Source organism: Natrix helvetica, assembly GCF_964273705.1.
Source record: "Natrix helvetica genome assembly, chromosome: 3".
Taxonomy (NCBI): Eukaryota; Metazoa; Chordata; class Lepidosauria; order Squamata; family Natricidae; genus Natrix; species Natrix helvetica.
In genome coordinates this window covers 122,886,940-123,031,118 of record NC_138549.1, presented here as the reverse complement: position 1 = coordinate 123,031,118, position 144,179 = coordinate 122,886,940, and the positions used below count along the sequence as shown (strand labels likewise).

Below are 144,179 nucleotides of genomic sequence, written 5' to 3'. Positions count from 1 at the left end.
ATAAATGTGTGTCAAAGTGCAGTGCTATTTCCCTGCCCCACAAATTATTGCTGATTTGCTGTCAATCTGTGTTTTCTACCAGATTCCACTGCTGGTGTAGAAGAAACTACTGAATCACCCACAGCAGCTACTATCCTAACTGAAAGCCCAAGTTTGCCGTCCATCATAACAGTTTCAACAGCACACATACCAGAAATTGGCACCGAAGCAGGATCAGAACCTCCCACTATAGACGATCAGGACACCACTTCAGGCTCCCAAATTGGAACAGAAGCACAGCCCATTGTGACAGAAGGGTCGGATGTGGATCCTGACCTGCAGAAAGGCACGGATGGGATTGATGAATCCTTGATGACCACAACCAGTGCTACGCCTTTTGTAAACTTAATCCCGTCTTCTATGTCTCCTGAAACAGAAACTAAAGAAACTACTGGCACAGAGCATCTATCTTCTGCTGACGTCTTAACCCCAACCCAAACATCCTTGATCAAAACTGAGCGACCTGTAACTACTCTCACAACCACAAAGACCCTCTCTACTCCCAAACTGCCATCTGTACCCAAGACCCCCTCTGTGCCCAAGACCCCCTCCGTGCCCAAGACCCCCTCCGTGCCCAAACCCCCCTCCGTGCCCAAACCCCCCTCCGTGCCCAAACCCCCCTCGGTGCCCAAGCCCCCCTCCGTGCCCAAGCCCCCCTCCGTGCCCAAGCCCCCCTCCATGCCCAAGTCCCCCTCCGTGCCCAAGCCCCCCTCCATCCCTAAGCCTCATTTTTATCCTAAGGCACCCCCCATGCCTATTAAACGCCCCATCTCTAAAAAACCAGCACGTCATCGTTTGATGGCCTATTCCAAAGCCATCCAGAGCAGCAGCAATTATTTCCAGTCTTCTGCCGGTAAGGCAGCCTCAATGTCTGTCTGCCTGCCCTGCCTTGGGTGTAAACAGATCAGCCAACCGGAGGACATAAAGGCTGCACTTGAGGAGCTGACCTTCAGATATCCCTATGCACCTTGCTCTGGCTCCCTTCCCCGATGGCAAAGACATAGCAAGTGCAGTTGGTGTGGGCACACTCAAAACAATGCTCTTAGAAACACCAAGCCTTACTGGCTCCACCGTTTATAGTAGTACATAATCTAACCTATTTACAGGTAGCCCTCAACTTACAACAGTTTGTTTACTGACCGTTCAAAGTTACCACAGCATTGGAAAAAAGCGACTTACGACTGTTTTCCCACACTTGCGACTGCTGCAGCATCCCCAGGGTCACAGGATCAAAATTTGGATGCTTGCCAATTGACACATATTTATGATGGTTGCAGGGTGATCCCTTTTTGCAACTTTCTGACAAGTAACGTTAATGAGAAAACCAGATGCATTTAGCCCAGTGTTGGCAAACCTTTTCGGCACCGAGTGCCAAAACGGGAGCCTGCGCGTGCAAGGGAGCACCGGAAACTGGAAGGGCAGCTCTCTGGTGTGCATGTGCAGGAATACTGCAAACCAGAAGAGCAGTTCCCCGGTGCAGATGTGCACACCGGTTGCCTGGTCTTCTGTCAAGTATGCGTGCACAAAGACTAGATGGCGCCAGAGATCAGAAGCTGAGCTTCCTGGCATGTGCATGCGCACCAGGGAGCTGCTCTTCCAGTTTCTGGCACTCCTGCACACATAAAAACCACCTGGCCGGCATGCATATGCACGTCAGAATCTGGAAGAGCAACGGGTAATGGCTGGTGTGCCCAGAGAGATGGCTATGTGTGACACTTCCGGTACACGTACCATAGATTCACCATCACAGGCTTAGCCAATGTGTTCCTAACTTAACAACTTCAATGATTCACTTAACAACTATGGCAAGAAAGGTCATAAAAGGGGGGGGGAACCACTTAACGAATGTTTCGCTTAGCAACAGAAATGTTGGGCTCAACTGAGATTGTAAGACGAGGACTACCTATGTATCTAAACTCCTTCCTTCTTTTCCTTTGTGCATGCCTGTATATGGGTGTCCGCACACTTGCACCTTTTTCTCTTTTCCCGTAGCTGAGCAAACACTCCATCAAATGTGGATCGAATTGGTCCAAAGAACAGAATTTTCAGCAATGTAAGGGGTTTGTTGGGAATTGTTCTCTGTTTCCACTACCTCTACATTTTCCTCCGTTCAGGCTGTGGGAAAACATCGGATTTCATCTTTGCTTTTCTTGTGATTTTGGCCCGAGTCAAAGTTCAGTAATAACAGATCTTCGGCATGTGTGTCTGATCTGAAGCCCCGATGCAATAATCCACATCACCTTACTTGTGGCATATTTATTTATAGGACTGTGCCCGCATGCCATTCTCATACCTCCCATCCTGCTTTTGAGTTAGGGTTAGAATGTCTCCAGTACGGTCTTCTTTATGGAGCTGTTCTCTGCCAAAAATGCCAGGCTATTAAAAGAAATCTGGAACTTGAAACTAGAATACGTCACACAAACAAAGCAGAAGCATATAACTTCACTGACTTCTTTAGCTTATTTCAAAAGAGGAATTCATTTGTCCTTTCTTGATATAAAGGCTGAAGCTTTGTGACCTACAAAAACAAACCCAAACAAACGCCAGGGTTCATCATATCCTCTGGAAATGTAAGGCATGCTGATACTGTACTGCATGTCCCATTTGTAGAATTAGATACAGTAAATGATTGACTAGGAAAACTTGGCTAAGGAGTTTCCAGAGAAACCTAGTACACAACAATTTAATCTTAGACCAAATAAGCAATGCCCACGGGGATAAAATATTGAGCTTGAAGTGAATGGAGTGTCCTCATCCAAATGTTACGTGTAGATTTTTTTTTAACTTTCAGGACTCTTCACTGCTAAAATATTTTGATCAGGCAATATTATTAAAGAACAATAATAAAGTTGGAAAAGCTGCTTTTGTGTCTGCATGTGCAAAGGGAATCATTTTATGAGCCTGATTCATGCAGCCATTTTTAGCAGTTGCTATTATTAAATGATACTTGATTGAAATGATTCTTTCTTAGCTATCATGCAATGATGTTGATTTAAAAAAACATTGTAGTCATTGGATACAGGTAATCCTTGACTTGCAACCATTCGTTTAGTGACCTTCAAAGTTACAAAAGCATTGAAAAAAAGTACTTATGAGTCTTTTTCATACTTATGACCATTGCAGTCTTCCCATGTTCATGTGATCAAAATTTGGATGCTTGTATTTATGACGGTTGCAGTGTCCAAAGGTCATGTGATCATCTTTTGTGGCATTCTGACAAAGTCAATGGGAAGCCAGATTCACTTAACAACTATGCTATAGCTTAACAACTACAGTAATCCACTTAATAGCTATAGTAAGAATGGTAATAAAATGGGGCAAAACTCATTAACAACTGTCTTCCTTAGCAACATACATTTTAAGCTCAATTGTGGTCATAAGTTGAGAACTACCTATACAGACATTATGCTTAATTATTGGTAATCACATAAGTATCTCTGTGAACAGGCTGCATTTAAGTTCAACCTGAAGCTACTTGACTATCTTGGAATGTTTCAGTCATTTACACAGACATTTATTTTGTAAGATTCAGTAGTACTTATAGTACTTTCAACTGACTGGATTTACAATTGCATATCTCCTCTAAAGATATGAATAGCTACAACAGCACACTTTGTTTAGCAAGTCAGTTTTATGGTGTAGCATCTTTCATTTGAAGTACCCCAAGGAATTATTATTATTATTATTATTATTATTATTATTATTATTATTATTATTATTATTATTATTATTATTATTATTATTATTATTATTATTATCCACTATGATATATGAAAACTTACCCTAGCCCAGCTGAACAGCATATAGAAAAGTTGCTTTCAAAGCTAGCAGTATATGAATCTTAGCTGTTGTGACAGACAGATGTTCTGTTTTGCAGCAATATTAGAGTAAAACATGTTTGGATGCCTTGATGCTCTATTCTGGAATAGATTGTGACACCTCATAATATGACACTAATACTGCCTTTCTGTCCATCGCCTACACTGTAGACTAAGTCCATTTGTATTTCACAAAGATGATTAGACTACTCATTGATGGAGATTTTGAGTCATTCCCATGATTCCACAGGCAGTGATCAATCTTGAAAAAAAATCATGCCTGCAGTTTTTATGTTTAGCTGTAGCTAGCCTGTTGTATCAGAAGGAAACTCACTCCTAATGTAGAGATGTTTGATGTATTGCAGTTTAAATTCATTCAGTCCTATCTAAAATAAATCAGGAGTAATGTCTTCTCCTTATTAACCCTAATTAAACAGCCGGACTGTGTGATTCATGAAAAGATGAGAAATGTTTTTGAAGGCATAACTAGATAAATGTAGCTTTAAATTATGAAGAACAGAGGCCAAAGTGTTGCAGATGGATCTCTTACACATCACAGCCAGACAAATGCTGATCTGATCCATATCTTTTATAGTTTCCAGAGTAACGAGTTCATCTCTTGACAAACCTCAGCTGGCCTAGCTAAGATCCAGCTGAAGGTGCCACTTGAAGCAAAACTCTGCAAATACTGTATTTTTGTTAACGGAACTGTGGGAAAGGTATAGCATCTTTTAAAATGGCACAACATTTTAAATGGTGCAACAAAGCAGCATTGCAAGGCATGATTTTTAATACTTCTGAAATAAATTTCAAAAACCTTTTGCCTATAAAATGCATTGTTTTTTATTGGCTAGCTGATCTTTATGACAATTTATTAAAGGAAGAATTGAACTGGAATGTTGGAGAAGCTTTTCTTGGTTCATATCAAAGAGCCCATACAACAACAACAAATTTTATTAAGGCCATTGGCCAATCAACAAGTGACCTATCCCACTGTGTTTGTCAAATAAATAATACCCTAATGAGGCTTTTAATTTCTGTGGAGTTTTAACAATCAGCTCCTGGAAAGCAGGAAAAAGAGTACCTAAAATGCAGCCATAAGGAGAGTTTGCCACCCTTAACCCCAAGCCTATATGATATCTGCATACACATGTATATATACGTTTGCAAATATATGTACACATTTTTTTGGTGTGAGTGCATAGGTAAAGGTTCCCCTTGCACATATGTGCTAGTCATTCCCAACTCTAGGGCGCAGTGCTCATCTCCATTTCAAAGCCGAAGAGCCAGCAATGTCTGAAGATGTCTCCGTGGTCATGACTAAATGCTGAAGGCACATGGAACGCTGTTACCTTCCCACCAAGGTGGTTCCTATTTTTCTACTTGCACTTTTTACATGCTTTCAAACCACTAGGTTGGCAGAAGCTAGGACAAGTAACAGGAGCTCACTCCGTTACACGGTGCTAGGGATTCGAACCGCTGAACTCTCGACTTTCTGATCAACTGTTAACTTTTACAAAAGCTTTACAAAAGGTAAAGCTGTCTGTAGATTTCATTTCATTTGATACTTATTTGGACCTATATAGATTTGGAGTTGGGGCCAGGGTTAAGTTAATCACACTGGGATTGTTGTGGTTTAAAAAGTACTTTGTACTTTTGAGGAAATGATTTTAAAATCTTTTGAGAATGAAGCCTTTTAAAAGAAAGGGAACAAATGCAGGTTGGGGCTGCATTTTTGGGGCTCCTTTTAACTGTATTCAAAGCATTGTTTTTTTTAAACTCCACCAAAATTAAAAACATATTAGGCTATTATTTATTTTACAATGCACAAAATAGGGTTTGTCTCCCAAACACCCTGCTGCCTAGAATTAGGTTTAGCATTAAGCTTATCATGTGTCCTGGGTTGACTGTCATTTTTTTCTTGATGGGATTAGGTTCAACACACTTAAGTTCAACCCTACAGTTATAGTTATGACCTTGCAAGTGTTGCATCACGAGGGGGAAGAGAGTTATGCAGGCCATATCCAAGGGAAGGGAGTTATATACACATCCCTTCTACGGTGACCTGATGTTGCCTCAGTTAAAAAAAGTATACATTCTTACTAATAGGTGAGGCCATGATCCTATCCTGAACTTTATGAGAAACCAATAGCAACTCTGATTGCCCTCTGTCCAGTCACTTAATGGGCTTATGTGAGACAGCTGTGCTTTGCCTCAATCAAATGCTTTGTGCTGCAAGGGACACAATGTGCTTTGACATGTTGCTTCTGGAAGCTGCCTTCTCATGCCAATAGCTGGGAGAGGCTTCAGCACAGAGCACGTGGCATCATTGCTTAAAAGCCGGGGCAGGCTGTGTTGCCAAACAAGGCAGTTTTTAAGAAGCATCTTGAAGCAAAGTGAGTCTGCCATGACTTGTATTGACCAAACACAATATCATATGCAAGATCTTTCAGAATCATTCAGATTTTTCTCTGTATTCCCAGCATACCAAAGATAAAGGTCAGCTGAACAAACAAATTCAGCCAGTATGTACAAACAGTTCTGCTCTCCCTCCTCTGTTGGAAGTTGGAATGTAACAAATTCCCTATGACTTAACTATTCTACAATTCAAAAATTAACTATTACTCTGCTGGCAATAGCACAGCTTCTATTGAAAGGATGGTATTCCTAAGAAGTTTCTGCTAATGAATTTCCCAAAGAGTTAATCAAGAACTCAGTTAACATTAGTTGGAAGCTTCCAATGGGCTCTTTTTTTCCTGGGTTCTCTAGTTCCTCTTCTCTCTCTGGATATCAGTGTTCAGTATAGAAATTATTCCATCTTGTGTCATTTTCCTTAAAAGGTGATTGTTACATCAAGTCCATTTTGGTGGTCTTGAATCCTGCTGGAACTTGCTTTTCTTTAGCAGCCCGAGAAAGCACAATTCCATCTTTGCTTGCTTGCCATTCTCCTCCTTCTCTCCCTTTCTCCAACTTTCATTCAACTCCTTCTTGAAAGCTTCTTAGCCATTTCAATTTTTACTATGAGAGAGACAGTCTGTGTGATATCCCATATGCTTTCGCCTTTCAGCATTTTCCCCACATTCCGATTACTAGCCAAAAGTATTTTGTATGTCTGGGCAGTCAACTAACAATGATTTTTAGCTTCTCCTTTTCTGTCACAGACTCTGCAAAGTTCTGCACAGGTCTATCACTTGGATGTAAATCAATTTGAACTTGGTGGTATATATAGGTCCGAGCAACCATAGTGTTTAAGCCATGTTTGCATTAGTTAAATTGTGGTACACTCTTGCTTGTAACACCAACAACGTCTTCTTATTGCTTTAAAAGGTAATATAACTTTTAAAGCCTTTTGGAGGATTGAGATTTCAGCAAAAATATTTCACAGATTTGATGTCTCTTGCATAAAATGAAGAGAGTGCTTCATTTGCTATCTGAATGGATAATGGAGCACTTGCGTAATTGCAAGATAAAAGGTGTTTAAGGTTAAATATTCTCAGTAGCTGTTCCTCCTTCTAGGCACTGAATAATACTGATGAAGACAATGCTGAATAGAAAGCAAGTATGCTCCTGGGACAGAGACTCAGCCTTTCAAGCTAGCTCCATTTCTATTCCCCAAATGTCTACAATGTACAGTAAGTTTAAATTAGAATACAGGCATTTCCTGGGTTAAGAACATCTGACTTATGTACAACATGTATTTACAAGCAGGCTGCCTATTATTAAAAATTGTGGACGTGCCATGTTTTCTTGAACCGCTGAAACCACATGTTTCTAATATACAGCCTGTTTTCAGTGGTTTTCAGCAGTTCATGAAAACATTGTTCAGCTTCAAAGGTTTGGCGGTTCAAGGAAGGAGCATGTCGTCCACCATTTTTAGTAGGAGGCAGTCCATTTATAAGTACAAGTTCTGATTTACATAAAAATTCAAGTTCATGATACACTTAGCAATGAATCTCGGTCTTAAATCAGGCGCTGTCTGTACTTGGTAGTTTTCATTTTTTTCAAAACTGTAGGGCAACATTCATATTGCTGTACAAATGAGTAGATCTAATTTTTATGAATCTGTCTTGCATCAAGAACTTTGGTCAATATGTAGGGTACACTTTAAGGGACGTGGTGGCTCAGTGGCTAAGATGCTGAGCTTGTCGATCAGAAAGGTCAGCGGTTCGGCAGTTTGAATCCCTAGTGCCGCGTAATGGAGTGAGCTCCCATTACTTGTCCCAGCTTCTGCCAACCTAGCAGTGCAAAATGCAAGTAGAAAAATAGGAACTACTTTGGTGGGAAAGTAACAGTGATCCATGCGTCTTCAGCTTTTAGTCATGCCAGCCACATGACCACCGAGATGTCTTCGACTGGCTCTTCAGCTTTGAAACGGAGTTGAGCACCGCCCCCTAGAGTTGGGAATGATGAGCACGTATGTGTGAGGGGAACCTTTATCTTTTACCTTAGGGTACACTTTGGGAATGATTTAGAAGTATTTGGGGATAAAAGCAAGCATAGCCCCTTTCTGCAATTCATTTCAGGGGTCTGTGCATTAAAGCTAATGCAACCAATAAAGCAGTGGCTCTTCAGTACCGCCCTCCAAAGGTTCATGAAAAAGCCTGAAAAAATGTTTTTGATGACTAGTATTGCTGCAATCAAGCATGTCTGCAGTACGTCTTCATTTTGATGTCTGAAGAGAGCATGCTGTACAGCCTGCTAATCAGAATTCACTTGAATTATCCCCATCTGGCTGGTTATCCTTTGTGCCCACCCATAAGTCCTGCTTTCTTTGGGTGGGTCTAATAATTATTCCACACATATACTGCTGCACGCCAAAGAAAAGAACTTTCTATAATTTCTCTGTTTCCTGCTCCCACCTCTGCCTCATTTTCTGGTGGTTCACTAGATAGCAAAAACAAGGAAGCAAAACCCCTCCAAATCCTGAGACTGAGGCTGAAAGATTATGCTGAGGAAAAAATCAATTGTAAAAAGAATGTATATTAATGCATGTCAGTAACCTGCAGACCTGTGTTGAAATTTGCAGCCATTGTGGTGCAATGTTAAATCTGGAAAAAGCTCTTTTTTGCCCAGAGATGCTGGGAAGAATGGAGGAAGATCAAATTCTAAGCAAAACATGAAGCTTTCTGCAGGAAGATATCATCAAATGTTATGGTTTGGTCTGTTTGGTTTCATTTTCAGAGAAAAATGGCATGGTGAAGGTGAGAACAGGCTGGACTGATTTATCCATTAGTAGCCACAGGGCCTAGGGTCAAAGAAATTATTATGGTAATGACAAAAGACACCACAAAAACATTTAATACGTTTAATTGAAACAGGCAAGAGATGCATAAAATATGAAGCTCAAACTAATGGAATTATTTGTAACCTACAGACATAGCATGAATAGTACAATTTAGTAGCTTTGATGATACAACACAGACTTCATCATTAATTACAAAATGCACACATATATGCAATATTTCTATGAAGAATATGAATAAAATATTCAAAATTATATTAAATATAATTTAAATAACATAATTTTTATGGAGGGAGAATCTATAGATGCAGAAGTGTCTAGGGTCCACAAAAATCATAATGCAGCCCTGGGAACAGGGAGTGGAAGGAATGTCATGAAATCTCTTCTTTGCAAAGTTTAATGTTATCATAGTGCTCGGTCATGTTGAGGACTTTAAAGGAAAAAATGTTTGCTTTTACAAAAAAGCAATGAGGCATATAAGCCAGTTTGGATATAAAAAGCGTTTTGTCCCATAAAACTATAAGTAGGTAGAAAAACTTTTGGAGGACTTAAAAAGATGCCTGAAAATTCTGCTCAACTACTTAATTAATTCAAAACTCTTATATGAACCATCAAAACCAAGCAATGTAGATTCTGACAAACTTTTAATATTTCCGAGAACTAAATTCTAAGCTTGGGACATAAGGATTTGAGGTCTTTTGAGGTCTTTTTCTGAAGTAATCATTAAACAATGTAGGCAGACATACATCATTTCTCCCTAACTGTGCCATGAATTTGGAATATAGTGAAATGATCATGCAACAGTGTCGATTCAAAACAACAGCTTTTTGTAACACTTTAAATAGTGACAGATTTATTGTTTTTATGGACTACATTCACATCAAAAGCAATCAATTTAACCTTGGCATATGATGAATATAAACAAATGAACACACAAACTATTCTGAGTGTTTAAACTGGTGTTTAAAGGGATATTGATCGCAGAATTTTTCACACTGTCTGAAAATGATGGCAGTCATATTCAAATTCCTCTGGAGATAAGCATGGCTCCTATAAAGGATAGGCCACAGATCTAAAGTACTCGGTGTTGATAGGTGAGAGAGATCAAACCTAAAGCCTTGGTTTGTGAGATATCTCAGCTTTCAATGCCCTTGGCCCGCTCACACCCTATTGAAAATTTAGATGAAGTTTTGGAGAACATTATTTGTTGGCTTGATGTCAAGTATTATCAGTAGACTAATGATGATAGCTAATCTGGACCTTTGGCTGACCAAGTGATATTGTTGAAATATTTGATTTTTTACTTTGGTCATAAGTTGGGGTTGCACTGTCCTGTTTAGGATTTATCTGCAACAGGGGGGGAATCTTCCTGTAATCTCAGCTTTTGCTTGAGAAGGAGATAGCAACTATAGAAAACTATAGCCTTTGCACTGATTCATCTTGTGCATCAGATGTATGCTTTCTGGACTGAGAGGCCATTCTCACAATCACAAGGCCATTAGCAAGTTATGCCTGGTCTAAAAGACAGCAGCACCAGCAATGACGGGCAAGCTTCACTATACCCATTCCTAATACATGAGGTGCACTTGTTGTCAGCTGGCTTCCGGTGAAATCAAAGTGCTGGTTGTCACCTATAAAACCCTGCATGGCTTTGTTACTTGAGGGACTGCCCATCTGCTCATCCTATATGCTCTAACAGGTTAGTCTGCTCTGGATTCCATCACTTAAACAGTGCTAGTTAATAGAATCCAGAAAGTTGACCTTTTCTGCAGGAGATCCATGTGGCTCCTACTGTGCCTCTCTTCAGGCAATCTTTGAAAACTTGGTTATGTCCCAGGACTGAAGTTAGATGGGCAAAGTAGATCCTCTTTTAGTGGCAAATATGCATAATTGGTGTTTTGATCACAATAAGGTGGCTATGATCTTGACTTTGATGACCACCTCCTCCAGACACCATGACACTAGGGTTTGCATCAGTTTCTGTTGTGCATTGGCTCCTAAAGAAAAACAATTAGCTGTCAAGTACAGAGGATGCCAAAGGGGGACTTTGGCTGAATTTTCTGATGAAATGTATTTTTAAGTGTATTTTTCAAATTTATATTGCCCCCATCTTGCAAAACAAGCGACTTTTGGCAGCATACAAGAATGTTTAAAAGCAATAGTACGCAAATAACAACTATTATCATTATTAAAAACATTAGAAGCTACAAAAATAGAGCCAAACATGGGTATAAAAATGTGAATAATATTGATCATAGATGGGAATGTTAAAGCTGTAAATCAGTTTGCTTCAGATGAATCCCCCCCCAACTACATATTATAATAGATCAGTGAAAGTATCATCCCTGATTGGCATTAACCAATATTTTTTAAAAAACTGCTGTCAGGTTTAAAGAGCAAGACTAAGATCCATGGCAGCCATAAATCTCTCTTGCTGCCAAAGCAAGCTGATGAGAGGCAGCCTGATGGAGTACCCTCCCTTGCCATGCTGACCATGGGCATTAATTACTTCTCTTTGCCTGCCCTCTAAGAGAGTTGCAAGGTGGAAGAGCCAACACTCTTTATCTGCAGTCATGTTGCTATAGCAGCTAAAGCTGCTGAACACAAGCTTTTTTGTTGAAACTCATGGACTGGCTCCAAGTTCCCCCTCCCCTTTGTCAGAGGTTTCACAAGTCTCTGAATTACGCATTCTGCCTGCAGGAAAGAAGAGCGAAGCTCTGGGAGGCCCAATTGTGCCAGGCTGAGGTTACAGCCCTCACTATGGCGACCACCAATGGTGAGGTGGTTCTATGCACTTTGGCACCAACAAAGCTATTTGCATGCAATGGGCACAAAAGGCAGCTCCCTTCCAAGGTCTCTTGCTGTTGGAGTTCAAAGCTGTGCTGTGGATTCTTTGACTCAGAGGGCAGCGTCTATGATTCCTTGAAATTGTGAGAAGAGCCAGTCTGCTGATCTAAACTTCAGATTGATTGTCCACATTTGGCACTTCGAGAGGAAACTATGATGGCATAATTGCCCTCTGTTACTTAGAGATCAGAGTTCAGAAATATGCCCCCTCCAATCTCACTACATTTTTCTCTGGAGAAGTTCCATTAAGAAAAGAAAGGAGGATGAGATGGAATAATGCACAGTGTCTTTGAATGATTGTGCTAGAGGCCCTCCAGTGGCAGTATAATGCTACAATCGTAAAAATCGATATGCTGTTCCAAATATCTGATTTCGTTGTCTACTCTCCCACTCGCATTCCAAATTGTAAGAGTGCATTATAGTTCCATTTACTTCTGGAAATGCACTGCAAGTGCCATGGTAGTCCTAACATTGATCTTAGCTAGACTGGTAACTTTAGATGAGCAGAAGGCAGCAATAGCTATCACTATGAGTAAACCTGATCCCATCAGTATCCATTTTGTTATCCATTTTGGGGAACAATATTTAATCAGGATTACTGCAATAGATGAAATGTGAGGCTGTCATGGAAGAACACATTTTGTTATTTCAAATACTGCACAATCTGACAGCCAAATTGGGAAGTGTCATTTCGGAATGTAAGCATATAGTTGAGGCCTTTTCCCTGGCTACAACTTTTTGTTCAGACAAAATTCACATGTCAGTCTCAATTTGCTCTCGTTTGTTTTCATGCAGTTCTGCTGGTTTCTTTTAAGGCTTCAGGATTCTCCTCTTCAGAAACGAGATTATTAATGACTGGAAATGGATTTATTCGCAGACTTTCAAATACCCTCCCCTGGATTATCCATCAAGTTGTAATAAGTGGGAAATTCATATTTAAAGGCAAATTTACTTTATTTCACTTTTGAACCACTGTATGAACCACATACAAATCGTTGATGGGAGTTAATCTTTTCTGAAGTTGCTATTCATAAAAACAGCAATTTTACAGAAAATAAAGTAGAACGCACACAAGATGTATGATATTAAACTGCTTGCAAGCATTTGGCAAATTTGCATATAGAATTGCATATATTAGAAAAAATGAATGTGCATATGGGACAAAATGAATTGAAGACAAAAATGCTGAGGACAGAAATTACAATAGTCATACATTCCTTTGTTAAATACATATACTCACTTTCTTTTAGACATCCGTTTAAAATATTGTTATTTGCTCAGGATTTATTTCATTGAATTGGATTGCCTTTATCATTCAACAGATTGAACATTTTAATTCAGATAGTAGTTTCCTTCATTGTGGCAACTTGAGCCTTTAGTTTCTAATAAATATCTGGTTACACCTTCTGTAACAGAGAACCTCTTGAATAAGTGTGTGTTTGTGTGTGAGTTTCTTTCATTTGTCTCAAACCTGTCAAGTATGTTCATTTCACTGTGATGGCTTTTGATTCTAATTTGGAATTAGCATCAAAGATTTATGTTAAGTGATAGCTAAATTTCTTTATATTTTTTCTAAATTTTTGATGCTTGCATCAATAGAATTCTACATAGATGTTTTAGCACTCATTCAATTGGGTGAGCTATACTTTTGTGTATAACCGATATCAATTGAAGACCTTTTTGCTAGTCAGTTACTGGCAGCCAAGACTCTATCAGCATGCATGTGAGATTATAGCTTTTAAACATAATTTATATTTACTTCTATTAAGCCTCATTTACAAGTCTAACATCCATTCCTCCAGTCTGGAGTGATCTTTTGGGAGCTTTTCTTATTCCCTGTTTCATTGCTAAAATGATTTTAAGATATGAGAAAATTCATCAAACTACTCACTTTTCCTAACCGCAGACAAGTTACTAGCAAGTTAACAAGCACCAGTCTAATATCTAATGTCTGGTGCTTAATTAACATGGGTAGATTAATACATGAATCCAGTCTGTATATAGCTTTAAAATGCTTAAGAATACTGAGAATATGGCAAGAGTTTGCTTGCAGCAGGAAATATTAACTAGTCTTTAATTTCTAGTATCTACATTAGATCTCCTTTTTAAAATACAGGCTTCAGTTAGCCAATTTTCCAATGCTGTAGGCTTTTAGGAAAATGTTCCTGTTTGAGAAATTAGTCACATCCTGTGGAAGCTTATTGAGCAGTTATATTAATTATGGGCATCAGGTGGAAAGCTTTTTCTTCTCTCAAGCTTACATTTCTGATTATCTTTAATTCTTCATTTAGTGTTGTTTAATTGATTTCATTGTTGCTTTATTACAATCATCTTAAATCATCTTTTTAATTTTAATTTTAATTGAGAAGCAGCCAATATGTGAAATCAGCTAATGTAAGCAAGCAAACAGGTTGTTTACATTTGAAAACATTTGGAATGTTTTAAAAGGTATTTATAATTTACTGAAATTTCTCAAATTTCAAAATACTACACTTTTAACTTTTGGGGATTAAGAAAATTCCTTCTCTCTGTCCTTTCATTGTTCATGTTCAGGGCAGAAAGAACATTTTGTATATGTGGAAAGCAAGATGACCTAATGGAAAACTAATTTTTAATCCATTTGTGTGGGTGACGATATTCTTTTTGAAGACGGGAAGAGGGGCAAGAAGCAACTGGCAATCTTTGGCACTCTGGACAATCACTATAGTTTCATGCCATTGTGAGACTGAACAATGCCCATCTACAAAATTGAAGAAAACAATGGGCACCTACAAAAAATGGAGAAAACCAAGATAAGCAGCCATGGTGTTTCATTCCTCCGTTAGGTGGCTTCTGCACGTCCACTGAGCAAAAAAGAACAGCTTTGCCTTGTTCTCCTTTCAGAATAAAGGGGAAACCCATCACTGGCAAATTGGATTCAGTGTTGCCATTGTGAAAATCCAAAACTTTCCTCCATAGAAATGACACTAGCATTATTGTATAAGTTCATTTTTGGCTCCACTTTTGTGCCCACCCTTATGCACGGTCAAAAATTGTGCAGGACTTTTGGACATGAAAATAGTGTTCCACATCTGCTTTTGCTTAAACAAAAGTTTATACAAACTCTGAGAGTTCTTGAATTACTCCTGGCAAAGAACTAAATGCAATTTTTAAAAATGTATTTTTATTAAAATACAATTTTGGAGTTGTCTTATACCAAATAACCTAGTACCCAGAATTCTTACTGCATGTAATTCTATTGCAATATTTATATCTTACAGATCTGGACATAAGATAGAACAGGAGTACAAAAGAAGAGAGGTAACACTTATTGGGAATTGATGGAGCAGGAGGAAGATACTAATTGCTATAATTCAAAAGGCAGCTATTCTAATTTTTTGGTCAATAGACCTCCACTCCAGTAAGAAAAACAAGGCTACCATATGTGGGTATTCCTGTAAAAATTGTTGAATGTTGCAGAATGATGCTATAAGAAAAAAAAAACGCATGTGGAAATCCCTAAGCCCTTCAAATGTATTGCCCACTGGTAATACTTATTGAAATATCCAAAGTTAAACTGACAGAAGAATCTAGTGCAAATAAAAAAATAAATCATATCATTGGTAAATACGACAAAAATCATGTTAGTGCAGACACAAACAGAAAGCAAGTGTGTTAACTGTAATGTCCGGCTGGAATTCATGCCAAGTCATGTCACTTGCTGAACTATGTGTGTTCCTTGCAAGCACATTTCAAAATTTTCCTTGGCAAGCATCAAGCTTGAAACATCCTGTTTTTACAGGAGGATATGTAAGCCAAGATTCTTGGGATTCTTCCCACCCCCCCTCTTCTTCAAACAAGGGGCTAGTGCAATTGATTAAAATGCATTGTGTGGTGTTTTCCTCCTTAATGGACTTTTTTTTTCTGGATGAAGTGACAAAACATAAAAGGGTTAAAATGGAAGATAATATTCAAATCTTTTAATTCTTCTACACTACCAGCATAATGCCCACCTTCTGGCAGTTTCTACAGCATAGAAGCCTCATGTAGAACTCCATCAATCAGCAAATTAGGAAAAGCTAAATATTTTTTGAAATTTGCAATGACATTGTTATTTCATCACGATACTCTATCACACTTCTACAGCCTAAGGAAGCAGTCCATTGGGAATTATTTGCTGTTTTCCATTGAAAAGATTTCTTTCTTTTTTTAATCTGTGCAGGCTTACTTACCATGTCAAACTATAAACCACATCATGATTGGCTGTAAGATGAGGACACACACTGGTTCAGCATCTGATTTTTTAAAAGAAAATATAAATGGTGCTGCGTTTCATCGCTTAGATTGCCTAGACATTAGTATTTGGACATAGAGGTTTTTAATATTTATGACATATCTTACTGTGTTTTATTAATCTAGGTGAAATGTTAATATATCTTCCTAGTCCATGTATGATATGCCATATGCTAAATAAATAAATGAACAAGTAACCTGAAATAATGTAACATTCAGGGCATTCTGGCAGATAAAGATCTTTTCATATCATCAATGCTTTTTTTTTTTAAAAGCAACAACAAAAGCACATCCAGTCTTCTCCTACACTCACTCTCAGACAATTATCCTGAAAACTCAGGCTGAGTTGCCAGCAATCCTTTCCTCTGATGAGCACAAAAAATGGCTGCCAGCCAAGATTCCCCCCTCCCCCTCCTTGTTCTGCTGCACCACTTATTCACAATGGTGGGGAACGTAAGAAAACTGCTTGCTAACCTTCCCTGAAGCCCTGTGTGAGAGCATTGAAGTGTCATGGAGAAGGAGCTGGCCTACTGCTGCTGGGGAAGAGGAGGACCAGGGTCAGGCATTGATTCCACCAATGAGAAAGCTGGGTTTCCCAACCCTTCAAAATGCAACCATTTCAAATCCAAAAAACAAAGATCAGAAGTCTGGGGTAACCAGACCAGAAGAAAATGGGCTCTCCTGCCCAGGGGTTGCCAACCTAGGAAACAAAGAGGGCAGACTTCCACAGAGACATGCCTCAATAATGAGGGAAACCAGCTGTGCTGCTCCTGCCACCGCAGGAAGGAAGGAAGAAGTGAAATGAATATAATTTCAGTAAATCTATAATGACATGAGCAACAAAAGCTTTTGCAATAATGATAACAAGCCAAATAAATGAAGCAATTGTTTCTTGTGTGTTGACACTTCTTAATAGCATTATCCCAATTTCACACTTGGAAGCAGACATACACAAATATCATTTGTATTATGTTACATTTGCATAAGGGGCAGATTACACAACCTTCTTTAACACCTTTCAAAGAGAAAAAAGACTGGAAGTTGGGATCACACAGCCACCTGGGCACATGAGTAGTGTTTTGAAAGCTGATATATAGATATATGCTAGTTCCCAGTCCAGAGGAAATTGTATCTAAGCTCTTAGTAGCATGCATATATTTTAGCATGCTACTATATTTTTGAATGAGTGCCATTGCACTAACTAGCTAGGTATATAATATCACTTTACCTTGAGAGATAAGGTCAAATATGGGAAGGCTTTTAATTAAACTGGATCGGGATGCTCTGTGCACAGTCACTCATGCCCTCGTCCTTTCTCACCTGGACTACTGCAATGCTCTCTACATGGGGCTGCCCTTGAAGAGCACCCGGAGGTTCAGCTGGTCCAGAATGCGGCCGCGCGGGTTATCATGGGGGTACCTAGGTGCTCCCATGTTACACCTCTTTTAGGCGGCCTGCACTGGTTGCTGGTTGTTTTCTGGGTGCGATTCAAGGTATTAATTATGACCTTTAAAGCGCTCCATGGCTTAGGCCCAGGGTATCTGCGAGACCACCTACTGCCACCAGTAGCCTTCCACCGTCCAGTACGATCCCACAGAGTTGGCCTCCTCAGGGTGCTGTCAGCTAGACAGTGTCGGCTGGTGACCCCCAGGGGGAGAGCCTTCTCTGTGGGAGCGCCTTCCCTCTGGAATGAGCTGCCTCCGGAGCTTCGCATAATCCCTGACCTCCGGTCCTTCCGACGCGCCCTAAAAAGTTGCCTTTTCCAGCAAGCCGGCCTGGCCTGTTAATTTTATCTCATTTTTAAAATGTTATTATCCTATTAATTGGGTTTGTTTTTTGGATATGTATCTAATTTCTTTTTAAGTTTCGTGATATGTGTTTTTTAATGTTGTACGCCACCCTGAGTCCTTTGGGAGAAGGGCGGCATATAAATCTAATAAAACAAAACAAACAAAAACAAACAAACTACCAAGTGTTCAACATGAATCTTTGATTACCAGATTTTCCACAGATGTGAAAGAAGGGGCAGAGTTGCAATGTGCTGGAAGGAAAAGAAAGGGAAATCCAAGGTGGAAAAAGAGGAAAGGAACATATTATATGAAGAAATCTAGCAAAGAAAAAAAAAGAGTGCCTGATTGTTGTATTTAATCCAGAATACAGGTACAGAAGTTTTTTCTCCAACTTAAAATCAGTAAGGAGCCAGGGTTTTGTTGAGTTGCTCAGTGTAGCATATAATAGCTGTATCATTCACCTCTTAAAGCAGATTTGCTGCTCCTTAAGGAAGGCAATAGACTGTATAGTTATCACCTGAAATGGGATTTAATCCCTCCCACAAACTATACAACCTACTACCTCACCTCCACAAAGCAACACAAAGGCCTCACACATTTGCATATTTGTACAACTGCATGTCTGACATCCAAGGGCCCCAAAATGATCATTGTTCATGACAATAACTTGCATGTCGGAATGGGTAAACCCATGGGAGCAGTTGAATTGACTGTCTCCTTAGGAAAGACAGTAGATTGTATAGTTAGCTCAAAGGGAGAAGATGGCTCCACAACTATTCAATCTACTACCTCAGCCTCAAGGACAGCATTTATTTTGATGGTTAGGACTGGCAAACTTGAATGATGGTTAAGAAGAACATTGATGGTCTTGAGATTCAGATAAAGATGACTGATCAAATGCAATCTACAAAAACAAGAAATGAGGAAATATCAGCAAATACAAAGTGTTGGGCTCTTGAAGTTGTATTGAAGCAAGTTTGTTTTCCAGACATCCACAATAAATCAATTTGATAAAGCTTGATAAAAGAGGTCCGCTATGATTTTTTCCCCAGTTCTACAATTTTTTTCCAGTTCCACAATTTTCATTTTCATTGTGTAATTGCCCTCTTTCTCCCATGAAAGTATATACTGAATGGAGACCAGATTGGATTGATCTGCATTTCTTTCTTCCTCCCATTTTGGGAGGGCAGGAATGGATCATTTCATCCTGAGCCTACATCTAGGCTGCTGGGAAGATTGTCTTTTCTTGATTTGCATGATGGTGGAAGCAGGTAGTCAGGTAACCTGGTCCACCTTCTGCACTTCATTCCATTTTACACCAATGTCTAGAAGGCAGTGTACTTCTCAATCTTTGTTCTCCAGCAGCCATTTTATTCTGTACTGTTGGACTCCATGATATTCGAGTTTGTTTTGTTTTTGTTTTTCAGATTAAGCAGTAGAACAATGAAATGTAGTCTCTCTTTTGTGGAACAGTGGCATACTGACCTGTCTTCCTTTCTTCCTTCCTTGCAGAAATTTTTCCATTTTTAGTCTATGTAACAGCAAAAACTATAAAACTTATTTTTTCTACCAGAACTCAAAACCAAAGGATATATAAAAAAAAAGAAAAGCAATTGGTGCTTGCTTTTCCAATGTGGGCGGGAAGAGTAAAAAAATCAGGGGAATCCATCAATTGTAAATCTTAGTAATTCTGACCAGGTTGGACAGCTGGCTGTCATTGTTGTGGAGGAAGGAGCTCAAATTTAGATAAGAATTTCTAAAGCTGGCTTCCTTTCCACTCAGTTCACAAATGGAAGACAAGTGCCTAAAGGTTACATTGCAAAAAAGTTCTTAAGTCAGCATAATTTTCTCTCTACAATTCCTTATTGCCCCATCCACTTAGTTAAGAATATCTGTTAAGGGAGGGAAATTGAATAATTTTATAATATATTATGTTTAATAGCTTAGATCTGTCCATTTTTAAAAGTTTGAATTATAAACTTAGTTTGAATAATACAGAGATTTTAGATGATAGACAAAGTCCATCTATCTAATGTTCAATAGTACCTATAGTAAGTCAATTGCCATTACATGGGACACATAAATAAAATTAATAATAAATGAAAAATAGTGTATAGACAAGAGAGCATTCTCAGGCCTAGATCCAAACATGAGGTGTTCTGAGAATGGGGAAAAACAGGCTTTATTTCTGTCTTATCTCAGAATAGCTCTTTTTTAGTGCATAGGATCCTCCGCTTTAATAACAACCTTTGAAGGGGCTACCGGAGAAAGGAGCAGAACTGGTGGGAAAGCAACTTTCTTGGCTTACCTTCTGCCATCATTTCTGCATCCAGTAGAATCCATTCTCTCTCTCTCTTTCTGTATATTGGGCAATAATTAAGAGAAACACATAACTTAATTAAAATTTAATAGGCAAAAATTATTTGTTTAATAGGTTTATGCTTTAAGAACACCCTTTGAACAGGCTACTGGAGAACGGAGCAGAACTGTAGACAAAACAAATTTCCCTTTCTAGAACAATGAAACATGGGGGAAAATGAAAACAAATATTTATGTTTTTTTAAAAGGTTCCGACAATGTGACAACCAGGATGAAACAAATTTAAAACTGTGACTTGTAAGAAAGTTAGGCATCAAAATGGTATTTATCCACTATTGTTCTCATCTTTGCTTATTTTTTGATGAAAATATTTTCATTCAAGTGCATTCCTATGGTAGCTCAAAATGTAAAAACAAAACAGTAAAATAATCCTAATGAAAGAGTGAGGGATAGAGAATGATTTCTGAAGAACACACCTAAATAGCCCTAGCCCTAGCCCTTATACTTATATAAAGTGCTTTATAGCCCTTTCTAAGTGGTTTACAGAGTCAGCATATTGCCCACAACAATCTGGGTCCCCTTTTTACCGACTCAGAAGGATGGAAGGCAGAGTCAATCAAACTCCAGGCTATGGGCAGAGTTTGCCTGCAATACTGCACATTAACCACTGCACCACCAGGATTAAAGTTAGGTTCTGCCATCATGTAGCCCTGATTCACTACATGCATTTGACATTTTGGCATCTGGCTAACTTTTCTTTCTGATACTCTTTCTTCTCCTCTGCCCTCTCCCCCTGTCCCATATGCAGTTCCATTTCTAAAAATGACATCTTTCTTAAGTGGTCTCCTGCGGTTAAATTATTAAGTGATTACATTATATATGGTATATTCTATAATGTCAACTTGCCTCCGCATTCCTTTTTTAAAGTATTGTTATTACAGTTTAATCAAGCTTGTGTTCCTAGGTTGAGTTATAAACTGTTGAAAAGTAGCAACTTCCTGCCAGTTTTCAGCAGGAAGCTGAAAAAAAACCTTCAAACCCCAAAGAAAACCAAACTTCATCAAGTCGGTGCTTTCAATTGGGGCTCTTATTTTATCAAATTAAAATAATAAAAGCCTCCTGAAAAATTTGAAGCTGTATATCGTCTTTTTACAATAACGTTTTTTAAAAAGATGTAAGTAAGGGTAACAATGTTTTATAAAAGATGTAACACAATTAACCCCCATACAGGTTTTTTTTTTAATTATACATAACTTTTTTCTATTTTTCTAGACAACTTTATCTAATCAATAATTTTTAAATACAGTTTTCCACCAGAAAAGATTAGATTTTTACTGCAACCAAAATTTCTAATGTAACATAAATATTTCAGGCAATAATGTCAGATAGTGGTATTTCAGTCTAGTTTGACAGTGGATTTATTTTACATCTTTTGATTTAATCAACAGTATCTAGCAGAGAAATATTAATGCTATCTTTTACTGCAAATGTCATCTGATTCTATAAACATTCCCCTCCTCTCTATTATAGGCATGAACCAACCCTATAACTTTATGTTTGCAGGTACATGTATATATAAATTTAATTATTTATTTATCAGTACAAATACAACATATATTTAATTATATATACATTTAATTATGTATATTTTAAATATTAAGCTCTAAATCCCTTTTCATAATCTTAAGCCATTCTGAAGGGTTTTTACCAGGTTTAATTTCTTTAAAATTTGTTTACGTAGTTGATTTACAAACTCATTTTTACTACCACTAATTTGTACACAATCCCTTTTCACAAAAGTAGGCAAGTATGCTAGAGTACAATTTATATCTGGCCAAACCATAACATAAATTCTTTTTCCTTTCTGTTCTTTTCTGTGATTTAACATGCTCCAAAATCTTGGCACTTATTTCTCCAAAATTGGAATAATTTATTATCCTTGCAAAGATTATTCCATTCCATTAAAAGTATATTATTGTAGTGCAATATTGGAGCTTGGAAGAACCAAGAAGAGTGGAAGAGTGCTTGGAAGAGTGCAGAGAAGAGCAACAAAGATGATTAGGGGACTGGAGACTAAAACATATGAAGAACGGTTGCAGGAACTGGGTATGTCTAGCTTAAGAGAAAGAAGGACTAGGGGAGACATGATAGCATTGTTCCAATATCTCAGGGGTTGCCACGGAGAAGAGGGAGTCGGGCTGTTCTCCAAAGCACCTGAGGGTAGAACAAGAAGCAATGGGTGGAAATTAATCAAGGAGAGAAGCAACTTAGAACTGAGGAGAAATTTCCTGACAGTTAGAACAATTAATCAGTGGAACAGCTTGCCTCCAGAAGTTGTGAATGCCCCAACACTGGAAGTCTTTAAAAGATGTTGGATAGTCATCTGTCTGAAACGGTATAGGGTTTTCTGCCTAGGCAGGGGGTTGGACTAGAAGACCTCCAAGGTCCCTTCCAACTCTACTATTGTATTGTATTGTATTGTATTGTAACCAAGTACAAATCCAGCCTCAGCCATAGAAACTCACCATGTGACTTTTTCCTCAACTAACCTTCTTCACATAAAAATGCAGCAAGATTCTCCTGCTATCATGAGTTTTTGGAAGAAATGCATGATATAAATCTATGTGTGTAAGATACAATAAATGTTGTACGTATCTGTGGGTAACCCATGCCAATCAACAGAAAACACGTAACCTTAAGTCAGAATTTGCCTCAAACTTGATCAGAAGAACTAATTTACTCCATTCATTTTTTTCAAATTGTTGAATTAGGCTTTTCACTTAGCCCCTGAGCTAAAATTTTGATGTTACTATTCTACTTGAAGCTTATGAGAGCTGAAGTCTAAAACATCTGAAGGACATCTACTTGTAGAAGACAAGAGGCAGATAGCACTGACAAATGAATGTTGAGTGTGAAATGTTTAATGTTAGTGCTTCTTGACAAACTCACATACACATGGATGTATATAATTTTCTATCATATAATCTGTCTATGCATACACACACACACACACACACACCACACCACACCATAGAAGTATTTTTTTTAGATTTAAAAGAATACAGACCTGGCATTAATTCCACGATATGACCAAGTCAAAATTTTGGAGCTGTATAAGCTAACAGGATTTAAGTAGTGCCTATCTGGAGATCTGATGTGGAAACATATTTCTATTATTTATCTCCATGCTGGGCACTTATATCTGTATAGTAATTCAGATTTCTAAGTATTTGAAATTCTCAGATGTTATTAGAAAGAAATTGAAAAAAGGGTAAATGCTTTACTCCTGTATCTTCTGATGGTGCAGGGAAGCACAAAGAAAGAAGTTCAAAGTCAACAAGAGTTTCATAATAAGTCTGCTTTCAGTAATGGCTGCATAAGTGCTCTTTCTCATCTGCTATTTGATGCACATATTTTCATTTTTAGAGGCCATATTCCACCTTCATTTTAAATATTAGCAATATTTACCAAGATTAGGAACAAGTTACCCATTCTATTCTGTTATTTTCAGGTGAGAGCTTACTAAACACACACACACACACAATTCCCAAGGGCAGTGCTGGATATAATAAGTTGCAGACATGGAATTAAACCACCACAGTGACTTAATTTGATCCAGGAAACCCTGTTTCTATTTTTATTATAACAATAAGGGTCAGTGTGTGATCAGGCCCCTGCTTTAATAGAGAATGTGTAAGCACAATAGAAAATAGCTGCTGTTGAGAACAGAACAACCTAGGAGAACACGGAAGTCACATAGGAGCATATCCCGTTTATCAGTGGTATACACTAAATTTCATGATTGGTTCTTTCATAATAATGGAACCCCAATAGTTCACAAGATATGATAAATTTGTAAATGTTAAATAAAATTGATGCTAAATACTTCTGTTCCTCTGCATTCTCATTCCTTGGATACAGCAGTAGAAATCAAAAGCATGTTCACTCATTTTGAAACTGTACCCAACAGTTCATGTAGGGCTAGAAGAGCTTGTTTTAAAGATTTAATTGAAACAATCAATTAATAATTATCAACAGTTATAGAATATTTGTACATAAAAGATTCTCACTGGGTGTTATACTGCAACTGAGCAGAAAAATGTATCTACTTAAAGTCTACAAAAAAGCTATTTGTTTTGTTTAATTGCCCACAAACAAGAAACAAAACTAGGTGCCGTAGCGTTTTTGATTGTTTATTTTAACGCCGGTCGTATCTCCGATTTAGTTGTTGGGCAGTGGGGAGAAAAGGTACTGATTGCAAGGGGAAGAGCCTCCACAAACAAATATAAGAAAGGTATCTAATTGAAGCAGGGGGAAATAACATACATACATACATACATACATACATACATACATACATACATACATACATGGAAAACTTTAATCTCCTATAAAAATAGTTATGTTCCCACACAGCCTGAAATTTCATAAAAGGAAGCAGCATTGTTTCTACATAATTTTAGAGGAAATACCTATTCAAATCTTCAGAATGGGTGCTGATGAAAAATATGGAACTGGGATTTTATTTGTACACAGTAAAACAGTGCAAGTGCTACAATATATTGTGGAGGGGGGGACACTTAGGATTTTTAATGACTGGAAGGTTCCCAGGTCATCATATGTAGATAATTTTTAAAAAATTATCCCTTGTGCCAAATATCAAATGCTCTGAATTCTTAATTCATGCACATTTCTAAGAAAAGAGATGTCCCATCTATGTTTTCCCGTGGCTATATATCAAAGTGCTATTGTCCATGACCAACATCTCTGACAGGCTGTCTTAAATTTCTAGCATTGGCAAAACCAAACCATTCCAAATGTGGCCAAAACAACATTTTGTATGCAAACAAACACAAGCAATTGCTAATGCTAAGCTTGCCTGAAAACCCAAATTTTTGCAGAAGCATTTATAGCTTCAGGTACTGCTCTATTTTATCAAGAGAGTCTGACAGATTATAAAAACAAGGAACCAAATAACTGCTTTATAAGTAGATGGTGCTTTCAGCTTTTGTACAAGCACAGTCCAGAGTAGAGCTGCCAAAATTATCCGAGGCAGTTCCCAGATAAAAAGTGGTGCCAGTCTCCCTTAAAATCGTGTCAGTCCTTCAGTGTGATAGGCAAACTTGGAAACAATTAACCTGAAACAAAAGCTCAGGATTAATTTCGCTGTCTATATTCTTACAAAATGGCTGACAGTCAGCCATTTTGTCATTTAGAGTTACGATAGAAACAGTGCAGCAATTTGATGTTCGGTTCAGGTAGTCTTTTCCAATGAAACCAGCAAGAGCAGCAGTAAAAGTGTTTTGAAATGATTAAGACTTTCAGAAACAGCAACGACTTGCTGCATGCTGAATATTTGTTTGATTATCCTGTTCCGAAAGTCTGCAGCCAGCAGCAAAAGCATAATCAAATGCTTTTTTGTGTATGTGTTCTTTAGAAGGAATTGAATTATAGTTTTTAGGGGTTGCTTTCAAGAGTGAAAAGTGAAATTATAGAAATACTACTTGGACTCCCTAACTTTATTGTTTATATCCACTTCCTGCTCTCATTCTAAGCAGCTAACAATCATTCTGTTAAAATCACACTGTGATACAGAGCATGCACATAAAAACAATATCCAGTCACCATGTCTCTGGAAAGGCAGAAAGGTAGCACATGGCGGCTACCTGAGCAACGATCGTATTCAGCCGGTTCTCTCCGGTTCGGGCCAACCGGTAGCGGCGGCTGCAGGAGGATCCACCCACCCGTCCCAACATGACGTGCAAGCACTGGGCATGCGTGCGCTCACATTTGTGAACCGATAGGGAAGGTAAGTGAATCCCACCATTATACCTGAATGAAAAACAAACATAAAGCCAACGTCATTGCGGATGGCATTTCAAAGGGGAAAGGTAATTTTCGTTTTTCTCCCTTTGATTTAGCACGTGGACCTGAGAGAAAGATGGAAGCATCTACAAAAGGGAAGGTCAAAAAGGAGAAGATGGTGGCCAAAACTACATAGATTGGCCCTATTTTTACATATTTGGATGTAAAAAGGGGTGGAGCTTTAGGCACATGATCATGACTGCCAGCTTGGATTTTTTTTTAAATCTCTTTTGGCAGCATCTCTGGTGAAATTTAGTTTAGTATCAGAGCACATTCTAGTTATGACTTTTTTTTACTGTTCTTAAATGCTTGGAAACAGATCATTGCTCTGCATTTTTAAATAGGTATATTTAACTTCCTTGACCGAATATGACTGCCAGAATCGCTCCCTTGTTCTTTTAAAAATGTTGGATCAAGAGATGAAGTAGAACCTAAATGGAACTAGCTTTCTAAATTACAAATAATCTTATGCAGTTTATGGCACTTTCAGCGATCACATTCCACATGGCAATTGTAAGAGAAATGAATGGATCCTTGTGGGAATTAATTGCACTTTCTCAGTAACAAAATTTGGCAGACTGGGAAAATGCAGTGTCTCTGCAAAGTAACCCTTTCTTAGAGATAAGACTTTCTGGAAGTCTGCAACAGTGACTACTGTACTGGATGCGCAGTGGATTTAGAAAGGTCCACCACAGCTGTTACATACACTGGGGGAAAAGACCTACCTTTTTAACCAGCCAAAGTGAATATTCAGAGGTCTGATATGTCTTATACTGCACTTTAAAATTGAGTGACATTCATTCTCTCTCCCTCTCTCTCTCTCTCTTCCTCCCCTCTTTGCTTCAATTATAATCAAAATCAGGAATTCTGAGCAACAGTTCTAGTAAGTGATAAATGAGTTGTTTATTTACTGACTGATGGTGTAATACCATATACAGCTAGTCCGATTTGTTCACTGAAGTTTATTCTCTGAATAATAGGAATGAGATATACAGATAAGCATAGCTTTGACTATTTTGAAATCTTTAAAACTTCCATTATAATTACAAATGCACACATATAACTTTCATGTTTCTGTATCATCTTTTTGTTTTACTAATTATCCAATAATCATGTATAAACTATTTATAAATGTAATCCTAACACAAATTGTAATTGCAAATTAGTTCTATGCCAGTGAAGTATTTATTTTACCGACTAAAATATCTTGCCAAAAGCCGGTCATGATACCTATAAAGCTTCAGTACACTAAAGTCTTATGCTATATACATGATGAAACATTTTGCTGTTTAAAGAATCCAACAGAGATCAGTACAGTAAGAAAGAAAATTGTTCAAACAGTAACTCTTAAGAACTATACTTTGTACTGAATTTATTCAACTGAAAATGAATAGCTTGAAGCAACAGTATTTCCTGTTCAATACATTCTTATCTGCAGCACATAATTCTTTTATTCTGGAAAATCACTTCTTGTTTCTATTACATTTCCCCAAATTCCAGTTCCTATTTATTGTGTACCATTATTTCTCTCTATATGAAATGTTGGTTGGGGAAAAATATGTATATTTTATATTCCTATTATGTATAAAACATGGCATAAAAATCAGTGGTGGGATCCTGCGGGTTTTACAACCAGTTCGGTGATTGTGCTTCACATGTGCCCATGCCTGATGTGTGCTCTGCGTGCATGCACAGTTTTAGAAAAACTTACCTTCCACTTTACTTCTGGGGAATAACACAGCTAGGCATGGCAATCAGCTCTGCTGCACAAATCAACTGAGAGGATATAGGTAAGTAAAATGCAGGAGCTGGCGGGCAAGCTGCCCTGATCGTCAGAGCAATCCGATTCACTCCCAGCTGATCGTCAGAGCTACTGGTTCGCCCGAACCGGTTCGAACCGGCTAAATCCCACCCCTGATAAAAATGCCATATGCATTTATAGGTATACAGACCCAGACACCTTTACCACTGCTACTGGTGTTAAGTTACTAAATGTCATAAAATTCACTGTCTTTGCAACATGTGCTCAGAAAGAGTAAGGATTGTTTTCTTTCCTTTGTTATGCTATTGAATAGAGATATATTTCTTGGAGTAACTGATGCAACTGCATATTCAAATCTTTTCTGCTGAATGACATGGTTTATCCATGTGGTGTCTCCTATAGTTATTAAATGTCAGGGGCACATAAGGGCAATTATCTTGCAGTGCTAACTCTATCCTCACTACAAGCAACTCTGAAACAGTGTTATCCAATCAGTCACAACAGTGCTTCTCTTAAACATGTAATTTATCATGAGGAGAACACCTTTGAAGGAAAAAAAAGCATGCAAAGAAAGATGTTTTTTTTAAAAAAGAAATGAGATAACTCCCATAATTCCCTAGTTAATTGAAATCTACACATCTTAAAGTTGCCAAGTTTAAAAAAAAACACTGGTTTAAGCAGTGCCCTACAGCATGTCTTATCATAATCACATTGGTCAATGATATACAATGATTTACAGTTCTGGCATTTAATCAAATAATAACTGATTTCAGGCATCCAGGAAATGGATAGTAAGACCATTTCCTTTGATGCGATGAACAATCTTCCCAACTGATTTGAGGCACAGTCCCACAATCCTCACTGTATTGCATCAAGAAAAAGTAATTACTTATTTTGGCATCCCAGTCTATTTGCAATGCCCAGTGATGTCAAAATGACCCCACCAGGGGTTTGGCTCCAACTCAGGTTTCATCCTGGCCCAACTTTCTCTGTTTTGTTGAGGATGCTGCATACAGAGTCAAAAAGGCTAGGCTCAAATATGACTGGATAGTTACATCCCAGCTTCTTTGTTTCCCTCTCCTAACCAGACAGCAGCCATCTTGCTTGCCTTGAAAAATGGAAGCAGGAAATAAGCAAGAGAGATAGGGGAATTTTGGAGAGTGTTGGTTAGAAAAGAATAACCAATGTTCCAGAAAACATCTTGCCTCCATGGAACCAGGACCAAAGAGTTAAGCTTGAAAAGATCAGATTCTGAGGCTTTATGCTTTTATTTGGCCAATGTAAAGGAGAGATGCATCTTTCCTAGAACTGCTTGCTGGCACAAAGTAGAAGCATGACTCAGCTCATAAACATATAAACTGTAGAAAATTTCCCAATGGGAAAAGGCAGAAGTAATGGAAACCACCTGCTCATGTCAAACACTATTGACCCTGCCTTAGTAGGAAGCTGTAATAATATTTTAATATTTTAAAGCAATTATGGATACTATAGATTCTAGAAGATTTCTTCTACAACATACTTATAAAGAGAAAGCCAGCTGTTTTTTGTGTTGAAGGTAAGATCAGAGGAGTCTTTCCTACTTGTCTGCTTTCCATACTGGAGCAGTGATTAATAGCTGAGTGAAATTACTCGGTAATTCTAATGTGTGTGCCAGATCTTAAGTGCTACCTTTTTGAACCAGTAGGAACATTTGACATTTTGAGAGCATGCCAGTGACAAAGAAAATGGCTGCTGTGGGAGCTTATTTCAAGCTGATTCCATCATCAGCCCTTCAGCATCCATTTTATATTTGGAGTGGATCAGTGGTGTTTTGGCTTTCTGATCTAGAATGGAAGATGAACATACTTCTGTAAGTGGAAGGATGGGCTACCCTTTTATCCTGCTTTCCCTTTGCCATTGAGAAAAGAATAAAAGCCAAGATGATCAAAAGGGGGAAAGCAACACAAATAGTTGGATCTTCACTAAATGCCTCCTCTGTATTTGTGACCAGTACCTTCAGATATCCTCTCCTCTATTCTACAGCCTATTTTATGAATATTCCAGGTGTCCCATGTTTGCTGCTTTTACAGCCATTTTCTATTCAAGAAAGCAACAAAAATATATTGACATTTCTTGAAATGGCTAACCTCCAGTCAAAATATAATTGAATTGTTATGAAGATAATTTCACTCCAAAACTGGGACTGCATCTTTGTCTAGAAGTGCCCCGTATCTTGCTTAGTGAGATATAGGTCAATGACCTAATGTTACAAGCATTGCTGCTATTCAAATAGCTGCTATTCAATTGTCAGAGAGTTTACTAAAATCTGCTTCTGAAGCTAAAACTTGATCAATAGGCATAATCAGCAGATCACATTATAAAAATTTAGCCTCTTAATAATTGAAGGCCGCTAGATTTTCTTCACAGCACAAAAAAGAAATAATAAAGAAATTTGAAGCACACTTCCCAAGTTCAATTCAACTGACCTTTTATATGCGACTTAATGTAGTAGTACTTTGCAATATTGTGAACTCAACTAAAATGTCTCATTTCAAAACATGCCAACTGGATGGTAATCTAACAATCTCTTTCAACCACATAACAAATAGCCATAGAGGCACAGAGCCCAGAAGCCAGACAAGTTTCATACAGATCTTCTATGCCAACTGGAATCAGCTATCATTAATACAAGGAACATTTTCCATTCATCCTAGAATGTCCACATGAGAGGCTTTCTGCCGTGATTAGAAGTAAAATACTACTTTCATGCTAGAATATACTGACTTTCAGACAGCTACTGAGATGGAGAGTAAATGATGTGGACATGGTCTGAAAAACAATGAAGGATCTTTGCACCACAAATTAGCACAGGGGTGTCAAACTTGTGTTGTCACATGATGTATTGTGATTCCCCCATCTAAACCTGGGGTGGGCGTGGCCAGCGTGTTACACATCTGGTCCATGGGCCATGAGTTTGACACCCCTGCTGATGAGCCGGTTTTATGTTGCATGAGTCAAACCTATGAGCTATGGGCAATGAATTAAGTGTTCAAATGGGATTATCTGTAGCAAGCTATTTATGAAGCTTGTGAATTTTAAGCAAAATATGTGCTCTGGTTCTGAGATCACAATAGTCCTAATGCCATTCACTTCAAAAGGAAGGTAAAAGATTCCTTAGATCACTCTAAAATTAGCTCTTTCCAGTTTTTTCCAGTGTAAAAGTCTGTTTGAAACATCCTATTAAGACTACTCTTTCTGATTGGACCTATTGATAGTATATAGGCTAAATATATTGTAATGTTATGTAGGTAATAAAATTTAGGGAAAACTGGCTGAGAACAGCATTGCCAGGCCCCATGAGTTTTCTCACTAGCACTACAGCTGTAGCTATTGCATAGATGGCTTGCATTCCCATCACCTGACCAATGAAGGATGGGAAATATTGCATTTTTAGCAGTGCCGTTTCTTATCCTTGCATTTGAGAGAAAGAAAGAACAAAGACCAAGAAACATCCAGCCTGGCTCAGAAACCCCCATAAATCAGTACAGAGGGTAGGAGAGAATATAGGCTGGAAGATATGGATTGCCATGAATTCTTGACATTAAGAAAGTGGCATGCTTCTAGCCCCAAACCTGGAATCAAGTCACCTAAACAATACATTTTATGTTTTGAGTTTTAGACTTTGCTTTGCTAACCAAGGCACATATAGAACTGGTCTTAGACTTTTGTATTAGAACGTGAGTTTCCACAAATAGAGAATATATGTCTATTCCATCTTTGCAAGTTTTAGAAGTGCTATACAGTATACCTTTAAAAAATCTAAAATGAATATCTTATTCATATCTTATTCCAGTGGCAACACTAAATACATTAGAGACATTAATCATGAGTCCAATTAGGTTATACTGTAGATTCCATGATGTCTTTCAGAGCTCCTTTCTCAATACGATGAACTCCAGATGTGTTGGGACTGCTTGAATTCTAAGCCAACATGATTATTGGCTGGCTTGGAATGTCAGGATTTTTAACATTAAGTCCTGTGGAGGACATTGATTTGGGAAATGTTGCTTTAAGAGTTACCAAGACTCTATAATGAATAGATATAGAGAGAAATATAGCTGAAAGTCTAACTTCTCCTATAGAGGAGTCTATACTTTGCGAGAACAGAGGAACTGGTTTAAAGAAATGATTTCCATGGATAAATTTGTAAGTCCAGACATCAGAGTACATAAAAACTGTCTGTTTACCATCTATCTCCAACATAAAGAGAAAGTTCATGTACAACAAGGAGAAATCACAAACTACTCTATTCCATAATGAATTGAGTTTATAATGTAGGATTTGATAATTATTTCTTATTAAGGGTTTGTGTGATTCTAGAATGATTTAGAAGTGTTTAGGACTTGCTTGAGGATGCTGCTATTCACTAATGGAGCTGAGGCTTTTGGGGGGTTTCTATGTCAGTTTGAAAGCAAAATACATTTCTGTTTTAATAATACAGTTATTTAAATTAAACAACCCCTTAAAACAATGGCATATTTTTTCAGAAGCCTGAAAAGTCCTGGCTCCCTTAATGAGTAGCAGAGGTATGGGCTTACTCTTGTTTGAGGTCTGAAGCCCCTCTTCTGAACAGTTTTCGAAGCCTGCCCAATCCTAATTACTGTAACTTTACAGACAGGGTATGGTGTCTTATAGCATTTAGCAATTCAACATTCATAGTCAGTGCATTACCAGATCATGCCACAGAGGCAAAAAGGGAAAACAATGACCTGGCATGGCAAACAAGTAAAATTAAAATATTAAAATTGACAAATAAATAAATGAATCAGGTGTAGTTTGATTGCACAATTCAGCTACTGTATGCTGTTTCCACAGGCTGAAAAGTTTTCCAATCTTCCAGGACAGATTTTGAGCATAAACAGCAGATACAGTAGGAAGGAGAGAAAAAGAGACTTCTGTTGCATTATCAAAGGTTTCCCAAACAATTTTTTAAAAAACCGATTAAACAAAATTATATATGAAGTATTCTTAGCCTAAGCAAACTGGAATCTAATATAAATACTGACATCCAGTAATAGAAATCAAATCACTGTAATATATTATTATCTTATTCCTCATCACAATGATAAGTTAAATGTGGAGGTGATCAACTAACTGAAATCTGTTCAGAATACAAGAATTAAAATGTATTTTAATATAAACAGCTTGCCAAGAAAGCATTTCAAATTCTAAGCATTAAAATTTATTTATTTGTTAAATTTATTTGCCACCTCCCTCGCTGTGGAGCGACTTGCAACAGAAAAAACAGAAATAAACAAGGAAAATACAGTAATATGAGATTTAAAAAATGGGCAGAGAGGAAGCAGGGGATGTGGGAGGGGGCGAGTGGTATATAATCTGGAATAGAATAGAATAACAGTTGGAAGGGACCTTGGAGGTCTTCTAGTCCAACCCCCTGCCTAGGCAGGAAACCCTATACCGTTTCAGACAGATGACTATCCAACATCTTTTAAAGACTTCCAGTGTTGGGGCATTCACAACTTCTGGAGGCAAGCTGTTCCACTGATTAATTGTTCTAACTGTCAGGAAATTTCTCCTCAGTTCTAAGTTGCTTCTCTCCTTGATTAGTTTCCACCCGTTGCTTCTTGATCTACCCTCATAGTATATAGTAGTCAATTCCAGTATGGTGTTCCCCCACTGGGTCCCCAAGTTATGAGAAATAAAAGTTTACAACAATTGTTGATGCAAGTCCACCGATAGCACTGCTTTTAATATGGATCCCTTGAATTCATAATTATATGTCCTTCTAGGAAACAGGCATTGGCAAGCATCAATAAGAATAAGAAGCAAAGGTCTGGTTATACTCTCAATCATTTTATGTTGCAATTCTAGACTTGAACATATTAATTGGGTACAAATAATGCCTTAAATTCTGTCAAGACTTGTTTTCTCCCCAAAACAGCTATGGTTCTTTGTGTACTAGCAATTATCCCTCTGGTGCATAGAAGAGTTTAATGGATAATCTCATTTTTCTCTGGTTCAAATGACTATTGGAAGAACTTTATAGTGGCAAAGAACTTGTGACCAGCCAGAAAATGTTGGACTACACACTCTAACTGCATAAGCACCTTGGCCAATGGCAAAGGATGCTGAAAAGGATACGTTATCAACATTTGGAGAGTTCTACTACGTCTCCTGAGAATTTACAGGATGGTTCATAAGCAAAGTTCATTAACAGGAGAAGAGTAGCTAGGTATTGGCAAAGATACGTATGAATCATATACCAATGATTCCCTGACCTACTACAAAACGTTTCTTTATAGTTCTATAAAGTAGGGGGGGGGTGCATATAGTTTAACTTCATTTTAATGAATTAACAGAGAAGTGCATAAATCTTGGGATTGTTTATTTACTTAACAAACATATATCTATTAAATATTAAAGTGTACATAAACTGAATAAATATCATTTCCATGATGACATCATTGCAAATGTCACTTGAAACAGTTTTCATCAATTGTGCAATGATGTCATGCAAATTGTCCAAATTGATGCAAATAACGTTATTACATAATTGATCTAAATCACCAGGCACATTTGGTGCTTGGTGAAAGGTAAATCAAGATTTTACTGTACTTTCATTCACTTGGCAGCAGAGGGATATTACAAAATGTCTGAAAAAATGAGGTAAAACAAGTAAGTGTGAAGGGGAGTCTGTTGGTGGAAGATCAAAAAGTCAAATGTGACCATGAATAAGCAATCAAGGCATTTTTGCCCCCCTACCTTTTTTAATGTATATCATGAATACTGGAAGGGTTCGTGAGAAAACCATTTTCTATTTGATATATTAAACATTTTAATATAAATGTTTGACTTGTCCATTCTGTGGTGTAGGGAAATGTGCACTTTGAACTTAACATGTCAGAATAATTTTTAAAAACAAATGTTAACATATTAAATATTCATGACTCACTTTGTGATTCTCATACTTGTAATTTCGTTGATCCAAAGAAAGCACAGTGTACCTATTTTTATCACATCAATGATTAAACAAATTAAAAATGATCATTAAAGTGAATATTTGAGTTCCCCGTTAGGTAAAACCACTATTTTTGAGGTAGGGCTGCACTAATGACCAAGTTACACATTTTGATGCTCTCCATAGAGTGAATGAATGATTAAAAGATTAAAAAAAAGATATGTCTACTTAAAACTGGTAACCAAAATCTGATTGTCAAGCAACAGAACCACTGTTCGCTTAGTCTGCCATTTTAGAGAGATAAAGTTACATTGATTATCATGAGGTTATCAATACATATACACATCATTGATCTCATAGAGTCTCTAGAAGTGTTCCCAATTCCAATAAAGTAAAAGTTACAAAGTGATATTTCAGCATTTCTTCAAGATACTTCTCAAAAGCAATCAAATTTAATAAGAATGTTGAATTTGAATCTCATTACATTTTGTTAATATTTGATAAGATCCCAGTAGAAATCATGACATTTCAGTGCTGTACCGGGACGGTATCTAAGCTATTGGATGCTTTAAAAAACACTATAAAATTTAGTTTTTTAAAAAAAGTAACAGAAATTCACTGAAGTTGAGAGACATGCTTTAAATTCAAATGAGGTTTAGAAATGGAGGAGGGGAGGAATCAGGAATGTTGGATTTAATTTCTCATAGACGAAGACGGATACATAATCTAGCCAATAGAAATATACTCACAAACCTGTACTTTACACAATGGTAGTAAATATTGTATCCAACCTTTCATAGAGAGTAAAAAGAATTGTGTTCCAATTTATGCCGAGGAGCCAAAGTTGGGGAAAATTCTAGAAATTCACATTGAAAGTCTGAATAAATTCTGAATAAGTCTGTATGAAGAATCCTATCTCTTGAAAATGTTTAATATTAACTCAATGGGACAAAAACTCTCCAAAGTTCATCATTATTAAATTGCTACAGCATCATTTTATGAATGACTGTACTAGTGCTGTATTCTTCAACTAAGTTAGCTTGTTTGATCTTAAGCCATTAATATCAAATAAGCTAGTTTTGAGACCAGACTTGGTAGCTAGACAAATTATGTTGAGGGTTGCTTAAACAAGTGGTTTCTTGCATATCCCAAGAAATGGGAGTATTGTGTATAACGTTATGATTGCCATCATTCCCTCTTTAGCCATATAGTGTTGAATTTAGAAATAATTTCCCAGTCTAGAAGTTACATTGTCTAATATTCTGGTTCTTGTAACCATTTTTTTTTTACAATGGCAGATCTTCAATAGCTCAATTGCACCATTGAAATTGTTCCAGTAATGTGCTTCTGGAAGTATAAATTCAAATATTATTTCCTGCTTCCATAAAATTCCTTCGTCCATGAAACTCTATTTACAAAAAGAATAATAAGTACTTCAAAAGAAAAAAAAGAAAAGTTAAAGGTGACAGAGGATCAAAGGCTAAATAACATATTTAGCTAAAAGTACAAAAAAGAGAAATAAACCAAAAAAATATACTGCTGAAATTTTTTAAGTAATTCAGAAATGAAAAAAATATCAAGGAAGAACTTTACATCAGAAAGGGATATAGGAGGAAAACCACCATATTCTAAATTACTCTAATATATTTGAAAACAGTGGGAAACCAGATTTCTGTTTCCTCAATGAAGACCACATTTTTAAATTTTAAATTGCAGGTTATGTCAAATTAACAGCAATTATACTGTTAAAGCTAGCAAATAAACCATATGTCTATACCTGACTATTAGGGATGGTGCAACAATGTGAAGAAAAGCACTCAAAATGACAATGCTTCTTGTTAAAAATATCTCCCTTTATTCTCAACCTGAGCTTGGCCTACTTCAAAATGGTGTTGGTAGCCCATCATTACAACCATCTTGTTCTTTCTGGCATCTTCCTCACATTTCTCAGGCAACTTGATAAATAGATTTTTGACTATTTTCTTAAATAGTAAATAGTAAAGTATGTTCTTGAGTAATTAATACATGTTACCCCAAAGATGAAAGGATTATTTCAGGGATGTATATAGTACTACTGAATACATTCAGTGGACAGTAATAGAAAAAGCATGGATTCATGGAGTACAGACGTTTAAATTTAAAATTTTAAAAAAGATTCTGAGCATTTGAACTGTCGCCTTTGCTTCTTGCTGGATATATTAATTTTTATGTAAAAGTCATCATGCAATTTTATGTGCACCCACACAAATTTCCTAATCGTGATCTCAGCAGAATTTTAACACTTTCATTTAAATCTGATTTGGGCCTTACAGAAAGTCTGAGTAATTCAGCCCAGGGGTAGGTATGTGTGTAATGAGGGAAGTCAACAATTCATCAAGACATTATCTGAAATATCACATTTTACCTCACGCCTACTTGATAACAGAATGTTGAAATTTATATTAGAATAGGCAGAGTTCAGACTCACTTGAAGTAGTGAGAAGGACAAGGAAAGTGTAATACAAAATGGTGGATTATAGCAAATGCACAATAATATGAAATGAAAAGAGTAATTCCACAAATGAAAGACCACCTCGCAAAACATCAAGAACTGAGAACTACTTTTTACTCTTAAGATTATAAAGATTTCATCTAAGAAACAATAGGTTTTCTAGCAAATAGATTATTGGCAAAATTGCGGAAAAAAAGAGATTCTACATTTGCAAAGAAAGGATTTTCCCCCTCAACTAAAGCAAGCCTTCTTAAGAATGAGAGAAACTAGAACCAAAGTTTGTCCTCAATATTACTATTACAAAGGGAATCAGGGAATCGAGAAAGAATTAATTAAATATTCCTTGCTTCACAGTTCGCAAAAGCAGATGTTGAAGCTCTACACTCAGCACGTGCTTTTAGTGAGCAGAACTAAGATATCTTTCTGTTTATTGTGCTGAAAATTTATTAGCAGAAAAAAAGTTTTGTTAACAGCACAATGTTTACAAAAATTCAATTGCTTATTGATGGGATTTTTTTTTATTTTCAGAGAAACAAATTCTGTTGTTTTGGACAATGGAGGCCTAAATTAAGCTTGACATAAAGAGGCCAGATTTATTAACACAAATCTAAGTCACTAAATTCCATTCCAACCTTGCATGGCAAATGGCATATAGTTTGCTGTAGAGTAGTCCATCCAAGTTTATATTAGCGGCAATTGGAAAAAGGCTCTTGAGTGCGAAAGGGAAAATTAAGCAAAGTGTGTATTTTGAAAAATTCACCCACCTTCCTTGTTTCTGAAAAACATCTTCTATAGATTTCCCCTAATAAAAAACAAATCATGCTTTCACGTAACAAATCTTGAAGAATATCACAAAACAACCTAAATACCCCAAATTATCTTGGTGAAACCCAAAATTGTGTCAGTGAAACAAAAAGAAAATTTGAACAAGTAACAAATCATCACTTAAATGATAGGTACAGAACAGATTGCAAATAGTTAACACTTACAAAATACTGAGATGAGGATAACATGGCCGAATTCTCCCTCTTCTTGAAGACAGCGTATAAAATTCCCCCAATCATTCCTCCAAAGAGCTAATTATTTCTTTATCCTTTTGTTAGCGCTATCAAAATTTATGTCCCCAGAAATGGGCATTTCTTGTAATGTCTTTCAGCCTTGCAAAACTAGACAATCTTAGCAGGGGCTGCCATGTTGAATTGCAAGTCTGATATGATTCAACAATTTTCTTTCTCCTGCGTAGGGTGGCAAAAATCCAAAATTAAAAAAAAAAACTTAGCTTCCAATTATCAAGAATTCAAAATATTTTGAAAAAATCAAAAGGAAATCCTGTTTAACAGTCAGGAGAAATAATAAATAATAAAGCCCACCAACAAGTTGGGTTGGTTTAAATAAATGGAATGTTTTAACACAAAAAGCGAGAAGAATGGAGGACGGAAGAAAGGATGTAGGAGTAGCAAGTGCCAAAGCACTTGGACAAATAAAATGGCATTTTTAAATATTTTCAAAAGAACCACATTTGATTTCGTACCAGAAAGAGATGTGCCGGGAAGGAGAAAGATTTTGCTGCTCAGTAGCCGCTGGCTTTAACTTCGATGATCTGGACAATCATCAGGAATGGTTTCTTTTTTCAAGAAAGGCCAGTTTCAGTGAAACAGCTCCCCCCCATGCGTTCCCTTTTCCTTCTCAGAGCAGTTCAGTGCCAAGAAATGGGCGGTGCCTGCATGCCAGGCTTCATCCGAATGAGACGCCAAGGCCGACAAGAGGCTGGCATAAAGAGAAGCTGGCACAAATTCCTCCACTTGGAACTCCACTTGAATATACCCTTCAAATAGTCTCCCTTTATTAGCAAACGGGGGAGGGGGTAATCCATGGAACCCCCCTTCCCAAGCAAATATCTCTAAAGTTTCTCAGTCTCTATTGAGAACCATTTCCAAAGGACAATTTCCAACCAATACCTATTCTTTCAACCCATGCCAGTTAAAACAAGCAGCTCATTCTCTCTTCTCTCTGTGTTAGCAGCCCAAGGTATGTACATAAAATAAATGTTGACTTCAACTTTCCTAACTTGAGATGTTGGAGGCGGCAAGCTCCCTTAAACCACAGCCAAAGAAGATGAAAGACAAAATGAAACAAAAAGGAAACAAACACAAAACAAACCTCTTATGTTATACAAGAAGCAGTTTCGTTTTGCGAAATGTTTCTTTTGTCGGCGGCAAAAATGGAGTTAAGAGGCATAAATAGAGATGAGGATGGTTTAAAAACAAATCAAAGCAAAACTACCGGGATATGCCAGAAGAGGACACCCTGTCTCCAGCTCCCATTTTACATTTTTTTCTGTGCCAGCCTTAGAGAGAGAGAGAGAGAGAAAAGAAATTAAAAAAAAGAAAGCAAGCAAGCGAGCGAGAGAAAGGGGCAGTGAATAGCTGCTCGTTCAGAAATGGGCCTACAGCCATTTCCACTTTGGAAGCCTCAGCAGTCGTTCTCTCTTTTTTCTCTGTCTGTCTGTCTCTCTCTCTCTCTCGCTCTCCCCGCATTCTCCCTGCCCACTCTGGCTTAGCTGCCAAGTCAGAGTTGGCACTGCTTCCCAGGCAGCACGGAACAAAGCCATTTCCCATCCCTGTACAGGCAACTGTCAATAAGCAAAGTGACAGTCACATCTCCTGCATGTTAATCCTAATGGACAGGAGATGTTTGCAAGAGAATAAAAAGCCCCTTCGCCCCTCCAAAGCCACACAATAAAATCATTTAAAAAAAAAAATTAAAGGAAAAAGCCTTTTTCGTCGACCCTGTTTGGAAGGATCATTTAAAAATACAGCTGTCTGCAAGAAGGATTGGAGAGGGAATGAAAAGGGGGGAAGAAGAGGGTTTACCCACCAACACCATGGCAAACAAGGCTGCTTTGCATCTGTTGTACCTGTTCCTGTTGCCTTCCTTGCCTCTTGGAATCGTGACAAGAGAGAAAAGTCGCCTCTGGTGGGTTGCTCAAAGCTGCGGGTCTGCAGCCCTGTGCAGGAAGTTGGCACTGATCCCAGGTAGGACTTTACTCCCACATTTCTACCCTCCACCCCCTCCTGCTTCTTCCCCTCCCCTTCTTCTTCTTCTCCACCCACCCACCATCTCCCTTGGTATATTTCACCCTGCTCTTCCTCTTCCCTGTACTTAACTTACCTTTTCCCCCTGCAACGCTGTATGCATGGGTGTGCATGCATGTACATTAGGAATCAATCAGATGCACTCAGGACCCTCTAGAATTCAAGCTAAGAAGCACAAACACCCCTTAAGGGTGACCCGGGTGAAAAAGACAGCAACAGCTTCTTGTCTGCACTAGTTCTCCTACATGCTGTTTCACACATGGGTTGGGTAGTGGTTGGGTTAATTCTTTTTTTCCATGCTGCCAAGGAGACTGGACAGAACACGGGGGGGGGGGGGGGAGAGAGAAATACTCCGAACTCTGTACAGCACAATGAATGGAAAATGTTGAGCTTCGTGAAACTCCCAAATCCAATCCCTCCCTCCCCTCCCCTTTCTGCATTTTTAATACTGCCCGGCTTCTGAATTGTTTTGAGCCCACGGTTGGGAGGGAACATACAGTATGGACTCCCTGCTATTGGCAAGAGTCTTGCTGGGGGTGGGTGGAGGAGAACCGAGTTCTCACAATCAAACAGCGAGAAGAGCAAAGAGAAATTAACATCCAATTAGTGCCATGTTTAACGAAGGAGACAGAGACAGCCGTTGTTTTATTGCTCTGTTCTTTTCTTTTGGATCTGACAGGCAGCGCAAAAGGCACCCCCAGATTGCAGTGACATCATTTTCTCCTCTCTTCCAAGTTTCACAAAGGTTTGTCAAGTTAGACAAAAAAAAAAGTAAGAAGAAAAAATACATTCATAGCCAAATGTCACAAAAACAAAAATTAAAAATAAGATTTCTCTCTCGCTTTCTCGCTCTCCGTCTCCCTTTCTCTCTTTTTCTCTCTGTCTATGTCTGTGTGCCTTTGCTTGTTTTCCGGCTCACTCAGCTTGTAAAAGTTTGAGCTGTGTGACACTCCTCCCGGCCTCCTTTGGCAGCGTGACAAGAACTGCTTTGGTGTATCAAAGAGAACAGGCAGCTTTTAAGGAAGAAACTCAATTCAGAGAGATTAAAGAATTCTAATGTTTTAATCAAGGGAAAGCAAGGGGATGAGGGGGAGCTTTCCCTTACATCTGGTGCAACATAAGTGGCTCTCTAGATGTTGCTCCTGCAATTTAGAATTAAAGGGGTAAAGGAAATGAAAGAACCAAAACGAGCCAGGAAAGTAGCATTAACCACCCCACTGTTTCTCTCTCTATAGTTGTGAACTTCCAAGTCTTCTATATGGAGAAAGATTTATTTTGAAATATTCTTGGGCATCAGAGTTGCAGACAAAGTCTTCCAGTAACACGTACAATTCTCACCCATTGGGGTAAGAACAGAAGCCATTTTACCTAACATTATAGCTATATATTTCTTCCTACCAGACAGCCCCATATTCTCCTATCAACAAGGAAAATAGGATCCTTAATAAGATGCTTTTAATCCTGTAACAAAACCTGGCAATTTCTCATGTTCTCTCCCTCCCAACCCGCAACCTTTATATCTGGGCCTCTTGTATCCTATCCAAACTGCTGAGAATTGATTTCTCCAGCTTGAAAGAAATGTAGCGAAGCTTTACGAGCCCGTTTCCCTGGCCAAATTAACTGGACTGAGTGGTGTCCCTTGGTGACTAATGGCCGCTGTTACAGCTCAGCAGCCTTTGGAACCAAGCAGAGCCCTCTAGAGGCACAGCTACCAATTCTGGGATAAAAGAATCCATGTCCAAAAACAGGATAACACCAGGGATATTTCTGCACTAGGATCATTTTAGACTCTAAACCATATTGAGTATACTGGACAAAAAAGCAACATGCAAATGAATACAATATCCATGTCTCTATTTGAAAAAGAAATGGTCAGCTTCCTTAATCCTATTCCTATTTTGTCTCCATGAGGGCCAACATCTTCTTTTTTATTTGTGTTCTCCTGTTATGATTCCTTAAGGTAGTTTTCATTGTCATGAAAATATAGCCAATCATACTACATGGTTGGTATTGTGGCACTGTGAATAAACTGTGATGCCAGCAACAAAGCCATCAGTCTTTTCTTGGCTTGCAATGTTCCCCCTTTTAAATCTAGGATGGGTTTTTTTTTTTTTGGCTAGATATAGAGATGGATCATGATTTAATAAACATCAGCTGGCAGGAAGAGTACAGTAAGGTTACTATTGTTAAGAGAAAGAGATCCCCACAATTACAAATAAGTACTGCATACTGTCCACATCAATCTTGGGGAGACAGAAAAAAATGCACACTAAACACATCCACTTCTTTATGATCTGTTCTGGGATTTTATTTAAAAGAACGACTTGGCCTTTGAAGTACATAGTGAAAATGGTTCAAAGCAACTTGGGCTCTGCCATGTCAAACAGCTTTGTAGCTAACCTGAAGAATTTGAAGATAATCTGGAAATTATAACTATTAATTTGTATTAATTAATACAAATTGTAACTATTTCTTCCTCTAATGTGAATATTGTATTAATATGTTTTATTACTTCAAATGATGGGCTCCCTTTTCTGTAGAGTATTATAAAGAAAAGCAATGTAAAATTTCCTTTAGAAGTAAAACTAAATAGACCAGAATCTTTTTACAATTTGTTTTAAATCGATTTCACAACTCCTGTGAAATTTGTAAGATTAGGGAAGATACTGGCAATTAGAAAACCTGAGCAAAAAAACCCGTTTTGGGGTTATTTGTTTTTGCTGCAGAATGGCATTTTATTTTGTTCTCCATTATTTTTGCATAATAAAACAAGAAGCAATTGCTGATAGGGATGCAAATTTTTTTCATAATGAATGCGAACCTGAACCGAATGAAAATCATTTGCTTCAGTCTTCATTTGTTAAGAAACAAATGCTATTATTTGGGGTTTTTTGTTGTCTCATTCATACCTATTCATCACTGATTCTGGGGCAGAATGGGGCTTATGCTTCTCTAGTGAAAGCAGCTGCCTTTGGCAGTCACCATTTTATTTTTTTTACAATGCCTAAGATATTTTACATCATCCGAAGGCATCCTGTGGTTATAAAAAAAGTCCATCAATTTCACAGCATGAAAAATTCTAAAGGATTCAGGGGGGGAAAAAATCAAACAGTGATTAGAAAAATCAGATCAGAGAAAAAAATTATAAAAGCAATCCAACCATCAGAGCCATAAAAGCAAACACATTTGGAATGATTGAATAACAAAAGAGGTACGGTTTATTTTGTTAGTTAGTATGCTTATAGTCTGCTCCAATCATTTAACTCTGGACGGCATACAACTCCCAAAACATGTAATCTCGGATTGAAAACAAATCATAGAATGTAATACACGTAAAACTGGGACTCATTTTAACACAATAAAACCAATTCCTTACTTGGAAGGATAGTAATAATAATACAATTAAAATAAAGGCAGATCGAAGCCACTAGCTGGAAATGGTTAGAATACAAATGTCACAGATGAAAGTCATCCCTCTTGACCTTCACCAGAAAAGTTTTTTTCTACAAAATTCTTTTCGTACTATGCTTAAATCTTGCTAAATCTCACTCCTATGCTCTGTCTTATTTTAACATACTATTACTGTATTAATGAAGTTACCTAGGTAGTTTGTGTCAATCAGTTATTACCTAAGATCTGGAAAGTTGTTTTTTGTCATTCTAGAACTGCTCTAGAACTTTGTGATATTGTCCTGAATGATGGATTCAAAGTCCAGACATGACAGGGTTCATTCCAAAATGCCTCCCCCCTTTGGAGGGTTTATTCTTTTTATACAGTTTTTACAAGCAAAGCAATGAGCATATAGCAACAGCATTATAATTGGCTTATTCTCCTTGTCAATCTCTAAGAACATCCCACCCAGGGTAGAATCTCACATAACTCAATAGTTCCTGGTACTTCCTGTTCTTGTTAATTAGGCGAGCTCATAGGTTAAGAGGTAACCAGCCACTGAGATCACATGTGCGTGCTGCACATGTCTTTACGTAACCTTTCCTCTATTCCTACACTTGACAAAGAGTTTCGTGCCCTGGAGTTTCCTGTTCAAACTAAGCACAGAGGACTCAGATTGTTGGGGGCAATATGCTGACTCTGTAAACCGCTTAGAGAGGGCTCTAAAGGCACTATGAAGCGGTATATAAGTCTAAGTGTTATTGCTATTGCTAGTAAGTCTTTTACAATAAGGAATAGGAAGTCCACTCTGTAACTAGGAGAATGCCCAATGAGAAGAATGAAAAAAGTGGAGACCACGATCAAACGAAAGAACCACTTTTCATTGAAAACGTGAACAACTGCTCCCTCTTTTCTTTGCATACTGAAGAGAGACCCATTAAGGCAGTGGTCCCACTCTTTCTGGCTCCCTGGACTGGCAGTGGTGGTGGGGGGAGAGGGGATGGTTTTGTTCATGTGCCCATTGCTTGCACAAACGGAGCTTTGCATACTCATTGCCCACTTGCACTGCCTGGTTCCAAACAGGCCATGGCCCTATACTGCACCATGGACCAGGAATTGAGGACCCCTGCATTAAGGGACTCAGTAGCCTATTCGAGTCTAGGATGTATGCCTGACAAAAATCAGTCAGCCATCTGGTGATGTTTCCCTAACATTCCAGCTGGAGGAGCATGCCCTACCACATATTTCTGCTGTTCGTATAAGACACTTTTCCAAGTTTCCATGCTTAGCAAATCGCTACAATCCTGCAAATGCCCCACACTATCCAACAATCTCAAAGTTCCCCTGACGGGATAGACTAGAAACAATTACCAGGCACTCAAGGATCCAAAATGTGGGGAGGAGAGCTGACTTCACGACGTCACGATATGAGATCTTGGTGCTCCGAGATCGCAGTCGAATTTCTGCCGCTGGATGGTCCATTCGGACCTAAACTGTCCAGTAGAGATGGTGATTGAGAAGGGCACTTCCTGCTGATCTCAGGGATACCGCAAAGTCCCTGAAAGATCCAGGTCTAGCCTTTTTTTACAGCAACAGAAATGCACCTAATGAAGCTGCTGAAGTTGGAACAGTTCCGGAACAGGAAGAAAGCGGAAAGAGAAAGTGTATTGAATTAGTGAGGAAATTTTATTATTAGAAAAAGAGACTACCCCCAAAAAAATTAAGTTAAATTAAAATTGAAGACAGAAGACTGTAAGCGGCGAAATTAATCTACATTAAACTTAGTATGTTATCCTGTTTCTAATTTTTTTTCACAGATGGAAGTTTTGCAAAGGCTCCCTATTTTTTAAACTGAATGGATTAATGCTTTCTTCTTCTTTTTTCACTTTTGCTTACACCTATGGATTAAAATTCTCCTTTTTTTTAATAATGCTTGATTGGATTGATTGGATTGTTTTTGATCTCCATTTAAGGTTTTTTCTTTTTTTCTTAAGCTTGGAATATAAAGAAGAAAATAAGAAGGATTATAAAGAGGTTGTAACAACAGGAGGAAAAGCAGTTACACTGCTACTTAGAGGCTGGAGGCTGGATACATTGTTTTTATTTCTTTCTCTTTGATCACTTGAGATTCAAGGTTCTTTCCGTTTGTTTACTGACAGTGATAGAAGGAAGAGCACAAGTTGTTTATACAAGTGCCTTTTGGGAGATCTATCACTAGCTATTGGAGGAAGACAACATTTTGACTTGAAAGATATTAAATGAACCTGTTTGAAGTTTATTAAAATAGCCTTGAACCCTATAGTGGCAGTATCTGCAAAACTGAAAGAATGGCTTAGCAGGAAAAAGAAACTTTAACATTGCAAATGATTATGTTTGAAATTCAAAATCTATTAGTTGTGACAGAGAGAATTGAAAAGAGATTGGAGAATATGGAATACAAAACAGAAAAGTTTGATGGAGAAACTGAGGATATTTATCAAATGAAGAAAGTGGAGGACAGAGTTCAAAAGATGGAAGAAAAAAATGAGCAAAGAGATAAGAAAACTGGTGATACTGACAACAAAATGAGTGTGGTTGGTAATGGAAAGAGCGGAATATGGAAAGGGGAGATAGATGGATTGGAACTCTACCCCAGACTTTAAAGCACAGAAGAAGAAAAGAGAAAAATTGATGGAGATAAGGAGAGAAATCTTGACAGAAGCACTAGCGATAACCAAAGATAAGCTGATGGAAAGAACAGATGTTGGGTTTCAAGCTTTTATGAGATACAAAAGGAACAACATGTTGCGAAGAGAAGTTTATACAAGATTTATTAAGAAAGTAACTAGAACATTAATGCTACAAATGGCAAGAGATATAAGACTGTACTATTACTGGAAAGATATAGGATGATGCAATGAAAATGTATAATAAAAACTAAGTTAAATTTAGTTTACTAGTAATATGTATAAAATGAAGTGACAATAGCTATAGTTAAATAATGATCAATAATGATAACTATAAATATATATTAGTTTGATAATATGAAATTTTATATAAACAACACATGGAGAATATGAGAGGAGGTTTAAAAGCCTTATCTAGAATATGTTATAAAGATGCATTGAGATTGAATGATTTTAGGATGATTTAATAGATTTTGAATATTATATATAAAAGGATGTAAAAACAATTATAGTCAAATTAAGGTTGAGATATAATAATCGTGATATACATGAATATAGGTGAATTTAAAATATGCGATTTGATATGAAAAGCAGGTGTTATGACTATGGAAGAGATGCATGGAAATAATGTAACCAACTGACACACTTTCTACAATTTGTAATGGAAGATGGTTTTTTTATGTTTGTTTGTCTTTGTTCAAAAATAAATAAAAATTGTATTTAAAAAAAGGATCCAAAATGTTTGTTATATATCTTTCATTTCAGTAGATCGAATAAGTCATTATGAAACATAACGATTGTGGTTTTATCAAAAGCAAATCCCATATAGTAGACTCAATATTCACATTTTCTTCCTCTTTATCGTGTGTCACCTATGGATAGACTGATCCTAAATTCTCCATTTTGGGCAGGAAGCCTGGTTTCCATCTGTTAGTTGTTTGGGTGAGAATATGACATGAAATTGTTTTACTTTGACCTTGTAAGAAAACAAATTCTCACATCTGATCATGACAAATTATCAGAATTTGTGATACCCAGATTTAGACATAGACATCTTGTAGTCTGTACCTCAAATTGAGCCTATCATATATAGTTTGATCATTTAAAAATACTGAGGTAATGCTCAGTATTGCTTAGAATAACTATTGTCAGAAAAGCCAAGTTAAATTTTCTCTATATAAAGAATAAGATTTTTTTTAAGGAATAAGAAATAACAATAAGAAATTTACCAATATTTTTTAAAGATTTGCATGGCTGAGAGAAAGAATATTTGGGCATCTTTCTCCACTTCACCTTCTTTGCATTGCTCCTTTTTTGTCTAGCGGAATAATCTGCTAATCAGAAAAAACTGAAATAATTCTTGGCATTGAATTAAATTGAATAATTTTACTATTTTGAATGAACAATGCAGATAATTTCAAGCACTCAGCTACACTTCCCTAAGAATGTGAACCTTCAGTTTCCATCATCTTCATGCAGCTTAGCCAATAAATTATAGTTCAGCTTCTAATAGACTAGAGCAGGGGTGTCAAACTGGTGGCAAATAGGCTGGATATGTCATGCGTAAGCCATACCCGCTCTAGCCCCACAAATGGGAAAAACATGACGTGATGGCAACGTGATGCAATAAGTTTGACATCCGTGGACTAGAGGGTTCTTTTCTGATCTAGATAATAATAGAGGCAGAAAAATGTTCTCATTTATGCTGTCATCCATACGTTTTAGATATTGTTTCTTGCTGAAAAGGATCCATGCATCTACCTGTTAATATAAAGACCAGTAAGTAGGTTAGTGATTAGGCCCAATATCTGGAGCAGTTTTAAAACTTGGGAGCAGATTAGCATAATGTTCCACTCTGCCACTGTGACTGTGCCTATCTATTAAGATATTAAAGATAGTTTGGTGCAATGGTTAAGGTTCCTGATTGAGAAAACAAGAAACGATGAGTTTTAGTCCCACTTTAGGCATGAAAAACAGCTGGATGGCTTTGAGCCAGTCACTGTCTTTCAGCCCCACAGAGTTGTTGTGGGGAAAATAGAAGGAAGGAATATTATTACTATATGTTTGTCACCTTGAGTCACATATACAGTAGTGGTCAGAATTGTGGAAACCTTTTGGGGAAAGTGTACAGTATTTTGAGGTTTGATGGCTAATAACACCAATTTGGGGGGGGGGGGAGTAGTACCATAAAATATATATATCAATGGAAAGATAATTTAATCGAGAATGTAATGCAATACCTTTTATGAAGGATTTGCTATTAGAATAGCAGTTATATAGAAGAAAAGTGAAACCCATAGAAAGAAATGAGATATACAAAAAATTATCACCATAGAAAAAATGAGATATACAAAAATTATCACCATGTCAATTAATACATAGTTGAGTAACCTTTAGCATGAATTACAGTCTTAAAACATCTTCCCATGGAGTGAACCAAGTCTTTTAGTTCTGCAGCTGTTATAATGTGAAACCAACATTGAATGATTGCTTCGATTAACTGGATTTTATTGCTGGGTCGCTTCTGAGTCCTGACTAACAAGTTTCTTTAGTCGGCTCCATGGATTTTCAATTGGGTTAAGGTCTGGGCTATTCCAAGGCCATTCCAGCAGTTGAATATGATTATCTTGAAACCACCTTTTGCACACATCAGCAACCTGACCTGGAGCTGAATCCTGTTGAAATATAAATGCTTCATTGTCTTGGAAAAGGTCATGTGCAGAAGGCTTCAGCTTGGGCTCAAGTATTTCATTAATGTATTTTTGGCCATTTATATTCCCCTTCATCACACAAATTCTGCCCACACTTTTTGATATCATACAACCCCAGATCATAACACTGACTGGGGGTTTCACGGTAATGTAATGCAATCAGGATGCAAATCTTCTCTGATTCCTACGTACTTTATGCCATCACTATCCAACAGGGAGATCTTGGTCTCATCACTCCAGTAAAACTGGCCCTTTGTTCCTCTGTCCAGGTAACATGGGTTTTAGCCCAGTTTTGTCTTTTCAACCTTTGTTTGAGAGAGAAAAGTGGCTTTTTGCATCAAATTCTAGATTTTCAATTTTTCAATTTTCAATTTATATTAGGATCCCTCCTCATTTTTTCCTCACAAAACCCTGTAATATGGACTATGTTAATAGTCCAAAGTCACCAGTGAGATCCATGATCATACAGAAACTTCAACTTGGATTTCTATAGTGATTATCTAACATTTTAGTGACTACAATTTTATTTAGACCAGGTCATTTCTAGTCGATAGCTTTTTGTTTTGTTTCGTTTAAAAAAAAGTGCAACATAGAATGGTTGGCTCCATTTTTTCCTCTGGAATGGGATGTCTGGCATATTCTGGATGTGGTTCACATTATTCCAGAAGTTTCTTATCATAATAAGAAACAATTATTTTTACAATGAACTTTTTTCCTGTCTTGAATAATATATGTCTGGAAATGCATGAACCATTCCAGAATGGATTAGCTAATTATAGAAAAAAAAATGGAATTCCTGAGCTAAATATGTTTGTACACAAGTATTCTGTTTTGAGTCTTATCCTTATTTTATAATTTTTATGAGATCTTAATTTCTTTTAAAAAATCTCTCTGCAACTCTCCGTCAGGAGCAGGACAAGCATAATTTGTCCTGCTCCTGACTGAGACATGATTTCAATGCCTGACATTTTAACTCTGAATTCAGCATTCAAGGATTGATCTGGATTATGGGCTTCCTAATGTCATCTCCAAATGAAACAACAAGAAAGGAGACTAGGGATTAATGGATAGTAAAATCCAGTCATGCCCTTCGTGGGAAGCTTTATCCCCCCCTCCTCCTCCTGTTGGGATCTGTTGTCTTCTTGTCTACGTGCTGCCTGCTCTGGCACTGTACAACAGGAGCAGAGGAAAGCAAACATTCCTATCACTCTAGGCCAAGGGCGTGCTCCACAGCATCAATAATAGATCCTCTGTTTAGCAAGCAACACTGCATCATCTGCAGTCATATCCTACACACTCTTGTCCTGACTGGAAAGCATCTTCTCTACACAGTAGGCTACACTAACCCAGTACAGAGAAACTACCTGAGTCTGATACCTGGGAAACTGTCACCTCCCTAAGAACAAAATTTAGACAATCAAGATAGATCTAAAACATATTTGTTCCTAAACTCATGGGCCAAATATTGTGATTACTCAAATGCTTGCCAACTACCCCAGATCAGTATCAATGTCCGATTTCACAATTTTGATATTGACACGCCACTGACATTTAGTATTTAGTAAGTGGGGCCCGGACTAAAGTTTCTCTCTAGGTGTTCAACCAATTGTGCTCTTTCCCAGATGCCCCATTCTGTTTTTCACCCTCAAGGTTTCTTGATTTCTCTGCTCCTGCTCCAATTGACAATGGTCTGTGGCCATTCAGCTTTACTTTAAAACTCACTGGCCCGATTTCCTTCCTTTTCTGTGGTATGTTCTTTTTGTGACATTGGTTGTTGTTATTGAAGTTATGTATATTTTGAATTGCCCCGACTCCAGCTGGCTTCTATGAAATTATTTTTTGCTACTGATTAGCTGTGTGTATGAATGTGTATGAATGGTGCATTTGTATAGTAACCTTATGATAATGAAAGTCTAAAGTTTAAAAACATCCAGGATATCATTAGACTGCTGAAGCTTCAAAGGCATGACAAATACTCAAAATTTTGAGCGATTTAATCTTAAAGGACTCAGCATGATTTTACAGGTGAGTACATATAGCCAAATCCTGACTCACAGAATCAGAGTTGATTTTAAATTGCAAATCTGTGAAGATGGGCTTATCTTGCAAGTCTGGGACGATGGGTTTTACTTTCTGAAATGCACTCCATTAGTTTGCAACAAAACTTCGTATCTTTTTCTAACAATGAGAGGCAATGGTAGCAACTAAACAGCTTTTAGAATTAATATCTTATTTTAAAAAAATAACAAACAAACAAGCCACAATATAATGAAAGTAGGCCAGGAGCCACTGAATTTTGAGATGAGAAGACCTGCGTTGAAAACCTAACTTTGAAATTCTCAGATTCAAAACTTGGAAATAAAATCTTGTAATATGAGCAAATTTCAAACTTTTATTTCAGCTTTTGCTTGAATATAAAGCTTCAAAAATATAAACCTTTCTAGGTCTGCTCTGACATAGATACTCAAGTGTTTTGAATAATTTAATGATTCTGCTGGTCAATTTTTTTGGGGGGGGGAAGATGAGCAACTAAACTCTTTTCTTCCATCATATATAATTTTCCAACTTCATCTATGAGAATTAAAGCCATGGTTGCTTTAAACTTTATTTGGACTCTGTTTTTTGTTAAGAACCCTGCTTTAAAAATCAAAACATACATGGAAAAACTGAAATATTAGCACTTCTCTGTTACAATTTTTTGGAAAGCAGCATGTCTCTTCATAATGGGGGGGGGATGAAATGAAAAATCATGTGCTGTTCAAGATGATACCATTATCTCCAAATGGAACTAGATATAAAACACACAGGAAACAAATAAAAAGGGAGAAAGGCATATGCTCTCCTTCAAGATAGAGGCAAGATAGAGAAAGACACAATTATACACTACAAATATTAAATAAGTGAACCGCTTGCCAGTTTGTTACTGAAGAATTACAAAACTGGAGGTACTTAGTGACTTTGCTCAAGAAAATAGTTCTCAAAATTCAAAACAGCTGTATTATACTAAAAAATAGGAAATGATCAGAAGGAAGTGAGCTCTCAGCTGCATGTGTCCTGTTTTAGTAGATCTGAGGTACCGTTCTACTTCTGGTGCCTCCTCAACCCAGCAAAGTCTACCCTGGACTTACCACAAGCACAGCTGGTTTTAAAGAAAGAACCGCTCCATCCAAATGGTTTGCCAAGTTCTTGGTGGAGTGCAGTGGAGTTTTAAGATCCAAGTTACCCGAAAGGCTTCCTCTTGCCACAGTTCTGAGATATTTAGAAATTCTTCATAGAGTGCCCTCAACAAATGAGAGATGGATGACCAAAAAGACCAAAATAATCTCTAAGCAGTGGCATTCCAGTTATGATATAAACCTTCCCAGAGCAGCTCTTTTGATGTCATCTTTGTTGGATTCACATATAATGTTAAGCCAAGAGGGGATTGGTTTTAGGCTCAGCATATTATGCAATCCTAGGGGGTGTTACTTGGAACCCTGACACTATGAACCCATACTACAGTAGCTTGGTAATTGGGTAAATTCAATTTTTATCCCTTACAGAACCAGAGGGATAATTCATATCTATTTATTAAATAATTCCTGTATTTTAACTTTTGATTCGCAGTTTAAAATGGCATATTTTTTGTAAATTGTTACAATATTCTGTATTATTTTAAACTGCATTTTAAACTCTGTACTATGCTTCATAAACAATACTGTATAAGCTTTTGATGGATTTAGAATGAATGAATCTGAAAACATTCTGCTGTCAAAACGCTTTCTGAATTTGAGTAAGTAACTCTGTACCTTTGCTAAATTTAAAAAAGAAAACATTAATACCATCTGCTCTCTGTTGTGTTATTAATACACTACTCAGTTGTACAACCAAATCAGTCAACAATTTGCCAGCTGACTGAACACAAAAATGCAGAAATTGATATATCCCTTTTCTCTCAACCAAACAAGAATAGGATCTGGCAAAAAACAAAACAAATGCATCATCTCTGAAGCAGATTGTAAAATATATCAAATGTTTCTGACAACAGACTGGGAGAATTATGAGAACATTCAGACTAGCTATCTGAAACTGCCTTGTATCTAGTCAAAGTCTGTCATGAGTCTGAATTTATCTCAATAGATGGGGAGTATCTGTGTCATGTAATCATGTAATATTTTCAAAAGGCAATGACTGAACAAAACTCAGTACTGGCCTTTAGATTAAAGGGGTAAATTAAGGACAGAAGTTGGTAGTCTGGTAAGAAATCTCAAACATCACAGGAAAGAAAAAATACCTCCTGCATAGTCTAATTTAAAAATCAATATGGCATTTATAGATATTGCTTAGATAACCACCTTCCAGTTAAAGAAGAGTAATACCACCATCAGATTTATTTTAACAAATACTGTTTATGGAATAGCATTATTCAAAGCTTCCCATCTATAAAGCATTAGTAATCTCCATTTCATCATTCCTACAGTGACCTTGTTCATTAAGTATGTCACTTTTCTCCTCTGACTGAAAAAGTGAGTACTGACTGAGGCTAAGAGACAATAATTTGCCTAATGTTAATGAGTCATTACATGACACAGGTATGACCTTCACTAGGGTTTTAACAGCTCATACTTGGCTTATAACAGCATGTGCTTTCATAGGAGCAACTCATATTGTAGTCACTAGAATTTAATTCAGAGTAAATATATATAGAATAGTGTTCCTAATTATAAAAGCATTTAATCTATGTAAGTATGTCATAAACTGGTATCTTTAAAAGATAAGGAGTTCATGTAGCCATGCCTTGACTCATATAAATATAACTCTGCATCATGGGTGAGCTCAATTTGCACATTTCATGATCAACAACTTTGACAAAACTAAAAGCACACGAAGAGATTTTTAAGATTAGATAAAAAGGATAACCTTGACTTAAAATTTTGTCTAAGATAGCATGGATAAGAATGAATAAATGAATTAAATAAGAACTAGGACCTACTAGTTCAATCCTTATTTTAAAAGAATACTGCAACAGAATCAATATACCAAATATAATCATTCTCTTTAAAATAATCTGCATTCTAGAAGTTACTTGCTAAAGAATTTCAGAAAAAAGGCCGCCCTATTACTTAGGAAAAAATGCCTACAAAGTTTAACTTCTTTCTTGGCTTGTATTCTGTATTTACTTATCTTTATCTTAAAACAATACCAATTCAGGACAAGAGACAATATATGATATCTAATTTAGGACAAGAGACAAGAACCATTTTAAGATGGATTGGATAGAGGGGAAAGCATTTTGCTTGCTTTTGGTCAATGCAATTCATCTGTTTAGACCTGGATTGTATATTCTCCACTTGATGATACCAGAGACAGAAGGAACTAGATTCAAATGTGCAAATTTTTCCTTGACTATCTCTAGCTGTATTTATAGATAAAAATTACAAACCTACTTAGATTAACAAGCAATATTAGCACAATTGAGGTCATTTTCACATTTTATTTTTCAAATGTCAAATAAGGTTTAAATTAATTTACTTATTTATATTAACAAGCAATATTAACACAGTTGAAGTCATTTTCACATTTTATTTTCAAACAGATGTCAAGTAAGCTTTGAATTAATTTGCTGTAACTGTACATTTATTTTGACATAAACAACTTTAAAATTTTTCAAAGATCCGAAGTCATCAGGACAAATATATTGGTTCAAAATATCATGATGATAAAATTAAATTTCTGGGCCACTGCATTTGGAAGACAAATTTCATCCCTTTAAATAATTCCTACAAGTTTTCTGAAGAGAGAGATTGTGAACATTTTTCTTTCTGGGTTAAAAGAAAATACCAAGAAAAACAATGACAAAATGGACATACCATACTTCACTGTATGAAAGTTATAAAATTAATGCACTTGGCTCCTGACCCAGAAAGCCATTTTCCAAAAGCCAGCTCAGATCCATTTGGGAATTACTGAGTAATACATACACACATGCAGAAAAAAACATAAAACCTATCACCAAAGTTAAGTGGGATGGAATCACTGGCTCTACTTACAGCAACACTAGATGGAAACAAGACTTTCTTCTGTGTATAGATAAAGCTAGAACACAGCTTGCTAAGCAACATTTTGAGTATTAATATTGCACAATGAATTAGTGTACTTCAGAATCCCAATGTTACATTTTCATTCTTTAGTCAAGCTTCCCGATTATCAACATCAATTTAGGTTTTTAATAGTAGCACCAAAAAGACAAAGCAGCATACTGTATTTCCCATATTCCCTTTGTAGTATTTTCTGCATGCTTGCAATTTGAAAATAGCTTTTTCTTACCTTTGTGATATGCATGATTTAACTGTATAAAATTTAGAACTGAAGCCACATGAATTCTCACTTTCATTTACAGTACTCAGTCTTCCTTTGGCTCTATTTTAGACTATTCACATGAGTAAGTAATTTGAATATGACAATTTGTCAGCAGGCAAGAATATTTAATTGGTTAAAAAAGATACTTCTTCACCAGAAATATAAATTCACTATGCTATTTGCAAAGCTGCTAAAAGTGGGACTCACATTAATGGACAGATCTCCTTGTAGTGAAAAGTAATATAATGAGTAATTTGATTGTAGGAATTTTAAGTAAGGCCAAGTTGTTTAAATGTTAAACATTTAAATGTTTAAATGTTAGGAAAAGCTTAACAGTGCAATCCTGTAGCGTTTGTCCAAAAGCTATTCCAACTGAATTTAGTGAATTTTGAATCAGCACACTTACAGTACAGTCTGAAATAAATATTAGAAAAGCTAACTATGAGCCAATGAGTTAAGTGTTCAAATTATAAATGTTGCTTGGCTGGAATAAGTGACCTGCAGTAGACATCCCAACCCAGCCAAGCTTTTATCAAAAATAAAATCAGTAATGTTGTGCAACATTATTTCATATTTATATAACATTACTGACCAGGAGAAATACTGCTCATGGTATTCAGCAAAGTCCTTTTCTTGGCTCTTACTACTTTACTTTGGTCAGAAATCACCCCAAAATCCTGACTTATAGGTATCATAATTGTTATTGTTACATGTATTATCTTTGCAGCTGTATTGAATCTTAATATCAAAAAATCCTGTCTGACATTTGGAGTGTCTCTGTATGACATGAAAACTACCACAACTCAACTATCATACATACACATTTTTAAATACTAAGGCAGGGGTGTCCAAACTTGGGAACTTTAAGACTTGTGGACTTCAACTCCCAGAATTCCCCAGCCAATTGGCTGGGGAATTCTGGGAGTTGAAGTCCACAAGTCTTAAAGTCTTAAAGTTCCCAAGTTTGGACACCCCTGTACTAAGGGCTCTGTAGCTCAGTTTTCATAATCACAGAATTTCTTCCTAAATCACAACATACAGTATTCCTTGATTTGCAAACATTTGTTTAGTGACTGTTCAGAGTTACAGCAGCACTGAAAAAGGTGAGTTATGACTGGTCCTCACATTTATAACTGTCACAGCTTCCCATGGTCAGGTGATCAAAATTCAGAGACTTGGCAATCAGTTTTGGTGTCATGAGATTGCTGTGTGCAACCATCCCAGCTGGCTTCCAACAAGAAAAGTCAATGGGGAAAGCTGGATTCATTTAACAACTGCATGATTCACTTAATAATTGCATTGATTCACTTAACAACCATGGCAGAAAGATCATGGGCACGATTCAATTAATAACTTCCTTGCTTAGCAATGGAACTTCTGGTCTCAATTGTGGTCATAAGTCGATAACTCCCTGTATCAAGCTTAAATTTGTAATCAATACTAAATTTTAAAAAATTCTGCCTAGATCCATGTAAATAATCCATTCTACCTTAGGGTTTAAGGTCCCACTTAAAGAAGTGCCTTTGTCAAATATTTAACTTAAAAAACAGCTGACGCAAAATAAGCTGCCTAGAGATATTATAAAAACTAAACTGTCAGGTTTATACATGCCATGATTTTAAAAATTCAGTATTAAGAGTTTTTGTGGTTTTGCTAAATGTTAGGAATGAAAGGTATTCCAACATCAGTTGGATTTAATATGTAGACTAATAACATGGCAAAAAGCAAAACTGATAAAGAGATAAAGGTTAAGCTGTTTTCTCTAATGGTATTAAAGGGGGGAAATCTGCATTCCATCTTCAATCTTACTTAGAGTAAAATGTAAATCAGCTTCTTATATCCTGCAAAGCCATGCCTGAAAAGCTGAAAAGTTATTATTCGGGCTGCCCCCTTTGATCCAAGTCCTGACCAGCACTGTCCGGCAGGCAACATCTGGCCAGAAATAGCTGAACTTTTTGTTGCCAAAAAGTTACTGAAATGAGCTGTTCTTACTGCTGAAAGCCTTTCATTTTACAAATGAAAAAGAATGGCAAAAACAAGCTGTTTTAGAGTTTCTTCCACAAGGATCTAAGTTTGCTTCTGTCTCCCAAATGAAATTAGTCAACGAAAAACGTTGCTGGTGTGGATGCTCTACGAAAAAGTAGGCTGGAACCTCTGAAGAGCTGCCCCTGGAGAAAGGAGAGGAACATGTTATAGAAAATGGTTTATTAAGATCTGTCGCAACTTCTTGCCGATCAACCATGAACTGCAATAATCACAGGGACCATAGCTGGCAGTGAAACTTCAAGCTTAGCAAGCATGGGAATATATATGTGTAAAAAGAATGTGGAGGACCAACAATGGTCATTTTTTGAATATTGATGAAAGAAAGCAAATATAATGCTATTACAGGCTGATGTCAGCCAGAGAAAAGAAATTGACTAGAGACTCAATTCATATGAAACACAAATTTATTTTCAGTGGCAACCCAGGGATGAAATGCTACTGGTCAGACTGGTTAGCCTGAACCGGTATTTCTGATGATCAGCTGTGACGCACACTTTATATTAGCTAGAAAGCAGGATTTCCTGCTTTCTAGCTAATCTAAATTGCGTGGCACAGCAGATTCTCCCCCCCCCCGTCACTGTTCGCTTACCTTTGCAGGCGCCCCTGGTAGCAGGCTCCACCCACCTGCCCAGACGTCATCACGTCCATTTTTGACACTCTGTGCATGCGTGGAGATGGCGTATGCACGTTCACATTGCTACCGAACCAGTAGCCAAGATAAGTTGATTTCACTCCTTTGGCAACCCCTGGTTCCACCCACCCCCCATTTTAGTGTCTGATCTGTTTCTTCTCTATTGTTAGTAGGATTTCAAATGAAAGCTTCCCAAAGCCTTCATGAGGGCAAAATAATTCTCCACACTAGCTATTTAGAAGCTTTTAAGACACTCTTTTATTTTCCTTTTAGGCAGCACGACAGAAAGACATTAAGCAAAGAAGGTTCAGTGACAAGGAATCAAAAACTCTTTGGTTCTGAACAGTGGAATTTAAAAGGTTTTACAGAAACTCAATGAAAAAATATATATACAGGTTCTTTGTTATGAGAGCCAGAGAGCTACGAGAATGAGATTTCTCAAATGTACCACAGTGCTTTGTGTGTGTGTGTGTGTTTGTGTGTTTGATTTATATTGAATCTAAAATCAGTTTCAGGTTCTTGCTATGTCTGATGAATAGAAAACCTTGGACACTGATTGAGATACATTGTTAAAGTTTATTTTAAAAAGTGTCATCTTTTTTGTTTTTTGAACAAATGTACTGTATCAATACATGGTTACAAATGGATATGATTAACTTAGTTACAAACTAAGCAATAATGTGATATAGTTCTATAGGTTTTATTATGCAAATGTCATAGGCAACACAAAATCTGTTTTCACTTGCAAAAATCTATCCAAGATTACTAGACATGAAAATGAAACACTGTTCCTTCCAATGAACAACCCTCATTCTTAAATATTTCTGTTTTTTTTCTCCCTCTACACATGAATGAAGTTTTTATAAACTTTTGAGAGGAAAGAAGAATGAGATCTTATTGCATGAAGAACACGATCACAACACACAGAAAAATAATAGACTGACGCCCCTATTTAGACACAACATATAATTAGGGTATGTGTAAGCAAATGATTGGGGGAGGGGGGAATGAAAAGAATCCAAAACCTGCAAGAATCACGTTGTCATCTGATAATATGTTCTGATGATGTTGTAATTTTATTTTTTAAAAAGAAGTTAATAAAGGCATAGAATGTTCTTGTTTGCACATCTCAATATAACCTGAAAAACACCACTGAACAGACAATACTAGCATTATAGAAAACAAAACATCTGGATATAAAGATAAACAATGATGTCATGGTTTGGATTAAAATAAAGCAAGAGATATATACAATTAGAAAAATGTAACTAGTAATGTCAAGTGTTAAAAGTGTAATGGGAGAAAGAAAATAGGAATTTTGTATTAATTAATATATAAAAAGTTATAAAAATATTTTGATGCACAGTTAAGTAAAAAAAAGTGTCTTGATTTTCATTAAAATAGTGTTTTTAATAAGAAACAAAGCAAAATTTAAAACTGGATCCCTACCATTCCTTGCCAGATTTCTAGTTGGGCCTTTTAGTAATACATGTCTAGGAACTCTCTACTTAATATAAGACATATAAAGAACCCATGTATTGTAAATTCCCTTCAGTGGGAAAAGACTGAAGGAGATTTCAAAGACTAAAGGAAGAAAATGTAAAGATAAAAGGTGAGGGCAGGCAATCTTTTTCATAGTCAGCAAGAGGGCCATTTTATCTGCTGCTTGATTTTATGTGCTTGTAATTCAGAATAAGGTATAAGAAATAGTAAAAAGTATAAGAAAAAAAGATGGACTTATTTACATGGGCCAGTATCCATTTCAGAGAAAGAATGATACTCACCTGAGAACTAAGATGTCTCCAACAATGAATCCAAGAAGAAAACACAGGGGCATATGGAGGGAGCCCTGCAAGTAACCTACATAGCAGAGAAAGCTGTCACAGAAGAGTACATACACATGACCCAGTACCTGACACTGTGGTTTCTTCCCCAAATCCCCAAAACTTTAACCTTAGACTGTCTACTGTCAATCTCACGCCATTCCTAAGAGGTCTTTAAGGGGCGTGCATAAGCGCACTAGCATGCCTACGGTCCCTGTCCTAATATTCCCTTGTATTTGTGTTTATTTCATGTATTCATAATCATGTTTATACTTATATCTGTTATCTAATTCATACTTGACAAAATAAAATAAATAAATAAATATAAAAAATAAATGCTAAGACAGAGAAAGTAACAATCAAGACATATGTGGCAACAAGTATGTTTGCTGGAGGGGGAAAAAAAGCATGTTTTTCCCTTAGAAAGTAACTGGCTTGTGTTTCTCCTAACATAAGATTATAATAAATGTTTCTATAATATGCTGGATATGCCCATTTTCTGGATTAGGCAGAAATTTCAATTTTGAAAATCTTAAATCTGTGCTTTACTATTTTATTTATTTATTTATTTATTATTAGCGTTTATATACCGCCCCCTCTCCCGAAAGGGAGACAATTTGACTCATACTGGATATGGTTGTCCCAAAGGTGCTTTTTCAAGAGGCAGCTGGATTTTCTGGTTTTTCTTTGAAGACGTTCGCTTTTCATCCAAAAAGCTTCTGATTGGATGGTGGGGCCCCTTTGGGACAACCATGATCTGGATGACTGAGAATTTCCATAGACACTGAATATGGTTGCCAATTATTATATACTGACCAAAGTATAATATTGACTAATTTTAAGACTGACCTAAAATACTAAGTATTTTACATTGATCTGAAGCAGGAAGATGTATATTATGTAATTCTGAAATGTTACAACTGGTGTTGTAAGGCCTGTAAATTCCCTTTCTATTAAGTTTTTCTTTTTATCTTTTCTTCTTTTTCTTCTTCCCTTATTTTTTTTCTGATTGCACTTCTAAAATAAATTATAATAAAAAAGAAAATAAATCATCTGCAAATATATATTATTTGTGCATTCTATAGTTAGATATTGCACAAATTTATAGGATAAGAAATTCATCATCAAGTTTTCTGTAATTTGATAATTGTCAATGTTTATAAACTTGAAACAAACTTGCAGGGTCTATATGCTTTATGTTTATTAAACTAAAAATGCATGCAGTCGATAAAAATGTTTGCCCCAAATACAAACTAGACACATATACAACCAAACCAGTTATTTTCTTCCTTCATTGATTCCAAATCTGTCCATATGAAATAAAGTCTATTTTCTCTCTCTCTCTCTCTCTCTTTCTCTCTCTCATTCTTTTTTCTTTCTTGACAAAGAAGACAGGAAAGTAGTGTTGGTTTTCTTTATGTACACAAGACGAGACTATTGAGTAATTCTGCCAAACAGGAAGCCCACTAAATTTTCACTGGAAAGATTAAGCTGTATTTGCTGGAGTGGGGGTTGGGATTAATATCACATACCCACAGTTGTTCACGGCCATGAGATCACCCACAAGAAGAAAAGGGTATGTCAACATGCTCACGGCAATCTGTAACGAAGAAATATCTGAGGCATTCCTTCTATTCTTTACAGTTAAGCAAAACAAAAAAGTAAGTACTGTAGGTAAAGAAGGCTTTGTGCAAAAGAAATAGGAAAGGACCAGTTTACTATTTTTTACCAGAACTGGGTTACATATTAGTACAGTAATGTATAACCAACTCAGCAGACCACAGAAACAATTGGAAATGAAAAAAAAAGCCTGCACTTAAGAGACTTATCAATACTTAGTATCGCCGCTACACTTTTCTGTTGATGTATACATCTGGAAAACAGAATATATCTTCAGTTCCTGTTAATTCCAGCAAAAGATTTCTCACTAACTGTTCTGAAAAGATAAGACCATTATGATGTTGCTTTTATCTTATTCCCAGTCAACTGAGATGTAAACTGATATTGCCTTTACTTATTCCAGGGTTATAATAGTGTTTTCCATTTTCTTAATAAAGCTTGTGATTGATATCTCATTTATGATGTGATTTATGACGCAGACAGGACTGCGATCTCCAGACAGTTAAGACTTACAAAGGTAAGGAGAAAAGCATGCATGGGGAGCTGATTTTTTTTCTACCAGAACTCTAGTTACATAGAGCTGCTCCCCATCTGCTTGCTCAGCACTGGCACCCAATAGCAAGACTAACAGGGCTGAATAAGTTAGCTGGGGAGTGGAACAGAAGTCAATTTCTGCACTGTTAGATCTCCAATCACATGGAACTGAACCATCCAACTAGAGACCTGGAAGGGAAAGGCTTGGTCCCTGTAACCATTTGTGTTTGATGAGACTCTTTGAGATTGCTGAACTCACACAGATCGAAAAGTTTTCAAGCTCAACACAAGGTTGTTGTTTTTTTTTAGATATTAACAATTTTCAATTGATGAGGTATTCGTAATTGTCTCATATCTAAACCTTTATCTGTGTAATCAACCTGTTTTCACCTCTCTTTCCCAACATCTCATTTTATATTGTATGTATATCAAGTCATCAACATCTGATGAAGTGAACTACAGCGTCCAAAAGCTTACGCCTTTTAATAAAATCTGTTAGTTGAAAAAGTGCTGCCAAGACTTCTGTATTTTTCCCCAACTAGCTGATAACCCGGCATTGCCTGGGTATTTATTTATAGGGGAAAATGTCTGGACCAAACATAATTTCTAATGTTGGATTTTCTCCCTTGCCAGAAGGAGCCCCCTTGTGGAGTACTGTGAAGCCATTACCATAGCAACTCCACTGTGCTGTACAGTAGAAGTCATTTTACGGTAGTACAGTAGAAGCCATTTTAAGGCACAACAGGCTGTATCTTAATAGAACACCACCACCCCCAGGGGTGTTAGGGGTGTCTTACCCCAACAGTATGTTTTCCCAGAGAGTAAGTCATCTATCTACCAAGTTTGGTTGTAATTGCTCAAGACGTTCCAGAGTTATGATGGAATATACACATACACACACAACCATTTATATATATGTATACATACATACATACATACATACATACATACATACATACATACATACATGGAAAAGATATTAGGAAAAGATCAAGCCTGGGAGGAGCGACAAAAGCAATGAATCAGGAACATACAGCTATACACAGTTCAAAAGACACAAATCTTACATACCCCTATCATAAATTTAGTGTAGCTCCGAATGACAGAAGCCTGGTTGAACTGTAAGGGAAAAAAACAATAATCCAAATCCAAAGTTTCCTGGGGACCAGGGCAACGCACGTGTTAAATAAATACAGGAAAATACTTGACAATCAACTCTTGCTAGGGCATGTGCAAAGATCATGAATGATCAGGAATGGCATCATTTTAGGCTCATAAGAGGTAGAAAAAAATAACAATGCAATTATAATGTTATTAGGAAAGAAGTTAAGAGATTAATTAGAAGACCCTACTTGACTATAATAAACTTTAGTCGCAGCCGACCAAGTGTAATATTTGAATCTTATTAATAACCAGAAATACCAAATTTTATTATTAGCTAGGAAATAGCTTTCAATATTCAATAGGTTTCCCCCCTCCCCCCGATTTAGTTTACTTCCTGTAAAAAAAGACAGTAAGTGAATATGGGAAAACTGCCAGCATAAAACAAACAAACAAACAAATGGCCAGAAGGAAATAATTGTACAATAATACTCAAGCTTGTGAAATTCTGGTTTATTTCAATCCACTTTCTTGCTCGACATGACCATGAATTATTTGTTAGATTTATATCCCTTTCTCCCAGGCTTGTATGGAAATCTACCTTGGGATGTCTATTTATCCTCCCAACCACCACACATATGAGGTGCACTGGACTGAAGATGTACGATTAGTTCAAAATGAATTTTCATGGCTGAGGTATGAACGTGCACCTTAGCTGGGAGTAGCCTGTGGTCTTACCCACTACACCGCCCTGGATCTTTGGGGAAGAAATTTTAGAGCCCAATAAGATTAGGAAGGTCATCACTCACGTTGTCATCCACAGCGTAAGTGTTGATAAAATGAGCCAGAAGGTTGCAACTCCACAGAAAAATAAGATCTCCTAGGACATGAGGAACTAAACCTCTGAGGGAAAAGAAAAGAATAAGGGAAAATATTAAATAAAAATACTCTTAAATTAACCTCATACAATTCAGAGAATAATAATAGTAAAGTCCGTAAACATTATACATTGAAATTTGTATTTTGAATGCAAAAAAACAAACAAACTAGAAAGATTGGAGCTTAGAGACTAAATCAAGTCCTAAGGCATGTAGTAAGAAAATGAAAGATACAAGATCTTAGAACTTCATCTATGCTCTAATGCACATTGAGGAAAGAAAAGGAAGAATGAACCCCAGGCCAAATGTTAGTGCACAGAGAACAAAGAAATCTGATACACAGCAACATGCCTTGGAAAACTAATCATGAATATGAATGCATAAATTAATTCAGCCAATAGTAAATAACTTTGAGCATGCAGAAAGCAACAAGGATGAGTAAGGATTTAGTATCATATCTATGTATATTGGATAATACAGTCATTAATTATGCATGTGCCTATGTTTAACTGCAACAGAAACATTTTATTAACTCAACCATCCAAGAGTCCATACTGATTGGAAGCCATATTCTTGCTACAGCCTATCCTATTTTCTAATTAACTGCTAATACTAGTACTAGTACATATATGTTGTTAGATGTTACCCCTTTGTTCGCTACTCTGTGGCAGGAAGGATACAGTGGGTGAAAAGACCCTTTTTCCATGTTGCATTCTGTCAATGTAAAAACTCATTAGCCATGAGACAGAATATTATCTTCTTTATGCCTTTCCTGGAAAAAAAATTCCAGGAAGTTTGCTTTCAGGCATGCAAACTGTTCACAGGTTAAAACTGCCATGTTCCTGAGTGCTTACAACCTCTCAAAAGACTTTCCAACAGTGATAATGTGACAGGAAGTGAATAGAAGGGGAATTAAGTAAGTGAGCAATAGCAATGCCATCTTTCAACATTGTAATTCCTTATAAATTAAATATCTAATATTTGTCTTGGTTCTGTTTTGCTCTGGTTTCATTTGAGTTTTGGAGGAAGGCTACCGGTGTGCCATTTAAAAGTCTCTCAGTCCAAACTAAGTTGCTCATTTCTGTTTGCAAGATTTCGGAAGTGATTTGCATTACTTTCTTCCAAGAACTGAGAGCGAGCTTGATTAGGCCAAGGCCACCCAACTGGCTTTGCGCCTAAGGCAGGATCAGAACTTGTGGTCTCCTGGATTCTATTCTGTGCCATAAGCAACAACTTGGATTTCTCACTTCATTTTATAAAGTACCCATACAATATTTTAACTTTTTTTTTTTGCTGTAAGAGAGGATTTGGACCATTCAGAAAAGTTAAAGTAGAAACTCTTAAGATTTTTTTTTAGAGTCTTAGGAAAAGTCAATCATATGAGATGCAAATCTTAACCAGTGACCAAGAAATGTATAAGTTGATTGTATTCCTAATATAATACAGTCATGTTCTAATGCAAAAAAACTTCACTGATTTATTCTACATATCATTAAGTTAAATTTAGCACTGATTAAAATGCAGGTGCTGAAACAGATTAAGAATTTCCTAGTTTGAATCAGTCTTGATAATTCACTGTGCTTGAACGGGTCTTGCAATTCTTCAAAAATATATCTAGGAACTTTATGAAGAGAAAAGTTCCAAGTCCAATTATTTTATGAGAGATTGTTATTTTTACGTGGAACATGAATTGTGACTGACCATGGGAGACAATGAATTGCCAAGTATTATCTCTTTCTCTCTTTTATATAATGCCAGAAGGCATTAGCACATGTAATAAACTTTTAATAAACAATTCTTCACTTTGAATTGAATTATAACACTTAAGGAAAGCTGATTGTACTGAACAAGAGCCAATGCTTCTCAGTGGTATGAGAATTGATCCTCCACATAACAACACAGCAAGTTCAGGCTTAATTAAATTTGGTGGCAAATGGAATAGACTTACTTACACAAAGAATCCCAAGAGTCCTTCTTCTTTCCAAATTGTCTTGACTGAACTAAATATATTGCTGTTGACAAAGGAAAACGATTAGATCTGGGCGGAAGTGCTCTTTCACACCCCTTTATCCTAAAGTAAATTACCACATTGCTGCCAGTATTCTTCAACAACAGGAAAAGAAACACCTATATTTCTTAGAAATAATTATTGATATTGAGCAAATATTTTTTATTGCTACTGGCCAGTGCAATACTATAAAATCCCTTGCTATTATTCTCACATTGAGCTATAGAATGTTAAGAAATTCTCACCTGTACTTAACTTCTCGTCCTACGAACTGGACCATACAGCGCATAGATATTACTTCAGAAGAAAAAACAAGAGATATGAATATATCTCATTTACATATTTTTATACTGAGAAAATATCTCAACATTTTCATAATAGCAAAAGGAGTTTCAACTGAAATATTCTACAGGCCTCCGGAATTCAGAATTCTCTTCCCACAGTGATCTATCGGATGGCTATTGGAAACCTAAAACACTTATCTGCAAAAGTAATAACAATGGCTTGTATTCCCATTTTATTATTTATTTATTTCTTAGATTTTTAGACCGCCCCTCTCCCAAAAAGGGACCTGGAATTGACCAGAACCTTACTTGTTTTGATATTAAAATGCTTATAGATATGAAGATAACTCTGAATTTAAGAACATTTCAACACAGGAAGAGTAGATAGGAACAAAATATATACCAACAGACAAAAATCTTTGAAATGCCTAAACTTTTTCATTTCGCCAATTTAGAATTGTCAATTCCAGCTGAAACCAGTCTGAAAATGCCTCCTCAGTAAATCTGTGCCAATAAAACACTTTTGTGCATATACTTGTATACTTGTATATAAGCCTGATAGGAACTACATTCCAATATAGGCCAGGACCCAAGAAACAAATTTTAATAAGCTATTATAGTATTGTCTGTAAAGAAGGACACTCAATTATAAAAATCAACAAGTTTCCCACCTGCATATAAAACTATGAAACACTCCTTTCACAAACACACACTTACAAACTCACACACCTCCTTACTTCCAGGAAAAACAGCAAAACAGGAGGGAAATGAAGAAGAAGGGAAGGGGAATAGATCCAGGAAAGTGGAAGTTAAGTGGACAGAGAAGGGAAGAAGAAAAGGCAAAGTTTTTAAAACAAATATATCAGGCAAAAAAAGACGTTTTTGCAAGCTCCGACTAATCTTCAGACTAATTTTCAAGGCATATACACTTTCCGAAAGAAACATCTAGCTATTTGTATGTCCTGCAAATCCTTTGCTTTCAATAGATCATCAGTTCTACTCAGTTACAGTTGATTAATGTGGTGGGGTGGGTGTCTTATTAGGTAAATATGGTAATATATGGACAACATAACCAAAGGTGTGCAAAAACTTCTCAGAGCAAAAGATTCACCTCATTTTGACTTCATCAGAAGTGATCCCACCTCAAAATAGATCATTCCATATGAAAAGTAAAGGTAGGCTAAATCCATGTCATGTCCAAATCATTTACTGTATGCTGAAGTTGAATGCAATGTTTCATGTCGAAACATTTTGCAAAACACTATCCATGACAGATAACCAAAGATTCCACCTCAGAATCAACTGAAAACTAAAGTGAGATAATGTGCAAATACGTATGTAAATAAAATAAATTTGAATTATACGTTTTATAACTTTATAGGGAAAAAATACCACAAAATGAATGTTTAAGTGGAGATGGGACTTGACAAGAGCAGATTCCATAACTCACCATGAAGTGGATGAGAAATAATTCGGGACGCACATTGCATTGTCATCTCATGGCAAGTCTGATAAAATATCAAAACAGAACACTTTTTTTTAAATCTTAAGCAAATCATGTCACAAAAAGTACACCCTAATGGGAAACTTCTTGTTTTAAATATCTTAGTTGAAAAACGTATTTGCTGGATTACACGGAATATAGCAATATAGTTTCTATGCTACTGTACTCTAAGTCATTCTCTATGTTTTACACTATTCCTCTAAAGGACTGTCATATATTGCATATTATTCAGATACAGGTAGTCCTTGAGTTACAAAGGTAACCAGGACCAGAATTTACATTGTTAAGCAATATGGTCATAAAGCTTGATGTCACGCGAGGCTTAGTGACACAGTGACACTGCTTTGTAATGACAATCCCGGCACCCCCTTTTGCTGTCATTAACCAAATTCCACCAATTGTTAGTGGAGGAGCCATCCCAATCCAAGTCATTCCTGGCTTGGTCCCTCCCAGCCCTGAACCTCTGTTCTTCCAAGATAAGGGACTGTGTATCTTTCAACTCTTTCAACTGTCCATTATGCCCCTTTAGCCACCCTGCACCATCTCCTGGGATGGCAAATAGTCCCAGAACTGCACAGCTCAGGAGCTTCTTGGCACACCGTGGCTCTAGAGCCGCAAGAAGCCTCTGAACTGCAATGCAGTGCAAAGCTGCAGCTGCCCCAGCTTGGACCAGCAACATAGTGCAAAGCTATAGCTACCCAGGAAGCCCCAGCCTGGCTCAGCAGTGCAATACTAAGCCCCAGAGGCGCCAAAAAAATCCCAGCCCAGTCCCAGCTGGCCTTGACTTCCTGCACTCTGAAGTCTCTGCTGCTTGAGATTCCCCCACCAGGTGTCTGCCATTGCCTGGCCTGGTTCTTTGTGAGGCAGGTAATGGCCACGTGAGTCCTTCTTCTCCAGGTTTCATACAAGGAAATGGCTGCACATGATCTTGGGAAGAAAACCTTATTATGCAGCCAGAAACTGCCTTGCAAAGGGCCAGGCTGGGAATGCTTGGGTTATAGCAGGAGTAGCAAAACAGAGGTCAGCTGGGCAGTGGCGCACAGGATGGCTGGGGTTGCTGAATCTAGGAGCCAAAAGGGCACACATGGGCGGGGGAACAAGGGGGTGCGGGAAATGGTAGCATCCCTGTAGTGGTAAGTGCGAATGTGCTGCCAAGTGCCTGAATTTTGATCACAAGCTAAGAGTAGCATTGCAAGGGTGGTAACCTTGGGGACTGAATATAAGTACTATTTATTCAGCGCCACAATTTTGAATGGTCATTAAATAAATTATCATAACTTCAGGACTACCTGTAAAAAGAGGCTGAAAATATGACAAAGAGAGCCCCCAAAGTACCCATGCAGCAAGCACATGATGGGTTAAGTTGAAAGAGAAAAAAAGAAACCAAGCTATGTAAGTTTGAGAAATACTTCAGTTTTACTTTGTGTATTACAGGAATTTTTAAAAGTGTTAGTTCGTTTGTAAACTTCCTGAATGCTAAAAGATTGGCCTCACTTTTAGTAGTCTCAAGATTATATCTATTAAAAATAATTAGAGGAAAACATGTTAACATTTTTAGCGTTTAGTATTAGAATAGATTAGTAGGAGAAATCTTAGCATCCTTAAGTTTACACTATTTATGCAGTCTTTCCCACCTCACAAGGCTCTGAGGCATTTTTTTCAAATTGGGCTTAATCACACTGGAAAAGAGAAGATTTGGAGATTCAACATTCATATCGATCTTAATTATTCTTTGAAATATATAATCTTTCCAAATACAAAATATTGAAGCAATGAAAATTTGCTTAAAAATTCCACCTCTTTTGTCACTTTCCTGAGAGATGTCTTCATATCATCCTTATTGGAAACATGCTCCATATCTTCTAGCGGGAAGGCCTGGGGTATAAGAGAGAAAGTAAACTCAAGAGACCTGATTATGATAAACAAATATATATATATATATATATATATTTGTTATATATATATGTATATATGACATATGAGATTTTTCTAACAGAGATACTCCCAAGATTTGAATAGAGGTTATGACATCTGTACTTTACTTGTCCTCCAAGGAATTGGAGCGTGCATGGGGTGATTATTTTACTATACCTTCATTGTATTTTGTTGTAACCAGTACCTGGACTAATGCGATAATCCAATATTCAGAAAATCCTCGATTTATGACTTCAATTGGGACTGGAATCTCAGACATTGAGTGAGGCAGTTATTAAGCGAGGTGCCTGTACGACCACTTTGTTCAATGATCACAATCGGGGTCTCCCAGGTATGTTTGTTAAGCAATCACACCGGTTGTTAAGCAGACAGACTGAAAGAGTTGCCTGCCAAAGGAGAATCTTCAGGATTCAAGCTTTCCTTCTTTTGAGTCATAGCACTGCTGCATTAACATAGTAATGGAAACAGATTTTTGCCTGTTCTGAAAATGTTCAGCTCTAAAGCCTGCTGGTGTTTCTTGTTCATGAACCATAGCATGGGCAAGCCTACACTTTGGTTGAAGAAAGATGAAAGAAATTCTTTTCCAAGCAATGGAAACAATGGAGGGAAATGATAATCTGCATAGTTGAATAAGACAGTGTTGAGGTTTTGGAGCTTTGCAAGCAGGCGTGGATGGTGGCCAACTTGTCTTGGCAAGAGGCAGACCAAGCCATCTCCCATTCTTAATGAGGATGTGTCATTAAACATTAGGAAAGTGAAATTAGCAATCCCACTGTCAAAGACAGGCCAAGGATATACAAACTAACAGGCCTTCACAGGAAATAAAAGAAAAGATAAGCACTTTATTATTCTTGCAAGGTTAAGGTTTCAGATAGTCCTAAAGCAACTTGATAATGTCTTAATAAGAAATATGGTCCAGGAAGTATATCACTATGCAACTGTGGCATAAAATTCTGTACAACTCAGGAAATAGTTCACACCATTAAAAAAAAAATCCAATAATATGTTTTGAGGGCTTTCTCTATGAGGTCAGTTACTGCCATTGCTTTTCAAGTTCAACACCTCAGGTTCTAAACAATATTTCACTATTACTGCCTAGAAGAAATAGCTTTATTGTATAACAAGAAGGGTTGTTGATATTGTTGCCATTGCTGCTGCTGTTTTTGAATTTGAATCCCTTCCAAAGTCCAACTAGGAAAATGCAGAAACTGAGACTTCAGCTGTGAGAAACTGTTGACCTGGATATTTATTATACAATTTGGCCTCACAAGTAGCCTTTTCAGTACAAAGAAATTAGAGAACAAATATGTGACATACTGTACCTTCTTCATTTGTTCACGGTTTATGGTAGATAAAACGCTAGAGATGATACGAGGAGAAAGACCACGGAAAAGACCCATTTTGCCATCTACTTCCACAATGTGCCTGGCTAGAAATAAATTACATTGAAGTTACGTCATGGTGATTCTGCAAAATCGCTAACATTCAGATGACTGGATATCTATATACAATAATGCACGTTAGGATTTAAACTATCCACTGATACTGGTAAAAATTGTGAGAAAAACTTGCATTTTCAACTATTCTTTCAACTGTGATCTTAAGAATTACATTGGATTTTATAGTATTAGGGCAGAGTATGAAAATTCCTTTAATTCTGCCCTATTAGGGCAGAGTTAAAGGAATTTTCATACTTAACAAAGAAGAAGGAGTCAAACTATTCTTCAAGGCACCTGAGGGTAGAACAAGAAGCAATGGGTGGAAACTAATCAAGGAGAGAAGCAACTTAGAACTGAGGATAAATTTCTGACAGTTAGAACAATTAATCAGTGGAACAGCTTGCCTCCAGAAGTTGTGAATGCCCCAACACTGGAAATCTTTAAGAAGATGATGGATAGCTATCTGTCTGAAACAGTATAGGGTTTTCTGCCTAGGGAGGGGGTTGGATAGAAGACCTCCAAGGTCCCTTCCAACTCTACTATTGTATTGTATTGTATTGTATTGTATTGTTTTGTATTGTATTGTATTAACTCATGCTTAGCTATGTTGCCTCCTTCCACCCAAAAGGCTTTAAATTATTATCTACAAAATTTTTGAAAGGAATTTTATAGAGTTTAAAGTATTATAAACTTCAGATAGTTGGAGAGAAAAGAAAAATGCCGTAATATGTTATAATACTGCAATTGCTTACTACTATGCTTGCAAAACTGACTCTAAATTTAGCTAACTTGAAAGTAAATTTTGTTCCCTAAATATGCCTTTTATGTTTATAGGAGAAACTGTTTCATTAAAACAAGTCTACAAAATGATTATAAAATAGTATTAATAATTCAATCATGTAGTCAGCAGGCAAAAAAACCCTGTATTACCAAAGAATCCTAATTATGAACTTCATAACCGGATAAAGTTTTATACTGTATATCAACAGCAAATACTAATAAATGCAAATGCAAATGTTATTGTACTTGTCATAAATGTGTCCCTCCATTTTTAACTAAGATTCCATCTCTTCCAAAATAGATTGCTAATCAATATAATCAGTAAACGCTAAGAAGTTTTCTCCTAGATAAGTTAATATGATAAAAGGAAGTTAGCCAAATCCTCAATTGCTGTAATTATTATTGAAACAAAATCTTTTTATAGAAAAGGATTTTTAATGAAGGGGATTTTTTTTTATCTTTTATGATCAAAAGATGCCCATATATTTAAATTTGTTTGCCTACTCTAAAAAAAACAACTAAATAGAAATATAAAGTTTTTAATGGCTTATTCATCACTAGATTTTTTTTTACACATTAAGAATCAAATTTTGAGTTTTGCTCTAAGCACAAAGTCTTCTAAATCAAGAAGAATCAAATGTTTTATATTATACTCCTTTTGCATGTCAAATAAATCTTAGCATTATAAACAAAACATTTCCCTGTTATACATCATTCTAAACAATAATAACAAAATCTGATTCCTACTTAGAAGCAAGTCCGATTTCATTCAGTGGATACGTAGAACTACAGAAAAGTATACTCAGCAATCATGTTAAAAGGAAGACATCTGAGTTAGCAATGTATTAATATTTTTTAATTCATTGTTTGAGTTGGTAACTTATTCTCATTAGACCTATAGGTAAATATAAACAGGATATGCTCACCATACGTAAAAAATCCAGGAAAGTAAAATACTTTCCTCCCCAGTAAATTTCTCCCAACAGTTGGAGGTAGAGGCTCATGCCCAACCTAAAAAAAAAAAAGTAATACCAGTTTCTTATAAATATCTCCACCCCCGTGAACTTTATCCATAGTTTATAGCTCAGATAGGGGCCACTTTTTGTTGCTTTCAACCCCTACTCTATTGTTTCTTTTTTTTTATTTCAATCACTGTTGACTCCTAGTGACTGTGTAACACAGTCCTAGTGACTGTGTGGACTAATCCCTGTAGTTTTCTTGCAAGATTTTCAGAAGTGGTTTACCATGGCTATCTTCCCAGGGCTGAGAGACAGACTGACTGACCTAAAGTCATCCAATTAGATTCATGTCTAAGGCAGGGATAGAACTTGTGCTCTACAAGTTTCTAGCCTGATGCGCATGTATGTATGCATGTACACACACACTTTATTTATAGGTGCAAAGCACTGGTAGGTTTGGGTTTTTTGGCTAAGTGGTATACTGAAGTCTAGACTCTTTGGCAAAAAGAATCACAGACACATTCTAGTTCTCTCCTTTGCATTGAATTACATTTTTCTGAACCAAAACACATTACTAAATATGCTTGAGAAGACTCACCAGTAGAAAAGAATCTTCTCTTCTCAAAGGCAGGGACGCCTATTGCTATTATCTCATTGTTATTTGAAGCACTTAATCAAAAGCAAAAGGATAACACTACTGCTTGGAAGGAAAGCCAGCAGTAAATCTTAGGGCTCTAGAGGTTAAAGTGGCCATAAAACATCATAAGAAAGCCATGGAAAACAACTGCACATTCATTATTAACCCACCCACAACAAATTACAGTTAACAGATCTGGTAGGATCTATTAATCCTTCCCCAGAAGTCCATCCATCTTAAAGCTGTCAAGTTTTTTTTTTAAAAAGACTTTTTGGAAGCAACTAGTCTTAAGGAGCCAAATTCCTTTATGATATCTGTGCAATCCATATCAAAACAACTTACCTTATGTGCAGCCAGAACTGGAAAATAACATTTAACCCAGCACAGTACTTAAACAAAATGGTTTGGTTGATATATGGGACTGACTGGGGTAGATTGCAGGGGTGACACTGAAATATAATTTTACCACCTATCTATATCTTAAATTATTGTATTCTATTCCAATTTCATTTTAGACTGTATTTTATTCCAATTCCATCTTCAATCGTATTTTATTCCAATTCCATTTTAAATTGCTTTTATCAAATTTTAGTAATGATTTGTTTCTGGAACTTTGCACTTTCATGTGGCCTAAGGGCTAATCAATAAAGACTCAATGTCAATTAAATGGATATCTGTGCAAGCACCAAAGAGAAGCTTGTAGGGCAATCGGCACCTCTTTGGCGAAGCCAGCCCTTCCTAAGGAATCACCCACAGACCCTAGGAGCAAAGAGCTAAGCCCCCATCGAGAACTGTCTTCGTGGGGCGTCTCGCACCTCAACGGTCTCGTCTCCCCTATTAAGGCTGCTAGTCCACAGGTCCCGCCACCCCTAACAAGACATCTCCTTCCTTCCGGAGCCTGCATTGGAGGTTTGGTCCCCAAGCCGCACCTGCACCAGAAGCTTCACGTAGAGCAGCGGGTGGCTGAGGACCGTGAAGCCAGCACTCAGGGCCACGAAAAGTGCGTCGGCGCCTTCTGCCGGACCGGGTCCCATTCTCGGTCCGGCGGGATTAACCCCAGGACTCACAGGGATGTCAGCCATTCCCCCCTCCCGCATCCAACCAGGAAGCGCTGTCCCTAGGTCACATGACCATAGGCTTTGGCGTCATCCGCATCCCTCGAAGCAAAGGCCCTATCGCAAGGCGCAGCTGGCTTGGCCAGCCTCCCACGTAGAGATAAAAAAACGTGCAGAAAGGCGAATGGCAAGGCGGAACCCGAAACGAGGGTGCAACTATCGCGTTTTCCCTCCTATTGCCGGGAGAAGAGAAAGGTTGTGGCTCTGATCTCGCAGCAGCGAGGCCGACACTACGGGATCTTTCTGCTCTATTCGTTCAATTGAAAAAGAAAAGTAATCTCGTCCTCTTCTTATCCTTCCCCACAGACAGGACTCTCCATAGCGAAAAAAAAAAGAAAAAAAAAAGGGGGGGGACCCCTGCAGCATCTGCATTTTCGCGTGTCTGTCTTCAGAGGGCAGCATTAAAGAAAGGAATCCGTATCTTCTTATGTATTTGGCTTGTGCTTGGCCCTAGTGCTTCGGCGAGCATTTATATTTTTTGCATGAAAGTTCTTTTTTGTTCATGCCCTCCTTTGCACACCGAAGCCACATACTAGCAACGTCGAATGATTGGCGTGGCGCCCCAGACCACCACCACCCAGTGCTAAATTCCCCTTCGGTTGTCCCAAAGGGGCTTTTCTTTTCGAGAGGCAACTGGACTTTTTTTTCTTTGAAGACGTTTCGCTTCTCATCCAAGAAGCTTTCTTAGCTCTGACTGGACGGGGGAGAAAGGAAGGATTGATATCTCTTGCAGACAGCTGGTCATTTGCATCCTTTTTAAGAGGGTCGCCGAGGCCACTTCTTGGGTGAGAAGCGAAACGTCATCAAAGAAAGGAAAAAAATGCCAAGAAAGTCCAGTCGCCTCCTGAAAAAAAAGCACCTTTGGGACAACCGTGATCTGGATGACTGAAGATCTCCATAGACTTTCCTCTTCGGTTGTGACAAAATCCAGTCTTGAGCTCGTCCCGCTTCCATTGGAATGGAGACGTAAAATACACTCATCCGTTATAAAGAAGAAGCCGAAAGGGGGGGAAAAACAATTTCTTGCCTGGACAATGGTTCGAAGCGATCAGCTGGGCGTTTGAAAGCGTTTTGCCTTGCTGCGTTCATTGGCGCTGAACACTTGAGCTGAAGTTCTTCCCTGCGAGGCCGGGGAGAGCTCCTGTTGCGCCGCCTGAAAAATCTCTGAAACTTTAGCCGCCTGGTGGTCTTTCGACTAACTCAGCTAAATTTGAGCCCGCTTTTTCTCTACATTTTGCTGAGCAAAATTTTGGCGTCCTCTGAGTTTGCTTGCTTTCTTGCAAAACTTTAATTACCCGATAACCAGTTCATTTCTTCATTACTCTAACTAGATTCCCCAACTAATGCCAGCAAGCTAGCTCAGAGAGCCTACCAAGGACTTCTCATTTCAACCTGAGCTATAAATAGCTTACTGCAGGGGTGTCCAAACTTGAGAACTTTAAGACTTGTGGACTTCAACTCTCAGAAGCTGGCTGGGGAATTCTGGGAGTTGAAGTCCACAAGTCTTAAAGTTCCCAAGTTTGGACACCCCTGGCTTAGTGGGTTTAATGGTGTTACTTTGACCCAATTTAATACATATTCTAGGAATGCATCCGTTTGACAAAAGCTCTTTTGGGATCTCCCATAATTTTTAAAAGTGGGAAGGGGTCTGGAGGGCAAAACAAAATGTAAGAATTAACGTTTTAAAGTATTAAGACACTTTGTCAAAATGTAATATTTTGATCTAGACACTCCAAACTGATCCCTGAAAGGACATCTGTGAAAAGTAATTATGCTTAACAATATAGAAACCGTGATGTTTGTGACATCTTCTCATTGCTTCCCAATTTAATATTCTTGTTTGAAATATTGTTAGGGCAGGGATACATTGTTACTGTGTAAGCCAGGCGTCCCCAAACTTGGCAACTTTAAGACTTGTGGTCTGCAACTCCCAGATCTGGGAGTTGAAAGTCCACAAGTCTTAAAGTTGCCAAGTTTGAAGACCTCTGGTGTAAGCTGTGAGTTGTTAATGACATGCTTTCAAGAGAGAGTAATGACACCAGGTATATTATAGAATAAATGTTGCATTTCACCACAAAAGGGGCAAGATGACAACATAACAGTGTTTGTAGGAGAGTTATTCATCCCTTGTGTGCTGAAATCATGAAAAGGCTGTGTTTAGCAGCGTAGTAACAATGTAGTAATAACATCTCCCATAATAATAAGTAATGACATTGGTTTGCTCCTTCCTCAAGAAGCATTTGGTAGATCACACCATAGTGGACAATTTTCATCCAGTATCATTCTTCTTTTTTAGAGAAGGTTGTGAAGAAGGTGGTCGTGAGGTGGCTTCAGTGGACCCTGGAGGAAGCAGATCATATGATTCTCTTAGTCAGCACCGGGCATGGGACAGAAATGGTATTGGACATGCTTTTGAATAATCTCTGATAGAAGCATAGTGGGGGTAATGTATCCATGCTGGTTCTTCTTGACCTCTTTGCAATTTTGGATGTTATCAACAATATAATAGTATCCATCTGGATTGGCTGTGTTGAGTCTGAAGAGTGAAGGCCCTGTACTGTATTGATCCTCTTCTTTTCTATGGGGTTGATACTAGTGTTGATTGGAAGTGAGCAACCCCACCCTCAGTCCCTCCTTTGTGGGATCCATAGGGTTTGATACTCTCTTCAGTTTAACATCTATGGACATGAAGCTGTTGGGTGAGATCATCCACCACCATTGGGTGAGGTCATCGGTATGCAGTCAATAATCATAAATTTGCACACCCATTGAGCTACTGTAAGTAATGCTTTTGAAGCTACATTGGTTGCCAGTGTGTATATATGTGTGTGTTCAATTAAAAGTGCTGCTTTTGAATTTAAGACCCCATGATACGAGACTGGTTTTTTTGAGGTACTACCTCTCTCTGGTTACATCTATCTTTTCCATTAGGTCTGGCAGACGGGGATGTTACAGGTCCCATCTGATGGGATCAAGAGACAAGTCTTTTCTGCTGTGGTACTTGGCCTTTGAAACATCATTCCCCCTGAAATGAGATCAGCCCCAACCCTTTTGTCCTTCCAGAAATCTCTTAAATCAAGCAACTTAGAACTGAGGAGAAACTTCCTGACAGTTAGAACAATTAATCAGTGGAACAGCTTGCCTCCAGAAGTTGTGAATGCCCCAACACTGGAAGTCTTTAAGAAGATGTTGGATAGCCATTTGTCTGGAACAGTATAGGGCAGCGATGGCGAACCTTTTTTGACTCGCGTGCCACAAGTGGGGGGAGCGTGGGGGGGGTCGTGTGCGGGCGTGCCGCACCCATAATGCAACGCGCCCCCAGTGCGCATGCGCGCACAACGCACCCATTTTTGCATGATTTTTTCGCCTTCCCCAGGCTCCAGAGGCTTTATAGGAGCCTGGGGAGGGCGAAAAGAGCCTCCTCCGCCCCCTCTGGAGGCTTCAGGGAACGTCCGGAGGCTTCCCTGAAGCCTTCGGAACACTTAAAAGCACCCTCCGAGCAACCCGGAAGTGACTTCGGGGTTGCTCGGATGGTCGTTTTAAGCGCTCTGAAGGCTTCAGGGAAGCCTCGGGACGGCCCCTGAACAGGCACGAGACGTGCGTCTCCATCGCCCGGGCCCGGATTGCCTCCGCTGCGCGGCGCCTCAGGCTTCACATCGCTGCTGCCGCCACCGCCGCTAGGACGGGCTCGGCCGAAGGGAAGTCCGTCAGGGTTCGGCCGTGCCGCCCTCGCCTCCTCCGCCTCCTCCTCTAGCCGCGCCATCGCAAGGATTAAGGCGAAAGGGGGAGGACGGGGAAAGCGAAGGGGGGTTTGTTGTCCTCCTTCTCCTCCTTTCCCCCTCCGGCTCGAACGTGGCGCCGGGGCCCTGCAGGCAGCGAACGAGTCGGAGCCTGCCGACTGGAGGAAGAGGGTGAGAGTCGGGTCCTGTGAACGGTGGCAGCAGCGGCGACAATAGTCGCAACTCGGCTGCCTGCCACCTTTCCCCTCCTTTGTCTCCCAGCTGGGGCGGCCCGCCGCCGAGTTATGACTTTTGCCGCCGCTGCTGCCGCCGTTCACAGGACCCGCCTCTCACCCTCTTCCTCCAGTCGGCAGGCTCCGACTCGTTCGCTGCCTGCCGGCGCGGCGTTCGAGCCGGAGGGGGAAAAGAGGAGAAGGAGGACAACAAACCCCCCTTCGCTTTCCCCGTCCCCCCCATTTCGCCTTAATCCTTGCGATGTAGTAAGGGAAGCCTCCGGATGTTCCATGAAGCCTCCGGGGGGGCGGGGGAGGCTCTTTTCGCCCTCCCCACGCTCCTATAAAGCCTCTGGAGCCTGGGGAAGACGAAAAAATCATGCAAAGCCCTCTTCGCTTTCCCCGTCCACCCCCTTCGCCTTAATCCTTGCGATGTAGTAAGGGAAGCCTCCGGACGTTCCATGAAGCCTCCGGGGGGGCGGGGGGGCTCTTTTCGCCCTCCCCAGGCTCCTATAAAGCCTCTGGAGCCTGGGGAAGGCGAAAAAATCATGCAAAGCCCTCTTCGCTTTCCCCGTCCACCCCCTTTCGCCTTAATCCTTGCGATGTAGTAAGGGAAGCCTCCGGACGTTCCATGAAGCCTCCGGGGGGGCGGGGGAGGCTCTTTTCGCCCTCCCCACGCTCCTATAAAGCCTCTGGAGCCTGGGGAAGACGAAAAAATCATGCAAAGCCCTCTTCGCTTTCCCCGTCCACCCCCTTCGCCTTAATCCTTGCGATGTAGTAAGGGAAGCCTCCGGACGTTCCATGAAGCCTCCGGGGGGGGGCTCTTTTCGCCCTCCCCAGGCTCCTATAAAGCCTCTGGAGCCTGGGGAAGGTGAAAAAATCATGCAAAGCCCTCTTCGCTTTCCCCGTCCACCCCCTTTCGCCTTAATCCTTGCGATGTAGTAAGGGAAGCCTCCGGACGTTCCATGAAGCCTCCGGGGGGGCGGGGGAGGCTCTTTTCGCCCTCCCCAGGCTCCTATAAAGCCTCTGGAGCCTGGGGAAGGCGAAAAAATCATGCAAAGCCCTCTTCGCTTTCCCCGTCCCCCCCCTTTCACCTTAATCCTTGCGATGGCGCGGCTAGAGGAGGAGGAGGCGAGGGCGGCGCGGCCGAGGCCTGACGGACTTCCCTTCGGCCGAGCCCGTCCTAGCGGCGGTGGTAGCGGCGGCGGCAGCGATGTGAAGGCCGGGTGCAAGGACGCCGAGCCTGAGGCGCCGCACGGCGGAGGCGATCCGGGCCCGGGCGATGGAGACGCACGTCTCGTGCCTGTTCAGGGGCCGTCCCGAGGCTTCCCTGAAGCCTTCAGAGCGCTTAAAACGACCATCCGAGCAACCCGGAAGTCACTTCCGGGTTGCCCGGAGGGTGGTTTTAAGTGTTCCGAAGGCTTCAGGGAATTCTCCGGACGTTCCCTGAAGCCTCCAGAGGGGGCGGGGGAGGCTCTTTTCGCCCTCCCCAGGCTCCTATAAAGCCTCTGGAGCCTGGGGAAGGCGAAAAATAGCTTTTAAAAAGGTGAACTCAGCTGGCCAGCGCGCGCATGCGCGCTGGCTAGCTTACAGGGAGGCGCCTCGCGTGCCCTGACAAATGGCTCCGCGTGCCACTTGTGGCACGCGTGCCATAGGTTCGCCATCACGGGTATAGGGTTTCCTGCCTAGGCAGGGGGTTGGACTAGAAGACCTCCAAGGTCCCTTCCAACTCTACTATTGTATTGTATTATGTTGAAGAGTACTGAGCCTAAAACACAGCCTTGGGGTACTCCACTGCATACTTCCCTCCATGTAGATGTAGTTCCATTAGAGTATACTTTGTACTATATTCCTATGACATATTATTAATTTTAATTCCAGTTTTTTTTAGTGTTCCTTATGAGTAGCTTCATTCTAAAAAGAAAATCTGTTGTGTCAAAAGTAGTCACACAGTTTTGTTAACAGACAAGTCAATAGTTTATGAATTGTCTGTGTATTCAGGTTGTCATGCAAAGTATATACCCTGAAGTAGTCATATGGTGCACCCCTGTGTTTGAAAGATTTAAATTTTCATGTATGAAATCAATGTCTGGATTTAAAAGATAAACTACAAACTGCAAAAGCGTATTTAATATACAGGAATGTATAATTAACATGGTTTACCCCAGGCAAGCTCTTTTTTCTTGTCTCTCTTGTGACATTGGATTTTATATAATGTTGACAAATAAATAAATGAAAACTTAATAATATAACAGAACCATATCCATGAATCAAGATAGAGCCAATGGTAAATGAACAGAAAACTTGAATTCATTATAATTAATACAAAGTATATTTTGTGAAGCTCTGCATTTTGATCCTTTCACTTACAGTTTTGCCCTCAATACTTCCTCAAAGGCTTCCTGTTTATAGAATGTAATTTACAAGAAGCTTTTCTTGTCTTCCAAAGAAAGAGACAATTTGTAGATTGTTCACTTGGTTATATAGTCCTATCAGGTTTTTTTTTAAATGCAGCTATTTCTCAGAAAAGTTCCAAGTAAGAGACCATAAAGAAGAATAAAGATGATGGAGGAGAAACAGAAGCTTCCAGAAACCTCAGTGGTCAACCTGGTGAATATATTTGAGAACTTCAGGTACAAGGGATTTTGGGAGCTGTTGTAATGTCATGGTTGAAGGCCAGATGAACAAGAAAGAGCTCAAATAGTAGAAGATTGAAATATAGGATTTCTTATATTACCGCTTAGGAGGAAATGCTTTGAAGTCAGAGAATTGTGGCTACATAAAGGTAGCTTTCCTCTTTGGAAAAGTGATAAGGACTATTTTTTTCTTTGATGCGCTAAACCATGGAGTGTAGACCTGCATAGACATTAGTTAATAACTTGAGTATTTGACTATAATAAACATTTGATGTGAACGTTGTTTAAATTAGGTTAGAGTCAAGAAGTTTGCTTCTCTGCTATGAAATGTTATATTCAATATAATTCTATTTTTTTTTGGTGTGGTTTATTTTTTTTGGTGAGGTTTCCAAATCTGTCCTAAATTTTCTGCTGCCTTATAATAGAACATGATATTTGGAAACTCTGTTTCTCATACTTGATGCTGAGATACTTTTATTTCTCAACTAACTAGAATTTGCTGTGGAATTAGCTGGATTTAGTCTTTTTATTCAAATACTTTGCCCAGATTTTTTGAATATTCAGAAGAAAGAGAGAGAAAAGAAGCTCAGAAACCACAACTATAATGCAGTGCAGGAAGAATAGAATAGCAAACTTAATTCCTTTGCTATCTGGTTGCCTGGGGTTTTGTAGACTAAACCTGGTGTCCAGGTCAAATAGATTTTTGAAATTTTATTGTATGACTTAGGAGTCCCCCATTTTACCTATCTGGTTTGGCTGATCTGGAACCCTCTGAGTACAGTTCTCTTGTGGATTGTGAACTGTGGTTTGCCCTTTAAAGTGAAACTTTGGTAAAAGGAAATAATTACTGGCTCCGGGAGAAGTTAAGGAAGCTTAAGTATGTTATAAAGATTGTGAAACAGAAAAGAGGATGTAGTCCTTGGGAATAGCACTCAGTATGAAAAAGAAATGCAGCTTTATTTTTGCATAGGCTGATCTTATCCATAAGAAACATAAACAGAAAATCTGATGACTACATAGAAAGGAAGAAAGAGAGCAGAGTGCATTTCTGAGGATTCTCCATTCCATATCTATTCTTTCATATTGTAAGGTAGCATTGGGAATTCTTTCATATTGTAAGGTAGCATTGGGACTTGGTTAGATTCATTTTTTATGATATTTAGCTACGGTACATTCCTTCATTTATTCAGAAGTAAGTCACAGTACATGGCAATGGCATGAAGTAGAACTTAGTTCTAAACTGGATAATACCTCACTAAACTTGATGAGCCTTAGTTTTGTGTAGAGAATATAGTACTTTATACTAAGGCAGGGGTGTCCATTTTTGGAATTAAAAATCAATATTACTAACTGCAAAAATGACACAGTTTCAAATACAGATATTTATGAAATTACAAATAGAAAAAGTGATATCAAATGGTGTTCTATATGTTATCTTCATTTAAATGATACCTGCTACAATGCACGTGGACAGTATTACAATTGTTTGTATTTTACTTTTCAGCATAGGAATCCTATCAGAGCGCATCTGTGATAATGACAAATTTCCATATTATGCCCTGCATATTTTGCCTTAATAGATTCATCTGTACTCTATCTCAGGGCTTAGCAATTTTTTCAGGTGTTAGGTATTACTGCATGATGTGAGTGGGGTGGGCAAAATACAAGCAACTAATTAATTAATGGAGTTTTGCTGGATGACTTTGGGTTAGTCACCCTCTCCCAGCCCTTCACAAAACTGTGGGGCGGGGGGGGGGGGAGGAAATGGTGCTATATATTAAATATTGAATTCCTGAACAAAAATCTAGAGATAACCAGATTTACCGTAAACATGTTTATATATTTCCTCTCCCATTATGGCTCTCATGTTATAATGTTAGGCAAGATTATTGAAGAGATCCAGAAAGATAAATCTACTTATAATGTTCTACAGCAGGGGTGTCAAACTTGATTTCGTTGAGGTCTGCATCAGGGTTGTGTTTGACCTCAGGGGGCCAGGGTGGGCGTGGCCAGCTTGATGTCACTCATGTTGTGGCGCCTGTGGTGATCTGAGCCCTCTGCCAGTGAAAAGGAGCGGCCCTCCTGAGCTCTGTTTTCACTGGCAGAGGATTGCAGGAGATCGTTGCAGCTGAAAACGGACCTCCCAAGGTCCATTTTCACTGGCAGAGGCACCACAGGGCGGTTCTTCATGTTCCCAGGGTGAACCCATAGGACAAATCTAAGCACCCCATAGGCTGGATCCGGCCTGTGCACCTTGAGTTTGACACCCTGTTCTACAAATTTCTCCAAACTTCATTTTGTATGATTAAAGAAACAACAGGCATTTATGGCTTTTCTATGCCAATTGGAGATTGGAGTAGTTTTTCTGAATTCTAGAACCAAAAACAAGCTGGATTGAGCTACTCCTTGGATCACTGTGAAAAAGATTGGATTACTTCTGCAGCCAAAGATCTAATCCACAAACAGACCAAAAACTCTTTGCAAAGTTGCATTTTCAAGGATTATCAACAAAGAAGAAACAATAGCTTTCTCTGCTTTGTTCTCTTTTGATATCCAATAGTCAGTGGGTGAAATTTTCTTGTCTTAGAAACAGCATGATCCCATTCCTGAATATCATGCTGTTGACAAATCATAACTCTTGTTCAGAGGTGGTATTCAGCAGGTTCTGACCACTTCTGGAGAACTGGTAGCAAAAATTTTGAGTACTGTATTTTTCGGAGTATAAGACGCACCAAGGTTTTGAAGAGGCAAATTAAAAAAAAAAGTAGGTAGGTAGATAGAGAGATAGACAGGGAGAGAAAGAGAGAGAAATACAGTAAGTAGGTAGGGAGAGAGAGTAGTTAGGTAGGTAGTGTTCTGTAGGGAGAAGGAAGCAGGCAGGAACTGAGGCAAGGCAGGTTGAAGCTAACACAACCTTTATTAACAGTTTAACAAGGCAAAATGCAAGGCAAACCTCAAGCCGGCAAACAGCAACATTTGACAGCTGACAGCCCTTTTATACTGGAGCTATCAGACGCTGAACCAATAGAATGGCTTCATTCTCCCGCCAGCTGGCTGGTCGCGTCTTAACAAATCAGGAGCCAGCAATGATAGTCAATGGCGTCGTAGCCTCGAGGACTTAACAGGTAGGTAGGTAGATAAAGGGATAGAGAGAGAGAGAAATAAAGAGAGAGTGTGTGTAGGTAGGTAGAGGGATAGGGAGAGAGAAATAGAAAGAAATAGAGAGAAATACAGTAGATAGGTAGGAAGAGAGAGAGAGAGAGAGTAGGTAGGTTGGTAGGTAGAGGGATAGAGAGAGAAAAATATATATAGAGAGAAATACAGTAGATAGGTAGGGAGAGAGTAGTTAGGTAGGTAGATAAAGGGAGAGAGAGAGAGAGAGAGAGAGAGAGAGAGAGAGAAATACAGTAGAAAGAGAGAGAGAGTAGGTAGGTAGGTAGGTAGGTAGGTAGGTAGGTAGATAAAGGGATAGAGAGAGAGAAATAGAGAGAGAGAAATACAGTAAGTAGGTAGGTAGGTAGTAGAGGGATAGAGAGAGAGAAATAGAGATAGAAAGAAATACAGTAGATAGGTAGGTGTTTCTGCTGACACAGCACTTGATCAATGTAATTCTCATCAATCAGTTAGAGGTTTCCAAAAGGAAAAAAAAATTGCACTCTGCAAACCTCCCAAAAATGGCCCATTTTTCACGAAAAAGGGCCCTTTTTTTCAAAAAATGGTATGAATAGCCTTGGGGGGGGGGGTTTGCAGAGTGCTCCAAGGGGGTGCCCCCCAAAACAAGCAAAAAACACGGGGCCGTTTTTTGTCAAAAAAAATTGCATGCATAGCCTTATGGAGGCTTATAGAGTGCTGCTGGGGGCTGGGGGTGGCAAAAAGTGGCCCGTTTGTTGCTCATTCCTGCCCTCCCCAGCCCCCAGAAGCTCTCTGAAAGACTCCATAAGGGTATGCACAGCCATTTTGGCAAAGGAGTGGGGCTTCGGGAAGCTAAAAAATGCTGTATTCGGTGTATAAGACGCACCCAGATTTTCAGCCACTTTTTTGAGGAAAAAAGGTGTGTCTTATACTCTGGAAAATACGGTAGTTCGGAGAACCGGTAAAAACCACCTCTGACTTGCCCCACCACATCTATTCTCTGCCTTCCAAATCCCAGATGATCTGAAGGAAATGGGGATTTTGCAGTAACCTTCCCCCGGAGTGGGGAGGGAATGGAGATTTTACAGTATCCTTCCCCTGCCATGCCAATCAAGCCAAGCCACCAAGCCATGCCCACAGAACCAGTAGTAAAACCTTGTCCAATCCCCTGCCTAGGCAGGAAACCCTATACCGTTTCAGACAAATGGCTATCCAACATCTTCTTAAAGACTTCCAGTGTTGGGGCATTCACAACTTCTGGAGGCAAGCTGTTCCACTGATTAATTGTTCTAACTGTCAGGAAGTTTCTCCTCAGTTATAAGTTGCTTCTCTCCTTGATTAGTTTCCACCCATTGCTTCTTGTTCTACCCTCAGGTGCCTTGGAGAATAGTTTGACTCCCTCTTCTTTGTGGCAACTCCTGAGATATTGGAACACTGCTATCATGTCTCCCCTAGTCCTTCTTTCTATTAAACTAGACATACCCAGTTCCTGCAACTGTTCTTCATATGTTTTAGTCTCCAGTCCCCTAATCATCTTTGTTGCTCTTCTCTGCACTCTTTCTAGAGTCTCCACATCTTTTTTACATCGTGGCGACCAGAACTGAATGCAGTATTCCAAGTGTGGCCTTACCAAGGCATTATAAAGTGGTATTAACACTTCACCTGATCTTGATTCTATCCCTCTGTTGATGCAGCCTAGAACTGTGTTGGCTTTTTGGCAGCTGCTGCACACTGCTGGCTCATATTTAAATGGTTGTCCACTAGGACTCCAAGATCCCTTTCACAGTTACTACTGTTGAGCAAAGTACCACCTATACCAGTGATGGCGAACCTTTTTTCTACGGCGTGCCAGAATTGCGTGCACGCTCGCTACTGCACCCCCCCGCGTGCCCACTCAATTCCCCACCCAACTGCGCATGTGCACGTGACACACACACACACACACACACAGCATGCACCCCCTCCCCCATGCTCTAGAGGCTTTTCTGAAGCCTGGGGAAGGAACAAATGGCCTCCCCCGCCCTTCTAGATGTCCTCTGGAAGCAGAAACAGATTCTTTGGGGCCGTTTATTGTCCTTTCCAGGGGGGCTTTCCTGAAGCCCGGCTCCTCTTCCTTCCTCGGCTGTTGGAAGAGCGCTGCACCCGTTTCATTCTGTTTGAGAGCCGCCTTGCTTGCCCCGGCGCGAGACTAGCGCTGCCGGGGAGAAATCAGCAGGAGGGGGAGAAGAACCCAAACTTCTGCTAGGGATGCCTTCTCCCCCCCCTCGCCTCCCCCTGATCTCTCCCTGGCAGCGCTCGCCTTATGCAGCAGCAAAGTGTGCGTGTCCGTGTGTGTAATGGGGGTCTGGCTGGGACCGATCAGCTGAGAGGCTGGCAAAGAAGCGGCGCTCGGAGGAAGAAGGCAGAGATGCTGGCTGGCATTCGCTTCCCTTACTTTTTGCCGCCGCCGCCCCGGCAGCACGGAGCATTACCACCCCCTCCCTGCTGGTTGCAGCCCAGGCCCCGCCTGCCCTGCTTAGCTGAAAGTGGCGAGGGAGCAAGCCGCGATGAGCAGGAAGGGAAATGAGGGCTGGCCACTATCCCTGCCTTTTCGCGGCAGTGGGGAAGACTTCTTTGCCAGCCTCTCAGGTGATCGGTCCCATCCAGCCCCTGTTACACACATACACACACATACACACACACCGCTTGTTGCCGCGCGAGACCAGCGCTGCTGGGTAGAAATCTGGGAGTGGGAGAAGAAAACAATCTTCTGCTAGAGATGGTCTTCTCCCCCCTCTCCCCCTGATTTCTCCCCAGCAGCGCTCACCTTGCACGGCAACAAGTGGTGTCTGTGTGTGTGTGTGGCCGGCGCTCATTTCCCTTCCTCCTCATTGCGGCTTGCTCCCTCACCACTTTCAGCTAAGCAGGGCAGGCGGGGCCTGGGCTGCAACCAGCAGGGAGGGGGTGGTAATGCTCCTTCCTGCCGGGGCAGCGGTGGCGAAAAGTAAGGGAAGCGAATGCCAGCCAGCATCTCTGCCTTCTTCCTCTGAGCGCTGCTTCTTTGCCAGCCTCTCAGCTGATCGGTCCGAGCCAGACCCCCATTACACACACGCACATGCACACTTTGCTGCCGCACGAGGCGAGCGCTGCCAAGGCGTCCCAGTACCAGGGCTGAAGGGGTGGCGGTGGCGAGGACGGGCGGCCAAGGGCTTCCCTCCCTCCCCACCCAAGCGGACTTCTTGCACGGCTCCAGCCTGCGGCTCTGATGAGGATCCGCGGTCCGGAGAGCTGCCGCTTCCAGCGGGATATATTCTTCCAGGCCCTTGGCGGCGTCTTTATGCGGTTAGCTCGCCTCCCCACCAGCAGCTCCTCCGCCAGCATCCCGGCTGGAAGCAAAAGCGCAACAGCCGCTGTTGGGGAAGGGAGGAAGGGGTGGCGGTCACCTGTTCTCGCCACTGCCACCCCTTCGCCCCTGGTAATGGCGACTGTTGCACTGCTGCTTCCAGCTGGGATGCTGGCGGAGGAGCTGCTGGTGGGGAGGCGAGCTAACCGCATAAAGACGTCGCCAAGGGCCTGGAAGAATATATCCCGCTGGAAGCGGCAGCACTCCAGACCGCGGATCCTCATCAGAGGCGCAGCCTGGAGCCGTGCAAGAAGCCCACTTGGGTGGGAGGGAGGGAAGCCCTGGCGGCTATCACAGTGCCGCTTCTGGCTGGTGTGGGAGTGGCTGCAGGGACCGGCTGGCCGCTCCTGCCCTTCCCCTTGTGGCTGCCGCTGCCGCTGCTTTTCTGAAGTGCCCGAGCCGGCCAAGCCCTTCGGACTGCAGATGAGCCATGGGCTGGAGGGCGAGGGCCACGCAAGAAGCCCACTCGGGCAGGGAGGGAGGGAAACCCTGACCACAGCTCTGCTCTACTAAGCGACGGCCGGGATCCCCTCTCCACATCTTTTGGCACGCGCGGCCCTTGCTCTTCCTGTTGTTTTTTGCGTGCACATGTGCGCCAGGAACCAGATCACCAAACGGCCAACGCGCATGTGCACACTGAAAACAAGGTCATTTTCCTGGCGTGCGCATGCGCACCGGGCAGCTCCTCTTCTGTTTTCTGGCACGAAAATGCACGTAAAGACCAGCTGGCTGCTGCGCCCAAACCCGGAAGAGCAACTGGTGATGGCTCCGCGTGCCAGGAGAAATGGCTCTGCGTGCCACTTCCGGCACACGTGCCATAGGTTCGCCATCACGGACCTATACTGTACCTGTGCATTTCATTTTTGTTGCCTAAATGTAGAACCTTACTCTTTTCATAAAAAGGCCTACATGTTTTGTTTTTGGTTTGAGCCTCCCTTTTTATTGTGAAGAAGTAAATGGAACAGAAATGTTTAAAACCTTTGTTTTTCTGTGGACAGGCCCTGCTGCAATCCTGAGGAAGAACAGATCCTTCCCCAGTTGAGGTTTCAACTAACAACTCCAAGACCTATGGCATCTTCCATGCTGCCACCTGTGACACGTGAAAAAGCCGTGAGAGACATTAAGAAAGCTGCAGTTATACAGCCTGGCCAGGCGCACTGCAGTGCAGAGTCTTCAGAGCAGGAACGGCAAGCTCCTAAAATGCTCCCTGTCAAATGTCTCAGCTCTTTTAAAGGCAAGATCACTGTCAGCAACTGGAGGGCAAAACAAGCCTTAGATTCTCAGCCATACTCATACATCATGCAATCTGGAAGCAGCAAAAATCAGGTAATAGGTTATACCAAGGCACGATTGATATTGTGTACAGATTCTCCTATTGTGATTTGCAAACCAGGCATAGTCCATAAATATTCTTTGGATGGTGTGAAGAGGGGCTGTGGGACAATCAAGAATATTTTGACATTACAATTAGTGATTGGATTAATCTAACAGAGGATAGAATACTGAATATTGAGGGATATGATTTGGTATATGGTTGGCACGCTTATTTAATATATGGTAAGAAGGTGGATAAGATTTTTAAAAGCCATATATTAAGGAATGCCCTATTGCGTGTCTGGAAAAAATACCAATATAGGTTAAATGATAAGATACCTATGTGGGTAGTACCCAGACACGCGATAGAGAATATAAGTATAGAAGAAAAACAGGATGTAATTACATATAGAGAACTTCTTAATATAGAGAAAGGTGTATTACAGTTAATACATATTTGAACGTATTAAGAGAGGAAAGGGTAATTCAAACCTGGTTCCAGTATGGACAGTTACAAGCTAGATGGAAAAAAGATCAGACAATTGGTATCACACAAAATGAGGATAGTTTGGTAAAACAAATTAGGGACCAGAGTCAAATGCATATAAAAAGGTTGTACAATATACTGATCAAAATAGATTCTGAAACAGAGTTAGTTAAAGACTGTATGATAAGTGGGCACAAAATTTCGAAGAGCCAATAATGATGGAAACATGGGAAAAGATTTGGGTAAGAAATGTAAAATTTACACAAGCTCAGAATTTGAGAGAGAATTTTTATAAGATGTTGTATAGACGGCATTTAGATCCCTAAAATTATCTTGTATGTATCCGAATTTACAACCTAAATGTTGGAGATGTGATTGTGCTGATGTTACATATTACCATATATGGTGGACTTGCAAAAAAGTCAAAGCATTTTGGATAAAAATATGGTGGGTTATTCAAAATATACTTTAAAAAAGGATAAAGTTCACCCCCCAGTTATTTTTGTTAGGTATAATTACAGACTGTACTGTTATAGAGACTAATTTGATTTTGAACTTAACGACGGCAGCAAGATTGTTGGTGGCGCAGTACTGGAAGAGGGAAGAATTGCCTACTATTCAAGAATGGATGCTAAAAGTAGTAAATCTAGCAGAGATGGCCAAAATGACAGCATATTTGAAGGACCATTCGGATGAGAAATATAAGTTGGAATGGAGAAGATGGATTGACTATATTCAAAATAAATATCGGACTAGAAAATTTCAATTAGCTTATGAGTGAAGGCACAAAGAATGTTACAATTTACCTAAAGTTAGCTTAACAAAAGGGGAATTAAAGCACAAGAGGAGGTAGGATGTTAAAATCATTCAGCTTATGTTAGCGTATGATTGTTAAATGTTTATACCCTGTATTTTGCTCTGGGAGGTTGGGGGGAGGGAGGGTCGGAGGGTGAGAAGGGGAAGGGGTAATATTTGTAAAATTTGTTAAAACCTTTAATAATAATAATAATAATAATAATAATAATAATAATAATAATAATAATAATAATAATAATAATAATAATAATAATAAAAGAATATTTTGACATTAGACACTTTGATAGTTTTGACCAAAATCAAATCATTGAGCTGTTTCATATTTGTACTGGTAATAATAATTAAGAGAAAAGGATATCCCACTATAAATTATTTAGGTGACCTGATTTTACAACCATTTATAAAAGGCTCATTGAAATTCATGAGAAATTTCAGATATTTCATGAAGGAAAACAATTACGATTACTGCTGAATTTCTACACTGGTGATACAGTCTCAAAAGCTGCATACCATCACTAATGATGGTTTAAGGTTTATTGAATTTAAGGTTTATTGAATTTCAATAAATTCAATAAACCTTAAACTAATGATGTCTCACTTTATCCAAATATTCATGAATCATAGATTTCCAAACCTACTTCTCCTTACTCTGTATTCACAGGAACCAGAGGAGAAAAAAATAGCTTTGGAGCTGCTGGAAACAGAACAGGCCTATGTGGTTCGCCTTAATCTTCTAGACCAGGTTGGTTGGCAGCTGCATTTCAGCTTTCTGATGTCCACTATCAAAAAGCTGAAAATAAACTACTTCCGTGATTATTATTTTATTTAATAACAATACATAACGATATAATAAAAATTGCCTTCTGGATATTTTCATCGTGTACAATTGATTTTTAAAAAATTCAGTAAATCTTGGATTTCTGTAGCAAGCAAGCAATTATTAATACTTTGAAAATCCCAAAAATGTTCACGTAGTAAAAACAGAGCCCTTTCTAATATTTCACTGTCAAAGTAACTCCTAATTATTCTCCTAATGGGACTACATTCATTTGGAAAATTATATGAAAAATAAAAATCCTATCTGTCCAATGGTGTGATTCAACCGGTCTAACAACCTGTTTGCTGAGCGCACGCTTTACGCACACTTCGTGCATGCACATAGGTTAAAAGCAAAGGTAAAAAACTTACCTTTTACTGCAGCTGAGCCGCAACAAAACAGCTGAGGCTCAGCAATAGACTCTGCCGCGCCTCACAGCTGGGCTAAAATACGAGGAAATATAGGTGAGTATAGCCCAGGGGCAGGTGGGCCCACCTGAAGGTTGGAGCGAACCGGTTCGCTCTCAGCTGATCTTTGGAGCCACCAGTTTGCCCGAACCGGGCAGAACTGGTAGAATCCCACTGCTGTATTTGTCCCTTAGTCAACTCTGTCCCTGTATCTTATAATACTTATCTCATTGTAGCTGAATGAGGAATGGAAACAGGATAATTTCTTCTGCTCTGCTAAGGATTTTTATTTATAAGATATCTTTTATTTTGTTTCTATTCCAGATGATCTTTAATTACTATTATAGTAATTATAACCACTATAATTCTATATTATAACAATTAGTCCTTTAATTGCCATAGGTTTAGAAAACGCTAAGCCAAATTTCCTGATTTTTATCCTCCCAGGTTATCTCTCCCCCCTCCCCCCCTTTATGTTGTGCTTTTAACATCCAGGTCTGCAGGGAGATGTTATTGATCTTACAGAGGTTTCTGCAGGAGACTTTTGGGTTGAAAAGTAGGGTGAAGCATTGTAATTAAAACTGTGTTTCTTCATTGACTGAGAATGCTCTTTACAGGTGTTTTTTTCTGAGCTAATGAAAGAAGCCAGAACTACAAAGGCATTTCCGGAAGATGTAGTAAAAATGATCTTCTCTAATATCTCCTCCATTTACCAGTTCCATTCCCAGTTTTTTTTGCCAGAGCTGAAAAAACGTATGGAGGACTGGTAAGTTATAAAATCAGCCTGCTTGTCTTTTTTTGACCACTATTTTCCTGGAAAAATATAACAAATTTAATAGCTTGTTGAAAGCTAGATGTGAAAAAGATTCAAGTGGTTTAAGCTTGAGTCACGAGTTTTATCTGAACACTTTGTCCAATCTTGAAAAACATCTTATGTATGGAGAAGGTTGTATTATGGTACATGGTACATAATGCAACCTTCTTTTTTTTGTAAGATTTTTTTTTATTTTTGAATAAACACAAACAGACAAAACACAAAAAAACCACACAAAACCATCTTCCATTACAAATTGTAGAAAGTGTGTCGATTGGTTACAAAAACTTCCATGCATCCCTTCCACAGTCATCACCTACAATTCATATCAAATCATATATTTTAAATCAAATATATTTATATATATTACTATCATCATACCTCAACCTTCATTTGACTATAATTGTTTTTATGTCCTTTTATATAAAGTATTCCAGATTTAAAGCAAAACCACATAATGGCATTCCATTAGCTCTTCCCGATATCATCCAATAACATCACATCTTTATAAGATGTTCTAAATAAAAATTGGTCTTTTTAATAACAGAGTTTCTAAACCTCCTTTCATAGTCACCATTTGCAATTTATATCAAATTTCCTCTTATCAAACCAATACATATATATGCATTATTATCATTATCAATCAATTATTTAACTGTATCCATTAACACTTCATTTTTTACATAACGCTCTAAATTTAACTAAATTTGACTTAATTTTTTATTATAAGCTTTCATTACATCAACCTGTGTCTTTCCAGGAATAGTGCAGTCTTATATCTCTTGCCATTTGTGGCATTAGTATTCTGGTTATTTCCTTAGTAAGTTTTGTATGGACTTCTCTTTGCAGCTCATTGCTTATTGCATATCTTGTATAAGCTCGAAACCCTCCCTCTGCTTCTTCGATCAGCTTATCTTTGGTTATCACTAGTGCTTCTGACAAAATTTCTCTCCTTAGTTCCATCAATTCTTCTTCTGTACTTTGAAATCTGGGGTAGAGCTCCCCTTTCCATATTCCACTCTTTCCATTTCCAACCATGCTCAGTTCACTGTGAGTATCAACAATTTTCTTGTCTCTTTGTGTATTTTTCTTTCAGTTTTTAGAACTCTGACTTCCACTTTCTTCATTTGATGAACATCCTCAATTTTTCCATCAAATTTTACTGTTCTACGATCTATGTTCTCCAATCTCTTCTCAATTTTCTCTGTTACTTCAAATAATTTTTGAATTTCAAACATAATCTTTTGCAATGTTAAGCTTTCTTTTTCATGTTGCGCCATTCTTCCAACTTGTAAACACTGCCACTCTGGCATTCAAAACTTTTTATTACATTTAAAGCAAGTTCATTTATAATCTTTCAAGACAAGGCTTTTGTTTTCGTTCCATTCCAACTGCCAATAAAGCTCCCCAAAAGCACCTGTATAAACAACCCATGCTCTTCTCGCTATCACTCTCTGTAAAGAAGCTGAGGAACCTTGCAATGCAAAGTAAAATGATCAAAGAGAAAAAAGAAAATACAATATTTCCAAGCCTTGCAAGCCTTCAGCCTCCAAGTGGCAGTGTTACTTCCTTACCCTCTGTTATTTCAGCCCTCTTTGTATTCTTTTTATATCTTCTTTATATTCCAGGCTTAAAGAAAATAAAATTCTTAAATGGAGCAAAAAAACCCCATCCAATCCAACATTATAAAAATAAGCAAAAAGATTTTAATCCATAGGTCTAAAAAAAAAAAGAATATAAAATGTAGAATAAAAACTAATCTGTTCAATTTAAAAGAATAGGAAACATTTGCAAAAGTTCCATCCGTAAAATAAAAAATTTAAAAAAGGATAACACACTCTCTAATGTAGCTTAATTTCGCTGCTTGTTCTCTTCTGTTTTCAAAATTATTTTAGCTTTAATTTTTTGGGGGTAGTCTCTTTTATAATAATAAGATTTCCTCACCAGATGGACACACTTTCTCTTTCCGTTTTCCTCCCGTTTCGGAGCTGTCCCAACTTCAGCAGTTTCAAAAGGACCGTCCAGCGGCAAAAGTATCGACTGCGATCTTGGAGCTCCAAGATCACATGTCGTGTCGTTGCGATGTCAGCTCCTCCTTTCCATAATGCAACCTTCTGAGTTTATTTTTATATGTATATATAATTTTATAAAGAATTTCAGTTACAATAGTAAAACCAAATACAAACTAAACTTAAAGAAAAGAGAACAGGAAGGAGGAGTAAGAAGTCCAAGAAAAAAGAAAGAAAAGAAATAGCAATTGCAATAACACTTAGAGTTATATACTGCTTCACAGTGCTTTACAGCCCTCTCTAAGCGGTTTATAGAGTCAGCATATTGCCCCCAACAATCTGGGTCTTCATTTACCCACCTTGGAAGGATGGAAGGCTGAGTCAACCCAGAAAAAAAAAATATAATAAAGAGAAAACCAATATGGAAGTGGCTTCCAACCATCATCACTTTTTTATGACCCTGTAATCTCTTAATTTGAGGTTGAGTTGGGGCAATTGGATGGAGCTGAGCATTTACTGGCTGGATACCCTTGTTGATGCCCACAGAAAATCACTGTTATGTATTCTCTTTACAAGGAGCAGTCATCTGGAGCACATGTGGGTCATCTCCTGTCCTCTTTTTATCTGGAGAGGTTCCAAGGAACCAGTCTACTTACTGGTTCTTTGATCTTTGCTATGATCATCAGCTTCACTTTAATAGAACAATATTCAGTACACCATACCTCCCTGAATGGCTGATTAGCTGACTTTGGGTTGTTTTCACAGTAGGCAGAGAAAAGGATATTTTTACAAACAGTATTTTTAGAACATTGATACTAACGTTGCTATATTAGTGATACTATTTTTATTTATTTAATGATTTAATCCATCGGTTTGTATTCTTAAGTTCTATAAAAATAACATCCACAGCAATAATTCACTTCTTATGAAAACTCCTATAAGGTAATGCAATTGATTGATTGGTTATGTGCTATCAACTTGACATTAATCTATCGTGACCATTCAGATATTCTCTAGGATAGAATGTAATAGGCAAGTATTTTTAGTATTTACCCTGACACTTTGTAGATTTAAATTGATTTACATTATATTCCTATCCATCCCTATTTATTTTGATATGGCTCTCCCCTTAATAGCCTTCAAGGCATACGTCTCTGTAAGCTTCTGTTCTTAACTGAGCAAGTTTATATCTGTTTTTACAGAAGTACCTGCTATCTTCAACACTTGTTACAAGCTCTGAAAAGGGAAGTACCATAGTGGGTAATATAAAAGGTTTCAACAAAAGAGAAAAGCCAACACAAATCATTTATTGCCTGTTGACCTATTTGGAATCTATTTCAAACATATTCAAAATTAGTACTACTTTGCTGGAATGTATTTTTCAGAATCAAACAATTGCTTATTAAAAATGAGTTATGTCCATCTATGAGTCAAAAGACCAGTGATAGATGCAGCTGGATATTTCTCCAGGATTCCTAGAATATTTTAGCCGTTTTTGTGTGTGTGTTTTTTTGCGATACCAACAATGTTCTCTTACAATTCTTGCTATAGGGATTCCAATCCCAGAATTGGTGATATCATCCAAAAAGTGGCTCCTTTCCTGAAGATGTATAGTGAATATGTGAAGAACTTTGACAAGGCGATGCATCTGATCACTGTATGGTCGGAAAAAGCCTTGCCATTCCAGGAACTCATCTCAAACATTCAGGTGAAATGGTTTCAGAGCTCCTAATACAATTTGTTTTTTTTTAAATTCATATTGCTTTTAATTTGATTAGCTATATAGATGTATAATCTAGTGTGCATATAGCTTATCTGAAATTTCTGGATTTATTGCTTTGAATATTAAGAACTTATGATTGTTCTCAACCATTTTATAGTAGAAGGTTAAAAATAGATAGGTTTAGAATCTCATATAGTCTCTGTCCATTCTTTCCAATACAGGATAGGAATACATTAAAAAAGTACAAAAATGAAGAAAAATATTTTTTTAAAAAAAAATTACATGTCCAAGATCTACTAAGATAATTGGAAAGGAGTCGCCTCTCTATTTATTATCTTTCTGAAATATTAAATTTCTCTTCTTTTTTTCTCTCCATTGAATTAGGCTTAGGAAGGGAACTTCGGTTAGCATTAAGAGTAGTTTTCTAAATTTATTCTCTGTGTGCATGTATGATGTACAAAGTCATGGTATAGAGAAAGTATTAATCCTTTTCTACTCAATAGGATTCTCGCAGAAAGTCCCTTTCTATCAATTCAATTTCAAAACAGTTTACAATAATTCAAAATATTTTTTGTTGGCACCAATTCATTGCTTTTTTTTAAAAAAAAACTTCTAATATTTGCATATATGGGAGAATTATTGTTTGCCGGGAGGAATGACTAAGCCTTCCTTCCATAATTGTGTGCCTTCCCTTTTTGGTTGTGTTCTTTAAAAAAAAAAAAAAACCAGTAAGGCACGTTTTCCTCCTGGCTGAAAACGTGCCTTATTTGTGTTGGTCTAGAAGAAGAGATGTTAATTTTTCTTTCCTAACTACAATCGTTTTTGAAAATAGGTGGGCTATAGGAACTGTATATAGGATCACCTTTGAGAATAAGCCACTTCACTTAAGGCATGAAGAGTACCTTGAGGTGGTGGCGTCCACCTAGATTGGTACTGTTTGGCTGTTGCTTTTCTGATTGGGAAATTTGAGGATGAAGTGAAGCTTATTTCAGGAGCTATTTTCCTATCCATCAAAGGGAGCAAGGCTTTAGGGTGGAAACTGAGCCATAACAGAAATCTGAAGTCAAGACAGGAAGGTTTTGTATGTATATGTATTTATGTATAGATACTAACGAATCCTTCATTCTCCTGGTTTTCCTTTCTTTTCCTCTAATTGTTATTGTCCTGCACAGAAACAGGAAGTGTCTGCTAATTTAACCTTGCAGCATCACATGTTGGAACCAATACAGAGAATCCCCAGATATGAACTCCTCCTGAAGGATTATATTCAAAAACTACCTTTGGAATCACCAGACAAGGAAGATGCGCAGAGTAAGAGTTTTGCTTTGATCCCTTCTTTTAGAATGGGGGCAACAACAACAACAAAAGTGAGAAAAGTGATCAATCTTGCCTTTGAAATGATGCCTTCTGGTCTCCTTACTGAATGATTTTAGATGTTCGTGGTGCTGGTGCTCTTTCTAATGTGCCATAGTTTCTCCAAACTATTCCTTTGTTGCTCAGGGTCACAATTGCTAGTAGAGTATTGGGCATGAAGTAACTGTATAAAAGAACTGTAACAATGCTTCTTATTTCTTGCAGAAGCTTTGGAGATGATTTTCACAGCAGCTAAGCATTCTAATGCTGCCATCGCTGAAATGGTGAGTATCCAGATCAGGAGTATCAGACTGGCGGCCTGCGGGCCAGATGTGTCACCTGTAGGCAGGCTCACCCCAGCTCCACGAAGGGGAAAACCATCACGTGACAGCAACGTGATGCAGTGAGTTTGACATCCTGGTGCAGCTGATTAGTCATCTCATTCTCCTTCACTATAGGCAGGTATCTCAATAGCCGAGTTACTGTTTTGTGAATCTTTATTCCATTGTTTCTGCAGGAACGACTCCAGAACCTATGGGATGTCTATCACAGGCTAGGCCTTGATGATGACATTGTTGATCCTTCTAATGAATTTATTAAAGAAGGACCCATTCAGAAAATCTCTTTCCGGTACAACAATACCTCAGAGAGATACCTGTTCCTGGTAAGATATTTTATTAATTTATTAATTTATGTTAATTTATTTCTTAAATTTATTTTCCACCTATCTTGCCACAGGGCTATGCTAGGCAGCTAGTTTATTAGTTGTAAAGTGATGGAGCAGGAAGATGGTATCAAGTTTCTTATGGGGACCTCTCTCTGATTCCCAAATTATTTGGAATGGGGCAGTATTAAAAAAAAAAGAATATGGAAAAAGTGAAGGTATACAGGTTTCCCTAGACTTATAAACATTCGTTCAGCGACTTCAAAATTATGATGGTGCTGAATGAATGGGCATATGACCTATATTCAAAGTTATGGCTATGGCAGCATCCCTTCAGTCTCCTGATGAAAATTTGGGTACTTACAACTGGCTGCCCACAACTTGACTATCTTTCCTTCCTCTGGGCCTCCTCCCTGCCCCATCATGCCTTGCTCCACTTATATCTTCCAAAGATTGCCTTTCCAGAAGAGCATTTGGATGATGTGATGCGTGGCCTTCCTACAGAGGATTCCCCCACACCATTTTCATTGTATCTCCAAAAGGTGCAATTTTCCAAATCATGCCCTTCTGAGAGATCACAAAATTGGTGCCCACTTCCAGAATGGCACAAGGTGGCCTCTGTAGGAAATCCATGAATCACATCGATTGGGAGGAATTTTGGAAAGATGCTCTTCGATAGAAGTGGAGCAGGGAGGAGAGCCAAATGTGTGGGACTTGTTGGGTCAGAAAAGAGGCACAAGACTGTGAGACTCAGCAAAAAGGGAAAGTATGCCTGGGTGAGTTGGGGTTTGAGACCCTGGGAGACCCGACTCAGGTCACATGTAAGCTGGGGAGCTGCTGCAGTGTGTGCCTGGGCGTGAAATAGAGTGTGAGATGTAAGTCTGCACTGGACTTCTGGAATCCTTTCATACCTCCTTAGACATTCTGGGTTCCACTTAACAACATACATGGTACTTAACAGTAGGGAGAAACTGAGTGTGGTGAGCTCAGGGTGACTTGCTTAATGACTGCAATGATTTACAATAATAATTCCAGGCTCACTTGTGGTCCTAAGTCAAAGACTACCTGTAAAGGAATGCACTAGTGAGGATCATTGGTGATAAGATATTTTATTGAGGTTTGCAGACATAGTCTGAAAAGCGATTGCAAATATTGTTATGATTATTGTTGCGATTCTTATATAAATATCAGCTTAGCTTAATTTACTGGAAAGGATAAGAAAGAAATTGAAGATTGTCTCCCCTTGATTTTCTTATTTATAAGAGGGTGCAGAAAGAAACTCTATCAAGTTTTCAAGTTGCTGCTATTACACCTTGCAAGCAATAGAGTTTCTATAGTCCTTGTGACATCTGTTTCCTGAACTCTCTTACATTGAAGTGATGACACAAGGTCTATAGAGAAAAAGGGATTATGTTTTTATTTGGCCTTTTTAAAAAATTAATAGCAATTCCTTTTGGTTTTGTCCAACTTTCTTCAAACACAATGTATATTTGTGGGTTTGTTTTGTTTTTGCAACTTTTAGTTTAATAACCTGCTGTTGTACTGTGTACCAAAAGTCATTCAAGTGGGTTCTGAATTTCAAGTACGTCACCGGATTGATGTCAATGGCATGAAGGTCAGAATATTTTATTGCCTATTCGTTTATTTATTCAAGTCAATTTGAAAAACAGCTGTGATGACTTTTATGGAAGTTCCTTTGAGTAAGATTGGATAGAGTTGCAACTAGGGCAGAGAATTCAAGAATTCAAAAGGAGGGAGAGAGAGGGAGAGAAGCCAAAACAAGTGAAGTGCTAGGTAGGGCCTTGCAGATTTTTGAAGATAAATATGCTTTAGAGCAGGGGCTTTCAATGTTTTTATACTGCCGAATCTGTTAGCTCAAAAGTATTTCCCAGAACTCCTGATCAAGAGGCAAAAACTAGTGGTTGTCTTTGAGTGATTTCTCATGGAATTTCATCAAGTTCTCATGGAGAACATACAGTAGTTTGAAAATTCTTACTTTAAAAAAATGCAGAGATTGCTAGTCAACATCTCTCTGCAACTCCTTAAAGCAAAGGAGTCTTTTCCTTAGGATCACTCAGCTATTCTATACATTTCTTGCAGTGTGCTTCCTAGAAAAGATGCTCTCCTGCTGTAATGGTATGTGAGAGTGATCTTGAGAGACAGGGAGAAGAGTCATAGACTAGACAATGGTCAGATAAGAGGTAGCTTAATTTGCAGAAGGTATGGCAAATGTCTCAGAAGGGACCATCCATGGTTTCTTGGACTGTAAAGAAGGGAATAGAGATGTATTTTCAGACTTGCAACTGTAACCTTACAATAAAGCTAAAGCTAGTACTTGTGGGTGTCGTCCTTGTCTGGACTACCTTGTAAGGCTGATACCAATCTTGCAAGTCACAAATTACATCCGTTTCCCCTTGCCTTTACAGTCCAAGAAACCAGGGAAAACCCCTTCTGGGATGTTTTCTATTTCTTATGCAGATTCAGCTGCCTCTTATTTGACTGTTGCCTTTTTGGGTCTTCTGCCTTCTAAGGTCATACGCACAGGCCATTAAATTTGCTGAATCGCATACTCTAATAGGCTTGCTCTAGCAAGGGGAAAAGTGAAGTAAGAAAAGTATTTCTTTCTTATTCCATTAGTTCCAAACATTAATGTTAAAAACACAACATATAATATCAGTAATAGAGAATTACAAAAACTTGAACACAAAAAAACTTCATTGGGTTTGACAGCAGTATAGGGAAAATTGAAAAGGGGGGATGTGTCCCAACAAAAGGAAATAAAAAGCAGACAAAATATCTCACTGAGTTTGACAGTGGCATAGGGAAAACTGAAGAGGGGGGTTATGCTCCAACAAAGGGAAATACAAAAGATTTCATTGGGTTTGACAGTGGCTTGTGCAAAATTGAAGAGGTTGGACATGTCAAAACAAAGAAAAGGGAGAAGACAGGAATAGAGAAGTGGGACAAAAGACTTACTAGGAAAAAAATCAGACAATTAGAAATTGTTATATGGGAAATCTAAAGTTGAGATATGTTGTTTACTCCTATATATGATAATTAAATTGAGTTGCTAACTGTTTGAATATGATAATGGAAAGATAATTAAATAAAGGTTAAAATGTATGGAATATGGACAAATATGAAACTGTTATGTGGAGAATGCAAAGTAGAGGTATGTGATTCACTTTTATACATGATAATTAAACTGAGTTGCTAATTGATTGAATATTACAATGGAAGGACAGTTAAGTGTAGGTTAAAATATATGAAATATGGACACATATAGAACTCTTAAGATGATGAACAAAGTGAGGGTTGTATTGCTTGTTATTCTACATAGTAAATTAATGGAATTGTAATGAACATTGAACAGTAAGGATTGTTATTTAAAGACAATTAAGGGTAAGCTAAGTCAAGATATGGAAAAATGGAGGGGGAACATGAAATATACTTATAATGGAAAATTATTGAGATTATAAAGACAGAACTGCAAATTTAGGGTGTGTAAGGATGCATAACTATATAAATATAATGATGAGAATAGCTGGGAATCGTAACCAGGTCTACATCTTGGCCAAAAAAAGGCTGGGGGCGGTTTTTAAAAATATAATTACTATATATGTATACTTTTTTTCTTTAAAAAAGAAGAAGGAAGATATATGCTAAGATTAAACATGTATATTGAAATGGAATTATAAATAACATCAACATAAAATTGAATTTGCTCAGAGGCTGAAATACCCCAAGTAAATGAAATGAAGGGTGTGAAGTAAAGGAGAGAGGTAAGGGAAGAAGAGAGAGATAGGAGAGAGGGCAGGGAAGGGAAGAGAAGGAGAGAAAGAAGGAGTGGAAAGGGGAGAGAGGAGAAGGAGAGAGGAGGGGGAAGTGGAGAAGAGAAGGACGACAGAGGGAAGAAAGCAGCTAGGGAGGAGGAGGAGAGAGGGAGAAGAAAGTGATGGATAGGGTACAAATAACGGTGTATGGAGACCAGAAGAGCCAATAATCGTTTTTGGGAGTTGATGTAAACATTTAACAATATAATATAATGTTGGTTATGTAATAGTATACATGTCGTTATTTGTTATAAAAATGAAAAAATAAAAAACTTATTAAAAAAAACCTTGAACACAACTGTGCTTCAGAGGAGAAGTCAAGGAAATAGATTAAAAACGTTCTGATTATCTGAAAGTTGAGACAATTCTGTGCCCATTCCAATTAACTTCACACTGGAAAATAATAAATTTTCCAAACGGAAAAAAATACCCAAGGGAAATTATATATCTGTCTGAAGTAAGCATACTTTTGTAGTTTAAATCATATACAACTGAATGAAGTATGAAGTAAATTCATATTTACTCTCATTTCAGTGCTCTATTTTTTTTCTTTTAGGTTCGAGAACTAAACGATGTACAATTTCCTCATGCTTTCCTTGTGTCAGGGAAGCAGCGAACTCTAGAACTGCAAGCTAGGTAATTCAGCAAGAAATGTATCCTTTTTTTCGTTCTAGCAAAAGAAAGTGAACTCTGCCTCTCCAATAAACGACATCTCTTTCTCTGTAGGTCCCAGGAGGAGATGGATATCTGGCTTAAGGTAGCCATTGCTGCAAATTTGTTTTTCTTTTTAAGCTTAGGAAGCATCCTGGCCAATGAGGAAAGCAAAATACTCTCAATAAGTATAATGGGTTCTGGATAACCTTGAGAGACAGGAAGAAGAGCTGCAGCCTAATCAATAGTCTCATAAGAGAAATCTGAATCCAAAGCATCAATGGGATGGAGAAAGTTTCTCAGAATGTTTCCTCCTTATGAAGTCAGATTTCATAGACATATCATTGTAGTTTTCTTAGCAGCAATGTAGAAGGGACTTATTATTGCCATTCCTCCCTTTTTAAATTTCTCAACTTTGGTATTTTTTAAGTGTTCTCTCATCCAAGTCCTAACTGTTTCCTTCCCTATTTAGCTTTTCAAGATCAGATAAGGTCAGTTGGATGCTACCACATAGCTATATCTTAAGAAATGACCCACAATTAATGCAGTATCTTTCAATATAGATGGAACTGGTGCTGGACATTTCTAATTATGGCAACTAGATTAAGACCTTTGGGAATCCACATGGAGATCTTTAGTGGCTCAAACACATTATATGATAGGCCAGCCCCATGCATTTAAAGGGAAGTCAATTTCATTCACAAATACAATGGGTAATAGAAGTGAGACAGAAAGCTCTATAAGGAATTTAAGCCAAGGCTGGGGAAGGTTTTAGAACTTCCCTCTTCATTCTTAAAATTCCCCACCCATGCATAAATCCACCCATGCTTCATCTTTGATTAGGTCAGTCTTAGATTAAACAGATAGGAGCTGCTGTTTAAACCTGTAAATCGAAACTAAGCTTCTTTTCAGAAATCCTTCTATTCAAAATGTTTTCTTCCTCCTCCCAGACCTTCCAGTCTGCCATCAACAAGAAAGAAAAGAGGAGTGAAACCTTCAAGGCTGCAAGCCAAGGGCAAGAAGCAGAGACGCAAGACTCCAGTGTAAAATCTCCAGTTACACACACCTATTTTGACTCTATCCCATTTGCGCTTTAGAGCTACCAATATTCATTTCCTCTTTTAAAACCATGAGCTCATTTTCCAAAGATTGTAACTGTGCACATTTACAAAGACCTTACAAGTCTCTGATAAACAAAGGGGAAGGGGAGATGTACAGAAAACACATCTAGCAAAGTTTTGTCTTTATGTCCCATTGACTCTAGTTGTGGTACATTTGAAGTGAGGCCATCACACCCTCCTGTGTGTCCAGAGGTTGACTGAAAGGGTGGCTTGATTTCAGAGTCTCTTTTCTTGCAGCAGGGCCAGTCACAGGAGCTGGGGAAGTGGGCTCCCCAGTGGATAAGAGACAAGCTAGTCACCATGTGCATGCGCTGCAGAGAGCCATTCAATGCTATCACACGAAGAAGGCATCACTGCCGAGCTTGTGGCTATGTGAGTGAGCTTATTTTTTCTCTACCCCTCCCCCCCAATTGTTTTGGGATAGAACAGTCAAGGTAATTGACAGGTTTTGCCGATCTGAAGGGTTAGTACTGAGAACAAGAGTGCTTATGGCTAGTGCAATTGCAGACTTGAAAAGCCTTGCCAAGGAAACTGCAGGGACTTATCCAAGAACTGGATACAATGAACATTTAAAAAAAAAACCTCATCACATTTAGCCTTCTCCAAACCTGTGGTTTTTTTCCCCTGGAGGCAGGTGGTGTGTGCCCGGTGTTCTGAATACAAGGCTGAATTGCAATATGACAAGAATGGACTCAAACGTGTCTGTGCGGAATGCTACGTCTTCCTAACAGGGAATTTGCTGCCCGTCGAGCAGCACGGGAAGCACAAAGGCATCCTGGAGGTGAGGGTAACACAGAGTTGGAAAGTCTGCTACTTCTCTTTTCTCAGGCTTGTTTCTTGGTCTGTTGATAACTTGATGTTCTGGGTAGGAATTTTTTTATTGCAGCAATTTCACTTTTGTCATTTTGAAAGTACTTATCTAGCAAACGCTTCCCCATCAACATTACATACATGCCCTGTTTCCCTGAAAATAAGACCTCCCCGAAAATATTGCAACAGAGCAGCAGTCATGAGGCGACCATGCTCGTCGCCTCCTGCACCTCAAACATAATAAGACCTCCCCGAAAACGAGGCTAAACCTTATTTTGGGGGGTCAAAAGAAAATAAGACTCTGTCTTATTTTCGGGGAAATAGGGTGCATGCATGACAGGGGTGGGTTCTGGATTCCATTCCAACTGGAACGGCCCTGGCGTCACCCACATGGACATGTGCAGTGCGCACAGGCATCATACTTGTCTGCGATGCTTCTGCAAGCCTCCGCAACGCTCCAGCTGCTCGGTGGAGCGTCGTGGAGGTGCCGTACGTGCCAAAGGCTTAAAAGACAGGTAAGGAGCTCGGGTGGGCGGGTGGGCCCTCCGGAGCATCGTACTGGAATGGTACCCGGTGCTCCGGGCAGGCTCCAGTACGCCTGTACCGGGGTGTACCGCCTGCAACCCATCACTGATGCATGCATGCATACACACACACTCACACACACATATATGTATTTGTGTTACAACCCCTGGTATGCCGAAATATCAGTACAAATACAACACACACACACACACACACACATTAACCTATACAGAAGCATGCAAACATAGCCATCACGTTCTTTCCTTTCAGGCAAGCAACATTATGCAGCATAGAAAGGAGAATAATATAGAAGATCCAAGGAAATTAAAAGCAAAATACAAGGGGGAAAAAGAAATGAAACATGGCTAAAGCTACTAACATCTCACTTCTTTGTCATCAGATCCAACTATGACTTTCTCAGACTCTCATCTCTTCTTGAGCCCTTCACTCTTCTTTCACAGGGTTGTTTCATTATTCTTTCTTTCTTTATCACCAAGCCACCTCAATATACTGTATATATTTGAAGATAAGATCATCTGTGTATAAGCCACCTTTCAGGGGGTTTTGTCTTCTTTTTCCAATATATTCTGAAGGGCTTCTTTGTTTTTATATTTGTATCAATACATGTTTTTGTTTCCAGAAGAGATCCATTTTAAATTTTCACAACTGGCTTATCTCTAGGTGGTACATTTTTCATGTACTTTGGTGAAAAATTACGAGAGTCAGATTTATTTGTATTTGGGCTTACTTGTGAGTATGTATGTATATTAAAAAAAATCGATATGTATATTTGCAGATGAGCTCAACTGTAGCTAAACTAAACTCAATTTTGGCCTGCATTTTGGAACCTAAAATTCATGACTTATCCACAAGTACATATGGTGTTTTTCCATGCTTTTTTTCATACTCACTCATTGCTGTATTCAACCTATCATTTCTACTCCTACTCTTATTCTTTCTCCTATCACCTTTTTATCAACATTTGCATGTCTTCGGGTTTCTTCATTGCAATGAACATCCTTCCAAGGTAGAAAAATAGATTGTTCTATTTTTCACAAGTTATAGATCAATTGCAATTGTTCACTCCATTTTCCTCGGCATAACTCAATCACTTTAGACTTCAATAGATTGCTTTTCAAATCCATACTCCTTGTTGTATCATTTATTTTTCTATTTGCTACAAATATTTGAGTCCTCAGCCAACAATTATGGTATTGTGTGCTTACAAAAATCTGAAGGTTGGCATATACATCATGTCTTCACCAAAACACCTCTAATTCATCGCACATTGATCTATGAATGCATTAAGCAAAAAAAGGAACAACACATATTCTTCCTTTCACCTCTGTTCAATGTTGAACATTTTTATGCATTCCATTTATTCTCATTCTTCATTTCTATTATATGCCACTGTAATTACAGTCAACCAAACATCAACTTGATATTTGCACAAAACATTGAAGCATATTCACTTTGTCATATGTTCTTTTTACAATTACAAATATAGAATAAACTTTGTTTCTTACATTCATACATTTCTCAAAAGACCTGCTGAAGAGTAACACTACATTCAGTGCATTTCTTGCCAGGTATACTATAAAGCCCACTCCCAAATATTGTTCACTGTACTTACTACTTTCCCCTTTTTATATGGGAACAATAATGGCATTCTTCCATTATATGGTCCATGATCAAAAATAGATGCAAACCTTTCATATGTTAAACAAGTTAAACTGCCTTGCTATTAAAAAAAAACCTCTCAGTATTTTTATATTTTTAAATAATATTTTCTATTTGCACCATCTTTACCTACAGCCTTACAATTTTTCAATGTGATTGCAGCATTTATAACTTTTTCACCAGTTATTTTCTTGGACAGTAACATAAGAGTCTTTTCAATTTCACTCTTCAACATACCTCTATTATTCCCATTTACATGTTTAAAATACTATTTCCAGCACTGTCTTATTACACTTTCATCGTTGTTAATTGCTCCCAACTTCTTGTTTAGCTCTTTTTATCATTTTCAGAATATTTTTATTTCCATCAAAAATTGCTCTGCATTTTCTTTGCCTCTTTTAAAGGTTGTATGTTCTATAGCTATATTCTTTGCAACTATTGTTGTGTTCTCTATAATTATATTCTTTGCAACTATTGTTTCTCCACATACACATTATTCAAATCCCTTTTATGTTCATTTCTTGCAGCACCAATTCTATTATATGCATTGTTTTTCATTCATGGCCTTTTTCACTTTCCACTGCCATCAAGCATCCTTTTTAATAATTTTCATTACCATATTCTAGAGATTTCCTTGGGACCCAGTAACATATTTCTTTTCATTCTGTACCAAGTAGCTTCAATATCCTCTTTTTCACACCCACTTTCCATTATTTCTATTGAAAGATTAATCTATTCTTGAATAAGTTTTTAGCAGATTCAACTCTCCCATTATCACTAAAGCATAATATGCAGCTATTACCATTCTATAAATTCAAACTTCCTTATGCACCCACAACCACCACCTAAACATCCAATCATACTGTCTTGACATGCGTTTTATCTCTTTCATGTACAAGTAATCCTCGGTTAACAATAGGAATTGGGACCACAATTTCTGTTGCTTAGTGACACAGTTATAAAGCATGATGTCATATGATCATACTAGTTCCAGCACTCCTGGTTGTTGTCATTAAGTGAATCACACACTTTGAAGTTCTTGCTGTTAAGTGTCCCTCTAGTCACAAGAGTATGATTCATGCTTGCATGAATCTCGCTTGCACCTGCTTTCAATTACAATGTTGCCGCATCCTATGACTATGAAGTTGCCGTTGAGACTTGCTGCCTTCTCCATTGGCTTTGCTTGTCCAAAGCCAGCAATGAAGGTTGCAATTGATGATTACATGACTAAGGGACACTGCAACGATGTAATTGCAAGGCAGGTGTTAAGTGCCCAGATTATAATCATGATGGCCAGAACTTCAAGGACCAGTTCCAAGTACCACTCATTCAGCACCATTAAAAGTTTGAATGGTCACTAAACAAGTGTTCATTAAATGCAGGTCACCTGTAATGTATATTTTCTTGGATTTCATTCATTAATTCATGTTCTTTACCATTTACTCATCTTACATTCTAAGTCTCAATCTTTTATGTGGCATATACGGATCACTATAAATTGTGACAATGTGATCTCTGTTGCCCATTATGACTTTGATCATGGATTGAAATGTTGTGCAATGTAGAAAATATGTCAGCTAAATTACTAGCCTTAGTTATAACCATGTGCATCTTTTTTTTTTTTGCTGAATTAAAAAAGAATTTGGTTTTGGCACATTTGTGGCAAATATGCTATAAGTGCAGCTCAAACTTAGTTTTATTCTGAGTATGCTCAAACTATTCTATGCAGACTAGAATCTCTAATCTAGAGACTAATTTGAAATCCAGTGTGGTTCAAGAACTAAACAACTGTTTCTAAATCCAGTGCATAAGGGATTAAATAGCATACATATCAAGACCCTCTGGTTAATGTCCCTAATTTGGGCATGGGAAGCCTAGTTTAGGTCCTTCCTTCCAAGATAGACTCCTTGATTGATTTTAGACAAACACTGACTCTTAGGTTAGCTTGATCAGAATTAAGAAATTCTGCTGGCTCCATTCAGCCAGTTGAATTCTCGATTGCAAAACCATTATGAAGTTTCATTATCAATGCATGGAAAGCCTGACTGAAGTAGAAATTTAGGATGCATGACATTACCTGTTTTGAATTTGTTATGTTCCTTAGTCAGATCTGCCAAATATACTTCATTTCTAGAAGGTCTATATGAGATTCCTTCTAATCTAATGTCACACTTTTATGAATCCTGGCAAAGAAATAGGAGGTAGAAGACGTTTAACAGCAAACTTTTGCCTACATCATGTGATTAGATTTTGAGGAGCAATTTTGTCTGTAGAAGCTGTTTTCAGGATATGATCAAGCTACTTACTAAGGAAAGATACTTAGTTATCAGTGTTGATGCTTTATAAAGTATTTCTGATACATTCATCCTCCACAGAGGATTTTAGCTATGGCAGCTGAATGAAATCTCCATGTTTTCTTTTGGAGAAGAGTTTATTAATAATGCTGTGAACCATTTGTTTCATTGGCAGAAAGAATCTGCAGAAATATCAGGGCAGAGCCTAATGTGCAGTTTTCTGCAGTTTATGGATAAGAATGGAAAGGGGAGCATGCGTGGCTGGTTTGTGATCCCACGAGATGATCCACTGGTGTTGTATATTTATGCTGCACCTCAGGTATGTTTTTGTGTAGAGTTTATTATGATGGAAATTAATTAGGCTTACAAATGAGTTGCTTCTAGAACCCTGCCCTTTGATGACCCCCTTTCATAACATCAAAATTGGGTTTATAAGAACATAGAAATTAAGGTAAAGGTAAAGTTCCCCTCGCACATATTTGCTAGTCGTTCCCGACTCTAGGGGACAGTGCTCTTCTCCGTTTCAAAACCAAAGAGCCAGAGCTATCCGAAGATGTCTCCATGGTCCTCCAAAGGTGCATGGAACACTGTTACCTTCCCACCAAAGGTGGTCCCTATTTTTCTATTTGCATTTTTACATACTTTCAAATTGCTAGGTTGGCAGAAGGTGGGACAAGTAATGGGAGCTCACTCCGTTACATGGTGCTAGGGATTCAAACAGCCAAACTGCCGACCTTTCTGGTTGACAAGCTCAGCATCTTAACAACTGAGCCATCCCTGAACATAGAAATTAGTGACATGAAAAGTTCTCCATTCCAAACTAACTGTAAGATGTAGTTGTGAATATTTTTCAGCTTCTCCCTTCTCCCACCATTTCCCATTGGCATCATCTCAGAAAATGTATTAGATGGACTAATATGTTCAGGGTGATGCATTTATTTCACTGTTTCCCTCATAACAGGAATCCCATGGAGTAGGTTGGAACTGAAAGATGGTGACTGGTTTAAAGGCACTCTATGGACTTCAATGGCTAATGGTAGACTTGTGCTTGGGTCTCCACAATCTTGAATATGATTTAATTACAGAAGCATTTTTGTCCCAACTTCATCATTCCCAGTGATTTTCCACTTCTGGAGGGAAATCATCCCACCCCAATCTGATACTTTTACATGTTTGGGAGTCACCAGGGCAGGGAAGGTTGAATGTATTCCACTGAGGAGAAAATCAGTAAGAAGTAGAGAGCCCAAGCTGAGCCATGTGCTGCAGTTTGATATGAGACCAGAAGTAATTGATGAGAAACCAAGATAGAAATTAGAATAGAAGGGAGGCAGGATGCACAACTCCCAGCACAAACGACAACTTTTTATAATTCCACTCTTCCAAGGAATTTAATATATCATTCTGCTAAGTCAAACATACTTCAGAGCGATCTGAAAATTTCAAGTTCTAGCTTTGGGAGTTCCTGATCGTGAATAAAAATATTGAATAGAGAGGAATGAAGTAAGCAATTATTTTATTTATTACGTTTATATGGCTGCCCAGCTAGACTGTATGCAACAATATTGGTTAACTTTTCCGTAGTTAAGCAATAGCAGCCTCTTGAGGCTGTTTTGGGTAAAACAAAATAAACCAAATTGAAAAGGTGGAGGGGGGGGGGGGAGAAACGTCCCAGACAATTATGGACAAAACTAGTTTGGGCTTTCAGGAGTACAGAATCATGCCAGTGTGATGATAACAAACTGATCATATCTCAACAGAGAGATGAAATTAGCTATGGGACATTTGAGAATAACTGTGTTTGGATCCTTTCCTTCACCTGACCCAGGATGTCAAGGCCTGTGCCTCTATCCCTCTGTTGGGTTACCATATCAAGGAGCCATATCAGAATAATCCCCGCCACATCTTCCAGTTGGTACAGTCCAAACAGACCCATACCCTGGTTGCTGAAACTGAAGAACTGAAGCAGCGCTGGATGAAAGCCATTGAACAGTCTGCCAGGGGAGGAGAAGAAGAAGAAGATTCGTGTGATGATCTGGAATAATCCAAGCTCCTTCTGAGGCTCTTTCATACGCTGAATTGCCACTGTAATAAGCACCGAATCTGTGTTATAAATTCAGTCATATCTTTCAGTTATAACTTTTCCCTGGTTTCAAATCAGCATTTTTGTCTAGTTCTACAGAGGAATTATTGAGTCTGTCATCTGCACCTCCATAACTGTCTAGTTTGGCTCTGCAACCAAAAAAGACAAACATAGATTTCAACGGATAATTAGAACTGCAGAAAAAACAATTGCTACCAACCTGCCTTCCATACTGCACGAGTCAAAAAGAGGGATGTGAAAATATCTACAGACCCTTCGCATCCAGGACATAAATTGTTTCAACTTCTACCCTCAAAACGACACTATATGGCTCTGCACACCAGAACAACACGACACAAGGAGAGTTTTCTCCCTGAATGCCATCACTCTGCTAAACAACACTGTCATATTACCTACTAAAACTGAATTACTATTATTCTTCTCTTTCTTCCTGGTACCTATCTCTTCCCACTTATGACTATAACTGTGTTGCTTATATCTTTACGGTATATTGTTTTCATTTGTTTCCTAATACTATTTGATAGCTTATTAGTAACCGTGACTGTCACTAAGTGTTGCATCTTTTTATTCTTGATGAATGTATTTTATTCTCCTTATGTACACTAAGAGCATATACAAGTCAAATTCCTTGTGTGTCCAATCACACTTGGCCAATAAAGAATTCTATTCTATTGTAGTAGAGATTTCCTTGGTTTACTGGTGGGCCTGCCAGTGAAGCTACCGTATATCTAGCGAACTATTCAAGTCCTAGTAAATGGTTGATTTGTCATTTAAATTAGCAAATTTTTTATTGATAGGCTGTCCGGTTCATATACATATTATGTGCTGGTACAAATAATGCTTCCTGTTTGTGCATAGACCTTTTTTGATCTACAGCTATGTCAGGGAAATTATTCTCTGATCAGAGATTCTGACACTGAAGAATCCAAAAGTGTTTCCTTCCATCTATTAAAATAAAAGGTGAATGGGATTTTTATTCCTATTCAAACTACAAAATATAACTTATGACAGGCTCAATCTCTGAATGCGGATCAGATTGGCCCTGTATACCAGGAAATAAAAGATATTTTAGGAGGTTATGTTGTGAAACCGAACATGTTGAATGTTTCAAACCAGAAATAAGATTGGAATATCTGAATTTCCTGAAGGGATCAGGAAATAGCATTTGGGCAAAGAGCTGACCCCTGGGGAAAGGTGGAAGGTCAAATACAGGTACGGTGCTCCTGAGGGCCCGCCCGCCTCTCCTCCTTACTTGTATTTGACCCAACTGGGCTATTTGCGCACGCTCATGGAGCATACGGCGCCTGGGCGACACTCTGCCGAGCAGCTGGAGCGTTGTGGGCAGTGAGGTGCACAAGCATGCGCAGTGTGTGTGGTGGACGCCCGGCCCTGTCGCAGCGTATCGGTTGCGATGGGATACGGAATCTACCACTGTCCTGCCCCCTTAAAAATAATAAGACACCCCCCAAAAAAATAAGGCCAAGTACTTATTTGGGGGTAAAAAGAAAATAAGACCTTTATTTTGGGGGAAACACGGTATTAAATTACCGCAAGCTGAATTTTAGAGATAAATACAGATAAAAGTAACAATTGTTGAAACTGTTTCCCTTTGCTAATTCCATCTACCTTCCACCTTTCCCCAGGGGTCTTTGCCTAAATGCTATTTCCTGATCCCTTCACTTCACTTCTCCTTTTCACATTCTAAAATGGTGTCCATGGCTCCTTGAGGATGTCTTCCTTTCCCCTTTCCAAAAAGCTGTTGTGTTTTTAGAAAATCTTGATTTTTTTTAAAAAAAAGGAATACTGGAAACTCCAAATGAAAGCACAAACTTCCAACTTTTTTTTTTTAAAAAAATACAAGAATAATTTTGTGACCTATAAGAAGATAACAGGGTAGCATGGGTGCTGCTCCATGCTTTATTTATCATCCAGAGAAAAAGATAAGCAAGTTGGCACTGGCAGGGAGCAACTGGGAGAATGTTAAAGGAAATGGAAGGGAACATTCTGTTCTGTCAGGGTTTGTATCTTTTTATCTTCCCTTATCTACGCATGAGGTGCTTTCAGAATTCCAAAATTTCTACCATCTCCATCAGATAGGTTGGAACACTACTCTTAAAATCCCAAGGTAAGACATAGTGATTGGGAATTCTGGGATGGGTATTCCAACACTTTCAGTGGATGTTACAGCATAAACAAGAGTAAACCTTGCAAGATGGATACTATTCATGTGCAAATTATTTAATAATAAATGCTGAAATTCCTTTATGAACTTTTAGAATGATGGTCCACATCATATTATGCAGGCTGTATGTCAGGTACAGTGACGTGCAGTGAGGTTTATGGCTGGTGAGGCTGGTGACGTCATCAGGAAGGCGGGGAATGGGACCACGTGTGCTGGAGGCTGAGGCTGCCTCAGCCTCCAGCACACATGATCCCATTCCCCGCCTTCCTGAGCGTGCTCCGCCGGCTCGCGCTCCGCAGTCCTCGAAAGCGACTGGGGAACGACGAGAACCTTCCTGCCTCTTCATGAAGAGAGGTGAGGCTCTGCCTCCCCTGCCTCCCCTGACCGCATGTCCCTGGTCAGGTATCATGTAGGCATCACCTGCCTTTTTCCAGAAGTCATCACCTGCCTTTTTCCAGAAGTACTGTAAATAGAAAAGGATGTTGCTATCACATAAATGCTCTGAAGTTATTTTTCTGTCTCTCAATGCTATAAATAAATAAATAAATAAATAAATCTGACTTTTTGAAACAAAAAGTCTTGCAAAACTTCACCGGTGTCTTTTAACATTAGTTTTTTCCAGGAGAAGTGGCTTTGGCATGAGAAGTCATCCATTTACCATATCTCAACTGTTGCTTTTTAAATTAACATTGTTTTATGTCTCTGCCCCACTTTAATTGGTTTTCTATTTGAAGGTCTCCCCCCCCCCAAAAAAAATTAGAATTACACTACATGAAAGATGACGGGTAGCGTCTGGATGACCTCTGGGTTTGTAAGCTAAACAGCAGTGAACTTCATTGCTGCTTGGATAGAGGACTCCGGAACTGCTAGCTCGATTAAGAAATAATTAATTTAAAACACATAATGGAAGAAGGTAATGGCGGACTGCTACAATCAAGAAAATGGTCTCAACTCATCTGTTAAATTGCTGGAATCAATTTTGAATTAAAGGGGACTCTGTATTTACTTAAACTGAAGAGCGTTCCTGGCTTAAAGAAGAAGGTCAGGACCTGATGCTGTCTATTTGGAAGATGTTGGTGTTTTTAACAGTAATGGTGTCACCATAGTCTGACCCAAGCGAGGCCAGGCTCAATATAAAAGAAAAAAAATATGAGTGACCATTACTGCACATTTTACAAATCACATTTCTTTGCTAAAAATGATCACCAAATCATCTAAATTTTTAAGCTTCTGGGAAGGAAAACTGATATGTGTGAATATGTATTAAACAGGCATGCTTTTATAATTTGCATACACTCTGTTTTGTGACTTTCTGACCTTAATAATGCAATAGACTTTCATGCTCCCTTTGAAAATATGTCATTTTACACACACACCCCTAAAAAGCAGTTGCATCCAATTTCAATGCATAATCAGGGATTCCTTATTTATAGTTGCAAAAATATGACTTTCAGAACCAAGAAGAATTTAAACAAAATAAAATGAATCTATTACTATGCCTGGCAAAAAAGTTGTGTTCACTTATTTGAAACAGAGTCTTTGTTTTAGAGGGACACTTGTACAATTATAAAAAAAGTGGGTCCTCAGCGGCACCAGAAATATGAATACCAATATATTTGTTTTGTACAATGCAGGTTTTGTACACCAGGGTGCGCTCTCAGTTATAAAATACAGAACAGGCAGAAGAAGCAAGTGTTGGGGTTTTTTTTTTTTTTTTTGGCTGAAAGTAGCAAATCTAGTCAACTTGGGAAAGACAAATTTGAAGTTCCAGAGAAAAATATGCGGTAGGATATTTGTGGATAGGTGGTTTTACATTATAATGTTACAGGGGGATGAGGAAAGGGACATGAGAAATTCTTGAGTACAGCAGAGATGGCATTTTATTTTCTTCGCTATCAGTTCGGTAGGGGGAGCAAGCGCGCATGCGCAGAAGTTTCTTTGTGACATCAGGGTGGGTGGGTGGGTGGAGCCTCATGTCTCCGCCACTACTGGTTTGCCAAACTGTTGTGAACTGGCAGCATACCACCACTGGTGTACAGGTGCTAATTGAAAGGGGCAGAGCATCTCCAACCAGATTTCTCATTTTTTAAAATGTTTGTCCAAACTTCATGAAGATTAGTGGCAGAAGAAGCTGGCTGAAATGCAGGACATTAAAATTTATTATGTCTGTCTGTCTGTCTGTCTGTCTCTGTCACTGTTTCTGTCTCTCTCTACACACACACACACACACACACACACACACACTTTCAGTCTGATCACCTTGGCTGGAAGATGGGAACCCTAACATGGAGCATGCCAGTTTAGGGAAAGCTGCTAAATGAATTGACTGGCATTTTCTTTGCTGTCATCAGTACAGGGTACAATGAAAACAGAGGTCTGCATCATTTCAATCATTTTTCTTGCTCACCTAGATTTCTGAGTGTTAGACCTTTGGTTGTTAACATAAATATTCAACTTATACCATATGGAAGGGACAACGCTCAAAAGTTAAGATGCTGGTCTTGTCGACTGGAAATCCAACAGTCCAGGTTCAAGACCACCTGCTAACCTAGCAGTTTGAAAGCATGCAAATCCAAGTAGATAAATGGGTACCACTTTGGTGGGAAGGAAACAGAACACTGTGAAGTCATGCTGGCCACACGACTGTGGAAATGTCTTTGGGCAGCGATGGCTCAATGGCCTTGAAACAGAGATGAGCACCACCCCTATAATCAGCAATGACTAGCGGAATAAAATCTGCAGGGATTCCTTTATCTTTTTGCTTTACAATACAGAAACTCATTTGTGATTCATCCAAAAATTATATGTTAATGATACAGTTTCCTTTGGTTTTTTTCCATTTTACTTCTGGAGGATTAGTGGAGGCTCCAAATGTATGTACCACTTTTATATAAAAGCATACTGATCTTTGAAGGTTTCATTAAATTATTTTGAAATCCATCTGAAATGGGGATAGACTTCACTTTGGCCCAGAGTTCTACTCCTACTTTTCATTACTGTGAGATCTGGTGATATATAAAGACCTGGGGCAATTTGTCTTGCTGGAATCTCATTTACCTCTAGGAAATCTTGCCTCTGAGGTACCCCTTGGGACAATGTAGATACTAACTGTTAGTATTTATTGACTGACTGACTATGTATTTATGTTTCATCTCATGGCACAATTATCCCTCAGGATGATATTCTGAAGCTCAATGAGAATAAAACACGTAAATTAACTGGAAACCAAAGGATACACTTTGTTCAAAAGGACACACTTTGTTTAATGGTACACAAAAGTGTACCATTAAACAGATTTTCTTTGCCCATAGGTTTCACCTGTTGCAATAAAGAAGAAAGACAAGAACTGTTTAATACCTTCCCCACTCCAATGCCCAGTAAGGATAGTAATGACTCTAAAGTCACAAGGTAACTCCACCTTCTTTCTTTCTGATCCATATTATTGTCTGCTTTCCTCAAACCCATTTGACTTTTCTTCCCCAATGATCCAGGCTTATCCTACAAAATTAGTCAAATATATGTTAGCTTAACATCTTTAAAAGCTAGAGAAGTCTTAGGGAAACATGCCTCACACATCAAAAAAGCATAGAACAGATTCCTCCAATTTGATGTTTTCCAGATGAGTTAGACTCCAACTTTTATAATCCCAGAGCAACAGTCCTGGTTATGCTTTATAGCAAACATGAAAGCCCATATAGTGGGCATGGGTATGTTGGAACAGAACATTTCTCTGATGAATCTGCAATTTGTTACAAAACAGGACAAAACAAGGCCACATGGTCGTGCTGTCATTAGTCCAGTTACCAAAGGCTTTCTCATCCTTGTAATAGACTTCCTGCTTTCATCAGGCTAATAAACTTGAGAAATTGCTTCCTAGCCAAGGGTCACCATGTCTCTATTTTTATTGCCATTCTGGGTCTTTACATTAGAGTTTGATTCTTGTCACATGCTGACTTACACAGAAGTCTTCTTGTCTGAAAAGTGATTAGGAAAAGGTTAGCAATAGACTGATGATGTGCCAAAATAAAGCTTAAAACTAAGCTTAGGCCCACTTTATAAGTATTTACAGCACTGTGAGATCTGTTGTTGAAATTGCCCTGAGTTATAGCACTGGACAGGGAAGAGATTCAAAGAAATGGGCTCTGAATCCAGATGAAAGCTGAATAAATATTGCCCTTTAAAAAGCTTTGCTGAGTCTAGTAGCTTGTTTTTCTCTTGCCTTGCTTAAGGAAAACATGCCTTTAAATGTTCATTTAATATTTCATGGAGATATTGCTTTTTTTTTTAGTATGATATGAGCCCTTAGCAAGTAGGTGCCCCTAAAGCTGTGCAGTAATTGTTTATTTGTCTATTTAGTGTTTAGCTGATATTGCCAAAATAATCCCTCATTTGTTAGCTTCATAGAAAAGATATCTGCACTGGTCTGCAGAAAAGAAATGTTTGACTGCAAAGAATAAAAACAACAGAAAAGGCTCTAGAGCTTAGATTCCTATCAACCCCACAGGAACAAGCCTCTGTTTGAAGGTACAGTTAGAGTGCGGAACAAATTCACAGTTAGATTATATCTATTATTTTAAAATATACTTGGAGGTTATGGGAAAACAATTCTTAGGCATGATGATTCATGGGAGTGTTAGAACCAGAGCAAATGTGAACAGTAGGTGAAAGGGCAGGAATGTATGATGCATCCAATGCAAGGCTTGAGTCATTCTGATCGCTGACTGAACTCCGAAGTCCAAAAATCTTCTCCATCACAGATGGAGACTAACAGTAGACTTGGCAACTGGCCATGATAAGATGGGAGTTGTAAACTCTCCTCAGGCCTTTTTCAAATAGCAACTGAAGGCTGAGCTATAATTCTGAGGCTTAGCTAACTTTATATGAACTCTCGAATGTCAACAAAACATACTGATGAAAGTATAGTATGAGCTGGAGAAAGAGTTCCTCCTGAGGAACACTGTTGGCCAAGGCTTTTTCATCCTCCAAGTCCAAATCAATGGTAGTCTCTTAAATTAATGTCTTATTCCAAATTCCCTACTTCTTGCCAGGAAGTGTAACAAAAATGCATGTCTCTGATACAAAGAGTAGCACAAAACAGGAACAAGGTGTGTTTGTCAGTTACTGTGAAGATCTAACATTAAGCAAAGGTTAGAGAAAAGGATCTTTTTCCTCATGAAGCAGAAACTGAAATCCCCAATGAGAAGTTCAGTGACTTCCCATTCTTAAAAATGGAGAAGGGGCCAGAGGCTATTTAGTGGAATTTCCCTCCTTCCTGTTGTCTTCCTGTTTGCTATCCTTTTCTTGTAAATTGACCCAAATATACACTGTGAGAAAGAGTCACAATGGGGAAGTGGCATCTGCCTACCCATTCATAAATCCAGGGTGGGTAAGTATATCTGCTGTGTTGTTTCTACAAGCATATGATCTTGATCTTTCTTTTCCACTTCAGGCTAATGCTTGGTCAGTCTGTCCCAAAGCACATAGAACTGACTCCTACACTAGTTTGAGAGTGTTCCCCATTTAATCTACACACCTATCTATCATGATCAGAAGTAGAAAGTGGCAGAAAAAACAATATCTGCATAATAAAATGACTGCATTGACAGAGCATTCTGTACTAAAGAAATAAAAGTTTTTATGGCTTAATATAATGATCTGATCCCTACATCTAAGATAATAACTGGTTTCCTCAACAAGTTAGTTCATAAACTACTCAACCTGAGCCTAATTTAGCTTGCTATATAAAAAGCAAAAACTTACCATATCCATATAAACCAGAGTAAAACATATGTCAAAAATAGAGCAAAGAATCAATTTTTCATTTGATTCTGTTCTGTTGACAAATGCAGAAAACTTGCATAGGTTGAATTAACCCCTCAAATGATTGTGGAAATGCTATCAATATCTGGGAATTCTCCTACATATCCCAGAAAGATTCTGTGGGTTAATTCATTGATTCAAAGTTCAATTTGAAAGAATATGAATCCACTTAGATCAGTCGAAATCTGAAAATGTCATAGGTATTTTAAAATTTTCTTTGATGTTTTTTGGATCATGTACCTATGTCTTATCTGGATGCCCTATTTGTATTCTTTTTTATAGGAACTCCTTGTATTATGATCATTAATTCCACAACCATTTGATCTTTTGAAGGACTGAAAAAGTGACTTATGATCACTGCAGTATCCTAACAAGCAAAGTCAATGGGAGAAACAAAATTTGCTTAAACAGAATAACCAAATAACAGGGTTAGAAGGGACCTTGGTTGTCTTCTAGTCCAACTCCCTGCTGAGATAGGACACCCTATACCAGAGGTGGGTTCCTGCTGGTTCTAACTGGTTTGGTAGAAGAGGTTCGTCAAATCTACCGTACCGGTTAGAAGAGGTTCCACTGGTGGACCCGGAAGTAAGTTCTGGAATGCCTGCCCTGGCCCTGTTGCTCACTCGCCCCGCCCATTCTGTCGCAGCTCACTCGCTCCACTGCCCATCTGCATTAAATTAGCCCAGACTGCCGCTCACTGATTGGCTGGAGTCCAGCCAATCAGTGAGCGGGCTGGAGTCAACCCGCCTGCCTCTAACACCCGTTTAAAAGTGCGGCGCCAACGGCCAACATCCTGAGCAGCTGTCGCATTGTGCTTGCTGATCAGGTCCTCCCTTCACTTTGCTTTGCTTCACCTTCCAGCAGCTTGCTGCTTCCCTCAGGTAAGCAACTAAGCGTGAGGGGGGGGCGCGGCGGCAGCAGCGGGAGGCTAGCGTACGCCAGCTCATGGCTTTCACAAGGTCTTCCCTCACGAAAGCCACAAGCTGGCATATGCTGTGTGGTGAAAGGGGCACGGTGGCGGGGGTGGGAAGCTAGTGCATGCCAGCCCACAGCAGAAAGTGGGTGGGCGGTGGTGGTGGTGGGATGGGAGGCTGGCGTACGCTGCATAGACAAAAGGGGGTGGGCAGCGGCAGCAGTGGGAGACTAGCGTATGCTAGCTCGTGGCTTTCACGAGGGAAGGCCTTCAGACCTTTCCTCACTAAAGCCACAAGCTGGCGTACACCGTGTGGATGAAAGGGGGTTTCCTGCTAGCTCCCTGCCCCCCCAGTCCCCAGCCTCACCTGGCTGGCCAAGCCTGCTAGGCGGTGGGCCTACCTGACCTGGTTGTCCCTTGTCCCTTCAGTCCAGCTTACCTGCTGCCTCGTTGCCTGCCTGCTCCCTGCTGCATCCATCGCATCGGAGAGCTGCTGATTCTGCCTGCTGGTAAGTGACCCGGTTTTTTTTTCTTTTATGCTTTTAATGTTTTTTTAAAGAATATTTTATTTATTGTGTATAGAATTTTTTAAAATTGTTTTATTTAAAGGTATTGAGCATAGAATTTTTTTAAATGGTTTATTTTAATTTATTGTTAGAGAATCGTTTTTTAAATAGTCTAAGACAATTTAAAAAAAAGATTCTATCAACAATAAATTAAAATAAACCATTTTTAAAAATTCTATACTTAATACTTTTAAATGTACTGTGTATAGAATTTTTTAAAATCATTTTATTTAAAAGTATTGAGTATAGAATTTTTAAAAATGGTTTATTTTAAATTATTGTGTGTGGAATACTTTTTTAATTGGTTTTATTTTAAATTATTGTGTGTGGAATATTTTTAAATGGTTTTTATGGATTTTTTAAAATTATTTATAGAATATCTTTTTTAAAAATTATTTTTAGGGAATTTTATTTATTTATTCTTTATAGAATATGTTCATTACAAGAAATGTTATTCCTTTTTGCAAATTTTTTATTTGTGATGCAATATGTTGCTTTTAAGTGTGCAGGTTGGTGCATAGTTTATGTGTCTCAAAGTGGCTGCTTTTCTATGGGCAGGCCAGGTTGGTGCAAGGCAGCTTTGCCAGATTTTGTGTGTTTCTGTGGTTGTTTAGGTAATTGTGAGGTGGTTGCTGGTTCTGTGAGCTTCCTGGCACTGTCCTTTATAATTTCCCACAATGCCTTGATGGCTTTTATTCCAGTGGTTTTGTCTTTCCTGTCCTTAGGGGAAAAAACTGGTTTCGTCTGCAGTCTTTTGGGGGGAAATTGTTATTTTTGGTGTTTTCCTGGCACTGTCATAGTTTGTGTGTGTGTGTGTGTGTAATGTCCCACAGTTATCTACACATTAATAATGATCAAGTACTAATAATATTTCCTTATGCATTTTAGTGATCTTTCCTTACATAATTGGTGTTTTCTTTCATACTTTTAGATTTCTAATTTCTGTTTCTGTTAGCAATTGATAAAACAAATCTCACGTGAAAAAGTATTTGAAGCCTTCTTGATTTTAATTGTCAATTTATTCATTCTTGCACATTCTAATATTTGTTCATTTTCATATCTTTGCTTTTCCACTGTTGTGCAAACACAATTCCAGCAGCTGTTAACATGTGTAAAATTAAATATGTATTGTATTCCCCTTGAAATGCCCAACCAAATATTACTGGTTTTAAATCCATATCTTGCTTTACCATTGCTTCTAACCATGACACCACTAACTATTGAATAGCTACTTGGTCTGTCCTAAGTACTGAACCTAATTCGTATATTCCTGCTTTTTGAACTGAGGAATAAATTTCAGAAAAAGAAATCTGTATTACTCTGTGAATCTACCTATGACATTCATTCTTGATCTAACTTCTTAGATGAAAAACTGTATCTTTCCTGTTTATTTGGGGACATCCTTCCTGAAAAGATTGTACATTGTTGGGCCTCGTCCTCAGTAACAACTGAGATGTTTATCTCTAAAAGCTTTGTAAAAAGCTTTTCTCTTTATATACACAAACAAAATTGAGGACTTCTAGGGGTCATTAGGCCATGTTTTCCTGGTGCAACCCATTATGGACCCCATAAACAGAACAAAGTTGAGATATTGAGCTAGATGGCTGAACAATTCAGACCTTACAGCCATAATAATGTGCATTTTTCTAGTCCTTGAACAGGCATAATGTGCCTTAAGCTGGCATAATGTGCATTGCCCTAATGGTCAAGATCATCTTCTTTATGACCAAGTCTTGTGAGTGGTACTGTTCTTATCAGATTTACTGCAGATCAAACAAAGAACAGCGATTGGCTGATTCCCCTGGTTTTGTGCATCGTCCCACCCAGCATTACCACTTGGTGAGAAAAACACCTTTCTGGCTAGTAACACTTTTTAATGTGTGGGTGGGCTTAAGCAATATAGATTGGCTACTAGCAATAGATACTTTAGCCATTTTTCAAGTTGCTCAAGTGACAGGTAGCTGTCAGTGTTCTGCCTCAATAAACTGTCCCTCAGAATATTTCTGAAAGCAGAACTCCAGTCTTCTGGAAAACAGGTAAATCTAGATCCAGAAATAATCCATCTGCAAAGAATGGGTGGGGGAGAAATGGGAGAGAAGTCAGATGGCATATTGAGAGAGCTCATTTCCGCTTTACCCCAAAGCCATCCACAGATCCACACTGCAACCTTCTCAGCCAAGCTGCTTTCAGAGTCAGCTTTTCTAATCTTCCAAAACTTGGAAGTAATTGAAATTTCAGGTCACAGCCACCACAGAGGGGTTGCAAAGATCATAGGAGCATTCTCTTCTGCCCATTACAATGCTCATCCTCTGTACCTCTCGTCAATCATGCTGGAAGGGAAAAACTTAATAGAACTTTTCTCAATTTTCTCACTGGCTCTCAAGTATCCCAAATTTGTAAGTGCTACAAGGGAGAGGCCATGCTAGCGATCAGTGATGTGCGGTGAGGTTTATGGCTGGTGAGGCTGGTGATGTCATCAGGAAGGCGGGGAATGGGACCACGCCTCCAGCACATGTGATCCCATTCCCGCCTTCCTGAGCGCGCTCCGCCGGCTTGCGCTCCGCGATCCCCAACAGCAGCTGCTTTTCAGTGCTTTTCTGTGCGTCTGGCATTTAGGACATCCAGCTATCTACCTAAACGCCAGACGCACAGAAAAGCACTGAAAAGCACTTCGCCTCCAAGCCATTTCGTCTTGATGACATCGCCGGCATCGCTGCTGGGCGCGGCCGGATGGAGGTAACCAGAGTGGCACCGAGGGGCCCGGGCGGACAAAAGAGTGAGCGAGCGAGCGAGCGATGGAGGATCAGGCAGCCTAATCTTTGGTCGCTCGTCCGCCGGACTGCCTCGGCGCCACTCTGGCTACCTCCGTCCATCTGCGCATGGCAGCTGCGGTGACATCATCAAACCCCTGCCACTTCTGGACGTCTATTGCAGTCGCGAGGAGCGTGCAAAGTACAGGGGAGGCAGAAAGGTTATTGCCGCTTCCGAGAACCCTTCTGCCTCCGCCGGTTGCCCAGCTGGCACCGCCCCGCGCGTGCTCCTCCTCCTCCCTCCTCTTCCTCTTATATATATGAAACTCCCTCGTGGACCCTCGTGGATATTATTATTATATATTATTATTTGATGATGAGAGGTGAGGCTTTGCCTCCCCTGCCTCCCCTGACCGCACGTCCCTGCTAGCGATAAGTAACTATGGCTTGCAGTGCCCAGATGTATTTCCCAGAAACACAACATATATTGTGACCTTGTGACCTCTTGCTTGGATTACTGCCATGCGGTCTACATAGGGCTGCCCTTGAAGAGAATTCAGAAGCTTCAACTGGTGCACAATGAGGCCTCAGGGATAGTAAATGGTGTGAATATTTGATATATGCAATACCCCTACTGTGTGAGCAGCATTGGTTGCCAGTGTTTCTGGGTTCAATTCAAAGTGCTAGCAGTTGCCATTAAAGCTCAATTGTGGCCCTAAGTCGAGGACTACCTGTATATGGCAAGCTTGTTTGAAGAAAACATTAGAAAAAAAAAAGAACTTTAAAACCAGAACACCTAAAGCTGAATAGGAACTCCTTGGTTGTGGGTAAGAGATGAGGTGAAAAGCTGCATCCTAAGGACATGTCTTCTACATAGGGCAGGGGTGTCCAAACTTGGGAACTGGCTGGGGAATTCTGGGAATTGAAGTCCACAAGTCTTAAAGTTCCCAAGTTTGGACACCCCTGACATAGGGTTTGCTAAGAATCTTCAACCATAGGTTAAGGAGGATGTTAGAATCATCCCTCGTTCACTGCGCTAAAAGCAGCTTCAGAGTGCAATCCTGTTTGTTCTGTAACACTCAAAATAGCGTTTCCTTGGAACAGTTTGACTTCCACTTTAAGCCGTCTGCATTTCTTTGTAATTACACCTCCCCTCTCTCTGCACAGTAAGATCAGACGTTATTTATCTTTCATCTGTCTAACACTTAATAAATCCAGCCAAATGTTTGCTGGCTCAGAATGTTGAGTTGGAAAACTGTCTGCGTTCACTTTGTTTTCTCCCCACCACTGTCACTGGGTTCAAAGTAGAAGCACTTCTCTTGTTGTGGGTATGCTGGTCTTTTGGTGATGGGGGGGGGGAGGCTGGCATTTTTGTGCCCCATAAACAACTCATTTCAGAAGAATATTATGTTTTCATATAAAACAAGTCCAAGGAAAAATGTTAAAAAACCAAGATTAAGGAGAATGGATATTGAAGAGTAATTAAATATCCCTGAATGCTGAAAGACAGAATATCTCATGTAGAAAATATTTACCTAAATTATGTATCAAAAGAAAACAGATGCTGTAGTACAATAGATCCCTACAAGTAGATATAAAGAAAATGGCCAGATAGAAACATTTATTTGAATAATAATAATAATAATAATAATAATAATAATAATAATAATAATAATAATAATTTATTAAATTTCTAGACCGCCCCCTCTCCCAGGAGGGACTCGGGGCGGTGTACAGGAATAAATTTAAAAACATACAAACAATCATATACATAGATAAAAATCAAATTAAACAACCCCTGTACGAATTTATAAAAATTAAAAACAGACCCTAAAACCAATCCTAAAAATTTAGAAATAAAACTGAGGTGGGAAAGATGGAATTAGGCCAAGCCGGCTAGCTGGAATAGGTGGGTTTTAAGTTTCTGACGGAAGGAGCTGAGATCCGTAGTCATTCTAATGTCGGGGGGAAGGTCATTCCAGAGGGTCGGGCCCATCACAGAGAAGGCCCTTCCCCTAGGCGTCGCCCGCTGGCACAGCCTAGTGGACGGCACCCGGAGGAGTCCCTCTCTGTGTGAGCGAATCGGCTGAAGGGATGTATGGGGCAGGATACGATCCCGCAAATAACTAGGTCCTGTGCCATGGAGCGCCTTAAAAATGATGGTCTGAACTGATATATTAATGAAATGTCTTCAAGCAAACAGCCAAGCTCAGAGACCACCAAGGACTCTGCAGTTCAGTCCTGAGCTACATGTATTCTCTTCTCTTCTATTACAATTATTTATTTTCTGTCTACAAGGTTACTTTCCTGCATAAGCTTACAATCGCAATAGCTAACAATTCCACTACACTGATGATTCCACTTACTTCTGGCCGGTCTTTATTAACTTCTGGGCCAGTTGTGCACAATAATATAAATATTGAGAAACTCAAGAGTGTGCAGGTTCTCTTAATCCCTTGCTTCTGATTCTTCTTAGCTGAGTATACATATTTTGATATATTTTGAGCCAACTTTATTGCTCATCAGTAAATTTTATTAGCAACAAAGCTTCCAGATGTCCTTTCAAAGACTTTGTGAAGCCTTGAAAGGGTGATTCACTTTGATGCCTCAAAGTGAATTCATGGGGCAGTCTGAAGTGTTGAATTGAATCATGTGCCTTGAGTGGTTTTTAATGCTGTTTTTGGTGCTTCTGGCTTTCATAGGTCTGAAACAATGCTGTATCCTTTCTTCCATATATGATGAAACCTAAAGGAGCAAATTGAGTGATGTGATGGGCTCTTATATATTAACATAACTAGCCAATGAATGTTATAAAAGCACAAAATCTGCCTATCCGAGTGGTTGGGGAGGCCTATTCTGGTGTTTTTGTCCCACTCCTCTGACAAAATATGTTTATTTAAGTAGGTTTGCTTGGAAGTAAAAAGATATTTTCAGATTTATTCAGCTGCACTTTTAAATTTTGTTTTTTCCCACTTTCTTCTCTGTTCTTCTAACTTTCCTCAAATTCAGATATTTTATTTTTTCTTACCTCTCAAACTATTTGCCTATGCTATAATAGAGTCCTTATTAATCCAGGAGTCCCCAACCTTTTTGGTTCTGCAGACCGACGCCAGCAGCTTTGGCGGTTTCCGTATGGAAATGGTTTGACATGTGCAACCTACATCCTGCATATGCACAAATGAAGCTTCTTGCATTCATCCACCACTTCAGTGGCCCAGTTCCCAACAGGCCACAGCCAGATGTGGTATTCAGCCGGTTTTGACCAATTCTATCGAACTGGTAGTAATGATTCGGTGCAGTTCGGAGAACCGCAAATCACACCACCAGCTGTGCACGCATGCATGGAAGCTGTGCATGCCCGCACGCTCAAATGTTTGGTGAACCAGTGGTGGAATTATTTGAAACCCACCATTGGCCATAGCCCAGGGGTTGGGGACCCCTGATCTAATCTGTCTCAGTTGTGAGAAAAACTAATCGAGTGTTTGCTATTAAACAATTGTGTGCATATAGAGCAGTGATGGCGAACCTATGGCACGCATGCCACAGGTGTCACACAGAGCCATTTGTCAGGGCATGCAAGGCGCTGCTCTGTCAGCTGGCCAGCGCGCATGTGCGTGCTGGCCAGCTGAGTTCACCCTTTTTTAAAGCCATTTTTCGCCCTCCCCAGGCTCCAGAGGCTTTATAGGAGCCTGGGGAGGGCAAAAAGAGCCTCCCCCCCGGAGGCCCTCCAGAGGCTTCATGAGCTTCCCTGAAGCCTCAGGAGCACAAAAAACCGGCCCTACGGGCAAACCGGAAATTCAGGAACGGACTTCCGGTTTGCTCGGAGGTTCATTTTGACTGCTCTGGAGGCTTCCGGAAAGCGTCCTGAAGGTTCCTGAAGCCTCCGGAGGGCTTCTGGGGGGGGGGGGAGGCTGTTTTTGCCATCCCGAGGCTCCTATAAAGCCTCTGGAGCCTGGGGAGGGCAAAAAAAGCATGCAAAAAATGGGGGGTCGTGTCTGTAGTGCGTGCATGTGCACTGGGGGGGTCATACATTGCATTATGGGTTATGGCATGCCCGCACACTACCCCCCTGTGCTCCCCCCACTTATGGCACGTGAGCCAAAAAAGGTTCGCCATCACTGATATAGACTATTTCTTGGTATCATAGTGTATTAAACACTCAGGACAGATAACAGATACTTCCTAATAATAAAAGCCATCTAGAGTTGTTGGATATAAGATGAGTGGCAAATAAAATTTCTAAATAAATAAAATAAATAACTATTTCCCTCACAAATTATTGCATAAGTAGCACATAATGTATCATTTCCAGATGACTAAATTTGCCAATGAGTTCTGCCAATAAACCCATTGTCCAGAAAAGCATCCAATTCAACCAATCAAATCAATGCCTAATGTATTGTCTTTAGCTTAAAGGACAGTGTGATGTAGAGTTCTTGGTGTTCTCTGAACTTGGTTGTTTACTTGCAGATGTTTCATTACCCAACAGGGTAACATCATCAGTAATGATGATGTTGATGATGTTGACAGCTCAGAGAGCACCAGGAACTCCACGGTTTAACCCTGAGCTGCAGATATTCTCTTCTATTTTAAGTATAATGGTGGACAGACTTTTCATCATTGGAATGATAAGGTTGCATTGGGTTTGGAGGAAGAGGCTGTGACTGGCTCTAGTAATCTACCCGCTGGATGAGAATTGATATACAGAGGAGTGGCCAGCCTTAGGTTTTCCAGCTAGGAAGATTGGGGAAGTTGAACCCCTAGTTGATCAGTCAAAGTGGATGGGAGGATGTGTGTGTGTGTGTGTGTGTGTGTGTGTGTGTGTGTATACATATGTGTGTGTTTTGATTGGGGAAGAGTTGTTAACATGAAACCATTAAATGCTGTCCGGAAGTGACCAATGAATCAAGTCATTTACCCCTTGATGGTGATTTTAGGTTGATGATGGGGATGGAGCTTTTTGATGTCCGGTCAGCTTGTAATAAACCTTCTCTCACCCATGACTTAATTAGGAACGAGAGAGCTAAACTGGCCTGTATAGAATTACTGAAATTTGGATGGCCACAAGTGGGAGTTCAGAAATGTGCATGTCTGGATTTCTGGTGTGGCATTAGCCAAATCTCTAGGGTAGTGATAGTGGAACAGCTATGGTCATCTGTGATTCTCTAATGCAGGGGTGTCAATCTCAAGGCCCAGTGACAGGGTCTGGCCCGTGGGGTGCCTCTGCCAATGAAACAGTGAAGGACTGGCCTGTGGTGCCTCTGCCAGTAAAAACAGAGCTCGGGAGGGCCTCCTGCAACCCTAGCAGAAGGCTGCAGGAGGCTGTCACAGCTGAAAATGGAGCTTGGGAGCCTGTTTTCTCTAACAGAGCATTTGGCCCACCACAGACATCCCCAATGCAAGTGATGTTGAGCCTTTGAAGAACAGAAGGCAGTAGTGGAAAGGATGCAAACTTTATGCAACTTTCTCTTATGAATTAATTATACTGTTCCTTGGACTTTGAGGTACTATTCAAAGTCACTCATACCTTGATTATTTCCTCAATGGATCACTGCATATACTTTATATACAGTATATATGTGGTACTCTACAGAGTTGCCCACGCAACTAGTCCAGAATACAGCAGTGGTTTTAAATTTATTCCATTGTTTTTTTTAAACCTATGTTTGCCACTCAGAGTCATAATTGTGAGGTGGGGTAGGACATAAATCAATACAGTAAATACATTTCTGAATTTCCGCGCAAAAGATACAAGGAGCTGTCTGTATGTTTAGAAGCTATCTATATCTGCAGAAGGAATATTTCAATACTTTATTGTAATGAAACTCATAAGGCTAATTAAGTGGCATTCTGAAAGTTAATGTCTTCTAAATATACATCATTCTATTTTGATCCCATTCTGCTAAAATTATTGCCTGTGTTTGAATCTTTCATTGAATTTAATTGTTTCAATTTGTATCTTATTGGCTTTGAAACTCAAATCTCAAATTCAAAATCTTGGCTGAGTCACACATCCTCTTTATGTAACAAAGGAAATAGATTTTTTGAAAGGGGATGATGGATGTTAGGGTACTACTATAAATTAAAAGCACAAGTTCATTGCTTTTTGTTTCTATTTGGAATCATTCTATTGATGTATATGTATTCAAGTTTCTTAACTTTGTTTCTAGTTATCCAGATGGCCTAGAATATGAACACTGTTGCAGGATTTTAATCTTTGTGCAATGTAGAACAAATATATCAGAGAAAGAAAGTTTTGAATGCATTCTTGAACCCCTATCTTGCTCCTGCAGATGTTTACACAACAACTACATAAATTAGCATGCTGTTTATTTCGGGCACAAAAAAGTTTCAATATTCAATACTTTCAAGTGTGTCTTTTTCAGGACCTACATAAGAAATCTGGCCTAACTCTAACAATGAGATAATCTCTACTATACTAAAACACAAAGACTTTGCTGGCAGAGACAACTAGGAATCTATAATTTTTATTTAATTGGAGTAGTAGAACTCCAGAACCTCAGAGAAGAAATGGGAAAGTAAACAGAGAGTAAGAGCAGAATGCATATAAGTGGGTGGGTAGAATTCCCTCATGATCTCAGCCTGTATCCCATAAATTGAAGTTTATTGGAAGTTGTTCCAAGGAGCTGACACTATTGACAAACCTCAGAAGAAAGTTGTACTATAATCTGCACAAAGGCTTCACACTAAGAATAGGGTGTACTGGTCATCAGTGTTAAAAACATATTTTAAGGATAGCAATTGCACATAAATAACATGCATGATTTGAAATTGTACTCCAGCTCCTGATCTTAAGGTCTGGATATAGCAGTCAAAGCAATTCCAGAAGTTCTTATTCAGATTAAAGTTGAAGAAAGCAGATTGTAGGGAGAACATATCTCTGCTGAGAAATCACTCAACAGTAAATTAGGAGTTTGAAGCTCAGGAAGGACCCCAAGTAATAAAGATGTCAACTTTCAGTGGTTGTTCCTTTGTTGATAAATTATCAATTTGGAAAGATATCCAGATAGCATGACAACTTACACAATAGTCATAACTTTAAAAAGGTTGAATCCAACATCTGGTGAGAACTGTTACTTGAGGACAAAATTATGATAAAATAAAATAAAATTTACTTTAATAAAAAACCAATCAGACTTCATAAAAAGTGAGAATAAAAACAGTCACATCCACTGGAGAAGTCCATTCTTTTGACTGAGAGATTCTCAGAAAATTAAACTAAATGGCTTCCAAGGTAAATATGTTTAATATTTGCTCAGATCTGGGCATCATACAACTTTGAATAGCTTGACTGCAGCAGGCACATAATTGTTGGCTTATGGCTTACAAATCTAATTATCATACTGGATGTTTTTTCTTCACTCATGTCATGAATTTGGTAAATTGGTGAATCCAGCAAATAAAATGTGAAAATGTATATTTAAATATTTGAAGTCCTTAACTCGTTCACTTGACCTTTCATTAATTTTCCATGTATCAGGATTGGGTATGAGTTTTTTGATAAAAAAAATAAGTCATTCATTATACAGAAGTTGGTTTCTATTTGTTTTCTAAGGCAGGAACATATTAGTGCACCAAGGCATCTGTGGAGGTTTGAATTATTTGATGAGGAAACAAGAGCCTTTCTCACTCATCAAGGAGAGGTGGTATTCAGCCGGTTCACACTGGTTTGCTTGAACTGGTGGAAGAAATTTTGCCCAGTTCGGCGAACCTGTAGTGATGGCTGGCTGGCCACGCCCCTGAACGGCCCCCCTGTTGCTGGTTGCTCACCCTGCCCATCCAGTTGCCACTCGCTTGCAAGTCCAAGCAGATTTACAAGGCAATGGGATGCGCATGTGCGAAGATGGCAGCAACGGCAGCCACTTTTTCGCCAACTGGAGGACTTTTCGGCAGCCTGTAGCCAGCCGCCGGCCTCTTTGAGAGCCGGTATGCAAAGAGGTGATGGCTGGGAGGCTTCTTTGCCAGCCAGCCATTTCCCAGCTGCGGCGGCTGGCTGGGGACGTCCCAAAACTCTGGTCAGCTTGCCTTCTGGACTGGACCAGCCGCTGGAGAAGGTAAGCAACCAAAGAGGCAATGGTGGAGGAGGAAGCAGGGAAATGGGAGCGACTAGTGAAGGGAGGACGGGGGTAGATAGGAAAAAATCCTAAACATTTTCCTATCTTTTCCTGTGGGGGGGGGGGGGCATGTGACTGAGTGGGCCTGGGCATGAGTGATGTCAAGTTGGCCATGCCTACTGAACTGGTAGCAAAACATTTTGAATCCCACCGCTGCCATCAAGGAATGAGACCTGGAAACCAAATTATGCTCTGTTATGCAATTAATACCTACCATTGGAAAGCTAAACTAGTGTCTTAATAGGAGATAATGGTACAATTAATATCTAGTATATTTATAGCGCAAAAAAGTGTATTATGGGAACTTTCAAAGTTATCAATGAACATATACTACTTGTGGTAGGCACTAGAATTAGATGAGGACAGGTAATCTAGTATTGAGATATTTTGAACTTCAATTCATATGTTTACAGAACAGAGCAGAATAACAGAGTTGGAAGGCACCTTGGAGGTCTTCTAGTCCAACCCCTTGCTCAGGCAGGATTTCCTAATTCCTATAATTCCTACTATTGCCCATTCTTGCTGCAACTAATGAGAAGTAAAATCTAAACTAGTATTGTATTTATAAAACAACTTAACAGGTAAGCTAGGGGAGCAACTAATGTCTCTTCATGTGGCTGTAAGCCCTATTCCTGCAAAAGAATAAACTACCTGGGGAAGAGGATGAATTATTCAATTATTTTTAAGGAGATTTAGGGAACATCACATCAAAACCTGGTAAGTGCAGACATCAGGTAAGGACTTTCATATACAATAGCAATAAACCCAAACCCGGAAAGTTTTATTTTTTATTTTATTTAGTTTGTCAAACATGTACAAAATAACAGGTATAAGTGTAAACATAGACATGGACAAGGGAAAATGAGTACAAATAAATGGGGACAGTAGGACAGGGACGGAAGGCACACTGGTGTGCTTATGCACGCCCCCTTTACGGACCTCTTAGGAATCAGGAAAAGTCCACGGTAGACAGTTTAAGGTTGAAACTGTGGGGGTTTGAGGATGTAACAATGGAGTCAGGTAGAGCATTCCAGGTGTTGACCATTCTGTTGCTGAAGTCGTATTTTCTGCAATCTAGTTTGGAGCTGTTTACCTTGAGTTTGTATCTATTGTTGGTCCAAGTATTATTGAGGTTGAACCTGAAATTGTTATTGACAGGTAGGAAGTTTAGCAGACAAGTTTGTGTACTATGCTTAGGTCAGACCGTAGGTGGCGTAGTTCCAGGTTGTCCAAGCCCAAAATTTTGAGCATTGGTGGCATAAGGGATTCTATTGCGAGCAGAGGAGTGGAGTACTCTTCTCGTGAAATACTTCTGGACCTCCTCAATTGTATTAATGCCCAATATACAGACCCAAAGATATATAGACCCAAAGAGTCCCAGCACCTCTTTCATATCTATGCCATCTTCTTATAATCACAGTGGTACTCTTGCATCAAGATCTGTTTTTATCAGGATCCATTTTTGAATTATTATCTATCTTCAAATTGACGACTTAGTTGCCTTGGATCTGAAATGCAGAAAAGCTCATAGGAGTTCTGTTAGATCTGGGCAACGAGAGACAGACTGCGGACACGTAGTGACTTAACAGCTCTTTATTAGTAGTAGTAATGATCCAGCTTGCTCTGTGGTCGGAGGGTTCCCCTTTTATAGGGATCGGGTACGCCCCTCGACCAATCAGAACGATACCTGTTTCCCGCTGTAGCAGCGGACCAGAGGGGAGACTTACTACGATATATGCTAATATCTAACACCCCTCCCCTCCTAGATGGAACGTTGCGGTAGGTAACATAGTCTTTTAGGTATGTGGGTGTTTGTCTTGCTCGGGAGGAGCGTCGTAGTTCGGGTTTGTTAGAAGTGGTTGCAGGATCGGGTATCTTTCCTGTTTCACGTCCGGTGGTTTTTGTGCCTTCGTTGCTAGGGCGTTCTGGAGTCTGCTCGGTTGCGTTGTCTGGGGTTTGCTCTGCTTCGTGCGTGTTTTCTTGTTCCAAGCTTGGTTCGCAGGTGTCGTGGTTTCCTATGAGGGGGCTCTCGCGTGGTTGACTTTCTGTAGGCAGGGAACTCTCATCTTCGTTTCGCAGGTCTGAGTGTGCTAGGCGACCCCGAAGTTGATCGATGTGCCTTTTCCAGTTCCGCCCATCTTCTAGTTCTAGCAAATACGATCGTGGACCCGTGATGCCAATGACCTTTGCCGGCATCCACAATGTTCCCCCTGCATAGTTGTGGGCGTATACTGAATCCCCTACGCTGAAAGACCGAATTTTACTTGTGGAGTCTGGGGGAGCTGTGGCAGAGTAATTTGGGTGAAGACGGTCCAGGTGAGACCGTAGACGGCGGCCCATGAGTAGTTCAGCAGGACTCCTACCCGTCGTTGCGCTTGGGGTAATATGCTGAATTAGGAGGTAATGGTCAATGCGTGTTTGCCAATCACCTGGACCCATCCTAGCGAGGGCCTCTTTTGCGAATCGCACCATTCTCTCCGCCTGTCTGTTTGATGCCGGATGGAATGGCGCGACGAGGGCATGCCGAATTCCCTGACCTGCTAAAAATGTTTCGAACTGCATGGCTGTGAATTGGGGCCCGTTATCGGAGACTAGGAGGTCGGGCAGGCCATGAGTGGCGAAAAGTCGCCGTAGAACCTTAATGACTGCCTCTGCCGTGGTTGAAGTCATTAGGACTACATCTAGCCATTTTGAGTATGCATCCACAACTATAAGGAAAGTCTGACCCTGGAATGGCCCTGCGAAATCGATGTGTATTCGCGACCAGGGTGCTTTAGGTTTCTCCCATTCTGTGGCGGGCGCTTCCGGGGGTGCTGGTCTCGATTCCTGGCATGGGTCGCAAATGGCCACCCATTCCTCTATTTCTTTGTCCATGTTTGGCCACCAAACGTAACTTCTTGCTAACGCCTTCATTCTAACAATTCCCGGATGACCCATATGTAAAGCCTCTAATACATTCCTACGTAAAACATACGGAATAACAACTCGATCCCCCCACAATAAACAACCTTGTAACACTGAGAGTTCGTCCCGTTTTGCCCAAAACATTTTGAATTCCGGGCCCACGTTCCCCTTCGGCCACCCCCTCCAAACCCAAGTTTGAACCTGCTTTATTACATTGTCTTTAGAGGAGAACCTTGCAACGTCGTATGAAGAAACCGGTCCAGAGTCCAAACAGTCAATGAGCAATACCGGTACTTCTGGAGTGGGGTCTGGCAGAATGTCAGGTAATGGGCAACGGCTGAGTGCATCTGCGTGTCCGAGAGTGGAGCCCGGTCGATGAATCAATTTGTATGAATACGCAGCCAGGAAAACAGTCCACCTGGTCATGCGTGGAGAAAGGGATACCGGGGTGGGGCGGTTTCCCGCCAAAAGTCCCAACAACGGTTTGTGATCTGTAATTAGTTCAAAATCGCGGCCGTAGAGGTATTCATGGAAACGCTTTACTCCAGCTACAGCAGCCAGCGCTTCCCTGTCCATTTGGCTGTAATTCCTTTCGGCCGATGAAAGAGTTCTGGAGTAGAAAGCGATGGGTGCTTCTTTTCCGTCGGGCATCCTGTGGCTGAGGACTGCTCCAACTCCGAAGGGTGATGCGTCGCAGGTCAATACCAGCGGTAGGGTCTGGCTGTATTGGACAAGCAGTGAGTCAGTGGTGAGCAGGCGCTTTACTCCGGCGAAAGCTGCAGCTTCGGATCGTCCCCATTTCCATGGTGCGTTCCTCTGGAGTAGACGGTGTAGTGGCTCAGCAACGGTCGCCTTCTGCCTCAGAAAAACGCTGTAGAAGTTAAGTAATCCGAGGAAAGCCTGCAACTCGGTCTGGTTTCGTGGTGTGGGGGCGTCCTGGATCGCCTTAATTTTCTTTGAAGTGGGGTGTATTCCCTGACCATCGATTCTATAACCCAGGAATTCTACACTAGGCACGTTGATTTGGCATTTTTACTTTTTGAGGCGGAGACCCTTTTCTCTGATTCTGGCCAAAACAGTTCTGACTCTTTTATTTAATTGCTCCTCGTTTGCAGCGGACACCAAGATGTCGTCAAAATAGGGGACGACTCCCGGTATCCCTTGCAAAAGTCGTTCCATGACGCTCTGGAACAATCCTGGGGCAATACTCACACCGAATTGTAGCCGGTTGCATTTGAATGCTCCTCTATGCGTCACTATAGTCTGGGCCTCCGCTGTGGCGCTATCAACTGGCAGTTGCTGGTAAGCTTGTGCCATGTCTAACTTAGCAAATACCTTTCCTGGTCCCAATGAGTGCAATAAGTGCTGTACTACAGGCACAGGATATGCGCTCTGTTGTAGCGCGACATTAATTGTGCATTTATAGTCCGCGCAGATGCGGACTGATCCGTCTGGCTTGACTGGGGTCACGATGGGTGTTTCCCAGCGCGCGTGATCTACCGCCTCAAGGATTCCTTGCTCCACTAACTTATCTATTTCCTTATCTATTTTTGGGCGGAGTGCAAAGGGCACTCGTCTCGGCTTAAGTCGGATTGGCGCCACCTTGGGGTCTAAATTGAATGATATTGGTTTACCCACATACTTACCCAGACCGGGGCTGAACACATCCTCGAACTCCTTAAAAATCTGTTCAGCGCTGCTGTTTCTCACGGCGTTGATTCCGGTGACTTCTAACCCCAGGGCTTCAAACCAATCGAGCCCCAGAAGGTTCTGCAATGGCGCGCTGGCGATGGTCACGGGCAGCTGGGCTTCGATGTCCTTGAATCGGATTTGGAATGTGCCTTGGCCCACGATGGGGACTTGGTTCCCCTGGTAGTCTCGTAGCAGGACGTCTGGAGCGCGTAGTTGGCTCTTTCTGAGGCTAGGGATAGCCTGTTTCATGGATGCCCATGAAATAATCGTCAGAGTTGATCCAGTGTCAACTTCTAGCTCGCAGGGTGAGCCCTCCAAGAGGACTGTGACTCTCAGCCTTTTTGGTCGCTTAGGGCGGACCTGATGTATTGTGATGAGATACGTTCGCAACTCCTCTCTCTGGGTCAACTCTATCTCATCGTCTACATCCTGAAAATACTCTCGTTGAGCGTCTTGATAGAACGCTCTTTCAGCTCTTTGTGTGTATTCTCTCTGGGGATACGCTCGCTCAGCTCCTTGTGAGTAATCTCTCTGGGGATACGCTCGCTCAGCTCTTTGGGAATTTTCTCTCTGGGTATACACTTGTGGATTTCTCTCTGGGCGCCCTTTCTGATTTCGCCAAGCCCCTGGGTTGGGCTTCTGTTGGCGGTACATAGGCGGCTGCCATGGAACAGGGACTCCGCTCCGGCACACTCGTGCGATGTGCCCAAGTTTGTTGCAGTGCGAACAAACAACGTTCCTGAACCTACAAGTAGACCTGGGGTGATTCCCTCCGCAACTTGCGCAGGGCGGCAAGCGGGATCCGGGTCTCCCCCCAGGCCTCATGTGACTGCTCCGCATCATGTGACTGTCCTCGAACTCGGAATTCTCGTAGTCGGGGCTTGTGTCCTCGTAGTATACTCTGGTTTGCCTCGGTGCTGGCTGGTTTACGTTGGCCCCTCGTTGTATGGTCACCGATGAGTTCTCTGCTGACTCTGACGCTCTTGCTTCGTTCAGCGCTATCTGTAGGGTTAAATTCGGGTTTGCCAACAGCTTCTTTTGTAGAGAAATGTCTCTTAACCCACAGATGAGCTGCGCTAAAATGTGCTCGTCCAGATCCCTGTACTCGCAGTGAGTTGCTGCCTTTCGTAGGGCTGCAACGTATTGATTGATGGATTCTCCCGCCTTCTGGTTCCTCATGTTGAATTCCTTGCGGCAGACATGGCGGGAAGGTTTTGGCGCGTAATGAGTTTGCAGGGCCTGTTGCAACGCCGTCCACGATACTGCCTGTATTGGAGTAGGCGCGGTGAGGTCTCTGGCCGTATTGAAGACTTCCTTTCCACAGTAGCCGAGGAAGATGTTTTTCTTCCTTGCGTCGGTGATCCCCGTGTATTCGTTCGCTTCGAGGAAACACTCGAAGCGAATCATGAAGGCTTCCCATTCGTCGTTTGCTGGGTCGAAAGGAGCGGGGGGAGCATGCATCGCCATTTTCTCTGTTTGAATTTGCCGCGCTGCGGTGATCTGAGATGGCTGCCGGAATTTCTGCCGAATTCCTGGGCTGGATCAAATCCGGAGATTCTGGAGGTAGCGTTCTTCGTCCTCTCTGCCTCTCGATCCCATCCTCATCGCCAATGTTAGATCTGGGCAACGAGAGACAGACTGCGGACACGTAGTGACTTAACAGCTCTTTATTAGTAGTAGTAATGATCCAGCTTGCTCTGTGGTCGGAGGGTTCCCCTTTTATAGGGATCGGGTACGCCCCTCGACCAATCAGAACGATACCTGTTTCCCGCTGTAGCAGCGGACCAGAGGGGAGACTTACTACGATATATGCTAATATCTAACAAGTTCTGTTATGTTGCTGCTATCAGGTCAAAGTTGACTCATGGAGCCCAGTGGATAATTGCCCCCAGTCATCAGTCAGGAAACTAACTGTTGCTGCAGTGACATCCACAACTGTTGTTATTGTTTAAATCCATTGCATTACCAGTCTTCCTAGTTTTGTTTCCCTTCAGCCTTGCTAAATAGGATATCTTTCTATGCTGATCATTCTCTTCACGTCAGGTGTCCAAACTGTGAAAGGAATAGGCTTGTCTATGCTTGATTTCCTCCAGTATTAACTGATGTGCGTTTCAAGGTATTGATCACCATCTTTAAAGCGCTCCATGGCATAGGACCTAGTTATCTGCAGGATCGCATCCTACCACACACGTCCCTGCGACCCATCCGCTCACACAGGGAGGGGCTCCTCCTGGTGCCGTCCGCTAGGCAATGCCAACGGGCGACACCTCGGAGTAGGTCCCTCTCTGTGATGGGCCCAACCCTCTGGAATGACCTCCCCCCTGACATTCGAACTACCACCGACCTCCGTTCCTTCCGTCAAAAGTTAAAGACTCACCTATTTCAATCAGCTGGCCTGGCACTTTCTTAGTTTTACCTCCCGGGGATTTATTTTAATTGGGTTTGGGGTTTTAATTGGGATGTTTTTAGGGTTTTAGAATAATTTATTTCTTGTACAGTCTATCTCCCCCTCCAAATGTATTTTAAATGTATTTCATTGTTATGACTGTATTTTATTTGCATTGACTGTACACCGCCCCGAGTCCCTTATTGGGAGAGGGGGCGGTCTAAAAATCTAAGAAATAAATAAATGTGTTCTTTGTGCAGTCCTTAGCACTCATAGTATCTTTTACCAGGAGCGCAAATCAAAAGAATCTATTTTCTTTTGCTTTTACCACTTCATTGTCCACCTTTCCTATCCACAGGATATCATTGAAAATATCATCATCTGAACAAGTTGGATCTTTATAGAAGAAATTTCACTGCATTGAAAAATCTTGTTTATGACCCTTATGCACTTTTTTCCAAGAACAATTTTTGGCTATTTGTAGTTTTAAAGATCCAAGCTAACTGAAATTGTGAACTGTTTCTATTTATACACTGTCAAGGTAAAATTATCAATCTTTGGCTTGTTCACATTATAGTGCAGGTCTATTTTGAGATCATGTTCCTTGATAATAGATGCTTCAGATCATTTTTGCTTTCAGCCAGTAATGTGCTATCCTAGACATATTCCTAAGTCTTTTTTTCCCCAGCTCTTCTGGAAAGCTCTTCTGCTCTCATTCACTATCATATTTTAACCTTAAAGAACTGATCAGCAAAAGTGATTTTTTTCCCCCAGGCTGCAAGTCTGGCTCCCTGTAACTCTCCCTCAACCTCATTTTGGCTGCCTGCCTGGAGGCGCTTTCATTCCTGGATGGAAGACTTGCACCACCTTGCCGGAAACAGCTGATGGGCAGCAGTCAGAAGTTCCACCCCAAAGCCTCTCTGGTCCCTTAATGATGGTAGCAATTATTTAACAAAGGGGGGGAAATAGTAAGCTCAATTTTCATTCACTTAGCGACCTGTTTGATTCAGTTAATGAATTTGGTTAAAAATGTTGTAAAATTGAGTCTCATTCATTTTATCATATTTTTGACTTACGACCTTAATGGGTTGGCTCCATTAGGGCCGTATCTCAAGGACTACCTGTACCAATAGTCCCCGACTTACAACCACAATTGAGCCCAAAATTTCTATTGCTAAGTGAGAAAGTTGTTAAGTGAATTTGCCCCATTTTGCAACCTTTCTTGCCATAGTTGTTAAGTGTGTCACTGCAGTTGTTATGTTAGTAACCCGGTTGTGAAGTGAATCTAGGTTCCCCGTTGTTTTTGCTTGTCAGAAGGTCACAAAAGATGATCACATGACCCCGGGACACTGAAACTGTCATAAATATGAATCAGTTGCCAAGCATCTGAATTTTGATTAATAAACCATAATGACACCTCAACGGTCATAAATGTGAAAAATGATCATAAGTTGTTGTGCCGTGCCAGTGGAGCTAGAAGCAGACAGTGAGGAGGTTGGGGAGGAACATGGGCCAGTCTTGGAGTCTGGGGAAGACTGTGATGAGGGCTCTATGCCAGAGGCAGAGAGGGTGGCCAGAACCGTATGTCAGTTATCAGCTGCCTTCAGAGGCAGACATCAGTGAGGCAGACGAACAGCTGGAACCTGTTCCCAGGGAGAACAGTTACCTGGGAGTAAGGCCACAGGTGGACAATGAATGGTCCTTCCCAGAGGAAATAAAAGAGGAGTGAAAGGGGAATGGACTTTGCAGGAGACAATTAGTTTGCTTAATAGGTTGTGACTCTCCGAGACTCCTTGCCAAGTTTTGCAGATATCGGCCTGTCAGCTTTCCAAGCCAGAGAAGGTCTGTGACTGTAAATCCTCCCTTGAAAGACTTTGCTGGATGTGAATGAGCAGAATTCACAGTAAATTATTAAAAGGGTTTTTTGTCGGGACAAGGAGTTTGCTTCATGCTCTTGGGAAGCCTTGGTCAGAAAATAAGTCACTTTTTTTTTGCAGTGCCATTGTAACTTTGAATGGTCACTAAACAAACTGTTGTAAATCGAGAACTACTCGTTTTCTGATTTACTCAGTATGCAGCACATCAGAACTGTCAGGCCATGGCACTCACTTTATGGAATATCCTACCTCCCTTCTTCTGAAATGAGGCTAGCAGCTCCATCCTTGTTGAACTTCTGGAAGTTCCACAGGATCTGATTAGGTCAGCAGGCCTGGGGACCCCAGCGGATTGGTGAGATAGTGAGGGGGGTCCAATATTATTGTTAAAATCTGTGGCTTTCTTGGAATTTTTAAATTGTTTAGTAATAATTGTTTGTATATGTTTATTGTTTTTAAAACTTGTACATTGCCCAGAGTCCATTTTTCATGAGATGGGCGGCCAAATAAATTTAATGAATTAATAAAATTTGTGGCTTCGTTGTGATATGTGCGATGTGCCTGCATCCTCCTGACCTGTCAGGCAAGGAGATGCTCCTGGCCATTCTCTCTATGGAGAATTTGGACTTGCTAGCCATTCCTGACTCTCTTTAAGGCCAGGGCAGCTTCTCCAACCTAGTTATGGTTGGATGAGACTCAAGACTCCAAACTGAAATTCCTTTTTGAAGGGCAAAGGAATGCGATCAAGATGGGCGACTTTTTTTTTTTTACCCGCACTGCCTGCAGAACAAGCTTTTCGAGTCCCAGCTGGAGAAAACTGGCTGAACTGCAGCTCGTTGCCTTGGCAGCTCCTTTGACAGCCTGCTTTACGCAGCAAGAGTAATGCAGAAGTTCCTGCTGCTCGGAGGATAAAGCAGGCACTAAAAATATCCCTGTGTGGAAGAAGCTTCCCAAGAAGCAGCCGCCGCGTGGCAGCATCTCTAATGAGTGAGCCAGTGAGGAGTTCATCCAAGGACAGGAGAACATTCCCTGCCTCCTCCTCCTCCTCTCCTCTCTCTCTCTCTCTCTTTCTCTCTCTCTCTCTCCCCCTCTCCCACTCCCCTTCCTTGCTGCATTGTCAGGCGTGGCTGGCTGGCTACAGCTCCCTCCAGCATTCTTATATGGCTGCCAGCTGCATGAGAAGGGACCTGTGATGAGAGCCAAAGGAAAGTCAGCTTTTTAAATGGGGGCAAGAAAAAAAAAAACGAAGATCAAATGCTAAACTGGATCAGGTTCCTTTTTTAATAAAACAAGAAGGAGAGAGAATGTGGTGATCTATTAAAAGCTACAAAGATTATTTCTTTTTTTAAAAAAAAAAATGAAAGTGACAAGAGAACAAGCCACGTACAAAGCATTTAAAGAGGGTAGCAAGGAAATGGGTCAGATCTGGCACCAGGAATGCGGCAGCTTAAATTTATGCTGCGAAGTTCAAGCTCTCGTGTGCCTCATCAGGGATTGAGGCTATGCAGTGCATTCCTGACAATTCCATTACAGTAACATTGCACTGAAGAGGAAAAAGTAGCACCGAATGCCGAATTCAGCATTCTTGGGACCTCTTTCTGCCAGCAACAATTCAGACTCAAAATTCTCATGGTCAGCTTTTACACAGGGGCAGAATCCAAAGACATTCCAGAAGTTAGGAATGGGCCGGAGGTGGGTTGCTACCAGCATTACTGCCAGTTCGGTACACAAAATGTTTTGCACACGCATGCTCACTTCGCTTGCACGCACACCAAATGTGCGCTCTGCGCGCGTGCACACTTGCAGCTAAAAAGGTATGAGCATGAGTGAAAAGGTATGAGCATGAGTGAAAAGGTATGAGCATGAGTGAAAGGGATCTTGGAGTTCTAGTGGACAACCATTTAAATATGAGCCAGCAGTGTGCAGCAGCTGCCAAGAAAGCCAACACAGTCCTAGGCTGCATCAACAGAGGGATAGAATCAAGATCACACGAAGTGTTAATACCACTTTATAATGCCTTGGTAAGGCCACACTTGGAATACTGCATTCAGTTCTGGTCGCCACGATGTAAAAAAGATGTGGAGACTCTAGAAAGAGTGCAGAGAAGAGCAACAAAGATGATTAGGGAACTGGAGACTAAAACATATGAACAACGGTTGCAGGAACTGGGTATGTTTAGCTTAAGAGAAAGAAGGACTAGGGGAGACATGATAGCAGTGTTCCAATATCTCAGGGGTTGCCACTAAGAAGAGGGAGTCAAACTATTCTCCAAGGCACCTGAGGGCAGAACAAGAAGCAATGGGTGGAAACTAATCAAGGAGAGAAGCAACTTAGAACTGAGGAGAAACTTCCTGACAGTGAGAACAATTAATCAGTGGAACAGAAGTTGCCTCCAGAAGTTGTGAATGCCCCAACACTGGAAGTCTTTAAGAAGATGTTGGCTAGCTATCTGTCTGAAACGGTATACGGTTCCCTGCCTAGGCAGGGGGTTGAACTAGAAGACCTCCAAGGTCCCTTCCAACTCTACTATTGTATTGTATTGTATAACATGTGCACAATGTTGGAAAAGGAAAAAAATTAAATTCTTGCAATGAAGATCATTCTGCGCATGCGCAGAACCGAAAATCGAGATGACGCAGATGACGATAGAACCAGTTTGGGGGGGGGGCGGGGGGCAGGCTGAGTTACTACCTACTCGGCCAAACCGGTCCAAACTGGTAGGTGCCCAAACTGATATGGGCACATACAAGAAGACTGTTCCTGCTTGGAAGCACTAGGAAATACCAAGACTACAGAATAGATTGGAATTGGGGGGGGGGGGGGAATAATCCCCAAAGGAAGCAACGGCTTTTACCAAGGAAACAATGTAGACATGTCTATTTTGTCACTTGAGAGAGATATATTCATGTCCACTTAGTTTACTAGTTGCTGTGGGACTTGACTGTCAAGATACTGGGGGTAGAATTACTTCCTAACTTCTGTAAGATTTCCAATGTCAGGACAATGTTTGCAGTGCTACTCTTTCTTTGTGAATAGGGTTTTTGTGATTGCTTTCTCCCCACTTCTGGAGATGTGCATTAGAGTCTGTAGGTGTGCGTATGTCATATCATTTCTGCCCTCAGAGCAATTCAGATGCCCCAGCAATATTTCACTAATGCTTTAGGTATAAGGTGAAGGGGGGGGCGTCCTTTGGCTCACCATTTTGCTAATCTCATTCTATAACGTTTAGCGTATTCATAAAATATCCTTCCTTCCCCCAGTTGTGAGATATAAGTGCATGCTAGAGAGGGCAGAAACTGATCTTCTCACTTCCTCCACTTTCTGTCTTACCCAAGACACAAACATCATAATTGGGTGTGATCTCCATAATCTGACAATGGCCTAAGCCTCAGCCTTCCTTCAGGAGATGACAGATTATAAAATATATCATGCATAACCGTCACTGGAACATTTCATGGGAAAAGCACCCACCACTTTAGACTGGCATCTAAGTTTCCTTATTGCTTTTATTGCCTTTTCTTAACCCTTCATCCATATA

At 39.4% G+C, this 144,179-nt stretch overlaps 3 protein-coding genes and 2 long non-coding RNA genes across 6 annotated transcripts in view; 4 read left to right on the top strand and 1 right to left on the bottom strand.

The window, feature by feature from the left end:
• The window catches only part of PI16 (peptidase inhibitor 16), a gene marked incomplete at its 3' end in the record, with an annotated part of 22,686 nt that extends 21,567 nt beyond the window's left edge, over positions 1–1,119 (top strand). Inside the window, exon 5 of the mRNA XM_081949170.1 lies at positions 83–1,119. Coding sequence (XP_081805296.1) covers positions 83–1,119 — 1,037 coding nt within the window. The remainder of the gene's footprint in view (positions 1–82) is intronic.
• Positions 1,120–39,817: 38,698 nt separating this feature from the next.
• On the top strand, positions 39,818–47,255 carry LOC309390291. Its single transcript, XR_014175103.1, has 3 exons — positions 39,818–40,438; positions 41,178–41,243; positions 45,706–47,255. It is a non-coding gene; the product is annotated as an uncharacterized lncRNA (long non-coding RNA).
• Positions 47,256–54,724: 7,469 nt separating this feature from the next.
• Positions 54,725–57,050, top strand: LOC309390360. Its single transcript, XR_014175117.1, has 2 exons — positions 54,725–56,442; positions 56,589–57,050. It is a non-coding gene; the product is annotated as an uncharacterized lncRNA (long non-coding RNA).
• Positions 57,051–57,190: 140 nt separating this feature from the next.
• Positions 57,191–74,903, bottom strand: MTCH1 (mitochondrial carrier 1). 2 transcript variants are annotated; one of them, XM_081949626.1, is made up of 12 exons: positions 74,713–74,903; positions 73,114–73,198; positions 71,291–71,397; positions 69,831–69,908; positions 67,980–68,037; positions 66,491–66,542; positions 66,190–66,249; positions 64,169–64,262; positions 63,330–63,377; positions 61,637–61,704; positions 60,066–60,141; positions 57,191–57,772 (listed from the first exon to the last, which is right to left on the bottom strand). In XM_081949626.1, the coding sequence occupies exons 1-12, from the start codon at positions 74,878–74,880 to the stop codon at positions 57,701–57,703; spliced, it is 966 nt and encodes a 321-aa protein (XP_081805752.1). In that variant the 5' UTR covers positions 74,881–74,903; the 3' UTR covers positions 57,191–57,700. The 2 variants fall into 2 exon arrangements, with proteins under 2 accessions (XP_081805752.1, XP_081805751.1); XM_081949625.1 differs by having other exon boundaries at positions 57,191–60,141.
• A 139-nt stretch (positions 74,904–75,042) lies between these two features.
• FGD2 (FYVE, RhoGEF and PH domain containing 2) lies at positions 75,043–112,064 on the top strand. The gene is made up of 18 exons (XM_081946553.1): positions 75,043–75,171; positions 77,195–77,295; positions 81,365–81,483; positions 88,999–89,326; positions 91,279–91,359; positions 92,459–92,607; positions 96,216–96,372; positions 97,560–97,698; positions 97,966–98,024; positions 98,258–98,404; positions 99,927–100,019; positions 102,794–102,873; positions 102,964–102,994; positions 103,839–103,931; positions 104,247–104,381; positions 104,644–104,790; positions 109,494–109,637; positions 111,144–112,064. Exons 3-18 carry the CDS (start codon positions 81,413–81,415, stop codon positions 111,357–111,359), a joined length of 2,070 nt encoding a protein of 689 aa, XP_081802679.1. The 5' UTR covers positions 75,043–75,171; positions 77,195–77,295; positions 81,365–81,412; the 3' UTR covers positions 111,360–112,064.
• Positions 112,065–144,179: the final 32,115 nt, after the last annotated feature.

Bases quoted from the DNA above. Each gene is read 5' to 3' on its own strand.
- MTCH1 (XM_081949625.1), bottom strand. From the start codon at position 74,880: ATGCGGGAGGGGGGAATGGCTGACATCCCTGTGAGTCCTGGGGTTAAT. The intron at 69,909-71,290 runs GTACAGTATGTC...CTTATACCCCAG, and splicing joins ACCGTGAACAAATGAAGAAG to GCCTTCCCGCTAGAAGATAT. The intron at 63,378-64,168 runs GTGAGTGATGAC...TTTCCCTTACAG, and splicing joins CTTACGCTGTGGATGACAAC to TTCAACCAGGCTTCTGTCAT.
- FGD2 (XM_081946553.1), top strand. From the start codon at position 81,413: ATGATGGAGGAGAAACAGAAGCTTCCAGAAACCTCAGTGGTCAACCTG. The intron at 100,020-102,793 runs GTCAGAATATTT...TTTTTCTTTTAG, and splicing joins TTGATGTCAATGGCATGAAG to GTTCGAGAACTAAACGATGT. The intron at 102,874-102,963 runs GTAATTCAGCAA...CTTTCTCTGTAG, and splicing joins ACTCTAGAACTGCAAGCTAG to GTCCCAGGAGGAGATGGATA.